This window comes from Dasypus novemcinctus (assembly GCF_030445035.2).
Source record: "Dasypus novemcinctus isolate mDasNov1 chromosome Y unlocalized genomic scaffold, mDasNov1.1.hap2 SUPER_Y_unloc_3, whole genome shotgun sequence".
NCBI lineage: Eukaryota > Metazoa > Chordata > Mammalia > Cingulata > Dasypodidae > Dasypus > Dasypus novemcinctus.
In genome coordinates, this window is record NW_027261979.1 from 312350 (window position 1) to 456528 (window position 144179).

The 144179-nt window shown below is 39.5% G+C and overlaps 2 protein-coding genes and 1 pseudogene across 2 annotated transcripts; all 3 read right to left on the reverse strand.

The window, feature by feature from the left end:
- Positions 1–13281: 13281 nt before the first annotated feature.
- LOC139438620 (lysine-specific demethylase 6A-like) lies at positions 13282–79089 on the reverse strand (annotated as a pseudogene).
- A 13399-nt stretch (positions 79090–92488) lies between these two features.
- Positions 92489–95675, reverse strand: LOC139438617 (testis-specific Y-encoded protein 2-like). Its single transcript, XM_071213685.1, has 6 exons — positions 95011–95675; positions 93995–94072; positions 93758–93866; positions 93514–93659; positions 93323–93405; positions 92489–92661 (listed from the first exon to the last, which is right to left on the reverse strand). Exons 1-6 carry the CDS (start codon positions 95563–95565, stop codon positions 92517–92519), a joined length of 1116 nt encoding a protein of 371 aa, XP_071069786.1. The 5' UTR covers positions 95566–95675; the 3' UTR covers positions 92489–92516.
- A 40686-nt stretch (positions 95676–136361) lies between these two features.
- LOC139438618 (testis-specific Y-encoded protein 4-like) lies at positions 136362–140050 on the reverse strand. Its single transcript, XM_071213686.1, has 6 exons — positions 139397–140050; positions 137795–137872; positions 137572–137683; positions 137353–137498; positions 137175–137260; positions 136362–136585 (listed from the first exon to the last, which is right to left on the reverse strand). The coding sequence occupies exons 1-5, from the start codon at positions 139964–139966 to the stop codon at positions 137207–137209; spliced, it is 960 nt and encodes a 319-aa protein (XP_071069787.1). The 5' UTR covers positions 139967–140050; the 3' UTR covers positions 136362–136585; positions 137175–137206.
- Between the last annotated feature and the right edge of the window lie 4129 nt (positions 140051–144179).

Consider the following 144179-nt stretch of genomic DNA (forward strand, 5'->3'; position numbering starts at 1 on the left):
ATTTTCCTTTTAAACATAACTCTCCATTCTCTTTTCCCAGCCTTCTAATCTACTTTCCATCTCTTAATTATTTTAGATGCTTCCTAAAGGGTAATCAACAGTATTCATCTTTTTGAGTGTTGTTTCATTCAGTACAATGTTCAGAAGATTCATTTGTGTCATGGCTTAAGAACTCTATTCCTTTTTATGACTGAATAATGTTTTATTATTTGCCTATACCAAAGTTGTTTTTTTTTTAATCCATTCATCTGCACTTGAGTTTTCCACCATGACATAATGTCTGGGATGAACTCTGCACTTTTTGAAGTCTTTTGGCCATAAAACATATTTAATGCGCCCTCATTTTGGTCATAGTCTATTTCCACATGCATATTTGGTTGTTGGTGCTTGGTAATAAACTCTCAGTGCCACGAAGCTCATCCCTGGGAGTCATTACATTTTCCTTTCAGTAGCATTCAGGTATCTATATGTACTTCGGTGGTAATAGCATTTACAGCGTTGTGCTACCATCGTCACCATCCATTACCACAACGTTCCATCCTTCCAAACAGGATAGAGGATATCTTAAATTTTAGTCCATTATTGAAGAAAACATTCACCAAAGATTTTTGAATGCAAGAACCCTTTGCAGTGACTACCAGTCACCCTGTCAGGACCACTCTTCAAAATTAGAGTTTAGGGACTTGATGTGAAATATATTCACAGGCACTTTGGGAAAAGGAAACTTGCATGTGGAAGGTTCAGATTTTCCAGGGCTTCTGAGTCTGGTGAGTACAGGAAAATCAGAACTGCAAGAAGAAAACATTTCTCATAATGAAAAGTGCAGTGCTACCTTTCCTTTCTTTGCATTTCATTTTTGGTGCAAAATGGATCTAGTCAGAGGTAATGAGATCTAAGTGTGCATGCTGGTGTAAACAAGTGTCAGGCTACCCATGTACACTCCTTCCATGATGACCCTAAATGTAATCACTTTGTTTTTAGCCCTCTTCTGACAGCCTTGAATCTTTTGCCCAAAATCAGCATTGGGTGACTCCACATATTGCTTTGCATTTCCCCACAAACCTTCAAGTTCTTTTCCCTTCTAGTCACAGCAGCCTTTCACTTCTTAAAAGTTCCACAGCAAGCCTTGAGAAATAATTTTGTGAGCTCATGACTGACAGTTTTAATCTATATGCTTAGACTACTCTCCCACAAACTAAGAATACACTGATCTTTGAACTGCTTGACTACTTTTGTATCAGTTGCCCCTATGTGTAATGACTAAAGATGTAACTTCAGCCCTACTGACAAACCTTGAAAATGCTCATTTTGGGTAATTGTGAAAGTGTAACTTCTGCCCTGTTGAGAAATATTGTCAGTGTCCAGTCCTCAATTATCTGTCCAGAGCGCTACATTTTAAAATCATGCTTTCCATGCATATGCCTGTGGGAAACAAAGGCATTTGTTTCCGTAACAGCAAGTTACTTCCGTAATAACTGGGCCATGCTGTCCCTACAGGTGCACGTGCCTGGCGGAACCAGGACTTGATAGCACGAACGACCTGGGCAACAAGATTTATGAGTGTATTTGTTTCAGTAACATAATAGAATATTGTGAGCTTTGGTCACTATCTAATCCACCGTATTCTTAAGGATAACATAATGGTAATGGTTATCTAGAATAGTTCCTGCTAGTGGTAATAGTTATCTAGGATAGTTCCTCTTCTCACGACCTGTTGGGGTATATAAACAAGCCCCTGAGACTAATAAATTTGTCTGACGAGCTTGAGGCTTCAGTGTGATCGGGGAGGACGTGGTGCTGGAGAATATCATGGAGGTAGTGGAGGGAGTGGCCGAAGAGCAGGTGCAAGAGCAGGAGCGAGAGGCGGAGCAGAAAAGCCTGGAGGAGGGGCAGGAGGAGTGCGGGCGGGCCCAGCCAGGGTGCGATGCCGCGGAGGCCAGGACATCCCTGCAGGCGCTGGAGGTCCTGCAGTTAGAGCTGAGCAGCCTGCAAGCCCGAGCCAACCGGGCCCTGTGCCTGCTGAAGCGCAAGCTGAAGCGCAGAAGCAGCATCATCGAGGGTATTCCTGGCTTCTGGGTCAAAACCGTATCCTTGTGCAACTGCGTTTAGCTAAAGTCCAAGCGCAGGCAAAGCTCCTTTCTGGTGATAGAAAGTGCAGCTTTCTTAAGTGCAGGGAGGGAATTTGGCCGAAGAGACGCAAAGAAACTTTTGGGGGTGGTGAAAATCTGCTAAATCCTGTTTGGTGATTATGTGGGTGTGTAGAGTTGTGGCTACTGAACAGATTAAGGGCTGGACATTTTATTATATGTTGATTATATTTTAATACAAAAAGATGATAAAAGCCCTCCCCCAAAAAACACCAAAAAAAAAAATACCAACAAAAAACGTATCCTTACTGCAATTCCAAGGGGAGTGGACTAGGGGTGAGGGTCATGGGAGGAAGTCACAGCTGGGGAAGGAGGCAGTCCTAGTTGTGAGAGGCAGTGGTGCAAGAGGAAGGAGGTCCTGTTGAGGAAAAGGGATGGACACAGCCACACACAGGGGTCTTGGGAGGATATTGATTCTGTGGGTAGTAATTTTGTCTTCCTTCTTCATGTGTAGGATTTAGCTCTATGTACTGCTTACTTAGGCGGATACATTCAGCACATGAAGTCCTATGTACACTTTTGCACCCTCACCAGGAACTCAGAGACTGCCTTTCGTGCATAATTAGTAGCATACAGACCCCCACAGATTTGTAAGAGAGCGCTCAGGATCTCAGGAAACAGACTTTCCAAGTGTGAGAGCAGACGGCTATATGGGAACAGAAAGCCAAGAAAACAGTAGACGAAAGGTAGTCTATGATGAAGGGTGTGATTGAAGGAGACCATCCAGCAATGCCTAGAAATCTGGGAGGTGCACTACCCATGTCTCATTGCTCTGTGGATGTACACTGCTTGCATCTATCCCTTCCATCCGTAGCATGTTAAGGCTTCTTGACCCGGTGCAGATTCTGAACCACCTCAGATGTCAGCCATCATCACTGACCAAGATGTGGACATGCTCAGCTACATGATCAATTTGGAGGTGAGTCTGGGAGCATCAGCCCTCAGGGATGAGCTAGCTATTGAGGGCAAGTGGTACTGATTCAGAACCGAATCAGGGAAAGGCTTGTTCCATAGGGAGGGGTCACCTTTCTCTACCTTTCCCTGTCAGGTGGAAGAATTCAGCTATCCCAGGAAGAGCTGCAAGATCACATTTTCCTTTCGGAGCAACCCCTACTTTGAAAATGAAGCCATCATTAAGATTTATGACATTACCATCACTGGTAAGATGTGGTTTTCTGGATGGGCCAGGCACGGAGGTGTTCAGAATCTTTTCCCACATCTTCCTCTTCTTCCAGGATACTGGGAATTTTACTCCACTCCGATCCAATGGTTCCACACTTTTGAACACCAGGCCTACAACCGCAGCCACCACTGCACCAATTTTAAGCTTTTTAACTTGTTTTCTGACCACAACTTTGCAGAATCTAATAGGATTGCTGAGGTGAGGCCATCATGGGGAGCATAAGAAATGGCCTTGGAGGGCCTCCCAGCTACTTGGGTAGTGGGAATAGGGTCCATACCCTGGTCCCACCATGCTTTTTCCACTACCAGATCATCTGTAAGGATCTCTGGCTGAATCCCCTGCAATACTACCCAAGGATGGAGGAGGCAAGAAGAGGGAACAGAGAGGCAGACAGGTGAGAATGGGATGCAGTGGGGGTTAAATCTGTGTGCCAGCTGCCTGGAACTTTCGGTTCTCTAGTGAAGGAACTAAGGGTAAGAGAGAAGCAGTGAGTAACCCCAGGTCTTCAGGGAGTTATTCCAAGATAGGAACCCTGGAGTAGTGTAATGAAAACAAAGTTGTCACTGGAGAAGCTTAATCCAGCTAGAAAGCAAGTCCAGCTGAATACACTTAGATGCAGAGATAATCTTCTCCACTCCTAAGCATAGTAACATGGGCATCAGCCCCAGCCCCAGCTCCAACATTTTGGTTTGCTCACCCTAAGATTGAGCTTGAATTGAAAACTGTCAACTTAACTTTATTTTCTCTGACCTACCTGAAATCCAGTATTCCTTCACTTTTGAATTAAGCAGTAGATTACAGTAGTGTTCATCTCATGTCACATGACAGTTGCATAAGTTGAAAAATCACTAATAATCGTGGTTTTTTTAAATTACCATAGTTGTTAGACATGACACTTGTTGAGTATCTTAAAACTCTCTGATGCTACATTTTGAGGAAGCGCCCATGATTTTCACCTGACTGACCAAGGGATCCATGGAACACAATAAGTTAAGAATTCCTGTTTTAGACTTTTCTAAATTGCTGCATAAAAATAACTTACCTATGGAAAGTAGGGTCTCTAATGGTGAAGTGAGGGGGTATAGCAGCCATGGAATTATAATTTGGGGCATAGTGGTTCCTACCATTTCATGGACTAGGGATGATGAGAGAAGAGAGAGGCCAATTAATTTTGGGTTATCGTTTTTACAAGGGGAAGAGAAGACAAAAGGTATAGTGAACAAGCAGCTCACGGGTTGGTAAAACCTTTATGTGCTTAATTTTTGATGTTTCACCTAATATCCTTTCATCCTGAATATTCTTATGAAAATGAACAAAACACAAGATGGAGGAAATCTTAAAACTTTTCACTTCTAAACAAAATGTTTTCCAAATCTGTATTAATAACACAGTTCTTCATAGGGCAACTTGTCAAGATAGTGTTTCTAAACAATAGTTTGGGCAATTCAATGTATTTAAAGATTACTGAGTCAGTGTCTGAAATTTGGATTAACTCTGTGGACACAGGCAGATTTTGTTAATTAGTTGCACAACTAATTATGAAATATTGTGCATAACAAACAACTTCAAGAATCTCAGCAGCTTACAACAAAAATATATTACGTGCTAATGATGCATTTTTATTTACGTGCCTGCATCAATAGGTGATAATAGTGTGTCAGCATGTATGTGTTAAGTATAGCAAGTTCATTCTCAAAACTGAGTCTGATCTCAAATACCTGGATAAAATGCATATTGCTGAGTGCCACCCAGAGAGATACTGACACAGTTCAGCTGGCGTGAGGCCCAGCACTTTATTGTTATAATGAGGTGAGTATAATACAGGTGATTTATGCAGAACACACTTTCAGAAACAATGGAATAATTGTTTGAATAAGCTCTAGGGACAGGCTACTGGTGCTTCAGTTCTAGGCTTAGGCAAGAAACTTGCCTCTTTTTTTTTTCCCTCTTTATTTTTTTTTTAAGTTACATTTAAAAAATGTAAGAGGTCCCCAAATATCCCCCATAGCCTCCCCCGCACTCCTTACACATCGACAACCTCTTTCATCATTTTGGCACATTCATTGCATTTGGTGACTACATTTTGGAGCACTGCTGCACCACATGGATAATGGTTTATATTGTACTTTACACTCTCCCCCAGTCCACCCAGTGGGCCATGGCAGAACATATAATGTCCAGCATCTGTCCCTGCAGTACCACCCAGGACAACTCCAAGTCCTGAAAATGCCCCCACACCATATCTCTTCTTCCCTCTCCCTACCCTCAGCAGCTACCATGGCCTCTCTCTCCACATTAATGCCACAATTTCTTCCTTTACTAATCTCAGTATTTCCATAGTAGAATATCAGTAAGTCCACTCTAATTCACACTCTGTTCCTCCATCCTGTGGATCCTGGGATGGTTATATCCACGCCACCTCTGTATCAAGATGAGGGTTAGATTCCACATGGATGCAGACTTGCAACTCCTACACTCTGGATTATTGGACTAAACTTGCCTCTCTTAAACTGAGTCCTCTCATCTCTGAAAAATGAACCATAATAATACCTACCTTGTGAGGTGGCTGTGAGGATTAAATGAGATCATGCATTTAAAATATGTGTCTACAATGTAAACTTTAATCCGTGCTTAGTGGCAATGCTCCAAAATGTGTTCATCAATTGCAAGGAATGTACCACACTAAAGAAGGATATTGTTTATGTGGGAAAACGTGGTAGGTGTGGGGACTGAATCATGTGTGTCCCCTATTTTTCTTTAATGTCCCATTTATGTAACCTAAGTATCTTAAAAATAAAACAGGTGTAATATGATGGCCTTTTGTGACATTGGAATTGTCTTTAATGATGTTATAGTTACAGATACAGGCCATTGTATATTTTGCCATAACTTATAAAAATGTGTGGCAGAGATTTTAAACTATGATGTAAACTATAAACCACACTTAATAGTGTCCTCCAGTATGTGTTCATCAATTGTAAGAAAAGTACCAAGCGAATGAAGGATGTTGTTAATGTGGGAAAGTGTGGGAGGGGTAGCGACTGGGAAATATGGGAATTGTCTGCATTCATTCATTTATGTAACATATATATAATCTAAGTATCTTTTAAAAGGTATGTCTCAAAAAATGCAGGAAATGTAGATTCCTGAGAGGAGGTGGTAAAGGTGCCATTGATCTTGGTAACTAATGGAAAGGGGATCTATAGGAAAGAAAGAGATTGGCTCATAATTGCCTGGGCTCAGCTGAATTCCTTGTTTTACTCAGGCCTCTCCATTGGGGATAGAAGGTGGAATGGCAAGTATGCAGATGCAAGGTTGTCCCCAGGGTATTCCTAGTGATGACACCAGGTATTTTACCTCTGTTAATAGCTCTCTTGTCTACAGGCAGGCTTAAGTGTTGTGCCAAGCCCAGCAGTAGGTGGTTCATAGGAAAATGTGGGGTCTCTATGCCCTCTGTGAATACACTTCTTGGCCATGAAACCCTCTATTAGAAGTCTCCTACTTATTGTACGGTGCACCACACAGTTGCTATCACAACCAGTGCTTGTGCATCTGGTGGTCCTGTCCTTTCCTATGTCGTCATTTAATAATGCATTAAATTCAAAGAATGGGACGGTCTCCTGCAGAAAGACCCACACCTGGGAAAACTCCCTCAGCAAGGGCAGACACTTCAGCTCTTCCTCCCTGAGAGTGTAATATCCTCCCAGAAGCAACTCTAGTCCATGGGAACAACAAAGGGGAGACCCTGCCCATAACTGTAAATGGATATTCATTGTTTCACCCAGGAACTCCTCCCCATGATCAGGTAAGAGTCCACATGAGCATCTCTGTCATCGCCATAACTATATTGACATTGCTGGCTCTATATCGACTCTGTCCCCCCTGCTAATTTTATGGCAGACTTAATGTTGTGTATCACAGCAGCACTGTCAAGGCACAGGATTTGATATCAGAATTCATGGATCTTCCCTGCCCCTCAAGCATTAGATATCACCTCCTCTATGGATTTGACATTCTAGAAGATGCCGTGGCCCCCTTTTTAAGGGGGGAAGCTTAAACTCTAGAAAAGAAGCCTAGATCAGCTTTGGCTGCTGTTCCTATCACTCACCCCACAGATGGGACTGACAGAGGCCTTTCCAGTTCCAGAACTTTAGATTTCAAGGGGCCCTTACAGTTCTTATCATGCTACTGATATGGGCTATGTTTGGGGGCTGTGTGTTTCTTCATGAATATCTGCGCTGTTTGTGTAAAATTGCTAAAACTTAAAATTCCAGCAGAAGCCATGTGTGCATGCAAACAGTAAAAACTGCAGCCCCACCTATGGCCAATGGTTCTGGTGCTGTACAAAGGAGAAAGAGACTAGAGTTTATATGCTTGGTATCTGCCCATCCATTTCAAGTATTACAAAAAAAAAAAGGAAAAGAAATAAAAAGAAAAACTAAAACACCCATGACTTATACTGCCAAGAAATTCCAATTCACATCCCTTGAAGCATAGAGGGGGTTGAGGGATTATTCAAGCAGAACCCACTTGTCTGTTCAGGGACAAGATGTCTGGGGTTTATACAGGCAACGAGTGCACATCCAAGATAGGGAAGGATGCCTGGAAAAGGATATGAGCTAAACAGGGTCCATATAACTGGAAAGTTGTGGCCATATACATGCAGAAGGATTCCAGCGTTTTTATACTTGGAAAGCCCACGTAGATCTATACTTTAGGGAAAAAGAAAAGGATCACTCACACATGTCAAATATGCAGCTTCTCTAAAAACAGTCTTCTGTTAAATGTGTTAATATGTAAATATCATACAACCCAGCAATTGCAGCCTGGAGCTTACGCTGGAGATGTGAAAACCTGTGTTTCCATAAATCTGCACAGGCATACCATAGCAACTTCTTCTTTAAAAGCCAAACACTGGAAAGAACTCCAAGATTCTTGAATGGTGACTGTTTAAAAGTGCCACGGCACCTAATGTCATGGAAGAGTAATCAGCAAGGAAAGGGATTAACATATTGACCCCTTAGTCCCACAGCCGGCAACCTCACTTTGGAAATTCAGTTAAGCAGGTGAGCAGAGCTTAAAGTGGCCATTTGTGCTGCGTCTCCAGGGGCTGAGGATGACTCTGCATAGAACAGTGCCAAGGGACCAGATGAAATGCCCCATGTTACAGATGATGCGTGACTCCATGTTTATTAAATCCTGTGTCGGGCAAAATTATGGAATTTAGATGTTTTCATGTCCCACTGTTAAGGGTAGGACGGGAAGCAGGTGATACGGCTCTTTGCTGCGGTATGTGCCACGTACCACAGCACTACTGTAACCTACTAATAGTAGGCGAATCTGTGTGTGGGTGTGTAAGGAGGATGGGGCAGGAATTCCCGGAATTTCCAGTGGAAATTTTCTGAAAACGTTTCTAAAAACAGCTTTTATGTCTAAGTCGGGGGTGGGGGTGGGGGGGCTTGAGGTGGTGAAAATGTCCTGTGGTTGTGGTATTGTGCTAGAGTTTTTCTTTTAACCAGATATTACCTGTGGGAGACAGTAACGGGTCCAACGGCTTTGGATTCGCTCACTGGCGCACGTGAATCCACAAGGAGGTGACTATAGAGTTAATTAAACGAAAACAATACATCTGAACTGCTGGCGTTCGCTGAGGCTGCAGTGTACTTCCCATCGCTGCTTGGAAATCCTGGCAGCAGACGGGAACCCAGTCAGCGTTCCCCTTAACAAAGACAGTCCTCCCTCAAGCTCCAGGACAGCAACTCGTGGCTCTGCAGGAGAACCAGGCAACAAGAGAGCAACTCCCCAGAAGAGGAGGCAAGCGCTCCAGGAGCAGCCTGCAACAAGGAAGGCACTGAGACCTAGGAGTGGGCCTCGCCCTTCCCGCGTCGTCTAACCTCGCCCTTACTTCCTGGCCTCAGCGGTCAGACCTCCTACTGCGAGGCAGGCTGGGCGCAAGGCCATCCGCCCTCAGCCTCCGTGGCCTCCCTACGAGCCTGCGACGTCCCGCAGCTGCTGTATAACAAGTTTGGGGTGTAACGGGCGACTCGGTCCAGAGTCAGTGTACAAGCACCCGGTAACGGTGCTCCTGCTGCAGAAGGACTGCCTGCTCTCTCAGGCAGCTGGAGGCCAAGGGCGAGCGGAGCTTTGAGCCGGACAGGCGGCTGGAAGGCTGCAGGCGGGGCCGCTTGCACCACGGGACCCACTACCGCGAGGTCCGCCAGGTCCGCTCTGGCCGCCACCGGGTACGCTTCTTCTTCCTCACCGCGTGTGCGCCCGGTGCGCGGAGAGCGTCCTGGACCACCTGCGACGGGGCGAGCACGCCCCCGACGTGGCCGTCATGAGCGCCTGCCTCTGGGACCTGTCCAGGTACGGCCGGGGGTCCTGGCGGAGCTACAGGGAGACCCTGCGGAGGGTGTTGGGTGGTCTGAGCCGCGTGCTGCCCGCGCCCTGCCTGCTGGTGTGGACACCGCCGAGCCGCTGGCTCAGACTTGTCCGCGGGCTTTCTGCCGCGGGAGCGCTAGCCCGGGGCCGCCCGCCTGCGTCGTGGGAAGGCGTTGTGGAGGCCAACTTCTCCAGCGCCCTTGAGGCCCGCAGACGAGGATTCGAAGTGCTGACTTCCGCTTCCACTTCCCGCAGACCGCGCAGCACCGGCAGCAAGCCGGCGTGCGCTGGGACCAGCGAGCTCACGCCATCTCTCTCAGCTGCTGCTGGGCACCTGGCTGACGCCTGGGGCGTGGACCTCCCGTGCCGCGCGCGTGCGGGCAGGTGGATCCTGGACGGCGCGGCGAGGGGCCGTCGAGAAGGCGCAGCCGGCAGGGAGCCCCTAGACAGCCGACATGGACGCAGTGAACGCGCTGCACCTCCCTTGCCGTCCAATCCCAGGTCTCTGGGCTCCCTGCGGCGCCCGGGCCGCCCAGGCCCCAGGCTAGACCAGGAACCCTCCACCCAGGCAAGGCACCTCTCTAACCTCCCACCTAATCCGCAGGGTCGGCCTGCATCTGGGGTCCTCATCACGCCGCACAGATGAAGCACGCGAATCCAGCTGCATGGCTGGAAGACACACCCCAGCAGGCCAGGTTCCCACAACTTCTGGTCCTCACAGCCACCGCCGAGTTCACGGGGGATCCCCAGGTGATCGCCCGCGTCCCTCGCCCTCCTCATGGAGAGGACGCGGCAGGCTTTCAGAGAGAAGTCCTGGGCGGGGCCAGAGGCAAAGCCTCGGAAGCCACACTTAGTCCAGTACCCTCCCGAAGTTGACAGGGCGTGCCTGCTGCCTGCCCTTCCCCTCCCCAGACGTTTTCTGAGTATCTGATGTTGTGGCCATTACCAGCCCTGCCACGACGGGGACCTTTTGCCCCTTGTTCTCACAAGTGGGCAGCCTGGCCAATCCTGTTTGCCGGTTGCCGTCCTCTTCCTTGAGAGAGGGTGGGACCTGCCTGGATCCCCACTGCCTTTCTCTTAGGATGCAAAAAATGAAAACAAAAAGCTCTTGCTGAAACACTGTGGCTGGCTTTGGGACGCCTTTCTGGGGCTGCACCCTGGGGCTTTGTCTCTATTTCATGGAAACTGCTTTGCTTTTCCATGGGCTTGAATATCCATTAGGCTTAGGACTAGGTGGGGCTCAGAGCAGTGCTGGGGTACCCACTAAATACGATGTCCAGAATGATTGCTGGGCTGGGGGTGTGGGCAGGAGCTACATAGAACGTGTCGTTCTCTGTGCAAACTAGCAGGAGCTGAACCTCTTGGCCTCGTGGTTTCCTGGGGCTCTCAGAGCATCGCTGACACATCTAGGTATGCAGAAGACATAAGTTTCAGTCTTCAGGTTACAGAGAAGAGAGGAGAGGCTGAGAGGTGAGTAAGTCTTGTTGACGGTCAAATAGCTGACCAGCAGCTCCATCAGGGTGTGTACCGTGGACTAGAAGTCCCTGCCTCCAGGTTACACTCGCCAATTCTAACAACACAGGGGTGTGCCCTGAGGAACACAATACCATGAGCTGAGGGTGGAGTCTGGCAAAAACCTAGGCAAGCCAGGTTTTTGATGGGTGACGCCTCTTGCAGATTACTCTAGCTTTTCAGTAATATCTGAACTGTGGAGATGGGAGTACTCCAATTCTGATGCTTTGGGATGGGTGTTCTAGAAAGACAAATGCATTTTATTGGTATACCCATTAATATTCTGCATGTACCTACACAGTTGCATGCCCACTGTGCTAAACAGCCATGCAGATAAGCTGTCAGTATCCTTTTGTTTGCCTCTATGATTTGGCCTTTTATAAGTGTGCAGGCCAGGATGCTAGGAGCATCCATGATACAGGAGCCTGCGATAGAGCATAGCCTCTAAAACTCACATCTAGATACAAGGCAAAAGCAGCCTGTGTCTGTACCACAGGGAGTGCCCAGGTCCACCCAAAGAGGAAATTGCTTAGAATAACAACATAGACTACCTCACTCGGAATCAAGAAATAAAGGTCCAGGGATTATAAAGTTTAGGAAGATTGCATTCATATGCAGGAGAATAGGTTCATAAGGGAGGATCTTACAATGGAACGACGTTACAAAGGAACGACGCAAAAATTTGTTTTTAATATTTAAAAATTATATCATTTCTTTATTCGACCTTGTTTTGGGGGAGGTTTTGGATTGCAGAAGGGTTGCATCTGTGGCAGGGGAGGGTCACTGCTGGGGGCAGTGGTGGGGGCATGCCCCTATGGAACATGAATGTGTTCAGGTGCTCATGGGTTGTTGTCTTGGTGGATGAGATCCTTTCAATAACTGAAGGAATTCTGGATGCCCACTCTGGGTTGTCTTGCTTCTTTCTCTAATAGAGTGGCAAGAGTCTAAAGATATTTTACAACTGATGGTGAAAAAACCTTAATGGAAGCATTTATAAAACTTTTACAAAATATAAAGCCTATTTTTATACATATTATTCATTAGCCAAAAAATTCTTATGTCATTCTTATGGACTTAGCCATTACTTCCATGATTTTTTATCAGAAATGTGAAGCTTAATAACCTGACTTGCCCTATCAAAAACAGCAACAGTGACATTTTATTGCAATTTTCTGAGCTGTGGACTGAGAATCTAGTTTTTCTGAATAAGAAGACCAAAAATTCACCATGTCACTATCCACTAATTGACCTTTTTTTGTGACATGCTTCATAATGTTTCTTAATCAATTCAACCACAAATTACTAGGCAAGTTAGAACTAACCTAAAAAAGTACCCAACACAAAATCATAACATGACATTTTTTAGTATAAGTAACATGAACCTGCCTGGTATGCTTCCTATGCTGTTTAAAGTTAAACAAGAACTTTTACCAGAAAAACTACACGCAACTATTGTATTTTGATACTCACCAATACAAATTCAGGAAATGAGATTTTTCTCTTGTTTTACATGCTAGGACTTACATAATGCCCTCAGTTTAACCTCTTGCCTTATAAGCCTTAAGGAATTTACTATATGATTTTACGGAACAAGTTTGCTAACTTACACATTAGGGAATTGTGAATTACATTTTTAGAAAAATGAAACATAATAGAGAACAAAATATAAGTATATCACAGATTTTAAGTGCTGGTCATGACATTGTGATTATACACAATAAATTATTTCAAATGTGATGGAAAACCTCTGGAAAAACAATTATCTTGCAATAAACAGGAAGAAGATTTGTTCTATAAAGTCATAAGTGGCTTCATTCAGTCAGTACCCTAATGACACACCCATTTCTAGTTTACAATTTTCTGTTTCAGGTCATTATATGTAAAAAGGATAAAAGCACACTCTAACCTAAATTACAAAACTAACTCAACATTTTTACATATGTTAAGTAATATAGCTATTACAAGAACTTCATTCACTATAAATGGAAAGAATCTGTTTTCTCCCTGCATATTTCACATTTGATAAACTAATTTTTCAATTGTACAAGATATGTTAGCTCAAAAATCACCTGGTGTTTGACTCCCTGGAACTTCATGAAGAGTTGAACTGTATTCACACACAGTATGGTATGACCCACATGGCTTAAAACATTTCCTGCTGCACCACATGAACAACAGCAAGAAATTTGGTCAACTCATGTAGCTGTATTCTCTAGCTGAAATTAAATAGTAGATTAAAAGTAAAATCATGGCATAAACATCTGTGAGATACAGTGTAGCCATTTCCTCATAAATCTCATGTTCCAATCAGAAAAGCAATTAAATCTATAAATATTTTACTACTGCAGTTTCACAAAGTACTGGACTATTCAATATATTCCCAAGAAAAATTTCTAACAAATACTGTGTAAAAATAATTACTTAAAAAGGAATGTAGTAAATGGATGAAATCGTTTATATTTTATTTTATACTTAACATATAATGAGGGATTTTATATTCATAAGAAAGAAGAAAAAGCCTAATTGCAGAATGTTTTAAAATAATTTAAGACTACAACAACTTTTAGATAAAGCTTTATAAAGTGAAAGAATAATGACTGGGAATGAAAGAGTATGAAACTAGACAATTTCCAGTCCTTAATTCTCTTTGCTCTAGTTCAAGGAAATATTACTGATGAAATTACTTACTTTTTATCATTTGAAAGGTCAATGTTGGTCCCAGACTTTATGGTTTTAAAGGGTTCTATATTCCTCTTCCCAGATATTAAAAAAAAGAGAGAAAATATTAAATTCATGCCTTTTAATGGAAATCATGATGGACCCCAAAAGTTACATAATTATGTGAAGATGTGGATTCATTATCCAAATAGTCTTTTTGATGAGTTCTTTTCTCATTTTCTTCCTATAGTTCAAGCAAAAATATTCCTGCTTAGAATATTATATCATTTCCTAATTCACATGAATAAATGCTGATTTCTACATGAGTAGTGTTTGTTCAGAAACTAATTTTCTATAGGCTGATTTCATATGAAAATATCTTTAATGGTCACATTAAAGAAAAACTCAAGAAAACTCAAAGCTCAATAACATACTACTTAAACTTTCCCATCAGTCATAAAGTTAATATAAACCTCAGGTAATAGGATAATTTATAAGGGAAGTATGTGCCTATTCTAAATTTACTTTGAAAAAGTTTTCTAAATGACATCAATTTTCTTTACAGTGATAGCAAGTGAAATTTAAGAAGATATGAAAAATGAAAACAGTATGTGAAAAGAAAGAGAAATGTAAAAATAATTAAGGGGAAAAAAGATTATGCTATATGTAATAGCATATTACTTGGGGAGTGGACCTGGCCCAATGGATAGGGCATCTACCTACCACATGGGAGGTCTGCAGTTCAAACCCTGGGCCTCCTTGACCCATGTGGAGCTGGCCCATGTTCCGTGCTCATGTGCACAAGAGTGCTGTGCCACGCAGGGGTGTCCCCCACATAGGGGGGACCCCACGCAAAAGGAGGGTGCCCCACATTGAGCCACCCCATGCAAATAAAGCCCAGCCTACCCAGAAGTGGTGCCACACACACAAAGATCTGATGCACCAACATGACGCACCAAAAGAGACACAGATTACGGTGTTGCTGAGAATGCAAGAGGATGATGGATGTAGGATGACCAAATACCTGAAAGTAACTTGTTTCTCTCCCTGTTACTATGATACAAAGAAAAGAATTGTATGTAAATCAGAAGGTAATGAAATGCAACCCTCTCTTTGGGCCAAATTCCACTTTTGGTGGTCAAGAATATCCTGTTGAAGCATTGAAGTATGAAAATCAGCTTCAACCAGTTGGCCGGACCTGCACAGAAACAGCCCCTTGCTGTCCTCACTTCAACTTGCTTAATTAACATAGTAAAATTCCCACCCAGGGGAGGAGTTATCCACCCCTTTCTTGATCATGAATGTATGTGCAAGCATGATTTCCTGAGCATACTAATCACACAATTATATACCAACTATGTGTGTTCATTCATATGTATAAAAACTAATTAATAAAGCAAATGCTAAGTAATAACTTGGATATTTAAGCAAGGGTGAAACTGCAGCACGGGGAGTCAGGTCTGAGTCACTTTGGACTGGCCTTGGCTCCTTACCTCTGCGGATGTAATAAATGTGAGTTTGCCTAGCTCTCATGTTGAAGTTTACTTCATGCCATCTCTGGTTATCCATAAAGGCCTTGCTTTGAGGCCTAACAAGGACACAGAAGAACACACAGCAAATGGACAGGGGAGCAGACAATGGGGAGGTAGGGTGTGGAAGAAATAAATTAAAAAAAATAAAAAATGTATACTTCCTTAATATCTGTGAAGTTTTTCACATTAAATGTTGATTGCTGCAAAAGATAATAAAATATTTTTTCTCTTTTTTCAGTTCCAAATATTGTAAAACAATTTACCTTAATCTCTGTTAGCTGCTTATTCTTTTCTGACAATACATAATCCTGTAGTTGAAGCACCTCAAAAGTAGAACAATTAACATTTTTTAAAAAAATGGGAACTCTACCACTCACAAAAAATTACATTAACAGCTTTTATTAAGTATCACTCAGAAAAGAACACAATATTTGCTTTAATTATTTCAACCAGATTAAAAAATGTGAACTGAGGGTTGACTTTCAAACATTTTCTAAACATAAACTAGTAGCAGATTAAAAATTTAAAGGTTTTAATCATTTCAGTTATAAAATTTTGATGAAGTTTAAAACAATAAAGATGAGCATTTAAGAAATAACATTTCTGCAACTTTAAATCTGTGATACTATTCAGAAGTTGTGTTTCATAGTTTAATAGAGATCTGAAAAAACAAACTAAAATATATTTAATAGGAAAATCACAATAGATACTTTACTTGCAAAAGATTTCACAAGGTTCGTAATTCTAAACCTATTTACTGTCTATTGAGTCTTTAATAACAATCCTATGGTTATGCTTTTTTGATAATTTTTATTCCCCACAAATTATGAGACATTTCTGTAAAATTTCTACTTTTCCCACTGAGATTCATCTTACGATACTAATGCTTTTGGTGAAGTGTCTTTCAGATTAAAAACAATGGAAACATGCCTGTATGTGTGAGATGCACACATAATTCCTTTCATAATTACAATGTTATTCAGCAAATATTAAATAGAAATGGTTATCCATCTAAATAGAAATATTACACAAATGAGGGAGATGCCTTGTTAAGACTAATTTTTATTTCTATATAATCATGTGTATTTAATCAAGTTAAAGTTTGTGAAAGTCTTGTTTAATAAGTTTGCAAATTATAAAATTTATGTATAATTTATATGCATAAAACAAATATATTGCAGCGGTCATGTGCCCTTTTACAACTCCAATAAAAATCTCCATATTGAATACTTACTCTCAAAGACTCCTGAAATGAGGCAGCCTGGTACTGTACATATTCAGCAATTGTAGTATGAGATCTATTACTTTCACAACACCATATTTTCTTTGTTCCAGTAGGGTCCCAGTTTTCATCTACTGGTTGCAGCAACTGTGTCCTTCTACCATATGTTCATTGTTAGCTCCTACCAAAGTTTTGGTGAAGTCCAAGATCTTCATAGATAAATAAGTGTTGTTAGTAACTACAATTAAATTTGTAAATGTATTTCAAAAGTATTAAAAAAATAAAAAAGAAATAACACTTCATGGAGCTCCAGACATTTCCTAAAAGATTTCACTGAATCATGTGATGCTCAAATTTGCAAAACAATCCCTTGAAACCCTGGATCTAACCATAATGCTTCAGTACTCTGAAGAAGTATAGTATTTATAAGTAGGGTCTAATTTCATCTTTTTCCTATGTTCAAAACTTCTATTATCTGATAAAAAGCACTAACTTTGCATAGTTTATATGAAATTAAACATTTTAAATGCCTCTAAAATTTCAGCAATAATTTCACCTTTTTCTATTTATATCATATGCTTAAAATGTTATATATATAAGGGAAGAGGGGTGTGGGGAGACACCATCAAAATAAAAACTGAAAATCCTGGGGGAAAAAAAGTCCTGTATGATGATATGCGTGACTCTCTTGTAAGTTCACAATTTTTACTATACAATTATGTTCATGTATGAATGGCATATGTAAATTTAAAAATATTTAATAGAAAAAAGATAATAGAGAAAACATACAAACTTTTTATCACTTTTAAAAGCTTACCTAACTTAAGAGCTCCAGCAAGGTCAGGGATTACTGTAACAGGGTTGTTAGGATTTGTACAAAATTGATGTAATGGAGGAAAGAAAGCATCACATTTATTTTCCAACTGCAAAATTAAATATTTTGTTAGATCTCAGAAAAATGACTCTTTAATTATTAATAGCAACTCCATATTCATTTTCTCATCCATCTGGCATTGTAAAATCTACAATGAATGCTAACAATTGATATTTTATTGGTATAAATTTTAATATTTTATCATTATCTCTTGATTTAAGAGACACTATTTAAGAGACCTTACTTTCATTATTATGATATAATAGGCCTAAAAATGTCTCTGGTAAATAAATTCATTTTAAAATTTGATTTATTTTTAAATGGTATTATCCATCTCTCATTATAATATTATGGTTCACAAAGTTATACTTAAAATTTTTAACTGTTTTAAGTATTTTCAGAGAGTTCTTTAAGTAGACTTCCATTATATTTTGAATGAAAACAACCATACACACTCCATGTAAATTAAAATAAAATACATGCCTGTGTTCTAATAAATCTTTTAAAAAAAATACAATTAGGAATTTTGCCTGAGGATTGATGACAGGTATTCTCATCCCTTGAATACTACATATTTACCCCAAAACTTTCAAGATATGTCCATGCATACTCTCTGATTTAAATACATACATATATAATTAGTGTGTTCTATTTTCTAAAGATATTAAATTCCAACACTGATTTCATTTATTTCTAAGAAACTGGGGCTCACATAAATACCAGGTGTGAGTAGATTCAATGTGTCCTTTGGCAAGGATGAGTATGGTGTAGACTGTAACCTTGGAGGTGGACATTTATCCAACAAAATGCTGCTGTTAGACAAACTGTTTTTACCAAGATTCCTTTTTTAAAAATTAGAAGAAACAAGGGCTGTATATTTATTTTGAAAACTAAGAGAAAAATAAGAAAGCCTAAATTAAATCCCAGTTTAATTATAGGGCATTTACAAATACACTGTAATTACAGGATATTTGGACTCGTAATTAAGAACATTTGATAATTTTTAAAATAATTTGAGTTCTTACATCATTTAAGAAAAATTAAACAAAATACATTATCTACATTTCATATAAATGAATGACAAAATTACACTCTTTACCCATAATTTTCCAATTTATTCTCTAACCTAAAGAACAAATATGGACCCCAATTTTTCCTTTAATATCTTTTACCCTTTGGTTTTCACCAATAAATATTTAAACAATAACTTGCACCAAAAGTCTAGATATCAATATTACCATTAGTAAAATTTGTCTCTTTGTCAATTTTGCTACCCCTTTTTCATTGTGCTAATGAAAACAAAGGCTTGAAAGTTTTGACTCAAGAATGTTATTACCTTTTTTGTTTTTTCCATTAATTTCATTAGATATTAACTCTCAATGAAATATTTAATTTTCCCCATGAAGTTAGATATAGCTCTGCTACATATATATTTTATTAAATGGTTATTACTATAAAAATTCCTTCCTTCCTTCCTTCCTTCCTTCCTTCCTTCCTTCCTTCCTTCCTTCCTTCCTTCCTTCCTTCCTTCCTTCCTTCTTTCTTCCTTTCTTTCCTTTCTTTCCTTTCTTTCTTTCGCATTGAGGTGGAGAAAGTGGCCACAGTAGCTGCTGAGGATAGGGAGAGAAAGAAGAGATATGATGTGGGAGGATTTTCAGGACTTGGAGTTGTCCTGGGTGGTTATTACCTTTTTAAAGCCAGCACTCAGCTTCCTTGAGTTGGTTTGATTTATTTTGCTTGTTTTTTGTTTTTCTCAGGAGGCAAGGCAAGGGGAACCCAACGTAGAGCCTCCCATGTGGGAGTTAGGCATTCAACCACTTGAATTATTGAATTTTGTTTTATAAATACAAGAGTGTGAAATTGCTTATTAAACTAAATAAGTTATAACTAACAATTAAGAATATAAGCTATAGCACTACCCAAATTTCAACATCTCTTCACAATGCATGATGATCATGTAATTTTTAGAGTTAGGTATGATACACATTAAATTTTGAAATTTAAATACATAATGGACCTAAATTATAAACTGCACAGGTGTTTTGTTTTTAACAAACAGAAAAATGCTGCACTGTATCTGATAAAGGAATAATTCAAGTAACTTCATTAAACTAATGGGATTAAAATGCCAATTATAATTTATACAATAAAGAAACTGATTTCACTGCCTATGACACGTGTCACTTTTATATTTTAAACAAAATATGGTTCATTTGTTTGATTACATGAAGCTTGTTTATAGTCAGCAGTTAAGATGCAATATATCATAAAAACTATTTGAAGTGATTTTGAGAATGATCCAGTGTTAAAATTGTACTTGAAAACATGTTTATGCTAACTTACGTGCTACCAAAATTGAAGCTTATTCAACATCCATGATATGAGAAATGAGACTAGAAAGCATAAACAGTATAGTCACTGCAGTTTGTACATTTGTGTGATAGAAAAAAGTGGTTACATAGAAAATTAAATCAATGGAAAGTGCAAATGTCTGTATTATAAAGATGTAGCAAATAGAAGGGAGCCAAATTCAAGTTTTCTATCACTTGAATATTGTGAGAATCTTAGGTGCTGTAATTCATATACTTTCAATTTACAGCACTGACTGCACAAGCAAGATGAAACAAATGAGAGCTAGTTTAAAAAAGACAAACTAGGAATATAGGAACAGAATACTCAGAATAAATAGTGCTATATCTTATCTAGCAGTTTTTTAATATGTCAAATATTTACTACCTATGGCCAAGTCAGAAATTAGGAATTTTTGTGAAAGCCACTAATCTATGGGAAATATCAATCTTTCTCCCTTAAAATATACTATTACCCTAATTCAAAAGGACAGCCCTGTTGACAAGAGAAATAGACTATTTTTTGAACATGTATATGCCTAAAATTGTTGGAGACAAAATAGTGAACCTCACCAGAATTATTCAGTGAGAAAAAAATGAAGGTGAAGAAAAACTCAGGTTTGGAAAAGATTAACAGTTTAACCCATTCTGAAAACTTCTTAATCATTAGTTTATTTGTTATTGGAGAAATTAGTCAATATTTTAAAACTTCTTTTAAAAAGTGCTTTTTAAATATAGCTTTCTTTAAAATTCCAAGTTTATCATTTGGTAGAGAAATGAAAAGTTACTTTACAGATAAAACTCATGTACAATTAATTATATTTCCTCATGAAGTTTCTTAATCAGGGACATTAAATCATAAAGTCTATGTTTCTTTATCACTTCTTTTTACTTTCAGACTTCTGTTTAGTACAGATATTATTGAAAGAATCAATATGGACCTGACATGACAAATACCATTTCTTACTGGTTCTTTCTCAGCCTCAAAATAATTTTTACCCCAATTTTTCATAAACTGTTCCTTCCTTTCTACAATCTTTCCTCTTTCCTTCCCCTTCCTTTTTGGGGTGGGAGGTGGGTATCTTTAGTAAACCGAGAGATACACTTTCTGGAATAATCCATGTAGCCACAGAAATGGCTGAACATGGCTGTTCTCTTCAGAATGACTAACAGACCTCTCATGTTTTCTTTCTGTTTTCCCCTCCTCTGTGCCCATTTTATTACCTCATCAAATGAGACAAAATGTTTTTTCAAATATAAACAAAGTGGAATATTAATAATCAATGAGATTCATATCTACTCGAAACTCCAACAACTTCCAGAAAAGAAAATGAGTAGTAGGGTTTTCCAGGCCTTGCAATTATCTATGAAATATGATTTAAGCTTTGTGACAATCTTCAAAATAAAGTCAATCACACTGAAACTTATAATCCTAGAAATCAGAAGAGGGAAATGGCATTACACAAAGACATATCTCAGATTACCCAAATGCTTGTCACATCACATACATTGATAAGGTATAACCAGAAGACTGAAGCATAACCAAGAACCTTATTAAGCTGTTATTTTAAATAAGTAAATATATCAACCTTTGGTGAACTTTGCATTTCTTAGGTGATTCAAATTATAAATGAGATTTTTTAATGGGACCATTAGTCAACAATTTCACTTTGTGAGGAACATACCCACGTTAACCTGCATGCTTTCAGTACTTCTGCTGAACTGGAATATATGGACACAGACACTGATGGTATGATCTGAGAACTAGGTTTGTAGCTAATTTGAGGGAAATCTGTTTCTTTGTGGCTCTGTGAGTCCTCTACCCCTTCTCCATTGGTTCTATGTAGCTCACAGTGAGGACTATTAAGGCTGGGAACACTTTGTGTGGTCATCTGCTCAGTTGACTTAGGAGACGGAGTTGCTGTGGAAATGGCTGAAGATGGTGAAGAGGTAACAGAATCGCCAGTTTTTGTACAAATAGCTGGGAAGATGTTATTTGTCACAGGGTCTGGTATCTACATTGTCACTGGCCTTTCCAATCATCAAGGTGGAAAGCCGAGAATCATCTGAAATTAGTAAATTTGGTGACATGGAATCTCCATGGTTAGGACTGAAAGAACCATCTGGTATCAGCTGATGAACATGATTAGGATGTTCCTTGACACTGGCACAGCCATCGGATGACCCTTCACTGTGCCTGCTCTTATCAGGCACTAAGGATGTATTTCTTGACGGCTTGCTGCTCTCTTTGGTAAGAGTAATGACTTGTTGTACACCTGAGGTAGCCGTGTGAGAGGTGAAAGGACTGAGAGCAGATCCCTCTGTTAATGAATTACTAGGCAGGGTGGAATGTCCCTTCTGATTTTGAATACTAGTGCTAGCTGATTGGAGATTCTGGGGAGGTCCAGTGAAACAGAGATTGTTCACCATTAGGGTCTGCCAAATGTGAACTCTGATCTCTCTGAAGCTCCTAGAAAGAAACAGAAAGCAAAAATAGGTTTAAAATTTAAATTTTCAACTTTGATTTAAATATTTGAATATTAAAAATCATAACTGAAAAATGAAAAGAAGAAACACATTCCTATGGTCATTATCATTTAAAGCCAAGGACACAAATCAAAATGAACCAAATCACTGGTCCAAGATATATACATTTAATAAAGGTAAACTATATATTCATTAATCTTTAAAAATCATCAAGGGGAACAGGTGAAGCTCAATGTTTGAAATGCCTGCTTTTCTCTAATAAGGTTCTGGGTTCAATCCCCAGCACCAACTTAAAAAGGAAAATCACCATTAAAACTGTTAAGACAATAGTAATCCTTAATCAAAGGCAAAATTACTAACTCTATGAATATATTTCAAGAAACAGATTCCACAGATTCCACTCATATGTCTAAAGACACTTGAAATATAGCATCTCTCCACTAAGGATTTATAAAGAGATATAGAGGTAAGTTTCCCCAAATTCAGCTAATTAGAGAATATGATCATACTGGAAAAGTATTTTGAGGGAGAAGTTACCATAGTACTGAATTTAGAGGAAAGTTATTTCATGGGATGAATTACACAATGAAATAAGATGAATAATTCTGCTTAGATTATAGCCTTAGAGTCACAAACTGCTCTGAGAAGACTTTTATTTTACTGAAAAAGAAAACATATTTCTCAGCAATAATAATTAAGAAATACGGGGATAGGCAAACAATAATTTAATAGTTTCCACATGATTCTAATAACAACATATCAAAAATAAATACTGTTGAAAGATTATTTAAACATTAATATATTTTTAAGCTTTCTAGAATATTGGCATACTATATTTAACTTAGATGTTAGAGTTCAGCTATTTTTAAAAATTTGAAACAATTCAGTTAGTATCCTAGAATAATTTGCTCCAACAACAGTTATTCAGTTAATATTGAGGGATATAGTTATTTTGTACTTTATATCTACAGAAGTTGTAGGTTTATGGAAAAATCATGCATAACATAAAGTTTCCATATACACCCCATTATTAACACTTTGCCTTGGAAATGTTAAAATATTATGTTCAGAATATGAAAGAGAAATTTTAAACCCTAGAGACATTTTAGAATTGTTCTTTTTAAGCTGGTGATTGCTTCAAAGGCAAGGATAAAGTCATTTTACTTACACATGAAAATAAATTTGTCAAAGTATAAAATAATAAAAATTTATTTTATAAGCTATTTTAACTTTTGAAGTCAGCCAGGATGCCTGTGAAATACAATTCTATAATTTAAAAAAACATCTCTGAATACAATGTTTCTAAGTAAAAATATTACTTATGATTAATTTGTTTACTTAAAAATCAGGTATTTTAAAAGAATGAGTAAGAACGCAAAAGGATGCAATTTGGTTTTTAATTAGTGAATAAGAAAGTAAAGAAATAATTACAGAAATAATTTAACAGTAATTCTTCAGTTGAATAAACTGTTTCCATAAAATAAAAATACCAAATGCTGTACTCAAATCACATTCAAAATACCACAAAAAAGGGACGTGGGCAGAAAAATTAAAAACCCACTCTTTATCATCATTGTCAAACACTGACATCATCAAAATTACAATTCAGAGGTTATCATTTAGCAAGTAAGGAGACAAGTGAAAAAGTAACACTGCTGTTATTTCTTTAGCAAAAAAATATTTTAAGGTAGAAAGAGTCCAAAGAAAATTTAAAGCAAAGGAAGACTTGAAAACTGCCTGCAACTTCAAATACATTCCCCAATCTATACAAAGCTCCATAAGCAGATGACAGTACACTAATGGCACAACCACTTGCTCTCATAATTAGCTGACCACCTATGCACAAACTATGCACAAATGTAAGAAACTCAGGGACCTATTTCTAAAAAATAAAATAAAAGGCTAAAACCAAAGAATAGAGATAAAAATTGGTGCATTGTGTAAGGGAGATTTCACAAACACATTTTTGCAAGTTATACAAGTTACTAAAAAAAAAGGAATGGAAGGAATAAATTTCAGAAAAATAAAACCAAAAACACACACAAAGAAAAACACACAAATTGAAAAAACAATTTTAAAGACCCAGGATTACAATACAATATTACATACAATAAGCAAAAAAAAGACTACCATTTAATACATCAAATTCAAACTGCTAAAAGCTGACAGAGGAATATCCAAAAGCAGCCCAGGAAAATAACTCACCACTTTAAGAGAGTATTTAAAGTATTACTATAACACTTGAGGGTGAAAAGACAGAATGTCTGCTTCCATCACTGTTAATAAACTTTATACCAAAAGTACTAGAAAAAATTTCAAGGCAAGAAAATGCCATAAAGAATATCCAAAATGGTAAAGAAGCAGATAATGTGATGATTTATGCAATTACCACAGAAAACTTCAAACCTACTAAAGCTAATAAATTCAGCAAAATTCTGGGGAACAAGACTTAACAAGTACCCCCTCCCCCCCTCCCCTTCCTCCCCTCCGTCCCCATATACATATCTAGGAACAATTTAACCAAGGAAATAAAAAGATTTGTACAATCTGAAAGAAAAAAAATGCAAACGAAGAATTCATTATTTAGTAATTTTGTCCTTCAAATAGAAAAATGAGTTTAAAATATGCACCAACATAAACTAAAAGAGTCTGGCTTTGTAGCAAGCAATAAAGGGAGATTAATAACAGGAAAGAAAGAGAAGCTTGGAGGAGAGTATAGAAGGGAGGACTTCAATGGAGAATGGAAAACCAAAAGATTAAAAAGACAGAAGAAAATAAGATAAAAGCCAACAATAAAATGGTGGAAGTAAATAATGTTTTATCAATAATATAATTGAATATATGGATTAAACACACAATCAAAAGAAATCGGCTGACAGAATGGATAAAAAAACATGAGCCATCCATATGCTGTCTATAAGAAACTTAGCTTAGACCCAAAGAAACAGACCATCTGAAGGAGAAAGGTTAGAAAAAGATATTCCATGCAAACATCAACCAAAAGAGAGCATGGGCAGTTTTAATGGTGTCAGACAAAAAAAGACTCTAAATTCAAAAGTGTTATATGACTTAGAAGAAGGTCATTATATACTAAGAAAAGGACAATCCACCAGGAAGGAGTAACTCATAAATGGCTATGCTGCTAACAAAGGTGTCCCAAAACACATGAGGTAAACTCTGGCAAAACTTGGCAAAACTGAAGGGAGAAATAGATATCTCTAAAATAATTAGTTGGAGATTTCATGTAACACTCACATCATTAGATAGAAGTACTAGACAGAAGATCAACAAGGAAAGAGAAAATTTGAACAATATTATAAACCAGCTGGACCTAACAGACATATACAGAACACTGCATGCCAAATCAGTGGATTAAACCAATGTTCACAGATCTTTTTCTCTGAGATAGACCACATAATGGGTCACAAAGGAGGTCTCAATGAAATAAAAGGAATGAAATTATTCAAAGCACCTTGAAGCTGGAATTAAGTTGGAAATCAGAACTATTTGGGAAGAGAAAATTAAAAAATGTGTGGAGACTAAACAACACACTCCTAAATAGTGGATGAAAGAAAAAATTGTAAGGGAAATTAGTAAATATCTTGAGATGAATGAAAATGAGACCAAAACTTCTTTAAAAATTAGTAAAAAAAATTAACTATAGAAAACAAACTTATGGGTTACAGCAAAGGCTGAGAGGGAAAATAATAACCCTAAACACTTATATTAAGAAAGAAGAAAAATGAAGAAATCAAGGAAAAAAAGTCATTTGCAATAGCAATGAAAAGTCTCCAATACCTAAGAACAAATTTAACTAAAGATGTAAATGGCTCTTAGGCAGAAAACTATAAAACCCTGTTAAAGGAAATCAAAAAGACCTAAATGGAAGAATATTGCCTGTTCATGCACAGGAAGACTAAACTTCACTAAAAAGTATATCCTACCCTAACTGAGTTACAGATTTAATGCAATCACAATAAAAATTACCAAACTATTTTTTACTGAATTGGAAAAGCTATCTGTGGAATTTATTTGGAAGAGCAAGTGGCACCAAGTACCAGAGACATACTGAAAAAGAAAAACAAAATAGGAGGACTCACACTACCTAATTTAAAAACATATTAGGTAAGTGCAAAAGGAATTGCAGTTTTAGACTGTGAATTTTAAATTCTTATAACTAGGCTCAGAGAAGGAGATTTGGCTCAACTGATAGGGCATCCACCTACCATATAAGGGGTCAAATGTTCAAACCTAGGGCCTCCTGACCCATGTGGTGAGCTGGTCTATGCACAGTGCTGATGTGCACAAGGAGTGCCATGCCACACAGGGGTGTCTCCTGCATAGGTGAGCCCCACATGCAAGGAGTGCACCCCTCAAGGAGAGCCACTCCTTGCAAAAAAGTATAGCCTGCCCAGGAGTGGCACTGCACACACAGAGAGCTGATGCTTCAAGATGACACAACAGAAAGAGACACAGATTCCTGGTCCCACTGACAAGAATACAAACACAGACATAAGAACACACAGAAAATGGACACAGAGAGCAGACAACAGGGGGGAGAGGGAGAAATAAAAATAAAATTTTTATTAATCAAAATAGGAACCATTAAAATCAAAACATTTTTTGTGAATGAGAAAACAGTTTGTTGATTCCATAAGCATAAAAATCCATGCTTTGGATTCAACAAACTCTGGGAAAGCAGTTTCTGCACTTTGTTGGTTGTGGAAGTGTGTTCCCTGCAAAAGTTGTTGAGATGCTTCCAGAAGTGGCTGGGGAGAGGTCAGGTGATTATGGTTGATGAGGAAATACTTCATAGCCTGATTCATTCAACTTTTGAAGCACTGGTGGTGAGACATGCAGTTGGGCACTGTTATGGAGAAGAATTGGACCCTTTCTGTTGACCAATGCCAGCTATAGGCATTGCAGTTTTCTGTGCATCTCATCAATCTGCCAAGTATACATCTCAGACGTAAAGGTTTAGTTGAGATTCAGAAGGCTGTAGTGCATCAGACTGGAAGTAGATCACCAACAATGACCATGACCATTTTTTGATGCAAGTTTGGACTTATGAAGTGCTTTGGAGCTTCTTCTTGGTCCAACTGCTGAGCTGGTTATCACTGGTTTTTGTATAAAAATCACATTTTGTCATACATCGCAATCCGACTGAGGAATGCTTCAGTGTTGTTCCATAGAATAAAATAAGATGAAAGTTCAAAATGACTTTTTAAAAATTTATTTTGGTCAGCTCATGAGGCACCCACTTATAGAGCTTTTCTGCCTTTCCAATTTCCTTCAAATGCTCAGTGACCACAGAATGGGCAATTTTGAGTCTTTGGCAACTTCCTATGTAGCTGTAAGAGCGTCAGCTTCAATGACTGCTCTGAATTGGTCATTGTCAAGTTATGTAGGCTGGCCACTTGCTCCTCATTTTCAAGGCTCTTGTCTCCTCTCCAAAACTTCTTGAGCCACCATTGCACTGTACGTTCACTAGCAGTTCCTGGACAAATGTGTTGTTGATGTTGTCTCTGCTGCTTTACAAACCATTCTGAACTCACATAAGAAAATTTATCAAATTTGCTAACATCATTTCCACAGTTTAAAATAAATATAAACAGCAAGTAATAAGTTCTTAGCAAAAAATAAAGTGAGAAATGCACATTAAAATGATGTATGTAACATAACCACATTTATTTAAGAATATATGCCAATATCAAATAAGAAACATAAACAATGGAAAACAGTAATTACTTTTGCACCGACCTAATACTGCAAAGTTACAGTGGTCAAAACTGCATGTTATTGGCACAAGGATAGCCTAACTGATCAGTGGAACTGATCTGAGAGTTCTGCTATAGATACATATACATTCAACTGATATTTGACAAGGCCACCAAGCCTACTCAACTGGGAGAGAATGGCTTCTTCAACAAACGGTGCTTGTAGAACTGGATATTCATATTCAAAAGATTGAGAGAGAGGCACTATCTGACACCTTATATAAAACGTGATGGAGGAGGCATGGGAAGAGTTTCACCTGGGGCGTAACTATAAGTCATATAAATGTGTTCAAGTGTTTATGGGGCACTGTCATGGTGGGTGGAGATCTACAGGATAACTGAAAGAATATCCAATTCCCATCCTGGGGAGTTCTGCCACAACTTCTAATGGCAGAGCAAGAATGCTCAGTACAGTGGCAGGGACTGGTGAAGGAGGAAGGACCATTCTTGGGTCCATGTTGATGATTGTACTATGAATCATTCCTTTTTTTTTTTTCAGAAATGCGTTGTTGTTTTTTCCCTAGTTTTTTTTAAAGATACATAGATCACAAAAAAAGTTACATTAAAAAATATGAGTTTCCTGTATACCCTACACCCATCCCCCCACTACTTCCTCATCAACAACCTCTTTTATCACTGTGACACATTCATTGCATTTGGTGAATATATTTTGGAGCACTGCTACATTGCATGGATTATAGTTTATTGTAGCTCACACTCTCCTCCAGGCAATTCAGTGGGATAAAGCAGGATATGTCATGTCCAGCATTTGTCTCTGCAATACCATTCGGGACAACTCCAAGTCCTGAAAATGCCCCCACATCACATCTCTTCTTTCCCTTCTCAGCCCTCAGCAACTCCTGTGGCCACTGTCTCCACATCAAGGATAAAATTTCTTGCATTGTTTGAGTCACAATAGTTCTATAGTAGGATATCAGTAAGCCCACTCTAATCCATATTTTATTCCTCTATCTTGTCATCCCTTGGATTGTGATGTCCATTCTACCTCTAAATCTAGAGGGGGCTTAGATTCCACCTGCCTGATGGATGGGATTTTCCTGCTTGCCATGGTAGGCACCCTCGGTTCTCTGGTGTGGTGGTTACCCATCTTCACTTCCCTGTTAGCTGACTGGGTAAACCCAATGAGCCAGAGCATAGGTGTTGCAACACTGCTTAGTCTCAGGTCCTAGACAGCACATGCCAGTCCAGAGAGTCAAGTCTCCTGAGTATTCACCAACCCTACCACCAATGACAGGTTCAATAAAAGTGACAGAAGTTATGACCCCAGTGGGTGATTTTGAGTCTTTCCTTTGAAATTTAATCTTAGCCAAGTATTGTATTTTACCTAAGAGATACCTCCTGAGAGCCTCATTTGTGGGAAACAAAGGAATGTTGTTTCCATGGAAGCAAGTTACTTTCTGACTACTGGGTCATGCTGTCCCTAGAGATATACCTGCAGGTGGCTAATCTCTCTGGGAAACATAACATTCCAGCAGAATCCAGACTTGATATCTCAAGTAACCTGGGCAACAAGATTAATGAGTATCTTTGTTTCAATAATATAATAGAACATTATGAGCTTTGGTAACTATCTAATTCACTGTGCTAGTAAGAATGAGGTAATGGGAATAGTTAGCTAGAATAGTTCCTGCTTCTCACGGCCTGTTGGGGTATATAAGCAAGCCCCTGAGATTAATAAACTTGTCTAATGAGCTTGAGACTTCAATGCTCGCAGATTCCGTGAACCCAATATTTCTTTGCCTTTCATTCCCAATTCTGTTGGGTCCTTTGACTCCAACAAGTGCTGCCCAATGTGGGGCCCAAGGCAATAACTTCAGCAGAGATTCTTCCACAACAGTATCAGGAATGCGGAAACAGAAAAGCCTTCTTTAAGGTAAGAGCATCAATCAGCAGTAACCTGGGTTTGGCATTGCAGTGTGTTAATATATTTTAATGTTGTTTCCACTAGCATCAGGGTATGGGTAATCAGCCAGGATGCTTGGAAGAATATTCACAAGTTTTAAAAACACTTTTACCTACAGTTGGCATCACAGTAAAAACAGCAGATTCATGACAAAATGTGGCATTGGTGTGGAAAAAGTGGCCATGGTGGCTGCTGGGTGCAGGGAATGGGAGGAAGAGATGAGATGTGGAGGCATTATTGGGACTTGGAGTTGTCCTGGGTGGTGATGCAGGGACAATTGCCAGACATTGTATGTCCTCCCATGGCCCACTGGATGGAACATGGGAGAGTGTAGGCTATGGTGTGGACAGCTGGCCATGGGGTGCAGCGATGCCCAGAGATGTATTCACCAGATGCAGCGGATGTTTCATGATGATAGGGGAGAGTGTTACTGTGGGGGGAGTGGTGGGGTGGGGGCAGTGGGGGTGAATGGGGACCTCATATTTTTTTAATGTTATATTTTCTAAAAAATGAATAAATAAAATTAAATTAAAAAAAAACAAACAGCAGATTTACTTGAGCTTTTTGCCTTAGTTCAGAAACATTGTTACTGGTTTCAGACTCAGGAGTGTAATGTTTGAAATTTGAAACAGTGGAAACATGTAATGAATGCTTTACGAAGAGCATATCAAAAAAGGGAATTCATTCCATTATCAGCATGGGCCTTATGCCACCAGATAGTGGCAGCCTTAGATCCTTTACAGTCTAAAGAAGGAGAGAAAGATGAAATTACTATATTTTCTAAGCCCATAAGTAAATGTGAAATGAAAGAAAGTAAATTGGAACAAGAACAGGAACTTGAGACAAATGGGGAATCATCAGGTTTTTTCCCCCATCCTGGTATTAACCCTTTCATCAATAAAAGCTCAGTGAAGTGTCCTAATGAAATATATTCTGTGTATCCAGTACAATCCTCTGCACCTACTGAATTGTCTTCTGTTACTAAGCCTAAATTAGAAATGTTTTCAGATGTTGCCAATGCTTTGCCTTATGTTAAACAATTATTATCTGCTTTCACTGTAACATTACATGCGATACCACCAGATACAAAGAATCTGCAAGGGGGTATTGAGTTTCATCCTGAGCCAATATCTTTTAAACTATTGAAAGATTTAAAATGGGTAAAGATACTAAATAAAGTCCTTGTTAGTGAAATCAGGCTTGTAAGAAAGCGCTCTGTTAAGTGTTAACTAAAATAAAGAAACTGTTCTGGCAGCAACTCTTTAAACCCCCTGCTGTCTACATGACAATGTAGCTGTGGGCTAGTTGGGGTTAATAGAGTTAAGCCACTGAAAAAAGAGAAAAACGTGGCAACATTGGTATTCTGTTTTGTTTTCATGCTAATTCTAATTGGGCGTATTTAACCAAGATAATAAAATTAGTACAAAATTTTTATCAGGGTTTAAAAAGGAATTTTCAGTTTTAAATCAATAGTTTACTCCTGAATTTCAAGTCTCAGTATAGTCTTATAGAGTAATAATCCAAAAATGTGTGTTAACGGTCTGTCTAAACTGCTAAATAAGAGTTTAGCTACATTTCTGCTGCTCAAATTATCTTAACTGATTGCTGATAACTAATAAAAATGTTTCCAAGCACAAGCTTGCATGTTACAGGCAACATGGATTCCAGAAGAAATCTTAAAAGGTAAAATCTAAGATGTGATATTACAGAGAACTTAAAAACAGCTATACCAAGAAAGTAAGAATTATGGGTTAATTGTAAACTGTATGTTTCTTTTACTGTGTTGTGATTATTCTGTTTGTCTATTCATTCAAAGTCAGTGTATATTTTGATACCTCCGGATGGTAATATAAATTAATAAAACTTTATAAAAGAGCTCTATTCAAATGGCCAAAAATTAAATAAGTGCTTATATTAATACTTAAGTTTAAATGTTAATAAGATCTCTGCAATGATAAAAATCATGTCTTGATTAACAAAATTACTATAAGTCCTTTTATAAAAAGTTGTTCTTGCCTAGATTAAAATGAATAGCTTATTTTTCTTCACAGGATAATATGAAGGATGTAAAACTTAAATGAATATTTAAAAAGTTAAAAGTTTGTGAGAATGCTAACTGAAATTTAATAAGTTTTTGCAAATAGTGTGTTTTGTCCTAAAGCAGGATGGCTAATTTTCATAAACTCTTGGAACTTAAATGCATGTGGCAAGTTGTAGAAAGTATTGTGGTAACTTTAAGTAAAGAAATGTGTTCTGTAAAGGTAAAATTTGTCTTAAAATTATATAATTATAGTCTATATGGTTATAAATAATTATAAAAAGTCTTATGAAGCATTGTTTAAATTAAAGTGTTTAAGTGGTAATTCCAAAAGGTCATTATTAAACAAACCTGAATTAATAATAATAATAATAAAAGGTAATTTTATAACAGAAAAGCTTTGCTACAGCCAGCCTCCCTTGACAACTTGCTTCTAAGAAACTGTTTCTAATATTGCATGCTACTAAGTATTTAAAGTAAAGAAAAGTTTATTATTTTAACAAGCTTGTTTAGTGCTGACAGTGTTATAAGAAGTTTGCTTGATAATTTTGCATGTGGCTATATGAAATATGTTTTTATTATTAAGGAAACAGGAAATAATTTTGTCCTAAGATAAAATGATTGGTTATTAAGAAAGAATAAAATATGGAACAAAGCCTGAGTGAATACTGAAAGTGCAGAAGGTTCATGGAAAAGAAATTTTTATGGTTAAAGTTGAATAAGATTTGATGGGTCTATCTATAAAATTTTAAAGGCTTTAGTATCAAGTAGTATACTAATGCAAAGTTAAAATTTTGTTCTTTCTTAAAGCCTCTCAAATCATTAATCTGTTTTTGGTAAAAGTTCTTATCCTCAATAATCAGTATACAAAGAAAGCCTATTTTATCAAAATAGATTCTTGTGCTTTAACCTTATCATTTCCTCAGTGTTCAAAAAAGGAAAAGTCTTATCTCTTTTAAAGAAACATAATGTTCAAAGCTGCTATCTCAAAATCAAATCATAAATATAGCCTTTTATTCCAAACTAATTATAAGAGATTTGTTCTTTTACCTTGAAAGAAAAATTAAATAGTTGAGTTCATTTAATATGTTAAAATTTAAATTAAAAAGTGTTTTAAAGTGTTATAAAAGTAACAAGTTTTTTCTTTCCTTTAACCCTCTGTTAATTAAAGTTGTGTGAGTAAAAGGTTTCTATTAATGCTTAAGAGTGTATAAAGTTGCCAATATTTCAGCATAATATAAAAGTGAAGTACAATGTGGTTAATTATGGTTTTAATTATTATAAAAGAGTATGTGTCACAGAAAGAATCTCTTATCATAGATTAAAGTAACAACACTGTAGTATGCAGCAATCCCAAACACTGCTAGTTTGTTGCAAAAAGTTAATGTCCAGCTGTATTGCTATCACTTTGTTTTAAAACTTGCTAAGACTTTCTTTCTTTCTTTAGTGTCTTCTTAGACAAATCAAGCCAGCTACATTCCTCTATCTGTAAAAAAAAAAACAACAACAATAAACTTTTACAGTGCTTTTCAGGACTAGGTGCACAGCCCAACCATCTTGTACAGTATTTACTGATAGTAATAATAATAATAAGCAGCATGTGTTAATTCTCAAAAAGAACAGGTTTGGCAAAATCCTTATTCATCTGCTCAACGCACAGAGCTTTCAGCCATCATTAAAGTTTTACAAATGTTTTGAGAGCCCTTAAACATTTTCTCTGACTCTGAATATGTATGTCTTACTGTCAAGCATATTGAAAGAGCTCATATCTTTGCTACTGATGAGTTATCTCAACTTTTCACTAACTTGCAATGTCTCATTAGGTTAAGACAGCATCCTATTTACATTACTCATATACACTCTAATACCTCTTTGCCTGGTCCTATGACAGCAAATAATGCTTGAGCTGATTTATTAGTAAAGTGTTTACAAAGTGCTTGTGATTACCATGCTTTAACTTGCATTAATGCTAAAGGCCTGTGAAATAAATATCAAAAGTTAACAAGACTACAGGTGCAAGAAATTATTCGCACTTGTCCTACTTGTGGACCACTAACAGTGGTGCCTTTTCAGGCTGGAACTAATCACAGAGGCCTGACTCCTAATCAATTAAGGCAGGTGGATATTACTCACATACCATCCTTTGGTAAACTACAATGTGTTCATGTTTATATTGACACTTATTCTCATTTTATGTGGGCTACTGCACAAAGTGGTGAACGTTTTCATCATGTTCATTCACACTTATGGTCTGCTTTTGCTGTAATGGGATGCTCTCTGAAAATTAAAACTGATAATAGACCTCCTTACATTAGTAAATCCTTTAAATATTTCTGTTTAAAATATAGTATTGAACATGTTACTGGCATTCCTTATAATCCTACAGGTCAAGCCATAGTTGAACACAGCCATCATACTCTAAAAACTATGTTTTTAAAACAAAAAGGGGGAGATGATGGTATTATAACACCAAAAGGTCAATTGGCAAAAGTTTTATTTACTTTAAATTTTCTTAATGTTTATAATTCATTGACACTGTGGAATGTCACTTTGGAAAATGTCAAACATCTACAGTGGATGCAGGAAATGAAGATCAACCAATATTCTGAAAAGATATTTTAAGCAATGAATGAAAAAAAGACAAGATTAAAGTATGGGGGTGAGGCTATGCTGTTATCATTTCAGAAAATGGAGAACAAATTTGGTTACCTGTGAAGAGGATTAAACCCCAGAATGAAGAGATGGGTCTCCTGCAACTTCTGATGATGGTGATCGTAAGTAATGAGGAAGCTGCTGGTAATTACACTTAGTGGGTGTATATACCTAACCCCCCATTACTTAGAGTGTTAACCCGAAAAGATCCATTCTTTCATAAATATCGGAAGAAGATCCATATATTCCCTGGACAAACTGATGATCAACTGCCAATTAAACCCTATGAAGAAGAAGAAAGAATTGATAAACTCATATTATCATTTGATTATCAACCCTTATGCATTGGTAACCATCCTTCCTGTATGTATGTTAAAAATTGGGCCATAATTATCTTCAAAAATAATAATACTCAGTTTATTGTGACTTTATTTCCCTCTTCCAATTTATTCATGACCAAAAATCCTACTTATGATTATCCACAAAAAGACAGTAGGGATAAAGAAGGATGGCAAAAGTGCCATATAAGAAGAGGAGCTGTCATTTTAATGATTCCTATGGAATAGTGTGGGAAAGTGCCCCTATGGGAAGTCCCATTGAATATAATAACAGATTTATTTGGTATGGTCTAAATAGTAAAGGACAACAAAAAATAATTTTCACTAAAAATAATAATATTTAGAAACAGAAAGGGAAACAGATCCCTTCTTCATAGTGTAACATTACATCTATACATAAAAGAATCCCTGGAAAGTTTTTCTAGGAATAGCTCTTACTATAGAATGGATTGAGAATAATAGTAAGAGGGGTCAATATCTGCATTTAGATCAAATTATCATCTTCAGGCATGTGTAAGAGATCCTTATGTGTTTGTGGTTGGAAAATTGACTATAACTGAGAATGCTCTATTTTATAAAAGTGGGGCTTTGCATACCTGTTTGTCTGAGAACATTTTACAGAATGGAGATTTCATTACAATGGCTCAGAGGCGGCGCGGAGTATGGATTCCAGTGCAACTGAACTGAATTTGGCAATCATCACCTGAGAGTCAACTGCTGTTCCATGTGGCTCAAGAAATCCTGAAGCACTCGAAATGATTTGTGGGGCTGATAATAGCTGGCATATTAGGACTGATTGGTGTCACTGCAGCTGCCGCTACAGCTACTGTAGCCTTGCATGAGACAGTGCAGACTCAACAATACGTGCATGAATGGCATAAGAATGCTAGTGACTTATGGCATAGTCAAGAATATATTGATGGAGAATTAAACAGTAGAGGTAATAATTTAGAATCAGCTGTTTTGCATATTGGAGATCAATTGTATAATTTAAACTTAAGGGGATTGAAATGTGATTGGAATGAAAGTAACTTTTGTATTACTCCACTTGCTTATAATAATTCCATATTTGTTTGGGAAAAGATTAAAAATCATTTGATAGGTCATAAAAGTAATATGTCATTAGAGATAGAAGAATTACAGAAAAAGATATTAGAAATGTCTCAAAATCAGATTTATGTAGCTGAAGATAAGGATATCTTTAATGATTTAATTTCTCATTTTAATAAGTTTAATCCAGTAGATTGGTGGAAGTCTCAACATTTTTATCAGCTTTAGGAATAGGATTTTGTGTATTAATCTTGTTGCTCATTGTTGTCATTTGCCTGGGATGAGAAATATGCCGAAACCTGCACCATGCTGATGCAATGGGACAAGCTAATAATTTGGTACTTGCAAAAAATCTGATATAGTTCCCCATGGTCAGAGAACTTGGCTGGTAGTCAATGACAGGTAAGACTCTCAGAGGAGGGCAGCCTAAGACAGGCACAGCCACCCTGACTAAAACAAAAGGGGGGAATTTGGGAAACAAAGGCATGCTGTTTCCATGGAAGCAAGTTACTTTCTGACCTCTGGGTCAGATATACGTGCAGGTGGCTAATCTCTCTGGGAAACATAACATTCCAGCAGAACCCAGACTTGATATCTCAAGTAACCTGGGCAACAAGATTAATGAGTATATTTGTTTCAATAATATAGTAGAACATTATGAACATTGGTAACTATCTAATTCACTGTGTTAGTAAGAATGAGGTAATGGGAATAGTTAGCTAGAATAGTTCCTGCTTCTCATGGCCTGTTGGGGTATATAAGCAAGCCCCTGAGATTAATAAATTTGTCTAATGAGCTTGAGACTTCAATGCTTGCAGATCCCCTGAACCCAATCTTTCTTTGCCCTTCATTCCTGATACCCTCGGGTCTGTCAACTCCGACACTCATTGTTACTCAAATGTGGCCTCTCTCAAAGCCAAACTCAGCATATTACCTCAGCTTGACTCCTAAGGATGAACCTCCCTGGCACCAAAGGATTACTACCAAGCACAAAGTAGCAATGCACCTAGAAAAAGACCTTGACCAAAAAGGGAAAAAAGGAAAGGCAAATGAGTTTATATGGCTAAGAGACTTCAAAGTGAGTGGGGAGACCATTACAAAAGTTACATTTATGTATGTATTCACAGGATCTCATTGACTACCACAGTAAATAATGCCTCAAATAGTGGGGTTCCTGAAGGTTCTTGAAACATCCATAACCTGGATGATAGGGTTCACAGCTCAGGAGTTTGGTTCCCTGCTAGTGAGCACTACTTTGGAATTCATGCACCTCAGTATGACAGAGATGGACTCAGTGGTGATTTCCCTCCATCTGTCTCACCTGCCCCTTATATTTGAACTATAGTTGGTACTAGTGCTGTAGAATTTGAGAGAGGTTCAATGATTTGCATATAGAAAGGCCAGGACTCAGGAATGATTTTGAGAAAGAAAAATGGTTTATTGATAGCCAGCTGGACTCAGGAGTTTCAATCCCGGGCCCCGAACAAGATTTTTTAGTCCCTTTTATACAGAGAGGAAAGGCCAAATTGTTCTTTTGTTTCAGTTCTCAATAGGCTTGAATTAGCATATATTTTCTACATCCTAGCTAAGCTTTTAGCATGGACTTCATATATTCTAGATAAGCTTTTAGCACATTTGGTTTGCATTTCCCCTGACTATTTAAAGTTCATAGAGTTTGCATTGATAAACTGTTTCCTGGGACTGGAGTCATTGCCATGGTCACCAAGGGCAGGACTGCAGCCTCTCATCCCACACCCACAAGTCAAGACAGACAGCTTAGGTTAAGGTTATCTCCAAAGAGAAAAAGAGCCTCCAACCCATAGCCCACATCACTAGAGTTGATAGTTTATGCTGTTCATGCCTAAGAGACTTAAATTTTTCCACTTTCCATGTGCCCATCAGGCCCTGAATCTCAGAAAAGTTACATCACATAATCTCTAGTTCATTAGACTCATCTACGACAACTAACAAGGACATGATGATGGACAATGACCATCCCAAGGAACAGAGAGAGTCTATAACTGCAAGCAAGATAGATCTGTCCATCTGCCCCCATGGGATCTAAGCCCCCTCTCAATTAGAGGCAGAGTTGGCATCACAATCCCAGAATCCTTAGGATTCAGGAATGAACGATGGACATGAGTAGAGTTACTGTTATTGTACCACAAACTTACTGTGAACTTACATCACTGATGTTGAGGCACTGGCCACCAGAGATTCTGAGGGGAGAGAGAGGGAAAAACAGTTGTATTATGGAGGCATTTGGGGACCATGGAATTGTCATGATTTTGCAATGACAGGTACAGGCCATTATGTATCTTGTTATAACTTACAAACTTGTGTGAAAGTTTAACACTGTAATGTAAAATATAAGCTACACTTAGTGGCAATGCTCCAATTCATCCATTGTAACAAATGTTCCACATTAATGAAGGATGTTGCTAATGTGGGAAAGTGTGGGAGGGGTAAGAGGTTAGGCATATGGGAATCCTCTACATTTTTAATATATTAGAACAGAAATAAATGAAATAGAGAACAATAACAACAATAAATCAACAGAGAAAACCCAACAAAATCAAAAGTAGATTCTTTGAGATCAACAATATTGACAAACCCTCAGGTAGAATAGAATTTTAAATAAAGAGAGAAGATACAAATCAATAAAGTCAGAAGTGAAGGGTGGGTGAGTTATGAGTGAGCCCACAGAAAGATAAAAAGGATCCTAAGTGGATTTTAAGAGAAACTGCATGTCAACAAATTAGACAACCTACAAGCAGTGGACAAATTCACAGAAATATATAAACAACCGACAATGACTACGAGGAACACAAGAACTCAAAAAACCAATCACACTTAAAAGAGACCTATTATCCATCAACAATTTCTCAAAATAGTTGTTGCTTTCATTACATCAATCATTAAGAGCATTTTCCTTATTTCAATATTAATAATAAAACAACAAAACAAGCAAAAATACACAACTATGTGATTCTACTGAATACAACTGATTATACACTTTGAATGAATTGTAGGCGTTGTTAATATTAAACAATAAAAGTATTTGTTTAAAAAAAAAACTCCCAAATAATAAAAGCCCAGGGCCAAATGGCTTCACAGATGAATTCCAACAAGCATTCTGAAAAGAATTCATACCAATCCTGTTTAAACTCTTCCAGAAAACTTAATAGGAAGATAAAAATCACTAAATATTTTAGGAGACCAACATCACCTGATACCAGAGTCAGATAAACTACAAAAAAAGAAAATTACAGACCAATCTCTCTAAAGATATATACAAAAATTCTCAAGAAGATACTTGCAAATAGTATCCAAAAGCATATCAAAAGAATTATATACCACAACCAAGTGGGATTTATTCCTGGTATGCAAATAGTATTTCTATATATGTAAATCAATAAATATAATTATCATCACACTAACAACTTGAAGGAAAAACTACATGATCATCTCAATCGATGTAGGAAGGAATTCAGCAAAATCCACCATCCTTTCTTGATAAGAAACTTTCAAAAGATAGGAATAAAAGGAAATACCCTCACTAGGATAAATGGCATGTATGAAAATCCCCCAGCCAACATCATACAAGTAGAAAGATTGGAAACTTTCTATAAATGAGAATAAGAAAAGGATATCCCCTGTCACCATTGTTATTCCACAGTGTGCTACAATTTCTAGATAGAGCAATTAGACAAGAAAAAATAATAAAAAACATCCAAAATAAGAAACTAAAACCCTCTCTATTTACAGATGTCATGTTTCTATATTTAGAAAATTCTGAAATGACTATGATAAAGCCAGTTGACTTCATAAATGAGTTCAGGTAAGTGGTAGAATACACGATCAACACGCAAAAATCAATGTTTTGTAGACTAGCACTTAATCTAAGGAGTAAAAAAGGAAAAAAAAATCATTTACAATAATAACAAAGAAACTCAAATACTTAGGAACCAATTTATCCAAAGATGTCAGGACCTATGTTCAGAGAGCTACAAAACAATGCTAAAAGAAATCAATGAATACCTAAATAAATGGAAAGATATTCAATATTCATAGACGTTGTGACGATGATAATTCTACCCAAACTGATGTAAAGATTCAATGTGTAGCAGTTTGTTATTCTTTATGAATTCCAAATATAGCTACTGAATTGGGATTCTGAGATGATATTTTCCTCTGGGCATATCAGATTGGATTGGATTCAGAGGTTTCACTTTCACTTGATAAACTAATGAGTAAGTGAATATACCATACTAATAAGGAATGTTGTTAAAGTGGGGAAGATGTGGGAAGCAGGGCTTATGGGAATCTCCTATATTTTTAAAGTAGCATTTATGTAACCTAAGTATCTTTTAAAAAGTAAAAAATAAAAATAAGAAGGCATGGGTGCAGAAAAAAAAAAAAAAAGAAAGAAGCCTTGACTGGGTCATGTCACTATGAGGTAGAGTTCCTGCTCCCAGGAAGAGAACACAGGAAGCCTGAAACCTTGCAGATATCAGAAGTTACTGTGCTTCAACAAGTAGCAAGAGACTTTGGTGAGGGAAGTAACTTATGCTTTATTATGGCCTAGTAACTACAAGCTTCTACCCCAAATAAATATCCATTCTAAAAACCAATATATTTCTGGTATTTTGCATCAGTACCCCTTTGGCTGACTAATGTAATACCAATCAAAATTTCAACAGTTTAGTTTATGGAACTAGAAATACAAAAGGCAATTATCAAATTTATTTAGAAGGGTAAAGACATCCCAAATAGCCAAAAACACTCTAAAAATGAAGAGCAGTGTGAGAGATCTTTCACTTGAAACATATTACGAAGAGACTGGTCAAAACAGCATGGTATTGGTGTAAAGATGTATATAGTGATCAGAAGAAAAGAACTGAGAGTCCAGAAATAAAATCTCACCTCTCTGGCCAACTGGTTCTGTCAAACCTACCAAGTTCATGTTCCCAGAATAAGACAGTTTTTTCAACAAATGGTGCTGGGAAATAGCCAAAACAATGGCTTTTCTCATTCCCTATACAAGAATCAACTCAAAATAGAAGAAAGACCTAAGTATAAAAGCAAGGACAATAACACAACTAGAATAAAAGTGATGTTGTGGTAGGTGGTAGTTTCTTAGACCTTACATCCAAATCATGAGCAATAAAAGAAAGAATAAAAAAATGGCACTTGCTCAAAATTAGCACTTTTGAACTACAAAGGACTTTGTTAAAAGGGTGAAAAGGCAGCAAACTCAGTGGGAGAAAATACCTGGAAATTACTTATCCAATAAGGATTTAATATCCATGATAAAGAGAAGCTATAATGAAAAAATAAAAAGACAAGTAACTGAATTTTTAAAATTGGGAAAAGACTTGAAAACACATTTGTTCAAAGAAGAAACACAAATGCTGGAAAAACACACAAAGAGTGTTCTATAACACTGGTAATTAAGAAAATGAAATCAATGTTATAAAAAGATATAATTTCAATACCTATTAGAATGTCCACTATTAAAGGGAGGGAAAACTACAAGTGTTGGAAAGGATGGGGTGAGATGGGAATGCTCATTCACTGCTCATGGGAGTGTGGAATGGTACAGCCACTATAGAGAACCGTTTGGCAGTTCTTAAGGAATTTTAAGGTAGATTTGCTATGTGAGCCGGAAATAGCACTACAAAGTATTAATATATACCCAGAAGAACTGACAGCAGTGAGATGAGCAGACACCTACACTTCAATGGTCATAATGGTGTTATTCACAATTGCCAAAAGAAGGAAACAATCTAGGTGTCCATCAACTGACAAATAGAGAAACTGTGGTGTACAGATACAATGGAATATTATTCAGTTGTAAGAAGAATAAAGCATTTGATAATGTGGATGAAACTGGAGGTCATTACATTCAGTTACATAAGCCAGACACAAAAGATCAAATACTGTATGATTGCACTATTATGGACTAAGTATATAATGAAAACTCATGGAGTATATTAGAATATAGAAATTAGAAAGAGAACAGAATGGAAATTGAGGTTTATTCTGTACAGAAATGGGTAAAGAGGCTGTAGATCTTTATAATGAATAGAAATGGTGAGAGCACATCATAAAGTTCATTAATTAGCTGTGCTAATATAGAGGTTTAATGTGGTCAAAAGGGAGAGATTATGGTTGCATATATTAATGGAAGGAAAGTTAAAAATGTGGAACATGGGTCTGTATAGTATGGCAAAACCACACGTGAAGAATGAATATGGATAATACTGCATATATGACTGTGTTTTCTTGAAATTGAACAAATAAGCTGTTAGAAGATGTACATATCAAGCAAAAATATAGCCAGAGGAATTATGGACAGTAGTGTATAGTAATATATTAATAATCTTAGATTAAGGGTAATCAAAAAAGGAAATAAATTAAGTGAAGGGAAGTAGACAAAAATACTACATATTGTTTGACTCCACCTATACAAAATGTAACTACAAATAGATTAGAGAGATGGAAAGAGAACAGCAGCTATATGGCAAGGGAAGGTTAGAGAGACTAAGGGATGATAATTAAGGGGTAGAGTTTGGTTTTTGTTTATTGTTATTACTGAAACAATGAAATTGCTCTATTCCAATAGTAGTAACAATAAATGAAGTGATGAATGCACACCTATGTGATCATACCAAATATCAGAGACTGTATAGTGTGGATGCACAGCTATGCATTATTAACATATATCAATAAAACAGATTTTTCAAAAAATAAGAAGAAAATCTTCAGGGGTTGGAATGGTACTTCCCCTATCCTCCTCCTCACACTGGCGGGCAACAGTCCACATTCACCTACAGCTTCCTGGTTCCATATTCTGCAGGGAGGAGAGCTGTCAGTGGCAGCCGGAAGGACAGATCTATCACACTCACCCCTGTATTGCTGATCTGAGAATTCATTCTGACATGTTCTTGTGTCTGGAAGGGCAGTGAGACATCAAAAAGACAACCAAACCACAAATGTGTGAAGCAAGATATTAGTTAATATATGGTACAGGACCCCAGAACTGAAGGAATGAATACTTCGTAGGGGCAATCTGGAATATTCAAAGTGTCTGTGTAAATGCAGTTATTGGTAACACTATGAGCTTCTGGCTAGGACAAGATAAATTGCACAGAAAATAAATTAGAACACCCATATGTTTTCACCTTGGATAGTTCTTTAGGTACTATAAAAGGCTATGTAAATGCTGAAGGACAAAAGCAAGAAGAGCAAATCTGCAAGTTTCCTCTTTTGTTTTGTTTTTTTGTTGCTTTCTGGCATGCAGAGAAGGCTCTTTATCAACAATAGCTGAATACAAGATTAAGGAACAAACTATAATGAACAAATAAGAGAGACTTAATAAGAAAAATACAAAAAAAAAAACAGAAAACAATGGCCCACTTAAAGTAAAAAACTGAAATGACATTCTTAAGAGAAGATTTTGGAAAAAACATACTTTTTAAATTTTTTTAATTTAAATTAAAGATGTGTGTTTACCAAAAAAATGCATGCAATTTAGGATTCCCATCCTATTAAAACTGCTCTCATGTAAATTTGTAAAAATTTATGAAAGCACATTTCTATAATTGCACTTTTAATGACATTCCATGTGTATAACAGGCTTCACTATTTGTGCTCTGCAATTCCATAAATTTAAAAATTTTTTATCCAGTAATATATAGAATACAAAAAATTTCCCCTTTTAACTATATTTAAATATGTAATTCAGTGCCATTAATTACATTGCACTTCTCTCATCACAATTTATTACCAAAACATTTCCATATTTCCAAACAGAAAATAGGATAATTTAAGGCTTAATTAATGTCTCCACATCTACATCCAGTCCACTGGTATTGATTCTGCCTTTATGAGTTTGTTATATTTAATTCATTCGGTGAAATAATACAGTACTGTACTCTTTGTGTTCAGCATTTTCAATGTTGCCTGTATCACAATTTCATTCCTTTTTATGGGTACACATTACTCCATTATGTTTACATACCACATTTTCTTTATTCCTTCAAGGTTGATGGACAAAAAAAAAAAAGTTACTTCAGCCTTTGGCAATTGTGAACAATACCACCATTTCAACATCGGTGTGCAATTATGTGTTTGAGTCCTTTTCTTTTAGGTCTCTACCTAGAAATTGGATCACAGAATGTGGTAGTTTGAAGCTGGACGTACCTAGAAAAACATGTTCTTAAATTTAATCCATTCCTGGGTCCATGTAAAGGAGGACATTTATGATGAGACAATTTCATTTAAAGTGAGATACATTTCATTCAGAATACATCTTAATCCTATTGTCAGAGCCTCTTTAACGGGAATGAATACTGAGGGAGGAAAAAAAAGTCAAAGAAGCACTCTCCAACAATTTTAATTTTCAGTTTTTAAAATATTAATCTTAGCCATTCTAATGGGTTTTGTATTGACCTGTACATTGCTTCAGGGAGAAATGACATCTTAACAATATTTAGTCTTCCAATACATGAACATGGAATGTTCTTACATTTATTTAGGTACATCCTGATTTCTCCTAGAAGTGCTTTGAAGTTTTCTGAGTGTAAATCCTGTATAACTCTAGTTAGATTTGTTTCTTGGTTTCTTTGTCAGATTGCTTATTGTTTTGTGCTAAAAACACTACTAATTTTTGCATATTGATTTTGTACTTCACCCTTTCATTGAATTCATACTAGTTCTGGGAAATTTCTTGTGGATTTTTTAGAAGGTTCTGCTGCAGAATCATGTCATCTGCAAATAGGAAAAGCATTTATTTCTTTCAAATGTGGCACCTTCAGTTTAATTTTCAATGTCTCGAACAATATTGAATTACAGGGGTCACGGGGCTTCCTTGCTTTATTCCAGATTTTAGAGGGAAAGCTTTCAGTCTTTTACCACTTATTTTGTTGTTAGCTGTAGGTTTTTACATAAATGCCCTATTTCAAGGTGAGGAAGTGTCTTTCTATTCTTTGTTTTCTAAGTTTGTAATCAAGAAAGGAGCTATATTTTGTCAAATATCTTTTATCATGAATTGTAAAGATCATGTTTTCCCCTTTCATTCTGTTAATGTGGTGCATTAAATATGTTATTATGTTGAACCACCTTTACACACCTGGGATAATTCCTACAAAATCATGGTGTCTAATTATTTTTTTTTCCTTTTTTATAACTCTTTTAAAGTACTGTTTGCTTGTATTTTGTTGAGGATTTCTGCATTTATGTATTCATTAGAAATAATGGTCTGTAATTTTCTTCTCATGGGATATCTTTACTGGATTTGGTTTTAGGATGATGATGGAATGTATTAATTTACTTTCTTATGTTGACCCTCTTTAATTTTTTGGAAGAGTTTCAGCAGGTTTGGAATTAAGTATTCTTGGATGTTTAGGAAAATTCTACTGTGAAGTCATATGGTTTTAGTCTTTTCTTTGTTGGGAGGTTTTCAATTGCTGATTCAATCTCTTCACTAGTTAAAGTTTATTGAACTATTTATTCCATTTCCTCCTGTGGTAGTTTCTGTGTTTCCAGGAATTTCTCGATGTCACCTAGAGAATACAATTTTGTAATGTTTCCATATAGGAAAATTAATTCTAAATATATCAAAGACCTAAATAAATGCTAAAAACACAAAACTCTGAGAAGACAACATAAGGTAAAACCTTCAGGGCCTTTTATTAGGCAAAAGACAAGACTACAGAAAGGTAGAAAATACTGCAAGTAATATATCTAATAAGCACTTCATATCCAAAATTTATTAAGAATCCCTAGAATGTAACAAGCAGACAACAGCCTAATTAAACAACATGAAAAGGATTTGAATACACATTTTTGCAAAGATTTTCAAATGACCAATACTCATATAAAAAGATGGTCAAAATCATAAGCCTCTAAGAAAATGAAAATCAAAACCTCAATGAGATACCACTTCACACCTACTAGGATGGCTATTTTTTATTGGAAAAAAAAAAGAATATGAAAAGCAAGGATATGAAGAAATAGGAACCCGTGTACATCAGTGGTGGGAATGTAAAATAGTGCAGACCTTGTGGAAACCAATGTGGTATTTCCTTATGAAATTAAATAAGATAGCAGTATGTTATGCAATTTCATTTCTACATATATAACCCAAAGACCTCAAAAGAGGGATTAAGTGGATATGTGGGGAAATGATGTGGTTCAACCAATTGGTTCCTATCTACCATATAGGAGGTCCAGGTTTTGATGCCCAGGATCTCCTGGTGAGGGCAAGCTGGCCCACACAGTGAGATGGTCCACACAGGGTTCCAGCCCACAGGGGAATGCCAGCCAACATGGAGAACTGGTGCAGCAAGATGATGCAACAAGAGAAACAGAGGAGAGAAAATGAGAAGACATTGCAGAACAGGGAGCTGAGGTGGTATAAGAGAGTAACAGCCTCTCTCCTACTCTGGAAGGTCCCAGGATTGGTTCCCAGAACCACCTAATGAGAATACAAGCGGACACAGAAGAACACACAGCAAATGGACACAGAGAGCAGACAATGAGGGGAAAGAGGTCGGGGAGGGGGGAGAAATAAGAAAAATAAATCTTAAAAAAAAAAAGAATATTTACACACCATTGTTCATAGCAATAGGAAGTTACTGAAAATGTCTACAGTGACTTTATCCTTTATATGTGACCATTTCCAACTATAAACCTACCATTGTAATGGTTACTCTAGAGAAGTCTTACCTTTGTATATGAACATTTCTATTGATAGGGTGACCACTCCACCTTCCTCTGGTTGATAGCCATATGAAAAATCATGTAACTGATTTTTAGTATTCCCCTCTCCTGGATGTCTTGATCTCTGATAATGGTTTTACCTTTGTGATTCACAGACCACCACCCCCACACCTACCCCCATCCTTTGCAGCCCTTAATGTTTATTAATGAAAGAACCGGTTCAAACTCCACCCCAATTACTCATTGGCATCCTGGTGTTTTAAATAGAGAATTTCTGCAAATCTGGAGACAGTTTTGGCCACGAAGCTACTGTGTTCCATTGTTTGTGCAATTAAATGAACACTTCCTCTCTGAGTGACTGGTGTCTTTTAAATCCAGGAACTGAATTTAAAGATATACCAGGAGAAAAGAATCTGCTTTGACAGGAATCACTTTATACTGCTTATAGGAAGTAAAATTGTTCAGCCACTTTGGACTGGAGTTCGGGAGAATCTTTGAAAGTTTAACATATATGTACCACCCAAAACAGCAATTCCATGCACAGGTTTCTACCCCTAGACAGAGAAATAAAACCCATCAAAAGACTTCAGGATGCTTACAGTAACATGACATATAACACCAAAAAAAAAAAAAAAAATTTCTAATCTAGTAAATGGTTAAATAAAAAGTTGCTATATATACATGAGAATATTACTCAGCTATAAAAAGCATTTATTATTATATATAACAATGAAATTTAACATCAAAAACATGTTAAGTAGAAGAATATAGGTATAAAAGACTAAATGTTTTATCATACCATTTGTATGAAATTCCTTGAAAAGTAAAACTGTAGAGATGGATGGCAGATTAGTGTTGCCTCAGCTAGGGATATTGGTAAGAACTGACTGAAGAGAACAAGGGAACATTTAGGGGTTAGGGAAATATTCTAAAACTAGTTTGTTGATGGATATTCAACTGTATCCAATGTCAAAATATAACTTTATTCATTGAAAGTGGGTAAATTTAATAGTTTGGAAATTATCCTTAATAAACTAAGCAAAAAAAAAAAAAAAGGATCATGCCATTCATCAATTCAAAGCACTCCTACAGTTTTCCTTTTTTAAGAGTAAAATCCAATGTCTGTATAGTGACTCACATGGCTAAACAAATTCTACAGTCGTGTCCTCATTAGTACAGTGGTGAGTATCCCCATCTGTCAAATCCTACATATCACATTACTACCCAAACCTTCAGTTTTCTCAGATTACTCCTGGTTTATACTATTTAGTTAAGTGGCTTTCTTGTTTCTCCTCAAATCAGCTGAGGACCCACTGCTCCTTAGTTATCCCAATGATCTTCATTGGTTTGTCAGCAACTCTTTGAAGTATTTAATCAAATGTCAGCACCTCAGTGAAGCCTTTCCTGATCTTGCTCTTTGTTATGATAACTCTTGAATGTTCAGTGTCCAGAACTCTGTACCTCTCGTCTCTGACAAGTTTTGACTGTATTTCAAGAAAAAACGTAAAGTTATCAGATATGTATGGCAGGGGATGGATAAAAGGATTGAAAAGTAACTGCTAAGCATTAGGGGGTTTTCTTTTGGGAGTAATGAAAATGCAAAACATTTACGGTAGTGATGAATACACAATTCTGTGATTACACCATCTTATTCCTCCATAAAAATTAATAAAATTAATCTTAGTTTTAGGGAAAACAAAATCTATGTAGCAGCATAACACACTGAACCGTAAGCTAAATCATGAACTAATATATTATGAAAAAGTGTTTTCATCAATTGTAACAAATGTACCACACAAATACAAGTTGTGATAATTAATAATACGGTGCTATTTGGAAATCCTATATGTTACACATGATTTTTCACAATTACTTGAATTTAAAAAAATACTTAATCTACTTTTTACTAAATGACCTACAACAACACTGTTTAGAATGTGTTCCAGCAAGAAGCTACATATTTCCTCTATGGTTGAATAATAAAGTCTCTACATGTAATATGCTAGAATTTTAACCATCTGAGTCTTCAATTCCACTCTGGGCACTCACTATGGAAATAAACCCAAAAAATACAGAAGAACAACTGCATAAAAATGACACATCATAGTGTAATATACAGAAGTAAAAGGTTTAAAAACAAAGTAACAATGGAGCAAATATATCATATATCTGATAAAAAGGACATTCATGAAATTCTAGACTCTAAACTAAATGCTCACATTTCATACTCTTAACTTCACTAGCCTCATTTTATCTTTCCTTTCTCCTTCCAAATTCCCTCAATTTTCTGAGACTAATATCATGGCCCCCCTAATTACTCAGCATTCTCATACTTACACTATTCCTTGTAATTAACGGTAACTGAAACTTTATTAGTTTTTCACCTATTAGCATGAATCCATAACACTCAGCATCTGGTAAATAGGGAATTGTGAATATATAAGTATTTCAGATTATCTGACATATTATATAAGTATATTAATTTTATAGTGAGTAAACACATAGTAACACTTAAAACTCTCATATAATTATGAATTGTTTAAAATAGTTTTATAGATAAAATCAGTTCCTAATTTTTTTCTTATTCCTCCAAAATGTACACATATCACAGGAAGAAATATTCTATGAGAAACTAACAAAACAGCTAGTGTTGGTGTTACCTGAATGGAATTAGATAGCTGTTTTCTCCATGGCTCCTCTGTACTGCTGGTCAAGTTTGTGCAGTTATGGGTAGATTGAGTGTGTTTCGCTGTAGGTAAGGCACATTTCCATCACTTCCATTTCCTTTTATACAATTACTGCCTATCAAAATAATTTCTGAACTCCCTAGCATTTTGGATGTGCTGCAAGGAACACAGCCTGCAGGAAAAGGTCCATTGGACAAAGGCTGCCCAGGACAAGCAGGGCGAACTCCAGGGTGAGAGATGCTAGGCTCTCTGGTCACAGCAGCATGTGGCTGCTGGCCTGAGATAGAGTTTGGAGGCAGTGATGAGTCAGTTATTGGCCCATCAGGAATTCCAGTAGATTGTAAGTAAGCAACTCCTGTTTGTCTCATGTTCAAAAACAAGAAATAAAACCTGCTTGTGTGACTTCAAAAATATATAACCAATTTCTTTCCAATTTTATTCTACATTTAATTACTCTATGTTAAAAAATATATACACTGTGAAAACAAGAAATTATGTTCATTTTTAGCTATCACACTTGTAGAGTAGAGCAGAAATCTGTTTAATTTTATAATCAAAGGAAAGACCATTTATTAACAACATAATAAAAAAAGAAAATAACTGAAAATTAAAAATAATGAATCAGAAATTTATAAATCCTTTTCTCACTATCTAATGAGGGATTTCTAAATTCCATTCAATTGTACATACTTGCCAAAGCCTTTAATCCAACAAACCTTAAAATGTTTCCTCCTAAATTTGGGATATTTAATTATGAAGTAAATAAAAATTCTAACTGCTTACAATGCATATCAAATATTACATAAAACATAGTAGTGCCCCAGGTTTTTTGTACTAAATTAATTTATGACAATTTTCTCTAAAAAGCTCTGTCCACTATTATTTTAAAATGTTCTGATTAAAGAATTCTACAGAATGCTGTCAGAAGGTAAAATGAATCATTAACATACAGGGATAAATTTTAGAATATAAATGCTATACACACTTGGTGTTGCTGCATTAAGACAAACTAACTTTTTAACTGTCCCAGCATCAGTTTCTGTGCTGGATTTAAATTATCTCTATTCACACGCAGCTGTTTCAAATGCTAGAGAAAGAAAAGAAGAATATTATGAAACAAATCTAATGAATATCATGTTATAAAACAAACCCTTATTGATAAAACTCAGAACTTTTCTGGTCAAAGATAGTAATGTCTGACCAATAATTTTCCATGTCTTTTCTGAAGTCTGAGAAAAGTAGGAAAAAATGAAAAAATTCACCACCTGAACAAGGGTGCACTGTGAAGTTTGAATTTCTAATCTTCACATAGAAAGAGATTTAAGTGTTAAGTGCTTAAGGCAGAATTGTTTATAATACTGACAATGGAAATGATGTGGATGACCCATAACAGAATTCTCACCAAATAATGGATGCATTAATATACATACTGAGTCTGTATAATGTATAGACATAATAAAAGCAGAAATGCTCTACATAGACATGGGAAGGTCTCACAGCTACATTCTTGAGGAAAAAACAAAGTCCTATCCTATACACTCATAAGGCATTTTACCTTTCATTTATAGAAGAAAGTCAAAAAGGAATATATGAGGGAAAAAGGTCATATATGTTTATGCATGCACAAAATACCTCTGGAAAAAAATAAGGAACTAAGAAGACTAGGTGTATTTGGCAAAGGGAAATATGTGGCTAAGAGAAGGAACTTTAAAGAGGTTCTACCTTATATATCCTCTACTTTCTAATAGTTCTTAATAACACATGAATATATTACTTCTTTATGAAATACAAAACACAACAAGCATAATTTCTGACACTGGAAAATGGAGGCTCATTTTAATTATGTATACACTTACTTAATTTACTGCCATTCAAATTTTAATAATTAATACTGAAAGAATTAAAGTGCCTCTACTGCTTTAACATAGAAATAGAAAACTCAGAATAATATCCTTACCTGTAATTTCTGTGGTGTCAGACACCACAAATGAACTTGTTGCTGTTCTGGAGCATGTGAAACAATATGGCCACTACTCCAGGTATCAGAAATATTCTAAAGAAAAATTATTTAAAAAATTAAAGACTATTTGGCTAAATCCTCATAATAAAAGTAATGACTAGTGGGAAATCAAATGACTATGAATTGAGTATATATATTTAATATTCACTTGGGTAAAAAGGATTTATTATTTTAAATAAGTAATAGGATAATACACATAATCAATTTGGAAAATTGTACATTTAAAACATGTATTGATTCCTTAAACTACCCAAAAAGGTTCATACCTAAACCATTACCAATGTATCTAAGGAGGCTGTCCATTAACTCCAACATTCATTTTATTTCATTGTTATAAATTATAGTGAAAAGTATGTTAGGATTATAAAATCAGGAAGATAAATAATTATTTGATAAACTTATCCCCTACTTTATTTATTTAATAGAATGCTAAGATTCCGGGATAGAAAACCTTTTAAAAAAGAAGCAAGTTAGTTTAAAATCTTTTCACTCCCTAATGTCCACAAATTTAAAGCACAGGACAGGTTGTCTACTACACTATCTACTATCTAGTACATAACCTCAGGAGTGTTGGAGCTTCTTTATTGACTGGAATTTTTTAGTTTTTCTAAAGTGCACCTATACCTTTGTTGGACTAAATGTTCTTTTCCTCTTGACAGGACTGCACAGGACATCTACTTGGCTAGAAGTCATCATGTGTACTGGCAAGGAGTGCTGTGAAATTGGCGCATGATTGAGGCCTAATACAGGTTCAGTATTTGGATGATGAGGTTTAAAATCCTAAGAATCACAGGGGAAGACAAAAACCTGGTTCTGGATATTCTTAATTCATTCCTTTAAACTTGTGACACTTATAAGCTGCATACTTTTCAAAGGGATGTGGACATAAGTGATTGTAAATATTGAAAATCAAAATCAAAGGAATCACCAATGGAAGAATGTTATCTACTTAGAAAACCACATTTTGCTTTGTTTTTTAATTAACCCCTAAAATATTTTTATTGAAACCTTAATTTCAAATGCATGAGAATAAAAAAGGTTTTAAACTTGTATTCAAATTTCCTCCCATATTGGAGGGAATTTTATTTTGAATTCATTATCTCTTCACTTAAATAAAAGATTTTCTAGACTTAGTAAAGTAGGTTGACCACTAGAGAATGAAAAAAACCCTTAAAGCTGGGCACCTACAGAACTTATTATGTCACTTCTCACCTGCTGTACTGTGTTCAAGGCACCCTGCCTGGAGGAAAGCTTTGTGGGGATTGGTAGGCTCCATACCTCCTCTATACTAGGAAGTAATTTTGTTTATATTGTGGAAGGTTACACAACTGACCCTAGGAAAATTTATGTAAAAAGCAAATTAATACAAGCCCATTTGAGTAAGAGCAAGTGAACTAAATCTCCGTCAAGAATCTAGCTGCTTATTTTGTTCAAAAAGAAACAGATTCTAATTTTGGGACTTTGAGAAAGATGATAGTATAAAGACCAGGCAGAATATACTTTGTGAATATGAGAACAAAGCTGAACTCTTTTACAGAGTTCTCACAGGCATCTTCACACAATTTCAAGCACAAGTAACAAATTGTGTTTGTTTCTTTAAAATGTGTTCCTGAGTGTGATGGAACACTCAGATGTGATCTTTATTCACAAGCCTATCTGGTAACTTTTACCAGACTGTGGTTGGTGCTGGGGTTTAGTGTATACTCAGGGGACCTGAATCTCTCAACTGTCCATGTGATAGCCAGGCCCTGAACCTCAACAGACTTGCAACTCCTACCATCTGGTTTAATGAACTTACTCCAGCCGCCTAAAAGGAAGTGAAGAAAGTCAACCACCACATCAGGGAGCCAAGAGTGCCTACAACTGCAAGCAGGAGAACTGCACCCATCATCCATGTGGAATCTAACCCCCTCTTGATTATAGAGGTGGAGCGGACATAAACATCCCAGGGTCCACAGAATGGAAGAACAGAGTATGCATTAGAGTAGACTTACTGTTATTCTATTCTGGAACTATTGTGATTAGTAATGGAAGAAAATGTAGCATTGATGTGGAGAAAGCAACCATGGTAGCCACTATGGGTAGGGAGAGGGAAGAAGAGATATCATGTGGGGGCATTTTCAGGACTTGGAATTGTCCTGGGTGGTACTGCAGGGGCAGTTGCTGGACATTGTAGGTCCTGCCATGGCCCCTGGGTGGACCGGGTGAGAGTGTAAACTACAATGTAAACCATTGCATTCACCAAATGCAATGAATGTGCCATGATAATGAAAGAGGTTGTTGATGTGGGAGGGCTGGGGTAAGTGGGGTGGAGGTTATACGGGGACCTCATATTTTTTTAATGTAACATTAAAATAAGTAAATAAAAGAAAAAAGAACAAAATTATCACAACTTAAAAAGTAAACAATGTACAGACAAATTAAGTAAATTCTTACCCAGCAAAAATGTAAATGTGGAAAAATGTATTTTAAAAAAATACCATATCTTATTTAAAATATAAAAATAAAATAATACCACAAACTATTACAAAATAAGAAAACAAGTTATTGAAATAAAAGCACAGCTAAACAAATATTCCAGCCACCCTCCTCCTGACTGTGTATCATGGAGAAAAATGTGTCTTTTAAAATAAGCTATTTTAAAATAATACCTGTAAATATTTAAATCTTCCTGCAAGGGCAAAGCTATTATGACAATATTTGCTTCTACTTGCATTTAAATGGCATTTAATGGCATCCTGAGGTTGGCTGCAGAATGCATACAGAATGCTGAGATCCATCCAGGCTGCAGAATGCCCATAATCTAATTGTACAGCACAAATAGGTGCCTGTAGGGCATCCATAGGCTGGTTTTGCTGCTGATACAGTACAGTGGAAAGAGAAATGAAGAATAGCTGACTAAATATGACTACTTGATTTTATATTACAAATTATATAGTATTATCAGTGAATATTCCTTGTCTATCAACTAAACTTCTTAAATAGACTTACCCTATTGAACACCAGGTATCTACACTTGCTTCTGATTGATCAATAGATTGCCTGCAAGATATGAAGTCATCTTGAACCTTTCTAAAACTTGAATAGCAATTTGGTATGATGAAAACAGTCTAGAAACAGAGTGGTAAAAGTTACATAAAATTGTTGACGTACTTATTACCTAAGGGTTGACCAATGAAAAATGGTTAATATAAGTTTTACATATTTTACACAATGAAAAATAAGTAAAATTTATTTTAAGAAAAGAGGGAGAGATTTAAGATAGACACCTTGATAAGCAAAAACTAGAGGAGATCAGCCATATACAAAGTGCAGATGAATATGTACGTTGAAAGGCAAAGATATTACACAATAAAATTAAGCCACATGAAGAAATGGAGATTTCAGATTTCCTGTAGGGTAACAACATGGGTATATGTAAATACCAGGTTGATAGTATTTTTTGGTTTGTAACTTCACTTTTTTTTCCTAAATGAATTAAAAAGTAAATATATGACTGTAAGGTAAGTCATAATGTATAAAAACATGTGCCTTGTGATAATAACTTCATAAAGGTGGGGGAATTGAGAGGTACAGAAACACTGCATAAATTATTGAAATTAAGGCGGTATCTAAACAAGTGTTTGTTAAAAGGTTTAGGATGTTAAATTTAAGCCCATAGTAACTACATAAATTATATACATTTAGAGCAACAGAATTGAGAGAATGGGTGCTAGGGATGAGAGTCAGGGGTAATGGTGAGTTAACACACAGGGATTCAGGATGTCCATCAGGGAAGAAGGGGAAGTTTTAGGAATGAAAGGGTGAGGCTTTAGCAATACTGCAAATGTGATTAATCCCACTGAATGGTATGCTTGGGAGTGGCTGAGATAGGAACATTTATATTATATGTATGTTCTCACAATAAAAGAAAAGGAAACAGCAACTAAAGAGACAATGACAATTAAGTGCAAAACTTGATCCTAGATGGAAACTAAGAAAGGAGGAGGAAAGGTTCCAAAGAACATTATTGGGACAAATGAAATCAGTGGCATATAAAGATTGTAAAGTCCTAATGAAAGAAATTGTTGATGTTGGAAGAGTGGGGGATGTGGGGAGTAGGTATATGGGAATTTCTTACATTTTTTAATGTAACATTTTGTGTGATCTATATCTCTTTTAAAAAAATAAATTAAAAATTTAAAAAACCCTGTAAAGTTTATATCGATGTTAAATTACTTCAACTTGATTAAATGCACTTGGATGGTTACATAATTGAAGATATTTGTTCCATATGAGAGTATTATATCTTCAAGGAGCATAATGTACACAATCCATTCTCAAATGTTTAGAAAATGGACGGATGGATGGATGGATGGATAAATAGATATAGCACTTGTGGCAAAACGTCAAAAGAAATAGCAAAGTTGGAAATATGTTCAAATTGGATAGGTGTTTGGGAGCTGAGGCAACTTCCGGGGAATTTAAAATTCACCTTAATAACTTGTACAATGGAACTTGGGAGATTAAATCTAATTTTCTCATTTAATAGGTTAATGAAAATTAAGATATCAACTGGTTTATATGGAAAATCAATAATTACACAAATAGTCTGTGGTAAACTCATAACTTGAATCCAAATCTTAGCTCTCAGGCACTGATCTTTCCACCATACCAAAATACAATCTGATGGTAATAAAACACATAATCTATCAGCTTCATCTACATTATATATGCAGGTATACAAGCAGAAAAAAATAATAATAGTGATATCTGAGAAGACTGAAACTTTAGGATTCTTACTTCAATACTCCAAGTAAGGAAAGGCCAAGTTATTTTGGATTGCAAAAATCTATTATTACATGAACTTTCCAGGCAAACCCATTTTCTCAATTTAAGATTTCAAGTAGAACTGTGGCTGAGATATATGCTTAATGCACGTATTTCCACAGTAAGGTGCAAAACTGGTAATCACAATTAAAAAACAAGTTTCTTCAAGCTACTAACAGTCTTCTGGCTATAAAGAAATCAATTCTCTTTTCTTTTATGTAAATATATTAAGAAATGATAGAAATCAGAGTGAATGTAATTATTTAATAGAAAAATCATACAAGTGATTTCTGAAAGGACAAAGATTTTTTAGAAACCAGCAATTCTAGTAGGATGAAAACAAAATTTAATGAGGAAAGTAAGAAATGACTCACTAAAAGCAATTCATCCTATTAGAAAGTACAAACAAAGCTGGTATCAATTTTACCTCCCAGAAATCTTATTTATTTATTTATTTATTTATTTATTTATTTATTTAGATATCAGATTGAACCTGACCCTGAGACCTCATATGTGGGAAGCCAGCACTCTGCTAGTGAGCCGCATCAGCTCTCCTAGGTTGTTGGGTTTTTTTCCGGTTATTTTTTGCTTGTTGTTTTCTTTCTTTCTTTCTTTCTTTTTTTAGGCACTAGCAACTAAACTCAGTATCTTCCACATGGAAAGCTCAACCACTTGCCTAATATCCACTCCTGAAATCTTTTGTTTTAATGTACTTAAAATATTGAGTCACTGGCCAGATTATACTACATAACATTTTAGACTGAAAATCAACTCTCAAGCAGAAATAAACAAAGGCACACACAGTATCTAGTAAGTATCACCTTCCAAGGAAGTAACAAGATTGGCCAGAATTAAGCTCTGTCTCCAGAGACCTTTGCAGATATTGAATAGCATTGCTTTCCTTAGTGACTTTGTCTCCTAGTAGATCTATGATGCATCAAATCTAAAATAAAAACATTAAAAGCAATTATCCCTGATACAAATATTGTTCTAGTTTTAAGAATATGAAGCAGTAAAATTAAAATATTTCAGTGAATTTATTAATTTAGCTTGAATTACAAAGCCAAAATTGGAAACTATCAAAGTTATAGGAAAGTGCCCAAATTTTTGCTTAATAAATACTTACAATTCTGGCTATACTACATGGTCAATCAAAAGACTGGATGATGTAGTAGTATATATGAAACCATCAAATTAAATAAGAAGCAATATTTCAGTTGTGAATAAATTAAATTTCACCTCTAATTATATAGGATATATAAAATAAATATCCCTTATTTCTATTTTTAAAATGGTAGCTATGCTACAGAAAACATGGATTATGAAACTATATATTAGTAAGACAACAATACATTTGTATTCTTCCTTGCTCTTCCTTTAATTCTCTTGTTACTATTAATAAGAAAAAGACCTGATGAAACTGAGACCTAAAGGGAAATGTTTGTGTCATTGGCAAACAGCCAAGGAGGCTCAATATACAAATAAAATCAAGTAGGAAAGTATACTTATGTTCATCAAAGAATGTAGTTATAAAAGCACCAAAAGCTTCCTTTTATATGCTCTGAAATATAGTTTATAGTCTAATATAATGGATATTCAGACACAGATGATACCAAAATCATTCAATCTATTTCTTTAGTTTCAAAGGTATGTGCATTTTTCTTATGACACATTTTTTTCAGTAAAGCAGGAATTCATAAATACTTAAAAGAATAATTTGCATTAAAATTTTATTAGAATGAATGACCTGTCTATTCTACAGTCAACACTTCATTTCCTTAACTAACAATGAACATACAAATGTTTCTAGTGTCCTAATAAACATTTCTAGAGGTTTAATTGAAAAAAAACTTAAGATATTCCTCCATTTCATATCATAATACTTACATCAAAATCATTCATTTGATATACATTAATATGAAGAAAAAGGAATATTCTTAACTGTTTTTGAAAGTACAAACAACATATATACATTATGAAAACATTCATAATTCCATAATTGGTTAAAAATTATGAATGAACTACTAGCTCATGTAACATTTAAAAAAAAACAATAAAAAAGAAAAAAACTGAAAAAAGAAAATATAAAAAGCACTCAACAAAAACAACAAGGCACCCAAATATTAAATATCTCCAAGACAGCTAAGCAACAAAATAAACAGTTGGGAATATGAGTACTAACGTCTGACAGATAAAGAGAGAATTCTTACGGCTAGCATTCCTCCTTTATCTTACATTTGAGAACAAACTGCTTTGAAAAGCTACAGTGTTAGATATTTTGTAATTTATAGTCGTGTTTCCTATAATTTACATTTCAACAAACTATGAAAAAAATTTAACACCCACACAAAGGCTATGTGAATAATTTTAGTACCTCTAGCTTCCAAGCATGGTAAGCTCAAGGAAGTACTTTAATTCCTCCTGTGGTCAAGTGTTGGGGGATAAATTTGGGAATTTCAAAGGATTTGCTGTAGGAAGCATTGTAGATGGATATTTGATGGGTTCAGATTAATTACACCAACAATGGATAAAGAATGGAAAAACATAACACATAAATCACACATTTGACATGCATGTTATGTTAGAGACAAAGAAAATAGCAAAATATGTCAACTATAAACATTAAAAAAAGATTTCTAATGAAAATTGCCTTTGAAGGAGAAGGGTAAATAAATATTGTTCATCAGAAGAGAAACCTCCTCACATTAATGTATAATTAAAAGTAAATTTTATATACCTAACTGTTATAATACCATAGCTTTTACTTGTGAAGGAAGGTTTTCTGTCATCAAAAGTTGTTATAGGCTTCCACTGCAGAATGATATTTCCTTTAAAGATTAGAAAGAAAAGAAGGAATTGGAGAAAAACAAAATGCTTAAATCTTTACACAAAAACCAACAAATTCATGGCCATGATTTAGTGAAACAATGAAGTCAAATAAAACAAATGAATATTATTTCAAAGAACTAGCTAGTAAATTTGGATTATCATAATAATGATCATCAAAGTTTCAAGCACTAAAAAAACATAACTGATAGTAAAAGTGCTCATTTTAATTTATCACTGGATATTTCTTTAACTCTAATCAGGCATGGGTAATAGGCCATGTTTCAGATATCTATCAGCTAATAAAACACAATGAGCACAAGGTATCATCAGAATATGACATTTTAATAAGTTGCTATATCCTATTGTTACAAAAGAAATAATTTAATTTGCATCCTATTTTATAATATTCAGAAAACTATGTATTCTTTATACAAATACTTAATTGGTCCAGAACCCTTTCAAAAAAAATTATTATAACACATGCCATGACAGCTTACAAAATTTAATGAAGGTACAAAAATAGTTAAAATTAAAATTGGGAAAAAAGGCAGTTTTGTGGAATAAAATATTCTAGGAAATTATTTATAAACTTTTATGAGTTTAAAATGTTGTATTTCCCACAGATATGGTCTAAGAATGTTCTTTTAAGGTTACAAGGAAATCTCGAAATGATTCCATTTATCCACAATTCTTCCTCAACAAAAAATGCTACTAAGACTAAAAATCACTACTGCAACAGCAAAAGTTTAAGATGTATACTCCAAAACAAAGGAAAAGCTAATAAAAGCAAACCTGGTAAATGTTATCTTTAAATTATACTTGGCAAAGTGTGGGAAGATGAAGTCAAACTAACAAGCTGAGCTCAAAGCTCGCATGAAAACAATAAAGAAAGCCCAAAGCTGTCTGCAGGAAATGTTTTGGTGCTCAGCAGGCCAGGACAGCATTACACAACTCCCAAAAAGGTGAGAGACAGAGACAAAGAAGCCACAACATCAAAAATGAGCTACTAAGCCCCCATGGTGACTGGAAAGGGATCCCCTCCTCTATCTCCAAGTTATAAACTGGGGTAAAATCCATGGCTTACCACAGCTGACTGAGAGAAGAGACGTCTTTCTTTCTGTCAGGAGTTTCAAAGGAAAAAGAAAGGGGAATAGAGGTGCTTTTCTTCAGAGTTTGGAGAGTTTGCCTGCTTTGAATCTCCACACAGAAAATCCCAGACTGAAACACCTCCTTGGAGAGGTGCATTCACGTGCACCATCTCCTGGATGGTCTGGAAATTGCATGAACAAATCTGTTCTCAGTTCACTCTGTATTCTAACCCGAGGAGAAAATCTGAACACCACTAGTGAGTGTGTGGTCTGATTCTGATAACTTAAATTGTGCAATTATAAAGACAGAGTTGAGCCAAATATCAAAGAGCTGTGGGGAAAAATACATAGGCAAAATAGAGAAATTGACCATAAGAGTAAATTCACCAACATTTTCAGTTGCTTAGACATTGGCAAGACATTACAAGCCATACTAGGAAACAGGAAAAGATGGCCCAAGATAAAGAACTAGCCATTTGGAAACTTCAGCTGTGCTGTCAACTTTTGAAAAGCTATCCCAATTGTACATGGTGAGTTGGGATTATACATAAATTAACAAGCATATTGATGCAGAAATGTTAAATTTAATCTTTTTCCATTGTAATGTACTGTATTAAATATGTTTGGTCTTATCTACATGGGTTTTATTATAGAAACTAATAAAGTATTCTTTAAATTCTGTGGGGTGGCGGGGGGAGGGGGCGTGTTGTGGGGAACTAACCAAATACCCTGAGCCGATATAGGAGTTAAGACAATTAATCACTGATAATCACACAACCCTTAAATCAGTTCAAAGAATTTAAAGAAAATACCACTAATGAAATAAATAATATTAAAACACTGGTGAGCACAGACACTGGGTGAACATAAAGAACAATTTGAAAGCCAACACAGAAAGGTAACCAGCTTATGGGAATGAAAGGAAGACATAATGGATGACAATAAAAATACATTAGAGACATGTAAGAGCAGACTTGAACTCCTCAAAGACAGAATTAGTAATTCCAAGACAGGACATCTCAAATGGAAGAGACAGGAGAAGAGAAAGAGAATGGAAAAAATAGAACAGAGTCCCAGAAAACTGAATGACAAAGCTAAACTCTGAAATATTTACATTACTGGTGTTGCAGAAGAAGAGAATTTGGGAAAGGGGCAGAAAGAATATTTGAGGAAATAATGACCAAAACTTCCCAATCTTTACAAAAGACAAAAATATCAGTATCCAAGAAGGGCAATGCACCCCAAACAGAATAAATCCAAACAGACCTACCATGAGACACCAACTATTCAAAATGTCAAATATTAGAGATAAAAAGAGGGTTGTGAAAGCAGCAAGAATAAAAACAAAGCATCACATACAAGGAAAAGTCAGTAAGATTAATTGCTGACTTATCATCAGAAACCATGGAGCTTAGAGGAAAGTGGTAAGATGTATTTAAGGTACTGAAAAAGAAAAATTGCCAGCCAAGAACTCTGTATCTGGCAAAACTGTCCTTCAAAAGTTAGAGACACTTATCACTAGTGATTAGGGAAATGTCAATCAAAACTATAATGAAATATCATTTCATACCTATTTGACTGTCTGTTCTTAAGTAGTCAGAAAACTGTAAATGTTGGAGATGATGTGGAGAGCTAGGAACACTTCTACACTGTTGGTGGGAATGTAGAATGGTACAGCCACTGTGGAGGAATGTTTGGCTCCTCCTAAGGTAGCTGAATATAGACTTGCCATGGGATCCAGCCGTGTTATTACTAGGGATATACTGGGAAGAACTGAGAGCAAAGACACTAACAGGCATCACAGCAGCATTATTCACAATTGCCAAAATTTGGAAACAACCCAGGTGTCCTTCAACTGATGAGTGGATAAACAAATTGCGATGTATACACAGGGTGGAATATTATGAAATGGTAAGAAGAGATGAAGCTGTGAAGCTCATGACAACATGGATGAAACAGGAGGACATTATGTTAAGTGAAGAAAGCCAGATATAGAAGGAAAAATACTATATGATTGCACTATTATGAAATAAATGTACTGTGTAAACTCACAGAGTTAATTACAGTATAGGTCACCAGAAAATAGGAGGGTAGAGAATGGAAAGCTGAGGTTTACTGTGCAGAACTGGTAAAAAGGTTGTTTGAAAATTGTTGGAAATGAATAGAAATGGTGAAAGTACCATGATGTTTGTAACTAGCAGTGCTCTTGTATGGGTATGACAGTTGTTGAAAGGAAAAGTCTAAGGTCATGTATATTACTAGAAGGAAAGCTAAAAATTATCACATAGGACTGTACAGTAAAGTAAATTATCACGTAAAACACAAATATGGGGAATATTGCATATATAAAACTCTTTTTTACAAAATATAAATAAAAACATACTAGAGATAAGGAAAATGAATAGCAGCTACGGAGGGCAGGCAAGACATAGAGAGATTGAGAGGTGAGTTTTTTTTTAATTGGAATAAATGAAAGTGCTCTGGGAATGATTGGGGTGATGAATGCACAAATATATGATTAAACCAGATACCACTGATTGCACTCTTTGGATGGATTTATACTTTATTAATATGTAACAATAAAATTGTTTTGATTAAAAAACTTACTTGACAAAACAAAGACTTAAAGTGGCTTGTACACTATCACTAGTACCTAAGCTATTATAGCTGCATGAACCACAGGCAGATCAGTTAAACCATGATTCCACTTCACTGACAAAGCAAATGCTTTACTGTTTTTCCCTCAATATTTCTGTAATAACTAAGAGATGAGTTAATTATTGTATAATGTATGAGATAGAGGTCCTCTTTTGTTTTCCTTTGGATATGGATATTCAGATCGCCCAACACAATTTTTAAAACAGACTGTTATGATTGACCTGGGTTGGCTTAGCCTTATCAAAATTCTTTTGACCATAGATGAATGGGTCTGTTTCTGATCCATCAATTCTGTTCTATTGGTTTGTCTATTTTTATGCAAATACAACATTTTTACCACTGTAGCTTTTAGGATGTTTCTGGCTACTCAAGGCCCCTTACCATTCCAAATAAATTTGATATTTGGGTTTTCCTTTTCCATTTCTTTAAATAAGGATGTTGGAATTTTTATCATGATTGCGTTGAATTTGTATACCATTTGGGTAGAATTTAAATCTCAGTGATAATTAATCTTCCAATCAATGAACACAGAGTATTCATCAATGTATTTAGATCTACTTTGATTGCTTTTAGTAATGCATTATGATTTTCTAAGTAAATGCTTTATGTCCTTCTTTAAGTTATTCCTAAATATTTGATTCTTTTGGTCACTATTGTAAACACAGTTTTTTACCCTGACTTCCTCCCCAAAATGCTCTTTACTAGTGTACAATATTACAGATTTTTTAATGTTAATATTCCTTATTTTTAAAGGAGCTTTAGATTATGTAAATGTTACATCATCAGAAATACAAGGGATTCCCATATATTCCACTTCCAGCCCTTTCACATTTTCCCCCATTACCAACATTTTTCCATTGGTGTTAATTTGTTACACCCTACAGATTTTTATATGTTATCTTCCATCCTCCTGAGCCCGTTTCTAGAAGTTTTATTGTAGATTTCTCATGACTGTATCATTAGTGAAGAGTAAAAGTTTTATTTCTTCTTCAATTTTCATGCCTTTTATTTCTTTTTCTTGCTCTACTTGTTCAGCTGTGGGTTTTTCATGCATGCTCTTTATCATGTTGAGAAAATATCCTTCAATTCTTATCTTTAAAGGTATATTTATCAAGCAAGAATGCTGTCTTTTGTCAAACACTTCTTTGGCTTTAACCAAGACTATCATGGGAATTTTCTCCTTTGATTTATTAAAGTGGTATGTTATGGTGATTAATTTTCTTGTGATGAACCACCCTTTCATGTCTGGTACAAAACCCATTTGATCAGGATGACTAATTCTTTTAATGTGCTGTTGGGCTTGTTTAGAGAGCATTTTATTGATTTCTGCCTCATTATTTATTAGGGATAGAGGTCAGTAATTTGGTTTTTGCACAGTGTCTTTATCTAACTTTGGTATTAGATTATGTTGGCTTTAAGAATGATTTTGGTAGCATTCCTTCCTTATCAATTTTTGGAAGTGTTTGAGTAAGACTGATATTAAATGTTCTTAGAGTGCTTGGTAGAATTCATCTGTGAAGCCCTCTGGTAATGGACTTTTCATTTTGGGTAGTTGGGTGATGACTATTTCAATATCTTTACTTGGGCCTGGTTTGCTGAGGTCTTCTATTTCTTCTAGGGCCAGTACAGGCTGTTTGTATTTTCCTAGAAAAATTTCCATTTCATTTACATTGTCTATTTTGTTGGTGTATAGCAGTTTATAGTATTCTTTTATGATCTCTTTTATTTCTGTGGGGTCAATAGTAATGTCCCCATTTTCATTTCAAATTTGACTTTTCACCATCTCTCTTTTCTTGTCAGTCTAGCTAAGGGCTTATCAATTTTCTTGAAAAACCAACTTTTAGGCTTGTTAATTCTATTGATTTTATTCTCAGTTTTATTTCTTCTCTGCTCTTTGTTATTTCATTCCTTCTGCTTTGTGAATAGTTTGCTATTCTTCACCTAGTTGCTCTCAATGTGTAGTTAGGTCCCTGATTTCAACTCTTTTATTTTTAATGTAAGCACTGAGGGCTATAAATTTCCCTCTCAGAACTGCATTTGCTGCATTCCATAGGTTCTGCTATGTTGTATTCTCATTTTCATTCATCTCAAAATATTTTATTTCTTTCACAATTTCTTCTTTGACCAACTGATTAAGAGTGCATTGTTTAACTTCCATATATTTGTGAATTTTCCTTTTTGCTGCCTATAGTTGATTTCCAACTTTATTCCATTACAATCAGACAAAGAACTTTGTATAAATACTGTTAAGTTTATTTAGATCTGCTTTATGAGTCAATATATGGTCTATCCTGGAGAGAGAACAATGAGCACTTGAGAAGAAGGCATATCCTGCTCTTTGGGGATGCAATGTTGTGTACATATCTATTGGTTTTAGTCCATTTATCATACCATTCAAGCTCTCTATTTCTTTACTGATCCTTTGTCCAAATGTTCTATCCAATGCTGAGAGTGATGTATTGAGACCTCAGTTAGAGGTTTTTCATGGTTACTAGGTCATAATGCTGTGGCTCCATTCTGATCGACTGAGCAAACTGCCTACCTGTGGAAGGTACCATATCTCTCCCCAGGAATGAGCCATATCACAGTGGGAATGGAGTAGATAAAGGCCCTCATTACTTTTGGGCCATCAAACCTTCCTGCATTCCAAGAAAATCCTACCTCCTAGTCCAACACACCACCAAGCCATACACAAGAATTCACTTTTACAGCCCTTTATTGACCCAAGACTGTACTCTGGACACTAATCCCCTCCCTATGAACTAATGTTTCCTTACCTTTTGATGTACTGTAAAAATTCACATCAGTATCTTCCATGAGGGGAACTGAAGTCTCTCTTCAGATACCCACCACGCTCTAAGTCTCTAGCCTATTGGCAAACTCCCCTTAGGAGTCTCGTAGGAATCAGAAACTGTGCTTACTGCTGGTCCACATGACCACAGTATAGCTAAGAGCAGCCTCTGCATAGAATCCTGAATTCTATTTAAATCACTGTAAAAAAAGAAAACAGATAAATCTGAGGCCCAGGAACCTCATGTCATGTCTCCTTAAAGAAATGAGGACATAAACCTTAAACTTCTCAGTTTAAAACCTAGATTGATATTAATGGCAAAAAGTTACTTCATAGCAATGAAACCTGCCTAAAATTCTCCTCGATGTACATATTCAAGGGGTAATAATAACAAGTTACCTTAATTCCATTGGGTAGCTTCAGTTTTCATTTTAAAAATGGAAAAAATAATTTGCTTCTACTGCTAAAGTAAAATAAAATCTTCCTAGTAAAAGTGTAGGAGTAAAAAGCAAAGTAATAAAAAGTTAAGTTCATTTGATATGTAACACATTGCACTGGAAATGTTTAAGGTATACAAAAATCAAGAGATAGACTTCAGCATTGTCAAACTCTCTTGTACATTCAAACCAGGCCTTGAATACATTGCAGGTTCCCTCTCTATATGAGTTATTCACTAGATTGGTCACTGACCCCTCAAACAAGAAAGATATTTACTATATCTCTGGTTGTGCTTCTGAAGTTGATGAAAACTATGTTGCAGTTTCAAACTCCTGAAGCAGCCAATGGGGGCTCAATATAGCAAAACGTGCCATGGATACCACCTCCAAACTTGCACTGTTTCATAGTGTCAAAGAATGCTATGTATCAGGCCAGTAAAATACTGAAATTACCTTCTTAGTTTCTCTCTAGGATCAACAATATTGTGGCTTGCTCACTGTGTGAAAGACATATCAAGTGAAGCCATAGTTAACCAGAGTTCTGCAAGTAGAGCTTAATTGCAAATTGGCATTATGGCCGGCTCCTGTGGAGAGATAACATGTAAGGTATTGCCAATCTGAAACTTGAATTTATTAATTGGAGTTCAAAGAGAAACTTATGCATTTAGTAGTACATTAATTAGCATTAAGTATTGTACCTGTATCCTGTTCTAAATATATGCCTGATGATTACAGTGTTATCTTTTCTATTAGATCCTGTGCAGAGGGACATTAAACATGTTAAAAGTCCTGGTAAACATCATTTTCTAAGTAACTAATGAATGTGCTTAGCCCAGGTCTCCCTCATAGCCCTTATTCAAGTTAATGGAATATTCAGCTTGGTGCACTAATCCTGAATGAAATCATCGGTCCAGGAAAGTGCCAGCTCACCAAAAGCACCTTGTGGAATGTACAAGTGCCAGTCATTGGATGGCCTGACATGCCTCTTTGAGAACAAAAGCTAAATAGTGTCTGTATCAAAATCAGCTGTTTCCACTAACTCTAGCTCAAAGTCTACTGCTAGGGGAGAACAAACCAAACATCCCTTAAAAATCCTTGCCTGTTTTCTTTTGAAAAAGGCAGTGTCCCTTCTCATCCCTCTCTTAACTGCTTTAGGCATAACTGCCACTGTTGAAAATTGGGGTTGGCAATCTATACAAAATCTAATGATCTATTTCAATTACTCCCTAGAAATAACTAACAGCATAAATGAAACCAGTCATGCCTTAAAAGCTCTAAAACAGCAAGCAAACTCTCTTGCAGCTATGGTGATGCAAAATCATAGGACACTTAAAATGCTAACTGCAGCACAGGGAAGGGTTTGTCCTTTCCTTAAGGAAAAATGCAATCTCTATGTAAATTACTCTAAAATAGTCCCAAACAGTATTCAAAACCTGGAAAATAAACCCAAGGATGTCAGGGAAATGCAGCCTTTATAAACACCTGGCCTTTTCTACTCCTGTGGTCCGGTGTCCTCTCAGTAGGACCACATATGCTCAAAATTCTAATTAAGTTTATTTTTCCCAGGATCAACATCTTGTTAGCCATATGGGGACTTCATCCATCTTCATACAGGATACCAGATTCGTCTTCCTCCAGTCAAGATAGAGAAGCAGGAGAGTTCTACACCTTGTCAGGTAGGGTCTGTGAGCCCCTAATCAGCAGGAAGTAGCTACAGAAGAAAGAACATCTTCCTTCAGCAAAACTCTCTGAGGGGGGGAATGAAGCAGGCTGGTAAGATAGGGAATTAATAGATAGAACTGGAACCTGGCAAAGAGTCCACGTGGACATCAGTAACCCCCAAGATGGCTGCTGGAAGACCCCCACCCCCAAGACTCTGTTATCCAGAACAAAGACTTCCTTGGTGCAACCTTATTCAGCACTTCTGCAAGTGCAGTATGTTGATTTGTGAGTTAACCTTTCCCTGCACAGGTGGTTCAACATGATTTCCCTCTGTTACCTGAGAGTGCTAGAAAAGAGTCATCCTGCTAATGTAATAGTAATTGAATCCTGCCAATTATGCCATAATTTTCTGCTAGATAAAAGCTTTCTATATAGATATATGAGTAGAGAGAGAGAGATTGATATAATTATTCAATTAACTCAAGCATAAGAAAGACATGCATGACATTTATTTATTTATTTATAAACTTTGGTTAATATTTGGGAGCATATAAAATAGGGAAAGGATTGTCTACAAACAGGGGTCCAACTGCTACATCATAATCCTTTATGATGTAGATATGAGCTCACCAAATTGGGGACCCACTGACATACCTGGCTCTCCAGGGGACACACCAACATACCTGGCCCACCTCTGGCCAGAGTCCCAAATGGATGAAAAATAAATTTGTATATACATATCTAGTTTAATAAGTTTATCTTGACAATTAGATTGAGAGACAAGAATTCCACAATCAGTGAAAAGATGAAATCATCATTGAAGAGACTCACAAAATAAGAGAGAAATAGAAGAGTCTTAATAAAAACTCCCCAACATCTATCTCAGGCTGGGAAGCCCCAAGTCAGCAGCCAAAACCAGAGTCTTGAGTGAAAGCAACACCTGTGCAGAGCACCCTCTGCCAGGGTGGACTTCACTGTCCTGACCAGGGCCTGTCCCTTTCATTTGGCTCATAATCAATGAAATTGATACGATAGATGCCAACTTGAGGGGGCTGCGTCAGTTCCCAAGGAAGTGTCCAGCTTTCCCAGGAAGGAACACAAAACTCCCTGGGCAGTACTTCCCAAGGTTCACGTGTTAATTCCTGAGAAAGTGTCCAGCCTTCCCAGGGAGGACCATAATCCTCCCTGGGCACTACTTTGCAAGGTCTGTGCACCAGTCCCCAAGAAAGTGTCCAGCCTTCCCAGGTAAGACCACAATACTCCCTGGGCACTACTTTGCAAGGTCTGTGTGCCAGTCCCCAAGAAAGTGTCCAGCCTTCCCAGGGAAGACCACAATACTCCCTGGGCACTACTTTGCAAGGTCTATGTGCCAGTCCTCAAGAAAGTGCCCAGCCTTCCAAGGGAGGACCACAATTCTCCCTGGATACTACTTTGCAAGGTCTATGTGCCAGTTCTCAAGAAAGTGTCCAGCCTTCCAAGGGAGGACCATAATTCTCCCTGGGCACTACTTTGCAAGGTCTATGTGCCAGTCCTCAAGAAAGTGTCCAGCTTTCCCAGGGAAGACCACAATTCTCCCTGGGCACTACTTTGCAAGGTCTATGTGCCAGTCCTCAAGAAAGTGTCCAGCCTTCCCAGGGAAGACCACAATATTCCCTGGAGTGCACCCTATCTGTTATTTGTCAGAAAACACATTTGGCAATGTGCTCACTGTTCTAGTTCTCATTAATCCCTCTGAAATATGAAAAGTACCGACCAGTGAGGCACTGGGGTCCTGATTAACAAAGCCTTCTGCGTGATTTTTCACTTCTAGGTTTACTCATTAAAATTTTTCCACGTACTGGGGGGTGAGTTCAAAGAATTCACAGACAAACAAAAACTGACAGAATATCTTACTAAAGGACAAGAAATACAAAAGATACTAAAGAGAGTTCTGCAGTCAGAAAGGGAAAAAAAAAAAAAAAAAACCAAACAAACATGGACCAGAGACTTGGAGAAGAGTTTAAAAATGAAGATTAGGAAGTATAAATTAAAGTGTATCTGCTAACGGACTCCAAAAGCACATTAAAAAGAATCACACATCACAAGTGGGTTTTATCCAAGGTATGTAAGGGCAGTTCAACACATGACAATCATTTAGTGTATTTAACCACACTGAAAATTTGATGAAAAAGAAACATATGATCCTCTCAATTGATGTAGAAAAGGCATTTGACAAAATATAACACACTTCCTTGATGAAAACACTCCAAAAGATAGGGATAAAAAGAAGCTTTCTCAATAAAGGAAAGGGCTTGTAGGAAAAACCTACAACTAGTATTGTACTCTACGTAGAAAGACTGAAAGCTTTCCTACCATGATCAGGAACAAGGCAAGGATGCCCACTCTCACCATTATTATTGAATTGTGTGCTAGAAAATTGAATGGGAGCAATTAGGCTAGATAAGAAATAAAAAGGCACAAATATAGGAAAGAGAGAAGTAAAACTTTCACTATTCCCTTGCGATATGATCATATACTTAGAGAATCCTTAAAAATCCACAACAAAGCTTCTAGAATTAATAGATGAGTTCAATAAAGTGGTGGGATATAAGATTAATATGCAAAAATCAATAGCTGTTCTATATGCTTCTGAAATGCAATCTGAGGCAGAAATCAGAAAAAAAATCCATTTTTAATAATGGCTAAAAGAATCAAATCTTGAGGATTAAAGTTATCCAAGTACATAAAGAACCTGTATTCAGAAAATTACAAAACTTTGCTACAAGAAACTGAAGACTAAAATAAATGGAAGGACATTCCATATTCATGGACTAGAATCTAAATATTGTTAAGATGATAATTCTATCCAAACTGATTTAGAGAGCCATGCAATTCCAATCAAAATCTTAATAATCCTTTTTGCATAAATCAAAATTCCAATAATCTAATTTATTTGGAAGAGTAAAGGGCCCCAAATAGCCAAAATAACTTTTAAAAGAAGGTATGAGCCATCTGCCATAAATTCCAGTATTAAAAAATGAAGAATATTATAAAGCTTTGTCTTTGACATTTTGTCTTTCATCTCTGGAGTTCAGTGCCATGTCAGTGGATCCTACTTTGGAATTCATGTGCCTGAGTTTGATGGCATTGGATTCCAACATGTCCTTTCTACACATGCCTCTTCTGATACTTTTACTGAACCTGTGGTTGTTGCTAGGGTTGTTGAATACTCAGGAGACTTGAATCTCTGAATTGCCCATATGCCAGCTGGGCCCTGAGCCTCTGGGCAACTCCTCTGGTTTGTTGGACATTCCCAGGTCAGCTAACAGGCAGGTGAAGATGGTCAACCACCATACCAGGGAACCGAGCGTGCCTACAACTGCAAGCAGAATTGCAATCAACATCGATGTGGAATCTAAGCCCCCTCTCAATATAGAGGTGGAGTGGACATTACCAACCCAGTTTCCACAGGACAGTGGAATAAAATATGGATTAGAGTTGACTTATTGATATTGTGCTATGGGACTATTGTGACCGGCAATGGATGAAATTGTAGTATTGATGTGGAGAAAGTGGCCACAATAGTTGCTGAGAGCAGGGAGAAGGAAGAGGAGTTGTAATATGGGGGCATTTTTGGGACTTGGAGTCATCTTAAATGATATTGTGGAACAGATGCTGGACATTACACATCCTGCTATAATCCACTGAATGTCCTGGGTGAGAGTACAATCTATAATGTAAACCACTTTACATGTGGAGCAGCAGTGCTCCAAAATGTATTCAACAAATGCAGTGAATGTGCCATGATGATCAAAGAGGTTGTTGACGTGGGAGGAGTGGGATGAGGGGGTGGGGAGTATATGGGAACCTGTTATACTTTTGAATGTAACATTTTCTCTGATTAGGTATCTTCAAAAAATACAATTTAAAAATTTGATGGGGTTGGACGGGTGGGGAGTGGGGTGTATGGGAAGCTCCTATGTTTTTTAATGTAACATTTTCTATGATCTAGGTATCTTCAAAAATATACAGTTAAAAAATTGAAAGGGATGGAGGGTTGGGAGTGGGATATATGGGAACCTCTTATGCTTTTTAATGTTACATTTTGCATGATCCTTTTTAATTTTAAGAAAGATAATTTAAAAAATAATAAACTAAAATAAATAAAGTAAAAAAGGAAAGACAGAGGGTATGTTATGCGCCCCTGAAGAAGGGCAGGATGGTCAGGCTAGTGATTGAAAGCTCCCTAAAATCAAGACTCTTTGCTAGCCCTCTGCCCAGTGACAATGCCTGTAATATCAGGACAATCAGAGTAGAATTGGGATTCAGGTGTGGGTTGGGGCTGGCCTGCTGAATGTCAGGCTCAGGCACTGGGACCATGCTCCTGCACATTTGCACAGTGTAGAAGAAAAGGCCAGTCCTCTGATACTTTTTCCCACCTGACTACCCCTAGGTCTATCTCCTCCATCTTGAGCATCTGGCTTTATGAATTCTCAGCATTTCTTTTTTTTTTTTTAATTATTTATTTTTAAAAATTACATTAAAAAAATATGAGGTCCCATTCAACCCCACCGCCCCCACCCCCCACTCCCCCCACAGCAACACTCTCTTCCCTCATTGTGCACCTGGTAAGTACATCTCTGAGTATCGCTGCACCCCTAGTCAATGGTACACATCATAGCCCACACTCTCCCATGTTCCATCCAGTGGGCCCTGGGGGGCTCTACAATGTCCCGTAATTTTCCGTGAAGCACCACCCAGGACATCTCCTCGTCCCGAAAACGCCTCCACATCTCATCTCTTCCTCCCATTCCCCAAACCCAGCAGCCACTATTGCTACCCTTCCCACACCCATTCCACATTCTCTCTGTGGACATTGGATTGGTTGTGTCCATTGCACATCTATGTCAAGTGGGGGCTTAGAATCCACATGGATACTGGATGCACTCCTCCTGCTTTCAGTTGTAGACACTCTAGGCTCCATGGTGTGGTGGTTGACCTTCTTCAACTCGATGTTAGCTGAGTGGGGTAAGTCCAATAAATCAAAGTGTAGGAGCTGAAGTCTGTTGAGGTTCTGGGCCTGGGTGTCATATTATCAGTCCAGAGATTCAAATCCCCTAAATATATCTAAAACCCCAGCACCAACTACAATTCCATTAAAGTAGCATGCAAGTCTTGTGAAAAGAGATCCCCTCTGAGTCCAATTCCATCACGCAGAAACACCAGTTCCAGAGAAGGGCCATCTGCCATGGCAGTGAACCCCATCTGCCATGATCATAGAACCCGTGGGTCTCTTTATTCCTCAAAAGAACCAATACTTGGGGTTGTATCTACTTTATCTGTCTCTCAGACTCTGCTCATTTGTGCATAAGGGCATTCCTTCTGACAGCCTCCAGACTCTTTTTTAGAGACTCATAGCCTTATATTCTCATTTCTCTTTTCCATTTCCCCCTTACATTAGGTCAAACAGCATTTTGAAGTCATGTTATTATATGTAGACAGGGATTTTCTGCTGATCCGTGTTGAACCTTTAATTCAAGGTCCTTTTCTAGTTGCATCTTCAGCTGATATGTGGTAGTGATCCCTCGGTGCCAGGGAGGCTCATCCCCGGGTGTCATGTCCCACGCTGGGGGGACTGCACTGCATTTACATGCTGAGTTTGGCTGTGAGAGTGGCCACATTTGAGTATCATGAAGGCCGTCAGGAGGAAACTCCCAGGCACAGTGCTACTCTAGACCTTATTCTTATTGGAGGTGTATAGGCTCAAAAGCATAGCCATAAGTATCAGGAGCCCACTGTTTGGGCCCTCCTTCCTTCCTGGTTCTTGCTGTTGCACCTGGGGAACTGCCGCTGCTCCCCAGGGTCCACAACAGTGACCCCTCGGCCAGGGGCCCAGTACCGCCCCCCCCAGCTATTGTTTTTAATTGTTTCCACTATGAGTATATCTAGACATTACTATATACCCTGGGCATATGCCCTGGCAATTAGTCTGGCAGGGGCTCAGAGCTAGAGAGTGAGGGAGTCTTGCCTTCTCCCCATCCTGCTCTCCCCTGAGAGAGGAGAGAGACCATCAGCTAGTGAGCGAGGAAGGCTCCAGCTGGTCCTATTGATGTCTAATCCCAGACCCTACAAGTGCCAAGGGCTTCCTGGGCTTAGTGGGGAGGAAATATTTGGGGACCCGGGAGAGTGAATGAAGTTCTGTATAAAAGGGAAAAAATACTAACCACTTGGGTTGGGACAATATTTTCAGTATATTTTTCTTGAATTTATTGTTTTATATGTTGCATTGACTTCCATGTCCCTTTAAGAGCTGTATTTTTAAGTTTTCAGGTGTACCTTATGTGTCTGTTTCTATTATTTTTATAGGAATGCCCAATTATTACTGTATCATTTCTTTAAATATACACTATTCTTTCCACTGATGTTACTTTCAAGTTTGTCAAAATCAGTTGGCTAATTCGTGTATTTCTGGGACTTCTTTTTCATTTCATTGGTTTATGCATAGTAAAATTTCTTCTTATATTCTAGTTGAAGTTTTCAATAAAATATACATCATAATTCAAAAAGAAAAGAAAAGAAAAGAATGTAGGTATGAGAGCAGTGGCGTAATATGTATATGCACTTTGATGCTCATAACAGCATTATTCTCTATAGTCAAATTTGGAAACAAGCCAGGAGTCATAAACAGTGGAATACATACACAGTGGAATGTTATGCAGTGGTAGGCAGAAATGAAGTTGTGAAGCAAACGACAACATGCATGAACCTGGAGGATATTTTGTTGAGTGAAGGAACCCAGACATAAAAGCACAAATACTGTAGGATTGCACTATGTGAATTAAATACATTATGTAAATTCATGGATATAATAATTAGAACATAGGTCACCAGAAATTAGAATGAGGTAAGGAATGGAAAGCTGACGGTAAATCTGTGCAGAATAGGTTAAAATATTCTTTGTAAATCTTTGGAAATGAATGGAAATGGTGATTGCACAACATAGTGTTAGTGACTAGCAGAGCTATTACATGGGTATGACAGTGGTTGAAAGGGAAAGTCTAAGGTCATGTATATTGCTAGAAGGAAAGCTAAAAACATAACATGGGACTGTATAACATGGTGAAACCTCATGTCAAATAAACATATGGATGATATTCCATTTATACATATCAACTAGAAAGAAGAAAACAGAATAGCAACTATGTATGGTGTGAAAGCAAAGAAAGATCAAATGGTGATGAGTTTTTTACTTCTGTTTTTGTTTGTTAGTGTTATTATTATTACTGGAATACTGAAAATGCTCTGAAAACGATTTAAGTGATTGTATAGAATGTATGACTGTCATTATATGGAATACCAATGATTGTACACGTTATATGGATTTATGGAGTATTAACATGTATCTACAATAAAATTTATTTGTTAAACACTAATGGGAACAGTGAAGCTCAAGGTGCCTGATTATTTTTACATTTTCAAGGAGTTAAGATTCCTCAGCTTTGAAACATTTGACCCCTTTATCTTTTGGAAGTCAAATTTAAAATTAAAAGGTAGGTATCATCCACATTTGTGGATTTGGGGAGGAGGGGTAAGGAATTTTTCTTTCTGGAGTAATGAAAATGTTCTAAAATGGACTGAGGTGATGACAACACAACTTTGTAATGAAAATGAGAGCCACTGAGTATACACCTGTGATGGATTGCACAAATCATGGGACTATATACCACAGTAAATCCTGTGGTGGAAGATATATTGTGGTTTACCATATAATTATGTGAACTTTCTCACATGAATTGTAACAAATATCCAATACAAATACATGCTGTTAATAATAGGATGCTTTATGGGGAAATCATACCTAAGTTAAGCTAACACCATAGTTAAAAATTGTGCTTTTATCAATTGTAGCAAATGTTCTACAACATTGCAAGGAATTGTTGGTGTGGTAATGTATGGAAATCCTATCTGTTTTTGTATGATTGCTTTCTAAACTCATAATTTCTTTTAAAAATACCAAAGAAGCAAATAAAGTATAAAGAAATGAGTGCACTAAAACCTGAATATCTGATAAATGTTTTTATCTTGAAAAGATGATATTATTAGTTTGTATGGAATGGTATTAGTATGTAGTTGACTTTTTTTTTATTGCTGAATCTGTGTATCCAAATTTCCAACTATAATTTAAATTTGATTAATTCACACCCTTTGCATCTCTTCTATGTTTGTGACAGAAGAAGTATATATTTCAGGTATTTTATTTTGTATTTTAGCATTTTATGCTCTTCCTCTTTTTCTCACTCAATACTTTGGGCTTATGAAATGTGACTTATACATTATTAATACTGTCAGTATATTGTGTTTGACTTTTTTTTTCCAAATTGTGCCTAACCCATTTATCTCTGTTTCTTCTTTTTTCAATGTATGTTTGCTTCAAATAATATAAATGGATTTTTAGGATTCCAAACACCAAAGAGGTTTAGACCATTCACACTCCCAAGAGCGAGCAGGGAAGCCTTAGGCTGGCTCTCTGTACACCTGGGGGATGGCTGAAGGAAACCCACTCCCAGGTGAACTCTGTCAGCGGACGACTGTGGCTTAGAAAACATTGTGGGGGAATTCTTTTGGCAACAGTGGCAGGTGAGAGTCCCTAGCACAGGGTGCCCATCGCGGGGGGATGTGTGGGGATGGGTGCACCTGGGACATGCTGCTAGGGAATAGGAATGTGTTCCTGTGGTCACTGGGTGTTGTCTCAGTGGGCGGAGATGCAAGCAATACCAAAGGAAAAAAGGCAAAGAAAAGAGGTCTCGGTGTAAAATATGGGTTTCAAATTTCTGGAGCAAATGTCCATAGCCACTTCTTTGGATATTTGTATAAGTTTCTCAGTTGTGTAGCCCTGGCCTCCTTCTCATTTCAGTAAGTTTGAAAGGTCTCATGTGTATAAACCCCGGCCTACTTCCTTCTTGCACATAGGTATGATCTTCCTAGGTAAACAAATCATGTTTCTTTCTGTGCATTTGGTGTACCTTCCTAGCTGAATATTTCTGGGGTTCCATTATTCTTGAATATAACTGCATTCCAATTCTTTGCCTGTGAATGTGAGCACATAAATTCAGGCTTTTTTCTTAACTGGATATAATGCTAGTTTTCCTGCTATATAAACCTAACTTGAATGAACCTTATACTCAAGTGCGAGCTTCTTAGGCTGATGAGGTCTTGAATATTGATCACTGTTATTTGACATAGACTTCCAGAATATATAAACCCTGAATTACCTTTTTGTATATGGCTGTGAGCTTCCAGCTACTCAAATGCAGGCTTCTGTATTTCCTAAACTAGTATTCTTTTTTTTTTTCCTTTTTCTTTACTTTGAAGAAGCTTTAGATTACATAAATGTTACATCAAAAATCTGGAGGATTCCATATACTCTACTCCTTCCCCTCCCATGCTTTCCCCCATTAACACCAGCTTTCCTTAGTGTGGAACATTTGATAAAATTGATGAACACATATAGAAGCATTGCTACTAACCATGGACTACAGTTTGCATCATAGTTTACACTTTGCCCTGCATAGTTTTATAGATTATGATGAAATATATGAAGGACTCTATTCATCATTACAATGTCATGCAGGACAATTTCAATGTTGCCCAAATGCCCAGTGTTACATCTATTCCCCCCTCTCCCTTCCCTCTGAACCTCTGGTGACAACTGTCTTTATGACACTGTTACAAGTTCTTCCATTTCTGGAATAGTAATGACTAGTCCATAGATGCATTCCCATCTTATGTTCTGTTTGTTCCTCAATCTTCAGGATTTGGGGATGGTGATGCCCACTCTCCTTCCGATTGTGGGGGCTTAGATCCCGTGGGGTAGATGAAGGGGACCATCTTGCTCACAATTGTAGGTGGGCATTGTCCATCATTCACCTTGTGTTAGCTGTCCTTGGTGAGTGCAATGAACTGTAACTCTGCTGAGATTCAGGGCTCAACCTATGAACAGCTAGGAGGTTTAAGTCTCTGGGACATAGATTAAATGGGTATAGCGCTAACTGTGGGTTCAAGTGTAAGGGGTAGAAGAACCATATAGGAAAACTATAAGTGAGTCTAATTCTGAAACCCTGGACAAATGGGCCATCATATATTCCAAGGAAAGGCCCAACAACAGCATGCCAATTCTCTGGGATTGTCTGCCCTGCCTATAGTGTCGAGATGTCTCCAGAACCTTCAGGAGCTCCTGTGCTTTGGGCACAGTTTGCTGTGACATTCAGTGAGAGCCTCCTAAGACATGCATAACCATAAGCTCTGGAATGAACTCTCGATTCCATTTGAAATAATACCTTAGCCATATAAAAAACTCATATGCATTTAATATTTCCCCCTTCCACAGTCTTTTTCCCAAGCATTCCTAGTAGTCACTTGCTTATAATCTCTCAGTGCCAGGGAGACTCACCACCAGGAACCATTCACTGTTGGAGATTTGAACCGGAAGGGTATCGGGAATGAAAGAAAGAGAAAAAAGAGAGTGAAATAAAAAGAAAGAAAGGAAGAAAAAGAACGAACGAGAGAGCTAGGAGCAGGGTGTCTGCTAGTAGAGACTCATCAGACAATTTGTTGTTTACAAGGGGCTGTCTATATACCCCAGTCTATGTGACAAGCAGCAACACTTAGCCTACATGACAATAAGCAGCAACAGGCACTTAACTATCAGCATTACTCATAGTCTAAGGAATTCAAAAAAATCTTATCTCAAGGTACAAAGTCTAAGTGTTCTATTTACTTCAAAAGGTATGTGCTCATCTTTTCTTTCAGCCTTTAACAGCTTCATCCTATTTGCCAGGAACTCTTAATTACTGCATTCCTTAGGTTGCAAGCGTAGCCATGGAAACAGCAGTGTCTCCCTGTGAGACCACTATGCCTCAGTTTGCAACAATGCACCAGCCTGGGGGAAGATACTGAGTTTATATGCTGAGTTTGGCCAAACAGGAGGCCATATTTGAGCAACAAGGAGGCTTTCAGAGGGTAACTCTTAGGCAATATGTATCACTGGCTAAGTTTCCATTTCACAAGAAAAGGTTCATCCCTGCAAGCGTCAATATCAAGAGGTTGGTGTATTGGTCTGTCCTCCTTTGCTAGGCACTGCCCATGTACTCTAGGGACTCTTGCCACACTATCAGAGAGAGAAGCAGAAGTACCCAGAGTGGGCATCCAATATCCCTTCAGTTATTGTAAGGATCTCATCCACCAAGACAACAACCCATGAGCACTTGAACACATTCATGTTCCATAGAGGCATGCCCCCACCACCGCCCCCCACCAGTAATCCTCCCCTGCACATTTGCAACCCATCTGCAGTCCAAAATCTCCCCCAAAACAAGGCCAAATAAGAAATAAAATAAAATAATTTTTAAAAAATTAAAAACAAATATTGCTTCGTTTCTTTCATCATTGTAAGATGTTCCCTTAGAACCTATTCTCCTGCATATGAATGCAATCTTCCTAAACTTTATAATCCCTGGACCTTTATTTCTTGACTCTGAGAGAGTTTTTCTAGGTTGTTATTCTAAGCTATTTCCTCTTTGGGTGGACCTGGGCACTCCCTGTGGTACAGACACTGGCTGCTTTTGCCTTGTATCTAGATGTGAGTTTTAGAGGTTATGCTCTATCCTAGGCTCCTGTATCATGGATGCTCCTAGCATCCTGGCCTGCACACTTATAAAAGGCCAAATCATAGAGGCAAACAAAAGGGTACTGACAGCTTATCTGCATGGCTGTTTAGCACAGTGGGCATGCAACTGTGTAGGTACATGCAGAATATTAATGGGTATACCAATAAAATGCATTTGTCTTTCTAGAACACCCATCCCAAAGCATCAGAATTGGAGTACTCCCATCTCCACAGTTCAGATATTACTGAAAAGCTAGAGTAATCTGCAAGAGGCGTCACCCATCAAAAACCTGGCTTGCCTAGGTTTTTGCCAGACTCCACCCTCAGCTCATGGTATTGTGTTCCTCAGGGCACACCCCTGTGTTGTTAGAATTGGCGAGTGTAACCTGGAGGCAGGGACTTCTAGTCCACGGTACACACCCTGATGGAGCTGCTGGTCAGCTATTTGACCGTCAACAAGACTTACTCACCTCTCAGCCTCTCCTCTCTTCTCTGTAACCTGAAGACTGAAACTTATGTCTTCTGCATACCTAGATGTGTCAGCGATGCTCTGAGAGCCCCAGGAAACCACGAGGCCAAGAGGTTCAGCTCCTGCTAGTTTGCACAGAGAACGACACGTTCTATGTAGCTCCTGCCCACACCCCCAGCCCAGCAATCATTCTGGACATCGTATTTAGTGGGTACCCCAGCACTGCTCTGAGCCCCACCTAGTCCTAAGCCTAATGGATATTCAAGCCCATGGAAAAGCAAAGCAGTTTCCATGAAATAGAGACAAAGCCCCAGGGTGCAGCCCCAGAAAGGCGTCCCAAAGCCAGCCACAGTGTTTCAGCAAGAGCTTTTTGTTTTCATTTTTTGCATCCTAAGAGAAAGGCAGTGGGGATCCAGGCAGGTCCCACCCTCTCTCAAGGAAGAGGACGGCAACCGGCAAACAGGATTGGCCAGGCTGCCCACTTGTGAGAACAAGGGGCAAAAGGTCCCCGTCGTGGCAGGGCTGGTAATGGCCACAACATCAGATACTCAGAAAACGTCTGGGGAGGGGAAGGGCAGGCAGCAGGCACGCCCTGTCAACTTCGGGAGGGTACTGGACTAAGTGTGGCTTCCGAGGCTTTGCCTCTGGCCCCGCCCAGGACTTCTCTCTGAAAGCCTGCCGCGTCCTCTCCATGAGGAGGGCGAGGGACGCGGGCGATCACCTGGGGATCCCCCGTGAACTCGGCGGTCGCTGTGAGGACCAGAAGTTGTGGGAACCTGGCCTGCTGGGGTGTGTCTTCCAGCCATGCAGCTGGATTCGCGTGCTTCATCTGTGCGGCGTGATGAGGACCCCAGATGCAGGCCGACCCTGCGGATTAGGTGGGAGGTTAGAGAGGTGCCTTGCCTGGGTGGAGGGTTCCTGGTCTAGCCTGGGGCCTGGGCGGCCCGGGCGCCGCAGGGAGCCCAGAGACCTGGGATTGGACGGCAAGGGAGGTGCAGCGCGTTCACTGCGTCCATGTCGGCTGTCTAGGGGCTCCCTGCCGGCTGCGCCTTCTCGACGGCCCCTCGCCGCGCCGTCCAGGATCCACCTGCCCGCACGCGCGCGGCACGGGAGGTCCACGCCCCAGGCGTCAGCCAGGTGCCCAGCAGCAGCTGAGAGAGATGGCGTGAGCTCGCTGGTCCCAGCGCACGCCGGCTTGCTGCCGGTGCTGCGCGGTCTGCGGGAAGTGGAAGCGGAAGTCAGCACTTCGAATCCTCGTCTGCGGGCCTCAAGGGCGCTGGAGAAGTTGGCCTCCACAACGCCTTCCCACGACGCAGGCGGGCGGCCCCGGGCTAGCGCTCCCGCGGCAGAAAGCCCGCGGACAAGTCTGAGCCAGCGGCTCGGCGGTGTCCACACCAGCAGGCAGGGCGCGGGCAGCACGCGGCTCAGACCACCCAACACCCTCCGCAGGGTCTCCCTGTAGCTCCGCCAGGACCCCCGGCCGTACCTGGACAGGTCCCAGAGGCAGGCGCTCATGACGGCCACGTCGGGGGCGTGCTCGCCCCGTCGCAGGTGGTCCAGGACGCTCTCCGCGCACCGGGCGCACACGCGGTGAGGAAGAAGAAGCGTACCCGGTGGCGGCCAGAGCGGACCTGGCGGACCTCGCGGTAGTGGGTCCCGTGGTGCAAGCGGCCCCGCCTGCAGCCTTCCAGCCGCCTGTCCGGCTCAAAGCTCCGCTCGCCCTTGGCCTCCAGCTGCCTGAGAGAGCAGGCAGTCCTTCTGCAGCAGGAGCACCGTTACCGGGTGCTTGTACACTGACTCTGGACCGAGTCGCCCGTTACACCCCAAACTTGTTATACAGCAGCTGCGGGACGTCGCAGGCTCGTAGGGAGGCCACGGAGGCTGAGGGCGGATGGCCTTGCGCCCAGCCTGCCTCGCAGTAGGAGGTCTGACCGCTGAGGCCAGGAAGTAAGGGCGAGGTTAGACGACGCGGGAAGGGCGAGGCCCACTCCTAGGTCTCAGTGCCTTCCTTGTTGCAGGCTGCTCCTGGAGCGCTTGCCTCCTCTTCTGGGGAGTTGCTCTCTTGTTGCCTGGTTCTCCTGCAGAGCCACGAGTTGCTGTCCTGGAGCTTGAGGGAGGACTGTCTTTGTTAAGGGGAACGCTGACTGGGTTCCCGTCTGCTGCCAGGATTTCCAAGCAGCGATGGGAAGTACACTGCAGCCTCAGCGAACGCCAGCAGTTCAGATGTATTGTTTTCGTTTAATTAACTCTATAGTCACCTCCTTGTGGATTCACGTGCGCCAGTGAGCGAATCCAAAGCCGTTGGACCCGTTACTGTCTCCCACAGGTAATATCTGGTTAAAAGAAAAACTCTAGCACCATACCACAACCACAGGACATTTTCACCACCTCAAGCCCCCCCCACCCCCACCCCCGACTTAGACATAAAAGCTGTTTTTAGAAACGTTTTCAGAAAATTTCCACTGGAAATTCCGGGAATTCCTGCCCCATCCTCCTTACACACCCACACACAGATTCGCCTACTATTAGTAGGTTACAGTAGTGCTGTGGTACGTGGCACATACCGCAGCAAAGAGCCGTATCACCTGCTTCCCGTCCTACCCTTAACAGTGGGACATGAAAACATCTAAATTCCATAATTTTGCCCGACACAGGATTTAATAAACATGGAGTCACGCATCATCTGTAACATGGGGCATTTCATCTGGTCCCTTGGCACTGTTCTATGCAGAGTCATCCTCAGCCCCTGGAGACGCAGCACAAATGGCCACTTTAAGCTCTGCTCACCTGCTTAACTGAATTTCCAAAGTGAGGTTGCCGGCTGTGGGACTAAGGGGTCAATATGTTAATCCCTTTCCTTGCTGATTACTCTTCCATGACATTAGGTGCCGTGGCACTTTTAAACAGTCACCATTCAAGAATCTTGGAGTTCTTTCCAGTGTTTGGCTTTTAAAGAAGAAGTTGCTATGGTATGCCTGTGCAGATTTATGGAAACACAGGTTTTCACATCTCCAGCGTAAGCTCCAGGCTGCAATTGCTGGGTTGTATGATATTTACATATTAACACATTTAACAGAAGACTGTTTTTAGAGAAGCTGCATATTTGACATGTGTGAGTGATCCTTTTCTTTTTCCCTAAAGTATAGATCTACGTGGGCTTTCCAAGTATAAAAACGCTGGAATCCTTCTGCATGTATATGGCCACAACTTTCCGGTTATATGGACCCTGTTTAGCTCATATCCTTTTCCAGGCATCCTTCCCTATCTAGGATGTGCACTCGTTGCCTGTATAAACCCCAGACATCTTGTCCCTGAACAGACAAGTGGGTTCTGCTTGAATAATCCCTCAACCCCCTCTATGCTTCAAGGGATGTGAATTGGAATTTCTTGGCAGTATAAGTCATGGGTGTTTTGGTTTTTCTTTTTATTTCTTTTCCTTTTTTTTTTTGTAATACTTGAAATGGATGGGCAGATACCAAGCATATAAACTCTAGTCTCTTTCTCCTTTGTACAGCACCAGAACCATTGGCCATAGGTGGGGCTGCAGTTTTTACTGTTTGCATGCACACATGGCTTCTGCTGGAATTTTAAGTTTTAGCAAGTTTACACAAACAGCGCAGATATTCATGAAGAAACACACAGCCCCCAAACATAGCCCATATCAGTAGCATGATAAGAACTGTAAGGGCCCCTTGAAATCTAAAGTTCTGGAACTGGAAAGGCCTCTGTCAGTCCCATCTGTGGGGTGAGTGATAGGAACAGCAGCCAAAGCTGATCTAGGCTTCTTTTCTAGAGTTTAAGCTTCCCCCCTTAAAAAGGGGGCCACGGCATCTTCTAGAATGTCAAATCCATAGAGGAGGTGATATCTAATGCTTGAGGGGCAGGGAAGATCCATGAATTCTGATATCAAATCCTGTGCCTTGACAGTGCTGCTGTGATACACAACATTAAGTCTGCCATAAAATTAGCAGGGGGGACAGAGTCGATATAGAGCCAGCAATGTCAATATAGTTATGGCGATGACAGAGATGCTCATGTGGACTCTTACCTGATCATGGGGAGGAGTTCCTGGGTGAAACAATGAATATCCATTTACAGTTATGGGCAGGGTCTCCCCTTTGTTGTTCCCATGGACTAGAGTTGCTTCTGGGAGGATATTACACTCTCAGGGAGGAAGAGCTGAAGTGTCTGCCCTTGCTGAGGGAGTTTTCCCAGGTGTGGGTCTTTCTGCAGGAGACCGTCCCATTCTTTGAATTTAATGCATTATTAAATGACGACATAGGAAAGGACAGGACCACCAGATGCACAAGCACTGGTTGTGATAGCAACTGTGTGGTGCACCGTACAATAAGTAGGAGACTTCTAATAGAGGGTTTCATGGCCAAGAAGTGTATTCACAGAGGGCATAGAGACCCCACATTTTCCTATGAACCACCTACTGCTGGGCTTGGCACAACACTTAAGCCTGCCTGTAGACAAGAGAGCTATTAACAGAGGTAAAATACCTGGTGTCATCACTAGGAATACCCTGGGGACAACCTTGCATCTGCATACTTGCCATTCCACCTTCTATCCCCAATGGAGAGGCCTGAGTAAAACAAGGAATTCAGCTGAGCCCAGGCAATTATGAGCCAATCTCTTTCTTTCCTATAGATCCCCTTTCCATTAGTTACCAAGATCAATGGCACCTTTACCACCTCCTCTCAGGAATCTACATTTCCTGCATTTTTTGAGACATACCTTTTAAAAGATACTTAGATTATATATATGTTACATAAATGAATGAATGCAGACAATTCCCATATTTCCCAGTCGCTACCCCTCCCACACTTTCCCACATTAACAACATCCTTCATTCGCTTGGTACTTTTCTTACAATTGATGAACACATACTGGAGGACACTATTAAGTGTGGTTTATAGTTTACATCATAGTTTAAAATCTCTGCCACACATTTTTATAAGTTATGGCAAAATATACAATGGCCTGTATCTGTAACTATAACATCATTAAAGACAATTCCAATGTCACAAAAGGCCATCATATTACACCTGTTTTATTTTTAAGATACTTAGGTTACATAAATGGGACATTAAAGAAAAATAGGGGACACACATGATTCAGTCCCCACACCTACCACGTTTTCCCACATAAACAATATCCTTCTTTAGTGTGGTACATTCCTTGCAATTGATGAACACATTTTGGAGCATTGCCACTAAGCACGGATTAAAGTTTACATTGTAGACACATATTTTAAATGCATGATCTCATTTAATCCTCACAGCCACCTCACAAGGTAGGTATTATTATGGTTCATTTTTCAGAGATGAGAGGACTCAGTTTAAGAGAGGCAAGTTTAGTCCAATAATCCAGAGTGTAGGAGTTGCAAGTCTGCATCCATGTGGAATCTAACCCTCATCTTGATACAGAGGTGGCGTGGATATAACCATCCCAGGATCCACAGGATGGAGGAACAGAGTGTGAATTAGAGTGGACTTACTGATATTCTACTATGGAAATACTGAGATTAGTAAAGGAAGAAATTGTGGCATTAATGTGGAGAGAGAGGCCATGGTAGCTGCTGAGGGTAGGGAGAGGGAAGAAGAGATATGGTGTGGGGGCATTTTCAGGACTTGGAGTTGTCCTGGGTGGTACTGCAGGGACAGATGCTGGACATTATATGTTCTGCCATGGCCCACTGGGTGGACTGGGGGAGAGTGTAAAGTACAATATAAACCATTATCCATGTGGTGCAGCAGTGCTCCAAAATGTAGTCACCAAATGCAATGAATGTGCCAAAATGATGAAAGAGGTTGTCGATGTGTAAGGAGTGCGGGGGAGGCTATGGGGGATATTTGGGGACCTCTTACATTTTTTAAATGTAACTGAAAAAAAAAATAAAGAGGGAAAAAAAAAAGAGGCAAGTTTCTTGCCTAAGCCTAGAACTGAAGCACCAGTAGCCTGTCCCTAGAGCTTATTCAAACAATTATTCCATTGTTTCTGAAAGTGTGTTCTGCATAAATCACCTGTATTATACTCACCTCATTATAACAATAAAGTGCTGGGCCTCACGCCAGCTGAACTGTGTCAGTATCTCTCTGGGTGGCACTCAGCAATATGCATTTTATCCAGGTATTTGAGATCAGACTCAGTTTTGAGAATGAACTTGCTATACTTAACACATACATGCTGACACACTATTATCACCTATTGATGCAGGCACGTAAATAAAAATGCATCATTAGCACGTAATATATTTTTGTTGTAAGCTGCTGAGATTCTTGAAGTTGTTTGTTATGCACAATATTTCATAATTAGTTGTGCAACTAATTAACAAAATCTGCCTGTGTCCACAGAGTTAATCCAAATTTCAGACACTGACTCAGTAATCTTTAAATACATTGAATTGCCCAAACTATTGTTTAGAAACACTATCTTGACAAGTTGCCCTATGAAGAACTGTGTTATTAATACAGATTTGGAAAACATTTTGTTTAGAAGTGAAAAGTTTTAAGATTTCCTCCATCTTGTGTTTTGTTCATTTTCATAAGAATATTCAGGATGAAAGGATATTAGGTGAAACATCAAAAATTAAGCACATAAAGGTTTTACCAACCCGTGAGCTGCTTGTTCACTATACCTTTTGTCTTCTCTTCCCCTTGTAAAAACGATAACCCAAAATTAATTGGCCTCTCTCTTCTCTCATCATCCCTAGTCCATGAAATGGTAGGAACCACTATGCCCCAAATTATAATTCCATGGCTGCTATACCCCCTCACTTCACCATTAGAGACCCTACTTTCCATAGGTAAGTTATTTTTATGCAGCAATTTAGAAAAGTCTAAAACAGGAATTCTTAACTTATTGTGTTCCATGGATCCCTTGGTCAGTCAGGTGAAAATCATGGGCGCTTCCTCAAAATGTAGCATCAGAGAGTTTTAAGATACTCAACAAGTGTCATGTCTAACAACTATGGTAATTTAAAAAAACCACGATTATTAGTGATTTTTCAACTTATGCAACTGTCATGTGACATGAGATGAACACTACTGTAATCTACTGCTTAATTCAAAAGTGAAGGAATACTGGATTTCAGGTAGGTCAGAGAAAATAAAGGTAAGTTGACAGTTTTCAATTCAAGCTCAATCTTAGGGTGAGCAAACCAAAATGTTGGAGCTGGGGCTGGGGCTGATGCCCATGTTACTATGCTTAGGAGTGGAGAAGATTATCTCTGCATCTAAGTGTATTCGGCTGGACTTGCTTTCTAGCTGGATTAAGCTTCTCCAGTGACAACTTTGTTTTCATTACACTACTCCAGGGTTCCTATCTTGGAATAACTCCCTGAAGACCTGGGGTTACTCACTGCTTCTCTCTTACCCTTAGTTCCTTCACTAGAGAACCGAAAGTTCCAGGCAGCTGGCACACAGATTTAACCCCCACTGCATCCCATTCTCACCTGTCTGCCTCTCTGTTCCCTCTTCTTGCCTCCTCCATCCTTGGGTAGTATTGCAGGGGATTCAGCCAGAGATCCTTACAGATGATCTGGTAGTGGAAAAAGCATGGTGGGACCAGGGTATGGACCCTATTCCCACTACCCAAGTAGCTGGGAGGCCCTCCAAGGCCATTTCTTATGCTCCCCATGATGGCCTCACCTCAGCAATCCTATTAGATTCTGCAAAGTTGTGGTCAGAAAACAAGTTAAAAAGCTTAAAATTGGTGCAGTGGTGGCTGCGGTTGTAGGCCTGGTGTTCAAAAGTGTGGAACCATTGGATCGGAGTGGAGTAAAATTCCCAGTATCCTGGAAGAAGAGGAAGATGTGGGAAAAGATTCTGAACACCTCCGTGCCTGGCCCATCCAGAAAACCACATCTTACCAGTGATGGTAATGTCATAAATCTTAATGATGGCTTCATTTTCAAAGTAGGGGTTGCTCCGAAAGGAAAATGTGATCTTGCAGCTCTTCCTGGGATAGCTGAATTCTTCCACCTGACAGGGAAAGGTAGAGAAAGGTGACCCCTCCCTATGGAACAAGCCTTTCCCTGATTCGGTTCTGAATCAGTACCACTTGCCCTCAATAGCTAGCTCATCCCTGAGGGCTGATGCTCCCAGACTCACCTCCAAATTGATCATGTAGCTGAGCATGTCCACATCTTGGTCAGTGATGATGGCTGACATCTGAGGTGGTTCAGAATCTGCACCGGGTCAAGAAGCCTTAACATGCTACGGATGGAAGGGATAGATGCAAGCAGTGTACATCCACAGAGCAATGAGACATGGGTAGTGCACCTCCCAGATTTCTAGGCATTGCTGGATGGTCTCCTTCAATCACACCCTTCATCATAGACTACCTTTCGTCTACTGTTTTCTTGGCTTTCTGTTCCCATATAGCCGTCTGCTCTCACACTTGGAAAGTCTGTTTCCTGAGATCCTGAGCGCTCTCTTACAAATCTGTGGGGGTCTGTATGCTACTAATTATGCACGAAAGGCAGTCTCTGAGTTCCTGGTGAGGGTGCAAAAGTGTACATAGGACTTCATGTGCTGAATGTATCCGCCTAAGTAAGCAGTACATAGAGCTAAATCCTACACATGAAGAAGGAAGACAAAATTACTACCCACAGAATCAATATCCTCCCAAGACCCCTGTGTGTGGCTGTGTCCATCCCTTTTCCTCAACAGGACCTCCTTCCTCTTGCACCACTGCCTCTCACAACTAGGACTGCCTCCTTCCCCAGCTGTGACTTCCTCCCATGACCCTCACCCCTAGTCCACTCCCCTTGGAATTGCAGTAAGGATACGTTTTTTGTTGGTATTTTTTTTTTTGGTGTTTTTTGGGGGAGGGCTTTTATCATCTTTTTGTATTAAAATATAATCAACATATAATAAAATGTCCAGCCCTTAATCTGTTCAGTAGCCACAACTCTACACACCCACATAATCACCAAACAGGATTTAGCAGATTTTCACCACCCCCAAAAGTTTCTTTGCGTCTCTTCGGCCAAATTCCCTCCCTGCACTTAAGAAAGCTGCACTTTCTATCACCAGAAAGGAGCTTTGCCTGCGCTTGGACTTTAGCTAAACGCAGTTGCACAAGGATACGGTTTTGACCCAGAAGCCAGGAATACCCTCGATGATGCTGCTTCTGCGCTTCAGCTTGCGCTTCAGCAGGCACAGGGCCCGGTTGGCTCGGGCTTGCAGGCTGCTCAGCTCTAACTGCAGGACCTCCAGCGCCTGCAGGGATGTCCTGGCCTCCGCGGCATCGCACCCTGGCTGGGCCCGCCCGCACTCCTCCTGCCCCTCCTCCAGGCTTTTCTGCTCCGCCTCTCGCTCCTGCTCTTGCACCTGCTCTTCGGCCACTCCCTCCACTACCTCCATGATATTCTCCAGCACCACGTCCTCCCCGATCACACTGAAGCCTCAAGCTCGTCAGACAAATTTATTAGTCTCAGGGGCTTGTTTATATACCCCAACAGGTCGTGAGAAGAGGAACTATCCTAGATAACTATTACCACTAGCAGGAACTATTCTAGATAACCATTACCATTATGTTATCCTTAAGAATACGGTGGATTAGATAGTGACCAAAGCTCACAATATTCTATTATGTTACTGAAACAAATACACTCATAAATCTTGTTGCCCAGGTCGTTCGTGCTATCAAGTCCTGGTTCCGCCAGGCACGTGCACCTGTAGGGACAGCATGGCCCAGTTATTACGGAAGTAACTTGCTGTTACGGAAACAAATGCCTTTGTTTCCCACAGGCATATGCATGGAAAGCATGATTTTAAAATGTAGCGCTCTGGACAGATAATTGAGGACTGGACACTGACAATATTTCTCAACAGGGCAGAAGTTACACTTTCACAATTACCCAAAATGAGCATTTTCAAGGTTTGTCAGTAGGGCTGAAGTTACATCTTTAGTCATTACACATAGGGGCAACTGATACAAAAGTAGTCAAGCAGTTCAAAGATCAGTGTATTCTTAGTTTGTGGGAGAGTAGTCTAAGCATATAGATTAAAACTGTCAGTCATGAGCTCACAAAATTATTTCTCAAGGCTTGCTGTGGAACTTTTAAGAAGTGAAAGGCTGCTGTGACTAGAAGGGAAAAGAACTTGAAGGTTTGTGGGGAAATGCAAAGCAATATGTGGAGTCACCCAATGCTGATTTTGGGCAAAAGATTCAAGGCTGTCAGAAGAGGGCTAAAAACAAAGTGATTACATTTAGGGTCATCATGGAAGGAGTGTACATGGGTAGCCTGACACTTGTTTACACCAGCATGCACACTTAGATCTCATTACCTCTGACTAGATCCATTTTGCACCAAAAATGAAATGCAAAGAAAGGAAAGGTAGCACTGCACTTTTCATTATGAGAAATGTTTTCTTCTTGCAGTTCTGATTTTCCTGTACTCACCAGACTCAGAAGCCCTGGAAAATCTGAACCTTCCACATGCAAGTTTCCTTTTCCCAAAGTGCCTGTGAATATATTTCACATCAAGTCCCTAAACTCTAATTTTGAAGAGTGGTCCTGACAGGGTGACTGGTAGTCACTGCAAAGGGTTCTTGCATTCAAAAATCTTTGGTGAATGTTTTCTTCAATAATGGACTAAAATTTAAGATATCCTCTATCCTGTTTGGAAGGATGGAACGTTGTGGTAATGGATGGTGACGATGGTAGCACAACGCTGTAAATGCTATTACCACCGAAGTACATATAGATACCTGAATGCTACTGAAAGGAAAATGTAATGACTCCCAGGGATGAGCTTCGTGGCACTGAGAGTTTATTACCAAGCACCAACAACCAAATATGCATGTGGAAATAGACTATGACCAAAATGAGGGCGCATTAAATATGTTTTATGGCCAAAAGACTTCAAAAAGTGCAGAGTTCATCCCAGACATTATGTCATGGTGGAAAACTCAAGTGCAGATGAATGGATTAAAAAAAAAACAACTTTGGTATAGGCAAATAATAAAACATTATTCAGTCATAAAAAGGAATAGAGTTCTTAAGCCATGACACAAATGAATCTTCTGAACATTGTACTGAATGAAACAACACTCAAAAAGATGAATACTGTTGATTACCCTTTAGGAAGCATCTAAAATAATTAAGAGATGGAAAGTAGATTAGAAGGCTGGGAAAAGAGAATGGAGAGTTATGTTTAAAAGGAAAATGTTTAATTTATGAAAAATTTTAGATAATGAATGCAGATCCTCTGGGGGACTTCACTAATTACCACACTAAACAAAACTTCAAACAAAAGCCCTACGGACATCTCTACACTATATGCAAGGCACCGAGGTCCATGAAATCCATACCTGTTCAGCTGGCTACACAGGAATTCCCTACATGTGATTCTTCTCCCCTTTTACTTCCATCTGTAGTTTTCACAACCATCAAACATATGTCTTAGAGATGTGAATCTTCAAACTGTTCGTATGCCAATTGAGCCCTCAATCCCAGCAGAGTCGTGACCAACAGTTACTCTCCAGCTCTTCAGACTTGTCCAGGACAACTAACGAAATGATGATGGTGGGCAAGTCCATCCCCCAAGTGGGGAGAATTTACAGTTACAAGCAAAACAGTTAATCATGGACTTAGGTAGACTTATTGTTTTTGGTATCATGTGGTAACAAAGAACTTTTAACATTGATAAAAAGACAGTGACTACCAGAGTTTCAGAGGGAGAAGGAATGATAAGCAGGCAGAACACTACTTTTAGGGCATTGCAATTGTCCTGTATGTTACTGCAGTGACAGACACAGGGCATTATACGTTTGCCAAAGCCTATAAAACTAAACAGTGTGAAGTGCAAAAGACACACTATAGACCTTGGTTAGTAACAGTGCTTCTATTTGGTTCATCAAGTCGAACAAATATCCATCATTAATGAATGGCATTAGTAATGGGAAAATGTGTATGAGGGTGGGTATAGGTAATACAGGGATCCCCTATACTTTTGATGTAACTTTTCTGTAGTTAAAACTTCTCGGAAGTTTATAATGATTTTTAAAATGAAAATATTAGACCATATGTTTGGTAACAGAATAAACTTTTAAATCCATAGAACTACACTATACAGACAGGAAACACCAAGTTAAATCATGGAATATAGTTAATATTATGATTATTAAAATGTTCTCTCACCAATTGTAATAAGTGTTCCACGTTGATGTGAGGTGTTATTAGGGTGGTACGTGGGAATTCTGCATTTTATGCATGATTTCACTGTAAACCCAGAACTTTCCTAAGAAATAAAGAACACCTATCTCTAGCAACTAGTCTCTTCTTCTTGTCCTCCCCAGTGCCTCTACTAGTAGAAATAATTGTGCCCTCATTTAGACACCCAAAGCATAATACATACGATCCACATTTGTAGGCCAAGCCCTTTTCCCTGGCTCCTTCTCTCCAGACTAGGAATTTCCTAGAGAATATTAAGAAGCCCTAAACAAGGAGTTCTATTTATTGCATCTACTCCAAAAAAAAAAAAAAAAAAAAATCATATAAATACACACACAAAGACAGACATACGTGTTTGTGTTTATTTCTAACTACTATCACTTCAGTGTCTTCCTCTCTTATTACCCAGTTCTTCATTTCTCTCCTGCCCAGGAGAAGCATCTTGCCACCATTTCTTGTTTCTGAAGTAGCTCTTTATGCCTTCTGATATTTGCTCTATCATTTTCATATTAAAAGCTCTACGAGCCCTGAAACATGAACACATAGAAAAGTATACAGATACACATACATACACACACACACACTAAAAGCTGTATTTTTTTCCTGGGCAATATTAGAATATTAAGTTAATTCCTACAGGTCCTGTTCTGGAGACTATTCCTTCATCACTTGTGATTTCTTAAACTTTCTCCCCCATGAGTTCATATAATCCCTGCATGCCTATATTATCCATATTGCTGTGGGAGGGGTCAGGAGATAGACATGACAATTAAAAGACTGATTATATGAATAGAAAAGTGATGGAACACTCTAGTGAGTAATTCCATAGAGATTGGTAGTCATTTTCGGAGAAGGTGGTTATAAAGCCTTAGGGTGAGCCAAACCTAAATGTAGGAGTTTGACTGTGGAAATGAAACCCATGGAATGATGTTTCAGGGAAATGGAGCTAAAGATTCAGCCTTCCATCCATATGAGTGGCCTGGGCTGGTCATGCTCCTTTATTAGGCTTAAACTTCCCCATCCAGAACCTGTTTTGAAACAGTTCTCCAATGTTCCTGTCTCACAATGACTCCCTGCCTGACCTGGGGTGCATAAAGTCTTACTCTTAACCTCAGTTCCTCCACCACAGAAATGAATTTCCCAGCAAATGACCACTGCATTTCAGTCCCCACTGCCCATTATCCTCACCCATCCTCTCCGTTCTCTGTGCTGGTCCCTTCTTCCCTTGGGTAGTACTGCAGGGCATTGGGCCACAGGTCCTCATTGATGATCTGATAGAGGAAACAGGTAGGGTTAGGCCAGGGTAAGAACCTCATTCCCCAAGCAGCTAGGGGCAGGCCAACAAAGGCCACTTCTGATGATTCCCAGAGTTGCCCCACCTCAGCAATTCTGTTATACACTGCAAAGTTGTGGTCGGAGAACCAGTTGAAGAAGTTAAAGTTATCATTGTGATGCCTGTGACGGGAGGCCTGGCGTCCATAATCCCGGAACCACTGGACTGGAGTGGAATGAGAGGGCCTATATCCTGTAGAAAGAGGAAAATGTGATCCAGGGACTGGATCCTTTCGGTTTAAGGCCCACCCCTACCATTTGCCATGATCCACCTGGAAAGCCATCTCTTACCAGTGACATTAAAGTCATACTCCTTAATGATTACTTCATTCTGGAAATACGGGTTTCTCCTAAAGAAAAACGTGATCTTGCAGTGGTTCTTGGCTTGGCTGTTCTCCACCTGCCATGACGACATGGAGTAGACATGTACAATCTCTTCCTAGAAGACCCCTGCCTGTTTCCATGGATGAATTATTTCCCCTTGCTGGCCCCCACCCAGCTCCAGCACCTCAGTCTTCCCTGCCTCACCTCCAGATTGGTCATGTAGTTAAGCATGTCTTCATCTTGGTCAGTGATCATGGCTGATATCTGGGGATGGTTCAGAATCTGCATTGAGTCAAGGAGCCTTCTAAGCTAGGAATGAAAGGGTTAAAAGCAGGCAAAGCATATCTGGCAAGCAACCAACATAAGGCAGGACATCTACCAGATAATCTGCCATTGTAGAGCTCTCTCTCAATTGCCATCCTTCATGAGAGGTTGCTTAGGCTCTACGGTCCTCTCGGTTTTCTGTGGCTGTCTGTACTCACATATGGACTGTTTGTTTCTAAGGAGCTCTTGATCCCTCTCTCTCCTATGTGCCCTCCTGTCTCTTCTGCCCTGATACTTCTTGGGTCTGGATGTGTGCTCTCTGGGCTCTCAGTGAGGACGTGGGGATGTTCACATAAGGCTATGACCTGAAAAATGTCCTCTGGTTTAACATGAGCTACATGGCTATGTTTGGAGCTCTGCTGGCATCACACAGTACAAGGAGATGGCATATATATTTGGAGGAAGAGCGCATGCAGTGAAGATGGTGCCAAGCAAGGGACAGCAGCTGTAGCACAAAGGAAATCACTGTTTGGAAAATGTGGTGTTTGGCAAGGAAATAGTGGCAGTGACAACACAGCACGTACATGACAGGATGGGAGTTTGCACAACATCCGGTCGGTTATTTTCCACGAAAAAGTGTGCTACACGTACCTGCTGTGTGTGAAAGTTTCTTTATGCTGTTTTTAATGCTGCATACAGATCTCCACACATACGTAAACACCCACGAAGTTTCCCCACATTACGCATAAGCCCAAAGGTTTCAGGCACCTTTTGCCTAGGATTTGCGTGAGTGTGGTTCAAGAAAGGCCGTTGTCTCATCCCTGGGCCCGTTGGTTCCCAACTGTACCCACCCCAGCTGTGAGTAACCCCTCGCCAACTGGCAGTGCCCTCTCTAACCACCATTTCCCTAGGTGAACCCCATGGAGGCCACCACGTGTGAGCAATAGGAAGGATACGGCTTTGACCCAGAAACCAGGAATACCCTGGATGACGGCTTTTCTGTTGTCCATGTGTTTTTTGCGCCTCTGCCACAGGGTACGCTTCAGCCGAAAGAAGGCCCTGCTGGCTTCGGCATTCACTGGCTCCAGATCTAACTGAAGGGCTAACAGCTGCTCCAAGGAGGGTCGGGTACTGGTGGGTCCACGTTCTGGCCGTGCCTGCCTGTTTTGCTTCCGCCTCTCCGCTAGTTTCTCCTCTCGCTCCTCCTCTACTACTATAACCGCCACCTCCAGTATATTCTCCACTACCACATCCTTCCCCACCTCTGCCTCGTCTTTCTTTCCCCGGATCTCGGTTGCCTGGAAGGCTACCTCCCCACATACCGGGGCCTCCCCCGACTCCTTCCCTCCAGCTGGGGCCTGTGCCTCCGGCCCTGCCCTGCAGCTCTGTGGGGACCGCTCGCCGGCAGGCCCCAGCGACTCTCCTACCAGAGGGCCGCTTGCCAGGCCAACGAGGTGTTCTGAGCGTGCCTGGGGAGCCGGGCCTTCGCCAGGACCCGCTTCACTCGCCATGTGGCCCGGGCCGGTGCAGGGAAAGACCCCGCACACGCTCTCCCCAGGCCACGCCCGCGGGTACAGCAGCGCCCCCTAGCTACGCGGGTGGGCCCCGGCAGCCTGTGGCGTTGGAGACGTCCTGGGCGCATGCGCAGCGTTTGGTGACGGCACGACGGCCAGTGACGGGGAAAGCCGCGCTTTCCACGCCCCACGCCGCTCCCCCCCCCCACCCCCACCCCTCCGGCGGCGCAGAGCCCTGGCCCCTCCCGCTCCTGCCCTTCCCCGCTCCTGCCCCGCCCTCACACTGGGCTGGAGCAAAGCCTGCGCCTGCAACCCGCAGCCCAGCCTTCGAGGGAGCGAGTCTGCAGGGCGCTGCTCACCTCCAGCAGGCTGGTGGGGAACGTGCGTGGCGCTCAGTGAAGGTCAGGTCAGGGCCCGCGCGGGGACCCCGGCTGGTTCTGGGGCGGAATTTCCTAAGCCATGGAGGCAGACCCCGCCATACAGGATCTGGCTGCCCGCAGCGATTATCCCGCCCACAAAACCTAAGCGGAGCCGGGAAAACTGCGCCCTGGCAGCCGAGCACCGGTGCCCGGAAAGGCGCCCTGTTCTGCCCCTAAGTTTCATTTTGGGGGCGCTAGGCCGCCTACCTGAAACCCCCCTCGCCCATACACCTGCCTCATTGAAGAGAAAAGACGGCAGGGAGGACGACAAGGAAACCAAAAAAAAAAAGTCTTTCCTAAGCTAGGGGAAGGTGGGTCTTCATTCTTGAGCCTATCCAATTATGAAAACGACTGATAGAGGGGCTCCTTCATCACCGTGTGTGGACTTACTCACAGGACCGTGACTTCCTGGAAGTCGTTCTTCTGGAGCGTCTGTTCTGCTTTTCCATACTCACCCTCTTCCCATTATTATTTTTCCTTTCGTGGTACATATCTTGTAAGGCTTACTGATAAAATACTTTCTCCCGAGAGAGAATATTTCCCTCCCTTCCCGTGGTCGGGAAGTAAACTGTTAATTACTTCCATGTGATGAAGCAGAAGCCGCGGTAAAATTCAAATTTGATATTACTGACATTCAAGGATTCTTAATCTTACAAATATTTAAAGATATTAATAGATTTGTATGAAGGGAAGTGGTTGTAAATATAAAATTTTAAGGTCTTCTGAATACTATGACAGTCAATTTAAGACTTATGCACCAACATTTTTCAAGATCAAAATGATTATTCAAAAACTAAGAAAATTTCAAACGAATCCATTTATTAGTTAACAGAAATCTGATGTCACCTTTGTGTTAAGAAATTCAAACATTTGAATGCTCTGAAATATGAAGGCACAGTAGAAAGGGCCTGCATTAATTAATTCAGGGAAGAAGGAGAAAGCAGTCATGATGAGGGAGTGTTTATTGAAGGAATAGCTAGTGAGATCCTATAGGGTATCAACATCACTTGCATTTGTGATGTTTTGTGTTGTGTATATCATAACATCAGCAGTTTAGCTCCACAAGCTATATCCATTGTGCTGCAGTAATGATTAGTGGCAATGTGGCCTGCTGTTTAAAGAGCTTTTTCCTTGGCCTCTTCCAGCCAAGGCATGAGGGCCAGATTTAGTGGACCGTTTCCCTTTGCTGCTGGGATAAAATCCAGACGTGTGGGCTCACAATGGACAGCCTTGAGACCTGTGAGGCTTATCTGTCTCCACTTGCCTTCAGATTTTCATCCAGGCAACTGCGTAAAGGCCACCAAAAGGAAACTTGGGGAAATGCTTTACGGCTCAGGCTCAATACACTCTAGAAGCAATATGTATAATATACTTTATCCACACTATAGATAATCCTTCAATTTTTCTTTTTATCGTTGTAATGTACACATCTTTAATGTTTATTAAGGTAAAACACTTTTGAGCTAGTTAACTAGTGGGCAATGAAGGTAAAACTGTAAATACGTTAATAAAATCTGCAAGGAATAATCGATCCTATTTTGCATCTGAGGAGGAAAAACATAATTTTAATTTCCTTCACTTCCCTTTACTCTCTGTATAAAAAATGACAGAAATAAATAAAAATGATAAACTCAAAAAACAATTTATTCAAATCCCAAAGTTGGCACTCGAAGTGTTTGTCAGATCTGACTTTGGAACAGTTTTGAGTACTGGGTCTCCACATCTGAAAATCCTGAGAGAAAAATCTACTCAGGAACAACTTTGATAGCTGTTAAAGACAATCCTCAGGATTTCAGGAAACCTCTCTAGAATTTCAGATTCACGCTTTTTCTCAAATTATGTTCATTACTTTGTTTGACTTTTTGTTTTCCCTTTCTCACTTACTTCTTAAAAAATCTTCTTTGTTTTTTCCGATCAATTCTTTACTGTTTATTAGATGACCCCTTTTCTTGGGTTACAAAAAGTAAATCGTCAAGGAAATACAGCTGATGTATGTCTCTATGCGTGTGGGTTTTGATCACAGAGAAGATACAGTTTGCTGCCTCAACTCTCCCTACTAATTGTCTTTGAGTCTCTGTGTCAGTGAATGGAGAAATGTAAAAGGACAAGGCTAAGCAACCATTTATAGCATCTAACCAAATGCAGGTTTGCAGACACTTTCTGGCTCTTTTTTGATAGTAAACCCTTGGGCTGCCCACTGGCATGACCTTTCTGTAAATAGAAACTTGCTGGGGAGTAAAGCACAAATAAGGCAAGGTGGTAAAGGCAAGTGCCTCTTTGTGTACTATGGAAAAGAAATCGTACCTGGGTGATGGCACTTGTTTGGAAAGGGATGAAAGAACTTTAGGAGTTTTTCCGAACACTGTATGCGTGATCTGGATTTTGTTTATGAGATGGGTATATGATCTGGTAAAAACCACTCACAACATATTTTAGAAGATTTCATTTCTCCACAGTATTTTTAGAAATGCTATAAAGGAAGTTCCACCACCAAAGTAAATACTAGGATAGTAGATTATTTTTGACTCATGGGTATAAAACACTAAATATTAAAGGAAACAAAATGGTACAGTTGAAACTATCCAGGGATAATGGCTATCGCAATGTTCAGCACAGATGTATTGCGGCGTTCTCAGGTTGCTAGGAGAATGCTTATCTCTTGCTAGAGGGAACTTCCTTTTTAGGAGGAGAAAACGCTAAAGAAAGATCCTCTGTGCTACTGCTAGGTGGGAAAAGCTGAACAGAAATAAGATACCTTCTCTGATATGCTTATGTTGCCAGGAAACCTAGGACCTGTCTTCCTCAGTGGTGTCTAGAGGGACACAAAGGAGACACCTAAGGATCTTCTTCTATTTGCCCATGCCTTTGTGTATTCCACACCCTTAAATGTGGGAGGGATATGTGACTTGCTTCTAACCTATACAATATGGCAAGGATGATGGATGTCCCTGGAGTTATTACATGTCAACTCTTAGAGCCTTCTTTTTCTTCCAGAGAAAGAGGGACTCTCTTTGTTGACTTGAAGAACTTAGCGACTACCGTTGAGGCCTTCACACAGTAGCCAGCAAGCACCCAGGCCTTCAGTTTATTGGGTGGAGGAAAATTAATTCCGCCACCAACTGGGATGATATTGGAAGTCATTTCTTTTCCAGAAGATTCCAAATGAGAACAGAGCTGGCCCGCATGTTGGGTACAGTCCCATGCGAGCTCGTATTGAGGACCAAGCTAAGTTCTGCCCAGAATACTAACTACTCAACTGCTATGAGGTAGTAAACAGGTGTAGTTTTAAGCCACTCTATGTGTGTCGGTTTTTTACGTGGCAATAGAAAATGAATACATCTTCTCCTTTCTTCACTTGTGGAAAAAGCCTGTTAATTCCCTACTTGCCTCTACTGGATAACTTCCCATGTACAGTTGACAAGACAGTAAATTCTGTTATCTTCTGAGATTTCTTGTTTTGTACATATCAATGAGTTTCATTCTGTTAATCTGATCAATCACTTCTGTATCCCCACTTACGTTCTTTAGTGTCTGTTCTATCAGCAAAGGACATAAACTATTACTGTGATCCGCCTATTTCTTCTTTACATCTGATGGCTCTTCCGTTATAGGACGGGAAGCTATGTTATTGATATATACTGACTTGGATTGTTGTGTCTTCCTGGTGGATTGACTTTAGGATAAATGAAAGAATCCTATATGATTCTCAGTGTTTCTTTACATAAAGTCTGTTTTGCTTGATGATAGTGGAGCTACACTCTCTTCATAAAACTTGGTACACTTTATTTCCCACTTTATTGAGCTCAATTATCTGAATTCTTACATTTAAATTCTCTTTTTTGTGTTGACACCATGTAATGTTGTCACCACGTAATGTAAGTATGAAGGCCTTAAGTCTCATGTTGAATTCCATATGCCGCATAAATTATATGTGAGGAATTAGAAAATTAGTTTTCTCTATCTCATTGTTTCATATTTTCCTGTATCAGCCCACCATCACTTAATGACCGTTTTGTCTCTGTTACCACCTTTTTACAACAACATTTTATTCAATTTCCCCTTCCATAGGTTTTGGTCAATAAGAGAAGGTAAATTTCCTTGCAAAGAGGTATGGTGACATGAATTATTTTAAAAACAATGGTATCTTAAGGCTAGACATGATCTGAGGCTAAGTACTCCTCTCCTCTCCCTATTGTCCTTCGATAATCAGCACTTGAAAGTATATAAACAATGGTTTCCTTTCTGTCCTTCTACATGCTTCCCTTACAGTAATCCAAAACTGGAATATCCTGATTTATTTAGTCTGAGGCTTTAAATACACCACTCTCTTCCCTGAAGATTTCATACACATTTCACTCTTTTTGATCATCTAGATGAGGTTGAGCTATCCTTAATAGTTCTTTCTCTGCATGCCCTACTTGGATTACTTTTCACTTTCATGCTGCTATAGAAAAGAATTTAGGTGTTTCAAGATATCAGAATAGGTAACAGCAGGGCACATTCCTCCTTGAGAAATGTCAAAAAATATAGGCAGAAAATCCCTGAGGTGGTGGTGTTCAAACTCTGGAGGCTAGAGAACCTGGTACAGCATCTAGGAAGAAGCAAGCCAGGTATCAGGACAAGTATGAGTCAACTGCTTTCCAGCTTGGTGCCCATCCCCAACCCTTGAGACGAGCAGCCTCAGGTACAGACTGGGGATGGCTAGCTGTCATGAACTGAGGTGGGCAGAGGAACCTTCCTCCCTGGAAACAGGTTGGGGCAGGGACAACGGCCAAGCCAGGCTTCTGATCAGATGTTTTGATCCCATGGTGTCAGCTGACTTGCAATTCCAGATGGCCAGGTCAAACCTCCCCCTTGGCATTGTTTGCAACACCAACCCTGATAAGAGCGGATGCTGTACAGGGAAAAACCCAACAGCAAAACACTCCCCTTGCTAGGGCAGTGGTGAACCACTGGACAAAAAGCACAAACTACTGGGCAAAGTCAAAAAAGAAAGGAAAAGTCCCTTTAGAACCTCATGTGTCCCTGGCATAGTTTTGATCAGTTAAACCCAGGCAATTCTAAAGATTTGGAATAAGTTGAATTAAGTGTCAAAGAAGAGCCTTAACACACATACAAAACAAAATCCTAAGAAAGATGCATTGACCATCAGAGTAAATTCATCAAGACAATCGAATCGATGGCTAGATATCAGCAAAAAATTATAAGCCATACTAAGAAATGGGAATATATTTCCTAGTTGAAGAAACAGATGAAAAAGACAGAGGGAACCATTAAAGATGACCAAACAAATTGCCTAAACCTATTCAAGGAGGTGAAAAATGATGAAGGATATTAACATAAAGAAAAAATTTGAAAACAGGCAAAGAAAAATAACAAGTTAGGATAATGAAAAAGGAAGGTACAATTCATGAGTTTAAAAATACAATCCAGTCATCCCTCAGCAGATTTGAATTAAAAACACACTCCTGTGCTACATCAACAGATCTGAATAGGCAGAAGAAAGGATTGGTGAGCTAGGAGATAAGATTCTGAAAACACACAGAAGAGATAGAGGAAGACCTGGAAAAAATTTGAAAAGAGTTCCACAGAATTGAATGACAACATGAAATTCATGATATGCGTCTCAAAGGGAAGATAAGAAGGGAAATAGGTGGAAGGAGCATTTGAGTAAATAATGGCTGAAAACTTCCCAGCTCTTATGAGGGATATGGACGTATATATCCAGGAAGTGCATCATGCACCAAACAGAATAAATACTAACAGAACTATGCCAAGACACATGGTAATCAGGTTGTCAGATGCCATATATAAAGACATAATCCCTAAAGCAGCAAGAGAAAAATGATCAATCACATACAAGGGATTCTTGATATAATTAAGTGCTGATTTCTCATCAGAAGCCATGGTGGTGAGGAGACAGTAGTATGACATTTTAAAGGAACAGAAAGAGAAAAAACTGTCAGCCAAGACATACAGCAAAATTGTTCTTCAAAAATGAGAAAGATTAAAATACTCATAGTAAAACAGAATTTGAGAGGATTGATCAGCAAGAGACTTTCCCTAAAGGCAATATGAAAGGGAATTCAGCAGAATGAACAGAAAAACAAGAGGGAAAGTTTCAAGGAGAGTGGAGAAATCATGATTATCAGTAAGGATGAGTAAAAGGGTAAAAAGAGAGACAAGAATGAGTTATGATATATAAAAGCCTAAGAATAAAATGGCTGAAGAAAGTACTGCCATTACAGTATAATACTGAATGTTAATGCATTAAACCCTGCAAGGAAGAGACATAGGTTGGCAAATAGAAGAAAAAAGAGAGCTATCTACATCCTGTCTGAAAGATACCAAACGTTTGCAAATGAAAAGTTGGAAAATGAAAATCCATGCAAACAGTAACCAATAATAATAATAATAAAATTAATAAAAAGAAAAAGAACTGGGGTAGCTATCCTTAATATCAGACAAAACAGACTTTAAATGGCAAACCTGATATTTTTTATTTAAGTGAAGGACACCACATATTAATAAAAGAGACACTCTATCCAGAAGAAAGAACAGTTACAAATATTACATACCTAACTCAGCTGCTGCAAAATACATAAGTCAAACACTGGCAAAACTGAGGGAAGAAATAGAAATATCCACAGTACTAGTGGGAGACATCAATACACAACTCTGAGCAATAGCCAGAACATCTAGACAGAAGGTCAATAAGGAAACAGAGAAACTGAATAATATTGTAAAAGAACGAGGCCTAGCAGACATATACAGAAACACTGCACCCCAAAACATCAGGAGATATATATTCTTTAGAAGGGATCGTGGATATTCTCCAGGATAGACCACACAGTAGGACACAGAACAAGTCACAATGAATTTAAGATACTGAAATTATGCAAAGCACTTTCTCTGACTGCTGCAGGACGAAGCTGGAGATTGATACTTGGAGGAGAAGTGGAAAATTCACAAATACGTGGAGGTTAACACACTCTTAAACAATCATTGGGTTGAAGAAGACATTGTACCAGAAATTAGTAAATATCCAGAGACAAATGAAAATGAGAACACAAGATATAAAACTTATGGGATAGGGCAAAGAATGCTAAGAGGGAAATGTATAGCCCTAAATATCTACATTAAAAATGAAGAGCTAAATCAATGACCTAACTGCCCACTGGAGAGACTAGAAAGAGAAACCAAAGGATGCCAAAAACAAGGGAAAACAAAGGCTAGAGCAGAGATAAATTGTGTTTATCAACTGCAATGGATGTAGCACACTAATGAAGGATGTTGTTAATGTGGGAAAATGTGGGAGGTGTGGGAAGCAGGGCATATGGAAATCTCCTTTTTTTTTTTTTAATGTAACATTTGTATAACCTAAGTAGCTTTAAACAAAAAAAGAAAGGTGTAATATGGTGGCATTTTCAGGATATTGGAATTGTCCTGAATGGTGTTGCAGTGGTGGATACAGGCTATCATGTATCTTGTGATAACCTACAAAAATGTGCAGGAGAGAGTTTAAACTATAATGTAAACTACCATCCGTACTTAGTGGCAATTCACCGACAGGTGTTCATCAATTATAACAAATGTAGCACAGTAGTGAAGGATGTTGTTAATGTGGGAAAGTGTGGGACGTGTAGGAATGGGGTAAATGGGAATCCCTTACATTTTAACATGATGTTTATGTAATCTAAGCACCTATAAAAAATAAAAATAAAATGCTTAAAACAAAACACAGTAGAATCCCCCCCCCAAAAAAAAAAAAAAAAACCACAGTAGAGGTATACAAAGAGCAGACTCAAAATGACAGAAGAAAGAATAAGTGCTACTAAAGAAAAAGCAGCAAAAATTAAAGAGGGAAAAGAACAGAGACAGAGAAGAATGGAAAAATTTGAGCAAGTGCTCAGGGAGCTGAATGACAACATGAAACTGAACAGCATGTGTGTCTTGGGATTTCCAGAAGGAGAAGAGAAGGGAAAGGAGGCAGAAAGTGTACTTGAGGCAATAACAGCAGAGAATTTCCCACTCTCATAAAAAATAATGAACTTACATATCCGAGGAGTACACTGTACCCCATAAGAATACAACCTAAAAGACTTCATCCATGACACATACTACTCAGAATGTCTGATGTCAGAGATAAAGGGAAAATTCTGAGAGTAGTAAGGAAGAAGCAAATCATCACATACAAGGGATGCCCAGTAAGATTTAGTGTGGCTTTCTCATCAGAGACTATGGAGGCAAGAAGACAGTGATATGAAACAGAAAAACTGCCAGCTGGGAATTCCTTATCCAGAAAAATTGTCCTTCATGTATGGAGATAAGTGTAAAATATTCACCAACAGAAACTAAGAGAGTTTGTAAGCAAAGAATCCACCTTGGAGGAAATATTAAAGGAAGCTTTAGGACGTGGAAAAAAGACAGGAGAAATAGGACTGAAGGAGAGTGTAGAAGAAAGAATAGTAAAAAGCATAACCAAAAGTGTAAAAACACAGACAAAAATTTGATATGACCTGAGAAAACCAAAGAATAAAATGGTGGAAATAAATAAGGCATTTACAGTCATATCATTGAATGTGAATGGATTGAACTTCCCAATCAAAAGATATAGACTGACAGAATGGATAAAACAAAACAAAAAAACATAAGCTATCCCTTATGTTATGCTGCTTAAAGAGACTCATCTTAGACCCAGGGATACAAACTGGATGAAAGTAAAAGGTTGAAAAAAGATAACCCACTGCAAACAGTAACCAAAAAAGAGCAGGTGTAGCTATACTAATATCAGACAAAACAGATTTTAAATGCAAAAAGTACTGAGATAGAGAAGATCATTATGTATTCATAAAATGGGCAATTGACCAGGAAGATAGAATTGTCATAAATATCTATGCACCTAAGCAGGGTGCCTCAAAATAAGTGAGACCAAGTCTGGCAAAACTGAAGGTAGGGGTACAAATCTCTTTAATAATTGTTGAAGACTTAAACACACCATTCACATCATGAAATAGAACAATTAGACAAAAGACCAACAAGGAAACAAAACTTGAACAATGTGATAAACTAGTTAGATCTAAGAGACGTAGAGAGAACACCACATCCAAATTCACTGGGTTGTACATTCTCCTCTGGTGCCCAGGGATCTTCCTCAAGGATAGACCACATGTTAGAGCACAATGCAGGTCTTAATAAATACTAAAAGACTGAAATTATACAAAGCACCTTCTTAGGTCAAAATGGAATGAAACTGGAAATCAATAATAGACAGGAAAAAGGTAAAGTTGCATATGTGTGGAGGCTAAACAACACACTCCTAAATATCAGTGAGTCAAAGAAAAAATTGCAAGGGAAATCAGTGTATACACTGAGAGAAATGAAAATGAAAACTCAGCTAATCAAAACTTACGTGAATACAGCAAAGGCAGTCTTATGAAGGAAATTTATAGGCCCAAATGCCTATATTAAAAATGCAGAAAGAGCTAAACTCAAAGATTTAACTGAGTGTAGAGAAACTAGAATAAGAACAACAAACCAATCCCAAAGCAAATGGAATAATAAAGATTAACACAGAAATAAATGAAATTCAGGGGGAAAAAATCCACACGCACATGCACACGCACACAAACAAAAAACAACAATAGAGAAAATCAACGAAACCAAAGCTGGTTCTTTGAGAAGATCAATAAAATTGGCAAACCCTTAGCTGGCCTGAAAAAAAAGAGAGAAAATGCAAATCAATACAATGAGAAATGAAAGAGAAGTTACCACTGACTCCACATAAACTAAAAGGATAATAAGAGGATATTTTGAGAAACTGTATGCCAACAAACTAGGCAACCTTGATGAAATGGAAAAATTCCTAGAAATGCACAAACAACACACAATGATGCCACAAGAGACAAAAGAACTTAACAAACCAATCACATTTAAAGAGATGGACTCCATAATCAAAAATCGCCCAACAAAGAAAAATTTAGGGCCAGATGGCTTCACAGGTGAGTTCTTCCACGCATAAAGAATTAACACCAATCCTGTCTAAACTTTTCCAAAAAATGGAAGAGGAGGCAAAATTACCCAACACATTTTATGGGGCCGACATCAATCTAATATTAAAGCCAGATAAAGATACTAGAAAAAAAGAAAATTACATTCCAGTCTCTCAAATGAACATAGATGCAAAATTTCTCCACAAAATATCTGCAAATCAAATCCAAGGGCATATCAAAAGACTTATATATCACGACTGCGACGGCTTGCTCGGTCGGCAGAGGTGGGGTCTGGCTGCGGACCAGGGGTCGGTCCCGCTTTGGACGAGGGGTCGGTCCTGCTTGGGATGAGGGGTCGGTCCCACTTGGGACGAGGGGTCGGTCCGGCAGCAGACGAGGGAACGGTCTCACAGGGGTTGCGCGGTTCGGCTGACGGGGTCGCCCGGCGAAGCCGGCGACGAAGGGGTCGCCCGGAGAAGCCGGCGACGAAGGGGTCGCCCGGAGAAGCAGGCGACAAAGGGGTACCGCGGAGACAAGGTAAACACGCAAGTTCACTTTGTTGAGGGAGAGGCAACAGTTTTATAGGGGCTGGGAAGGCTGTTTGGTCAAAGCCACGCCCTGTTCTGATTGGTTGCCGGCAAAAGGTCAGTGGGCAGTACTGGACGGGGGAGGGGTGGTGGTTAGGGATTGGCTGTCGCTGTTGCTGGGGGAAGGGGCAGGGTTTAGGGATTGGTGGCTGCTGTTGCTGGGGTGGAGGGCAGACTTGAGTTTCCCACCCACGCCTGGCTGTTGCTGCTTTCGGGGGAGGGAAAAGGGCAGACTGGATTTTTCCGCCCACGCCTGGCTGTCGCTGCTGTCAGGGGAGGGGAAAAGGGCAGACTGGAATTTTCCGCCCTGCGCCTGCGCAGGGAGAAGGAAGAAGAAGGGTGCCGCCCCACAAGGCATCGGGTGGCGCCATCCGGGAGGAGGGGCGGCCGCGGAAGCATGGCTGCCGAGAAGGGGAGACCCGAGGGCACTCTGCGCCCATGCCGAGCTTCCTTCAGGGGTGGCGGTGAGTCCGACCAGCCACCCTATTATGGGGGCAGCGGCTTGGCCTGCCGCGGCCGCTCCCCCGCCAGGCCAGCAAACCACACTTCAGCCTGAGGGGTGACCGCATTTCCCCCTTCTTTTCAAATAAGGGCCAGGATGGCAGCAGTAACAAGTAGCCGAGGCCCAAGAGGCGGGGCTGTAGAGGGAGGTGAGTAAGACTGGGATATAAATGTACAATTTAGGGGGCGGTATCTTGCCATTGCAAGCAAGGGTGGCCAATGTCTAATTCTTGTTGATCTCGGGGGCTGTAAGATCCATCCGTTGTTAAAAGTCCAGGGTGACAGCGCATTACAGGTAGTTGATCTCTTCTTGGCGGTGAAGAGCGGCAGAGGCAGACTGTGTGATGGTCTGGAGGATCGCAGCTGTGAGGACAAGTCACGTCAGGGCACCAGCGATGGTGGTGGCGGCAGCGTCGGGAGTGGTGGAGACATAGGCGAGGACAATAAGAAGGCCAAAGTCTTCACAGGTGCGAGAGAGGCCGATGTTAATGGGGCGGGCCAACATGGGGCAGCCCAATCTGCAACGCAGTGGGGGTTCAGGCAAAAAAAAAAGGAGGGGGGCGGGGGACGAGAAAGGATGCTTTGGATGGCTGAGAAGAGGAGTGAGGTCGAGACAGGAGGAAGCTCCGCAAGCCGCGGACCAGGGAAAGCAGGTTGCGGGCCATTTAGCGGGGCTGGTGAGAGGGGTTAGCTTGGCCAGAGGTGGCGAGGGAGAGCATAAGGAGAAGGAGAGAGACTATGTTAATTGGCTTGGCAGCATGGCGAGGGTTGCGGCGTCTGCACTGATGGTAGAGTGCGAGCAGCGAACGGACTTCAGGGTTGGATGGTTGCCTCTCGGGGTGGAGGGTGAGCTGGCTCAGTTGGTGCTGGATCACTCGCATCTGGCGCCGTTCCCTGCGGGACATCCGCTGCTGAGGTGGCGGGTTTGACGTATCTCCCGGGGACCCAGATTGGCTGAGCGGCATCCTTGAGAGCGCGGCAATGGGAGCCGAGGTGCGCTGTGAGACGAGGGCTTGGAGCCGATGGGACTCCGACGGTGGTCACGGGCCAAGAGAAGGCCCCGACGAGGGGAGGGCGGAACGACGAGCAGTGGAGCAAGGCAAAGGGGAGCAAGCACGGAGGGGAGGAGGCAGAGGTGAAGGCAGGGGTGGAGGTGCTCAGGCACGTGCTCCTGAGAGCTTTAGTGGCGCCTCTTAATCATAGCGGGTCGGTATAAGCCCCCGACAGGGAAGGAGAAAGCCATCCAGCGATTCTTCCAGACCGCCGTGGATCGTATGAGGTCACCAAGGTTCAGGAGCAGCAATGCAGAGCGAAAAGATAGGGGTGAGAAGAGAGGAGAGCGTAGGGCTATGGAAGGGTTACTTCAGACGTGCAAGCGCGTGCTCCCGAGAAATCCAAGGCTCCTCTTAATCATAGCGGGTCAGTATAAGCCCCCGACATGGAAGGAGAAAGCCATCCAGCGATTCTCCCAGACCGCCATGGATCGTATGAGGTAGCCAAGGCTCAGGTAGCAGCAATGTTGCACGAGAGAAGTCCCAAGGTGAGAAGAGAGGAGGGCGTAGGGCTGTGGTAGGATTACTTCAGACGTGCAAGCGCGCGCTCCCGAGAAATCCAAGGCTCCTCTTAATCATAGCGGGTCGGTATAAGCCCCCAACATGGAAGGAGAAAGCCATCCAGCGATTCTCCCAGACTGCCGTGGATCGTATGAGGTAGCCAAGGCTCAGGTAGCAGCAATGTTGCATGAGAGAAGTCCCACGGTGAGAAGAGAGGAGGGGGGGGGGCCGCCAGGTTATGGAGTGAGGCTGTGGTGGAGTTGCCTTGCCCCACGTTGGGCGCCAACTGCGGCGGCTTGCTCGGTCGGTAGAGGTGGGGTTGCACTGCCCCACGTTGGGCGCCAACTGCTATGGCTTGCTCAGTCGGCAGAGGTGGGGTCTGGCTACGGACGAGGGGTCGGTCCCGCTTTGGATGAGGGGTCGGTCCCACTTGGGACCAGGGGTCGGTCCAGCAGCAGACGAGGGATCAGTCTCACAGGGGTTGCGCGGTTCGGCTGACGGGGTCGCCTGGCGAAGCCGGCGATGAAGGGGTCGCCCGGAGAAGCAGGCGACGAACTGGGGACAAGGGAGGCCAGGCCCTTGTCGGGGGCTCTCAGGACTGGAGGGCGCACAGCAGAAGAACTACCGCGGAGACAAGGTAAACACGCAAGTTCACTTTGTTGAGGGAGAGGGAACAGTTTTATAGGGGCTGGGGAAGGCTGATTGGTCGAAGCCACGCCCTGTTCTGATTGGTTGCCGGCGAAAGGTCAGTGGGTGGTACTGGACAGGGGAGGGGTGGTGGTTAGGGATTGGCTGTCGCTGTTGCTGGGGGAAGGAGCAGGGTTTAGGGATTGGTGGCTGCTGTTGCTGGGGTGGAGGGCAGACTTGAGTTTCCCGCCCACGCCTGGCTGTTGCTGCTGTCGGGGGAGGGAAAAGGGCAGACTGGATTTTTCCGCCCACGCCTGGCTGTTGCTGCTGTTGGGGGAGGGGAAAAGGGCAGACTGGAATTTTCCGCCCTGCGCCTGCTCAGGGAGAAGGAAGAAGAAGAGTGCCGCCCCACAAGGCATCGGGTGGCGCCATCCGGGAGGAGGGGCGGCCACGGAAGCATGGCTGCCGAGAAGGGGAGACCCGAGGGCACTCTGCACCCATGCCGAGCTTCCTTCAGGGGTGGCGGTGAGTCCGACCAGCCACCCTATTATGGGGGCAGCGGCTTGGCCTGCCGTGGCCGCTCCCCCGCCAGGCCTGCAAACCACACTTCAGCCCGAGGGGTGACCGCACATGACCAAATAGGGTTTATTCCTGGTGTACAAGACTGGTTCAACATAAGAAAATCAATCGATGTAATACATCACATTAAGAAATTGAAGGGAAAAAAACCAATAACACGTGATCATCTCGAAGAAAAGACATTTGACCAAATCAAGCACAATTTTTTTGATAATAAACCTTTCACAAGATAGGAATACAAGGACAATTCCTCAAAATGATAAAAGGTATGTGTGAGAAACCCAAAGCCAACATCATACTCAATGGAGAAATGTTGAACGCTTTTCCTCTAACACTGGGAATAAGACAAGGATGCCCACTGTCACCGTTGTTATTCAATTTTGAAGTTCCAGCGAGGACAATTAGAAAAGAGAAAAGTTCTAGCTAGGACATTAGAAAAGGGGAAAAAATTAAAGGATCCAAGTAGGAAAAGAGGAAGTAAAACTCTCATTATTTGCAGATGACATGATCCCGTATTTCAGAAATTCTGAAATGTCTGTGACAAAGCTATCTGAGCTAATAAATGAGTTCAGCAAAGAGGCAGGATACAAGATCAACATGCAAAACCAGTAAAGTTATTGTACACTAGTACTGAACAATCTGGGGAGGAAATTGGTCGGAAAATTCATTTGCAATAGCAACAAAAAGACTCAAATACCTATGAATTAATTTAAGCAAAGAAGTACAGGACCTACCTGCAGAAAGCAACACAATGCTAAAATAAATCAATAAAGGCCTAAACAAATGGAAAGACATTGCATGTTCATGGATTGGAAGACTAAATATTGTGGGATACAGTCCCACCCAAACAGATTTGTAGATTCAATGCAATACCAATCAACATTCCAATGACCTACTTTACAGAATTAGCAAAGGCAGTTTCCAAATTCATTTGGATGGGAAAGTGCCCTCAAATAGCCAAAGGATTCTAAAAACGAAGAGGGACATGGGAGGAATTTCATTGCCGGACCTTGAAATGTATTACGAAGCTACAGTTGTCAAAACAGCATGATTCTGGCATAAAGATAGACACATCAATCAGTGAAATAGAATTGAGTCCAGAAATAAACCCTCACCTGTACGGTCAACTAGTTTTTGACAAATGTACCAAATACATGTTAAGGAGACTAACAGTCTCTTCAAACAAATGTTGCAGGGAGAACTCAATATCTATAACCAAATGAATGAAAGAGGAGCCCTATCTCTCTCCCTATAAAAGAGTCAGCTCAAAATGCATCAAAGACTTAGATATGAAAATAGGACCATAAAACTGCTAGAAAAAAAATGGAGGGAAACATCCTAAAGATCTGTGAAAAATGGTGGCTTCTTGGACCATACACCCACAGCACACTCAACAAAATGAAAAATAGATAAATGGGATCTCCTCAAATTAAACAATTTTGTACCTCATGGGAATTTGTCAAAAGACTAAAAAGATGGCCAGCTCATGGGAGAAAACATTTGGAAATCACATGTCCAATAAGGATTTAGTATCCATGATATATAAAGAGATCTTACAACTCAGCAACAAAAAGGACAAATGACCAATTGAAAACTGGGCAAAAGACTTGAATAGACATTAGTTCAAAGAAGAAATACAAATGACAAAACAACACATGAAAAAAATGTTCAACATCCCTAATGATTAGGGAAATGCAAATCAAAACTACAAAGAGATATCATTTCACACCTATCAGAATGGCTTCTATTAAATAGAGAACTATAAGTGTTGGAGAGGATGTGGAGAGATAGGAACACTTATCACAGTTAATGGGAATGCAGAATGGTACAGTCACTGGGGAAGACTGTTTGGCAGTTCCTAAAGAAGATGAATATAGACTTGCCATGTGACCCTGCAATACCACTACTGGGTATATGCCCAGAAGACCTGAGAGCAGGGACACAAAGAAACATCTGCACACCATTGTTCACAATTGCCAAAAGTTGGAAACAACCCAGGTGTTCATCAACTGATGAATGGAAAAACAACCTGTGTATATTCAACGTGATAGAATATTACATAGCTGTAGGAAGAAATGAACTTATAAAGCATATGACAACATAGGTGAACCTGGAGGACATTATGTTGAGTGAAGCAAGCCAGACACAAACGGACAAATACTGTATGATTGTGTTACTATGAGCCAAAGACACTGCGTAACATATTGTATGGTTCCACTTATATAAAATGTAAATATATATCAATTTACAGAGATTAACTTTGATTAGTGGTCATGTAAGGCTAGGCAAGGCATGCTAAGGGGTGTGGAGTTTTTCTGTTTGAAATAATGAAATAATTCTAAAACTTTTGTGATGATGAATGCTCAACATTGTGATTATACTAAAAGCCATTGATTATAGACTTCAGATAGAGTGTATGGTATGTGAATATATCTGAATTAAAACTGCTTAATAAGTAAGCAAATAATTGTGCAATAATAGTCAGAAATTGCGGCTATGTACAGGAGGGAATCAGAGAAATTGAGAGGTGATAAAGATTCTAGTTTGTCTGGTTTTTGGTTTACTAATAGCAGCATTATTCAAATAATGAAAATCCATTACAAATGATTGAAGTGAGGAATACACAACTGTGTGATTCTACCAAATACCACTGATTGTCTAGTTTGGGTGAACTGTATGATTTATTAATATGTATCAATAAAATCAATTTGCAAAAGAAAAATGTGGGGGACATCATCCCACACCCTACAGGAGTAAAAAGGATCACAAGAGGTTACTCTAAGCTGTAGGACAACAAATTTAAACATTTAGGTGAAATGGATAGAAACACATGGATAATCTACACCAATCAAGTAGAAAGAGAATACCTCAATAGACCCATCACAGTCAAGAAATTGAATCTGTCATCAAAACCTGGTTCTAGAGGGAAACAGAATGAACAGGAGATACCTGTAAATAGTATGAGATTTTATAAGAGTCTCTTACATGACCTTCAGGATGCACAACCACAGGTTCGGCAGGAAGGCTGTAAACCAGGGGCTCTGATGGAAGCCCAATGAGCTTCTGGGAGATGTTGCCTGTCCAAAGGCAAGCTGGGAAATTCTCTCTGGATGCTGAAATTGCTTCCCCTTTTAAGGCACTCAACTGGTCGAATAAAGCATCACTCATTGCGGATGGCAGTCTCCCTGGTTGATTTAGATGTGATCGGTCATCAATGCAGTAAGCGCACTGATTACTAAAATCCTTCTATTATGATTAGGCCAGTGCTTGATTGACAAAACAATTGAACACAATTACTTGCTTGAGTTTACAAATTAGCCTAACCATCACACCTCCCAGAAAAGAAGAGTCCAGGTCCAGATGGATTCACAGATAATTTCTATTAATCATTCCAAAAAGAATACCAATTCTGATCAAACTCTTCAAAAATAATGACAAGAGAAGACTTAACCTAACTCATTCTCTGAAGGCAACATCACTCTAAAACCAAAGTCAGATAAAGATGCAATAAGAAAAGAAAACTACAATTTCTCTAACGAATTTATATGCAAAAATACTTGCAGATCAAATCCGATAGTATATTAAATGAATTAAACATAATCATCAAATGGGTCTTACATCTACAAGTAAAACAATTAATGTAATATACTACATTAACAAATTGAAGGGGTAAAATTACATGATCAACTCTGTCAATGCAGAAAAGTGTTTTAAAAACCCAGCATTCTCTCTTAGTAAAATCACTTTGAAACACAGACATAGATATGATGTGATAAAGTACTTATATGAAACGCTCACAACCCACATCACATTCAGTAATGAAATAATATTTGGAACAAGACAAATATGTCCTTTGTCCCCACTCTTACTTAATATTGTGTTAGAAGTTCTTAGTAGAGAAGTTAGGGAAGGAAAAGTCATCCAAATTGGAAAGGAATAAATAAAACTTTCTCTACTTGCAAATGACATAATCCCGTATATATAGAAATTCTCAAAAATCAACAACAAAGCTATTAGAAACAACAGCTATGATGACAACACAAAGCTAAATATAGAGATGGAATGAACATCACCTTCCCAGGGTCCACAGGATGAAGGAGTAAAATATGGATTAGAGTGGACTTACTGGTATTCTACTGCAGAACTACTGCAGCTGGTAATGGCAGAAACTGTAGCATTGATCTGGAGAAAGTGGCCATGGTAGTTGCTGAGGGCAGGTAAAGGCAAGAAGAGAGGAGATGTGGGGGCATTTTCGGGACTTGGAGTTGTCCTAAAGGATACTGCGTGGACAGATCCTGGACATTATATACCCTACCGTAACCCACTGCATGTACTCAGGGAGACTGTAAACTACAATGTAAACTATAATCCACACGGTGCAGTAGTACTCCAAAATGTATTCACCAAATGCAATGAATGTGCCACAATGGTGACAGAGGTTGTTAATGTGGGAGGAGAGGTGGGGGGGGTGCGGTATATGGGAACCTCTTACATTATTTAATGTAACACTTTTTTGTTCTATGTATCTGCAACAAAATACAATTTAAAAAATAAATTTTTAAAAGCAAAAAAAAAAAGCTAAATGGACACCAAGCTTCAACGACAACACAAAGTCAAATACCAACACTACAATGACAGCACAAAGCCACAATCACAATGACAAAACTAAAATCAACAACAAGGCTACAAGATCAGCGAAGCAGCAGGCTAGAAGATTTACATGCAAAAATTAGTGGTGTTTCTATACACTAGTCATGAGCAATCTGTGGAGAAAATCAAGAAAAAATTCCAGTTATATTAGAAAAAGAAGCAAATATATAGGAATAAATGTAAACCAATGATGTAAAAGACTTGTACACAGAAAACTGCACAACATTGTTAAAAGAAGGCCTAAATAAATGGAAGGACATTGCATGTTCACAGATTTGAAGACCAAAAATTATTGAGATGTTAATTCTACCCAAATTGATTTAAAGAGTCAATGAAATCACAATAAAAATTCCAATGACCTTTTTTTTTTTTTTCAGAACTCAAAACCCAATTATCAAGTTTGAAATCACAATAAAAATCACAATAAAATTGCAGTGGCCTTTTTTTGCAGAAATCAAAACCCAATTATCAAATTTGACTGGAAGTGTAAGGAGCCCCTGAGAGCCAAAAACATCTTGATGTACAATGAAGTTGGAAGATTCCTACTATTTACTTTAAAGCGTATTACAAATCTACAGTGGTCAGAACAGCATCGTATTGGCATAAAAGTAGATACACTGATGAATGGAGTTGAACTGAGAATTCAGAAAGAGACCCTCCCATCTATGGCTAACTGATATTTTGTAAGACTTCCAAGGTCACTAAACTAGGACAGAATAGTCTCTTCAATGAGTGATGTGGGGAGAACTGCACATCCATATGCAAAAGAATGAAAGAGGAAACCTATTTCATACCCTATAAAAATTAATCCAATATGCATCAAAATGGACATAAATTTAAGAGCCAGAACCATAAAACACCTAGAAAAAAGTTGTAAGAAAGCATCGTTGAGATTTTTCCGTCATTAATGGTTTCCTAGAATTTACACTCAACACGTAAGTGATGATAGCAAAAGGAGATAAATGGGACCTCCTCAAAATTAAACACTTGTGCTTCGAAGGAGTTTAAGAAAGTGAAAAGACAATCCACTAAATGGGAGAAAATATTTGGAAACCACATACCCGATAAAAATTTAATATTCAGAATATACCTAGAAATCCTACAGCTCTACAATGTAAAGTCAGTAGCCCCAAAGAGGAAATACAAATGGCTGAAAACACTCAGAAATGATGTTCAACATCAGTAGCTATCAGGAAAGTGCAAATTAAAACCACAAAGAGAGATCATATTTTACCTACTCGACTGGCCACCTTAAAAAAAAAAAAGAGAAACCTAAAAATGTATGAGACGATATGGAAAAATAGGAACACTCATTCACTCAGCAGTGAATGCAAAAAGATTTGGATTGCAAAAAGATTCAGCTGCTGTGAAAGACAGTTTGGCATTTCCTCAGGAAGCTATTAGCACACGGACGTTCATAGAAGCATTATTCACAATTGCCAAAAGAGGGAAGAAACCCAAGTGTCTATCAAGAGATGAATGGGTAAACAAAATGTAGTATATATTTATACAATGGAATATTATTCAGATATAAGGAGGAATGAAGTACTGACACATATAACATGGATGAACCTCAAAGACCTTATGATGAGTGAACTAATTGTCATGTATTATTAGATATAGAACCTAGACGATAGGTTTCCAGGAGATAGAATGGAGGTAGAGAATGGGAGCTGATGCTTAGCTGCTTCAGAGTTTATAAGTAGGTTGATAGAAACTGTTTGGAAAAGGACAGAGGAGATGGTAGCATGTTATTGTGAGTGTAATTACCAGTGATGAAGTATTTGTGTGAACGTGGTTGACAGGAGAAGTTTTGGGTTGTGGCTGTAATTAGAAGGAAAGCTGGAGGACAAACCATGGATTGTATAACACAGTGAACCCTGTTGTGGATGACTGTGCTTAATAATAAAAATGTAAGAATGTTCTTAAATATGCCACCGATACGGTGTGTTAATAATAGGGTGGTATATATGGAAAAATACACCTAAAGCAAAATATGGGCTATAGTAGCAGTAATATTTTTAACATTCTCACATCAATTGTAACAAAGGTACCACCAATGTTAACTGTTGACAATAGGGTGGGTGAACAGAAATATTGTATTTTTAATTCTTATAGAATAATTTTCCATGACACAGAAACAAGCACATTTCCTTGTCAGTTACAATATTTTACTCTGAGGCTTATTTGAAAGTGCATGTGGCCAGCTGCAGGTCAAAGCTTCATCTTCAGGGGAAAAAAAGATGAGCTAGGAGAAGTGTACATGAGAAGCAAGGCAATTATATCAATTAGGTTCTACATGTCAATTAACATAACCCTTGGAAAAAGGTAAACATGGAGCAAGGTCAAGTGTCTCAATGGACAGGGCCTTTGAACATCTTGAACTTTATATAGGTACATACTTCTGTGGGATATAAATGTTTCCATTTTTGTCATGGGTATGCTTTCTGAAGAGAGGCCTTTCCTTGCCACAAGGTTACTGCCCTCACAGTACCTTAAAAAATATTAACTTCCCACCTGGGAAATACCTGCTATTTTCTCAAATAACATGGCTAAAAGCTCTGGAATATATACAACTGCCTAGTAAAAGAAAACAGGTTAATAAGCCAACCCCTCAATCTTAATGCTTGTACCTATGAATCTTATTCCTATACTAAGCAATGCCTAAATATAATTAATGAGTAGGGGTTGCCTCCTGAACACCTACTTGCTCAAGTATGGCCTTTCTCTAAGCTGCATTCCATTAATACAGTCCCTACCTGCCCCCCCAGGATGGGTCATGAGTCCCAGACATGAGCCTCCCTGGCATGGAGAGATTACCAAGCATTAATCAGCAATGCATTTGGAAAAAGACCTAGGCCAAAATGGGGAAACACTGAATAAAACAGAGTTTTTATGGCTAAGAGATATCAAAGTGAGCCAGGAGATCATTCTAGGAGTTACGCTTATGCAGGTGTCAGGTAGATTTCACAGAGTGCCATGTAAAGAAAAACTCAAACTAAAGTTTTCCCAAGGGCTAGACACCAAAAGCAAGCCATATGTTTACAATCAACACCTCCTCCAGGGGCTCTATCTGGAAAAGTAAGACAAGCTACTTCATCTGTATCACATAGTTCTACCATTTATAAATCACCTAATCATGATTCTTCTTTTATTTGAAGCTATAATCTTCAATTTACTTGTAAGTATTTTTCTGAGAGTCTTAAAGCCTTCAGTCTGTTTCTATGCCAGTTGAGCCCTTCAACCTAGCAGGTATATGGTCAAACTCCCACTCTCCCATTCTTCAGCATTGCCCTTGTCAACTAATAAAATGGTGAAAATGGACCAGCTTCTTCCTGAAGGCAAGGACTATCTTCAACTGCAAGCAAAACAATTCCTTTCCACTTCCCCGTAATATCTATATCCCTCCTCAGCTTGAGCCAGTCAGAACTAGCATTGCCCCATCAAGATTAAAAAATGAACAAAAGTGAAGGGGGAATGTAACTACTGACTAGAGCATATTTGTGGTTATTGTAGTGGTAGTCTTGTGTTAACTGAGTAACCTGTAACATTGATATAAAAAATAGGTAAACAAAAACGTTTAGAAAAAGACCAAAGGTGGGGAAGGGAATTAATCAGTCAATTACTGTTCTCCACTTTACATAAATAAAACTTTAAGATGGTAATGAAAAATAAATAACTTAGGAAATGGGTCCTCTAAACATTTAGTTCTTGGCGCCAAGACAAGGCTAAATATAAAGTGTTAAGGTAAATATTTGAAAAATGAAGAGTGGATATTCAATATTGATTAAAGGAATAGCAAAATACAGGAAAAGCTTAGGTACATTCTTTTCCCTTCTGCCATGAGGAGCATGACAGCTGGCTTGTGGAGATGCTAAGAAGAGATGAGAGGTGAATCTGCTGAGGTGGCCCAAATTACCTAAATGCCCTGGGATAGGGAAAATTGGCCTGGGAGAAGGTGGAATCAGGCAATGAACTAGAACTATGCAACACACCTAAGGGAGGGATCCAGTAGGACATGCTTGGTAGGCTTCTAAAAGCATATTTAGAGCTCCCAGCAAGGGGTGGGCTCTCTCAAAGAGATGAAGTGTCATGATCTGTGGTGAGATGTTTCACCAGGATCCCATCTGAATTTCAGAGGCGAGCTCTCACATGGGCTTCCTGCTGCCCTGGGAGGGAGTGAAGTGAGGAAGGGGGAAAGAGAAAGGACAGATTCTTTTTCTTCTTCTTCTTCTTTATTTTCTTTTAAATGTTACATTAAAAAAAATATGAGGTCCCCATATACTCCCCAACCCCCCAAAACCCCACTCCTTCCACATCAGCAACCTCTTCCATCATCGTGGCACATTCACTGTACCTGGCGAATACATTTCGGAGCACTGCTGCACCACATGAACAGTGGTCTACATTGTAGTCTACACTCTTTCCCCCTGAGCAGTTTATTCAATTGCAAAGAGGACTCCTTGCTTGAGGCCTTGTCTGGTCTATTTTGTTTGTTTGTTTTCTTGTTTCTCCTTCCTTTTATCCACCCCCCCACACACACTGTTTTTCACTCTTTCCCCTTTTCTTCCTTTTTTTCTTTTTCTTTTTTCCTATTAAGTGCTGCAGGCAGTGTTTGTTGTTTGTTGTGTTTCCTCATCCTTTAGATCCTCTTTTCTATGCATGCTGATTTTAGCTACCAATGCTAACTATCCCCTTTCCTTTATATCTATCTTATCTTCCATCTTCTGTTTTTTCTCACACATTCCACCTCTCCTTGTTTAGCCCAAATGTTTCTGACTTTTATTTCTAACACCTCTATTCTGGTTTCAATCTTTTATTCACTCTTTATGCTATTTTCCTTTCTTTTCTCTTTCCCTCTCTCCTGACAGCACTGGCTTTCTAATTGATACAATATTCTCCATGTTCAGTTTCCCATCTTATTGTGCGTTCTCCACATTTTTATTGTTATAAATCTACCCAGGTTACATGAGTTTAATATTCATTCTCATAGTTGTCACATAATTCTTCTGCCTACATTTACTACCAATACGACTATTATATATATATTTTTCTTACTTCTATTGCATTCCCTGGCCCCAATAAAGAGAACTTAGACAACAACAAAGAAATAGAATAAGAACGAAGACTTAACACACACACACACAAAAGCACCTAAATAAACCCCACGACTAGACAGAGAAGCTAACTAACTGAGCAACCCCATCAACATAAAAGGATGACCTGACAGTAACATCAGAGGGGTCACACTTATGCACACCGCAGCAGGGCTGCAGACACAGCCAAAGTAGATACAAGCCCAGGTACTGGTTCTCCTGAGGGCTACAGAGACCCACAGCTTCTACGGTCATGGCAGATGGCTCTGGAGTTCAGTGCCAGGTCAGAGGGTCCCACTTTGGAGTTTTTGTTCCTGTGTGTGATGGAGTTGGACTCAGATGTGACCTTTCTACACATGTCTCTTTTGTCACTTTTAATGGACCTGTGGTTGACCCTGGGGTTGGTGTTTATTCAGGAGACCTGAATCTCTGGACTGTCCATGTGGCAGCCAGGCCCCGGTCAGCAGCACACTTCCAACTCCTACCCTCTGGTTTATTGAACTTTCCCTGGCCAGCTAACAGGCAGGTGAAGAAGGTCAACTACCACACCAGGGAGTCAAAAGTGCCTACAATTGCAAACAGGAGAACTGCATCCATCACCATGTGGAATCTAAGCCCCCTCTTGATAAAGAGGTAGAGTGGATATAACCATCCCAGGGTCCACAGCCTGGAGGAGTACTGTATGGAATAGAGTGGACTTACTGATATTCTACTTTGGAACTATTGTGATTAGTAATGGAAGAAATTGTACCATTGATGTGGAGAAAGTGGCCACAGTAGCTGCTGAGGGTAGGGAGAGGGAAGAAGAGATACGATGTGGGGGCATTTTCAGGACTTGGAGTTGTCCTGCATCGTACTGAAGGGACAGATGCTGGTCATTGTATGTCCTGCCATGGCCCACTGGGTAGACTGGGGGAGAATGTAAACTACAATGCAAACTACAATGTAAACCACTATCCATGTGGTGCAGCAGTGCTCCAAAAAGTATTCACCAAAAGCAATGAATGTCCCACAATGATGAAAGAGATTGTTGATGTGAAAGGAGTGGTGTGAATGGGGAGGGGAGTATATGCGGACCTCTTATATTTTTTGAATGAAACATTTAAGAGAGAGAGAGAGAAATTACAAACCACACCAATAATCAGGAAAACATGGCCTAATCCAATGAACAAACTAAAAACCAGGAAAAGGAGCAGAACATCAAACAACTAATCAAAAATCTCAAAATAAATATCATGGGCCGATTTAATGAAGTGAAGCAAGAGACTAAGGGTATTAAGAAAACACCTGGAGAGCAAGCAGAGGAAATTGTAAACCTATGCAAAATGATAATGGATATAACGGTGATGAATGGCACAATCCAAGAAATCAAAAACACACTCTTGGCAAGTAACAGCAGATTTGAAGAGGCAGAGGAAAGAGTTAGTGATGTGGAAGACAGGACACCTGAAATCAAACAGATTGTAGAAGTGATAGATAAAAAGACAGAAACAATACAGCAGGGACGTAGGGACCTGAATGACAACACAAAATGCACAAACTCATGCCTGACAGGCATCCCAGAAGAAGAAGAGAAGGAAAAGGACACAGGGGGGTATTGAGGAAATAATGACTGAAAACTTCCCGAATCTACTGAGGGAGATGGAAGGACATGTCCAGGAAGCACAACACACCCCAAAAAGCATAAGTTCCAACAAGCCTACTCAAAGACATATAGTTGTCAAATCATCCAATGCTCAAGACAAAGAGAAAATATTAAAGGCAGCAAGAGAAAAGAGAAACATCACATTCAAGGGAAGCTCAATAAGACTAAGTGTTGATTTCTCATCTGCAACCACAGGGGCAAGAAGGCAGTGGTATGACATTGTGAAAAAAAATTTTTTTCCACCCAAGAATACTCTATCCAGCACAGATGGCATTCAGAAATGACCGATAGTTCAAAATATTCACAGAGAGACAGAAACTAAGAGAGTACGCCAATAAGAAACTTGTCCTTCAAGAAACACTGAAGGGAGTTCTGCAGGATGAAAGAAAAAATAGGAGAGAAAGAGTTGTAGGAGACTGTTAGAACAACTGAAAATACAGAAAGAGAAGAAGAAAATACAACAACATATGACATACACAAATCCAAAGAATATATAGAAAATATAAGTAATTCCCTTGAGAGTAATAACACTGAATGTCAATGGATTAAACTCACCTGTCAAGGCACCAGGACTGGCAGAATGGATAAGGCAATATGACCCACCTATATGCTCTCTAGAAGAAACCCATCGTAGACCCAGGGATTCAAGGAGGTTGAAGGGGAATGACTGGAATACAATCTTACAAGCAAATAGTAAACCAAAAAAAGGCAGGTGTAGCTATGTTAAAATCAGACAAAATAGACTTTAAAAGAAAAACCGTTCAGTGAGACAAAGCATGGACACTACATATTAGTGAAAGGGATAAACTTACAAGAAGAAAGAACAATCATAAACATTTATGCTCCTAAGCAGGGTGCCTCCAAATATATGAGGCAAACACTGGAAAAACTAAGTGGAGGAGTAGATGACTCCACGATTATAGTGGGGGAATTTAATACACCACTATCACCATTGGACAGAACATCTCAACAGAGACTCAATAAAGAAACAAAGACTTTGAGCAATGTATTAGAGGAGCTGAACCTAACAGACATTTACAGAACATACCACCCAAATACAGCAGGATATACATTCTTCTCAAACACCCATGGATCATTCTCCAAGACAGACCATATGCTAAGCCATAGAGAAAATCTCAATGAATTCAGAAAGATTGAATCATACAAAATAATTTCTCTGACCACAGCAGAAGGAAACTGGAACTCTGAAAGGGCCATAGACCCAGATTAGTCACCAAGAAATGGAAGTTAAGCAACACACTCTTAGACAAACAGTGGGTGAGGGAAGAAATCTCAAAAGAAATCAGTAACTACATCGAAACTAATGAAAATCACAACACGGCTTATCAAAACTTATGGGATGCAGAAACAGCTGTTCTGAGAGGGAAATTCATAGATAAACTTTCATACATCAAAACAAAAGAAAGAGCTAAAACTGAAGACCTAACTGCACATATAGATAAATTAGAAAAAATAAACAAATAAATGAAATACCACCCCAAAAGGAAGAAGAAAGAAAGAACAAAGATCAGAGCAGAAATAAATGAAATAGAAAATGAGAAAGCACTAGAAAAAATGAACAAAACAAAGAGCTGGATCTTTGAGAAGATCAATAAAATTGACAAACCCTTAGCTAGACTAAGAAGGAAAAAAAGAGAGAAGATGCAAATACACAAAATAAGAAACAAAAATGGGGATATCACCATTGACCTCACAGAAATACAGACTATCATAAGAGGATCCTTTGAAAAACTGTATGCCAACAAGAAGGACAATTTAGAGGAAATGGAGAAATTCCTAGAAACACATAAGCAGCCTACATTGACAAAAGAAGGAATTGCTGATTTCAACAATCCAATCACAAGTAAAAGAGATAGAAACAGTCACTTAAAACCTCCTGTCTAGGAAGAGACCTGGGCCTGATGGCTTCACAGTTGAATTCTACTAAACATGCCGGAATGAACTAATACCTTTCTTGCTCAAACCCTTTCAAAAAATCAAAATAGAAAGAATGTTGCCTAACTCATCTATGATGCCAAAATTAACATAATACCAAAGCCCATCAAAGACACCACAAGAAAGGAAATTACACACCAATCTCTCTAATGATCTAGATGCGAAAACCTCAACAAAATACTTGCTAATCATGTTCAACAACACATTAAATGAATTATACAACATGACCAAGTGGATCTCATCCCTGTGTTCAAGGATGGTTCAGCATAAGAAAATCAATCTATGTAACACACCACATAAACAGATCAAAGGATCAAAGGATAAGAACCCCATGATCATATCTATAGACACGGAAAAAACATTTGACAAAATACAGCACCTTTTCTTGATGAAAGCACTGCAAAAGATAGGAATAGATGGAAACTTTCTGAACATGATAAAGGGTGGTAATGAAAAACTCACAGCTGACATCATTTACAATGATGAAATCCTAAAATCTTTCCTTCTAAAATCAGCCACAAGAAAAAGAGGCCCACTATTAGCCCTCCTATTTAACATTGTGCTAGAAGTACTTGCTCAAGCACTGAGGCAAGACCAGATATAAAATTCACCCAAATAGGAAAGGACAAAGTCAAAATTTCACTTTTTGCAGACAACACGATCCTATACCTAGAAAGCACTGAGAAATCTGCAACAAAACTTTCAGAACTTATAAATGAGTTTAGTCAAGTCACAGATTATAAGATCGATATGCAAAAATCAGGAGCATTTCTGAACTCCAGTAATGAGCCATCTGAGAGGAAACTGAAGAAACAACTACCATTTACAATAGTAAATTAAAAAATCAAGTACCTAGGAATAAATTTAACTAAAGAGGTAAAAGACTTATACACAGAAACCTACACAATACTTTTAAAGGAAATCAAAGAAGTCTTAAGTAATTGGAAGAATACTCCCTGTTCATGGATAGGAAGACTAAATATCATTAAGACAGCTATCCTACCCAAACTAATCTACAGATTTAATACAATAGCAATAAAAATCATCACAGCATTATTTAATGAACTAGAAAAACTAACTATTGAATTTATTTGGAAAACAAAGAGGCCCCAAGTAACCAAAGGCATATTGAAAAAGAGAAATGAAATTGGAGCAATCACACTATCTAACTTTAAAATATACTATAAAGCAACAGTGGTCAAAACTGCATGGTATTGGCACAAGGGTAGACATATTGGCCAATGGAACTGAATTGAGAGTTCTGATATAGATCTTCACATACACATTCATCTAATATTTAACAAGGCCACCAAGCCCATTCATCTGGGAGAGAGGGCCTCTTCAACAAATGGTGCTTGGAGAACTGGATATCCACATGCAAAAAAAATGAAAGAGGATTACGATCTCACACCTTACACAAAAATCCACTAGATGGATTAAGAACCTAAATATAAGAGCCAAGACCATAAAGACCTCGGAAAACAATGTAGGGAGGCATCTACAAAACCCTGTAATTGGGAATGGCTTCATGAACTTCACAGCCAGAGCATAAGCAGCAAAGAACAAATAGATAAATGGGGCCACCTCAAAATTAAAGCCTTTTGCACCTCCAAAGAGTTTGAAAAGAAAATGAAAAGACAGGCTATCCAATGGGAGAAAATATTTGGTAACCATATACTTGGTAGGAGACTAATACCCTGCATATATAAAGAAATCCTGTATTTCAAAAATATAAAGACAAACAATCCATTTAAAAAATGAGCAAGAGATTTGAACAGATACTTCTCCAAAGAACAAATACAAATGGCTAGAAAGCACATGAAAAGATGCTCAAAATCACTAGCTATTACAGAAATGCAAATCAAAAGTACAATGAGATACGATCTATCACAACTTGTACTGCCGGCTATTACAAAAAAACAGAAAACTACAAGTGTTGGAGAGGATAGGAAAGAATAGGAACCCTCATCCACTGCTGGTGGGAACACAGAGGGATCCAGCCATTCTGGAGAACAGTTTGGCAGTTCCTCAAAAAAACTAGCTGTAGATTTACCACATGACCCAGCAATTCCACTCCTGGGTATATATCCAGAAGAACTGAAAAGAAGGACACAACTGAAAACAAGGGTGATATAGGCACCCCAATGTTCATAGCAGCATTATTCACTATTGCCAAAAGTTGAAATCAACCCAAACGCCCATCACCAGATGAAAGGGTGAACAAAGTAAGGTATATACATACCTTGGAATACTACTGAGCTGTAAGAAGGAATACAATACAAACACATGGGATAAGGTGGATGAATCCTGAAGACATTATGTTGAGTGAAGCAAGCCAGGCATTGAAAGACAAATACTGCATGAATTCTCTAATATTAAATTAGCAAACCAAGCTGTCTCAGACAGCAAGAGGCTGGATGATAGGCTTACAGGAAATTGTGGGGAGAAGAAGTTTGTGAGCTGATGCCTACATGGGTGAAATCTATGATTACATGGAGGTAAGAAGTTGTACAGGGAATGGATAAGGTGGGGGCATAAGGTTACTATTGGGTAGGCCTTTGCAGACTTGATGGGGCTAGGGTTGGCAAGATGGGTCAGATGGCCAAAGTACCTGGGGGAGGGTTGGGGAAATAGATGGAAATGGGAGATTACAGGATATATGGTTGAAACTATAATGTTGAGATAGGTCTTTGGCAAATCTAATAAGGAATGGTTACTTGTTTATGGTACTTTAAGGGGGCATCTGGCACAAGGGCAGACTTCTAGGGAGGGTGTGAGCGCTCATCTTGTCATTGTGTGTTACAGCACTGGGTGGAGACCCATACCATGTGTGAGAAGGTGTTCCCCCATCCTGGGGAGGCCTGATCTTCTAAACAGAGGGAAGGGTGTCTCAAGAGAGAATTGGTGGTGGTGGACTTGGCTCAGTGGTTAGGGTGTCCGTCTACCACATGGGAGGTCTGCGGTTCAAACCCCGGGCCTCCTTGACCCATGTGGAGCTGGCCTATGTGCAGTGCTGATGCGCGCAAGGAGTGCCAAGCCACGCAGAATTGTCCCCCGCGTAGGGGAACCGCACGTGCAAGGAGTGTGCCTCATAAGGAGAGTCACCCAGTGCAAAAGAAAGTGCAGCCTGCTCAAGAATGGCACCGTACACATGGCAAGCTGACACAACAAGATGACGCAACAAAAAAGAAAGATTCCTGTGCTACTGACAACAGATGCAGACAAAGAAGAAGATGCAGCAAATAGACACAGAGAACAGACAACCGGCGGAGGGAGGGCAGTGGGGAGGGGAGAGAAATAAATAAATAAATCTTAAAAAAAGAGAGAGAGAGAATTGGTCCCTCCCAATATGGGAGGACAGTCTAGTACATCAAGCCCTCAGCATTTGCTACACATATCTGTGAACCTAGTACCCAAGTAGTGAAGCTTGGTTGTCAATGTGGGCCCTGAGGGGAGGTGCAGAGAGAAACAGAATAGATGGAAGCAGGGGTAACTGGGTGGCACTGGAAGTGTTCCACAAGACTGTGCAATGATGGATATAGGACATGTTAAATTTTACCAAAAATGTATAAAAGTGTGTAGTCTAAAATGTAAACCATAATGTAAAACATAATGTAGCTAAAAATTTAGAAAAGTACACAGTCTAAAATATAAACCATAATATAAACCAAAATGCAACATGTTTGGTAGCTATGTTTCAATATCAGTACATCAGCTGCGGCCAATAAAACATGAACATGTAAAAATATCATTGCTGGGGAGGAGGTAAAAGGGTTTGATTTTGGATAAATGCGAGTCTCCTATATTGTATATTGATTTAAATTGATCTAATACATTTTTGAAGAAAAAATTAAAAAGTTAAAATAAAAGGATGTAGACACTGAGGAAGGAATGAAAGAAATTACCAGCCACTGTACATATAAGGCAACACCTACTACAGTGATAAAAGGCAAAATGTCAAAAACAAAGTTTTATGACATTTTTCATTTTTTAATACCCCAATTTATTTTTTAGCTTTACTTTAGTTTTTCTAAATTAATATGTATTCTATTTCTAACCTTTAAACCTAACATTACTATTTCATTTTCCTAGTAATTGAATTTGGCAATATATTAGCCTTCATTTTTGAGAGGTAGAACTATGGTGGGAGAGGAACACGGGTGCGGCGTATTTTTGATGGTGGACACATGGTTGAGAGGGTGTTCTCCAGGGCATGTAGATAGGGTATATAAAAATGTTCCGATACTCATTGGGCAAGTTCATAGTAGAGTTAAAAACGACAACTGAGGGATTGCTGAGTTTGTAGCCAGGGGAGCTCTGCCATATTCCCCAGTGGAACAGCAACAATCCCCCAGGTGCAAGGGCAAAGACCAGTGAGGAAGGATGGTCCAGTGATGAGCCCTTGATGCTAATGACTATGCTTATGAGCCTGTGTGTCTGAAATTCCAACTAGGCCTAGAGCTGCAGTGTGCCTAAGAGTTACCTCCCACTCTCTAAGCCAAACTCAGCATGTGAATGCGTTACCTTCCCCCCCAGCATGGGACGTGACTCCCGCAGATCAGCCTGCCTGGTATCCAGGGATTACTCCCAATCACCAGCTGGAGATGCAACTAGGAAAAAACCTTGAAAAATAGGGGAACATGGTAAAGACAAATGAGTTTACATGGTTAAGATACTTCAAGAAGAGTCGGAAGGTCAGCAAAGGAGTCGCACTTACTGCTCATCTCAGCATGATCCCAGAGACAGCCAAAGTAGATGCAACTCAGGTACTGGTGCTCCTGAGGGCTATGGAGACACACAGGTTCTAAAGTCATGGCAGATGGCTCTGGAGTTCAGTGCCTTATCAGTGAGCTGTACTTTGGAATTGGTGCTCCTGAGTGTGATGGACTTGGACTCAGATGTGACCTTTTTCAACACATGCCTCTTCGCGCACTTTTACTGAATCTGTGGTTGGTGCTGGGTTGGTGTATAAGTAAGAGACTTGAATCTCGGGACTGGCCAGGTGCACCCTGGGCCCTGCGCCTCAGTGGAGTTGCAACACCTACTCTCGGTTTTCTTGGACTTCCCCAGATCAGCTAACAGGGGGTGGAGAGGGTCAACCACCACAGCAGTGAAGTGAGAGTGCCTACAACTGCAAACAGGAGAATCACATACATGAGCCATGAGGGATCTAAACTCCCTCTCGATATTGAGATGGAGTGGACATCAACATCCCAGGGTCCACAGGATGGCGGAATAAAATATGGACTAGAGTGGCCTTACCGGTATATTCTACTATAAAACTATTGCTAATGGCAGAAATTGTATCATTGATGTGGAAACAGTGGCTGTATGGATTTAGAGTTTACTTATAGAATACACTCTCCCCCAGTCCAGTCAGAGGATTATGGCAGGACATATAATATCCAGCATCTGACCCTGCAATTTCATTATAATAAGTCCAAGTAAAGAAAATACTCCCACATCACACCTCTTCTTCCCTGTCCCTGCCCTCAGCAACTACCGCAGCATTAAAAAAATACAAGAGGTCCCCGCATACCCCCCACCTCCCCTCACTTCATTCCTCCCACATCAACAATCTCTTTCATCATCACCGGACATTCATTGCATTTAGTGAATACATCTTGGAGCACTGCTGCACCACATGGATAATGGTTTACATTGTAGTTTACATTCTCCCCCAGTCCACCCAGTAGGCCATGGCAGGACATACAATGTCCAGCATCTGTCCCTTCAGTATGACGCAGGACAACTCCAAGTCCTGAAAATGCCCCCACATCGTATCTCTTCTTCCCTCTTCCTACCCTCAGCAGCTACCGTGGCCACTTTCTCCACATCAATGGTACAATTTCTTCCATTATTAATCACAATAGTTCCATAGTAGAATATCAGTAAGTTCACTCTAACCCATACTCTATTCCTCCAGCCTGTGGACCCTGGGAAGGTTATGTCCACTCCACCTCTGTATCAAGAGGGAGCTTAGATTCCACATGGATGGTGGATGCAATTCTCCTACTTGCACTTATAGGCAGTCTTGGAATTTTTTAAAAGGCCTCCCATCACAGAAGGAGATGTGGCTCAAATGACTGAGCTCCTGCCAACCACATGGGAGGTCCTGGGTTTAGTTCCTGCTGGTGCCTAAAGAGAAACAGTGACAGAGAGTGCACACAGAAAATGGGCACAGACAGCAGAGAGTGAAGGTAAGCATAGAAGGGGCAGAATAAATGAATAAAATAAATCTTAAGAGAACAACAAAAGCTTTCCATCACAAGTGACAGAATTTTCTCTCATAATACAGCCTTTCAAGTCATCATCCTACAGACCACAGTTTTTGTCACATTCCAGCCCCTGCCTCTACTCTGAAGACATACACACATGCAGAAATTTGTCACAAAAAAAATCTGAGATACAGAGAGAAAGTTCTGGAGATACTTAATGTGCAAATAAACACAGTCATTAATGAAAGACTTCATAAAGTGTAGATGAAGAGAGAGAATGACACAGAAAATCACACACAGAAAGAGAGAACAACACAGGCACTAGAGACTGAGAAAATGCATTTTAAAGAGAACAGCTCATCGAGACCTATGTCATTGAAGACTTCTCGTACCTTGCTATCTACTGATATTAGTAAAAAATAATTTAAAAACAATCATCTGCTGGAATCAGGCTTAAGGGCAAACAGAAAATACAGAAATATCTACTCAAAAATCTACTAACTTTCTGTAAGAAGACTAGAGATGTGCTTTTTTTAAAAAATTTTGATTTTAAAGAAACTTTAGATTACATAAATTGTTACATAAGAAATACAGGGCGGGAAACGGACTTTGGCCCAGTGGTTAGGGCGTCCATCTACCACATGGGAGGCCCGCGGTTCAAGCCCCGGGCCTCCTTGACCCGTGTGGAGCTGGCCCATGCGCAGTGCTGATGCGCGCAAGGAGTGCCGCGACACGCAGGGTGTCCCCTGCGTAGGGGAGCCCCACGCGCAAGGAGTGCACCCATAAGGAGAGCCGCCCAGCGCGAAGGAGGGAGCAGCCTGCCCAGGAATGGCGCCGCCCACACTTCCCGTGCCGCTGCCGACAACAGAAGTGGACAAAGAAACAAGAAACAAGACGCAGCAAAAAGACACAGAAAACAGACAACCGGGGGAGGGGAGGGGAAATAAATAAATAAAAATAAATCTTTAAAAAAAAAAAAAAAAAAAAGAAATACAGGGCATTCCCATATGCCTCCCTTCCTCCCCCTCCCACACTTTCCCACATTAACAACATCCTTCATTAAGGTGGTGCACTTGTTACCATTGATGAACACATTTTGAAGCACTGGCACTAACCATGGATTATAGTTTATGTTATAGTTGACACTCTGTCCCATGCAGTTTTGTAAGTCATGAGAAAATACATAAGGGCCTATATGCATCCTTGCAACACCAAGCAGGACAATTCCAATGTCCTGAAAATGCCCCCATATTACACCTACTTTTCCCTCGTCCTCTCCTCAGGACTTCCAGGGACCACTGCCTCCACATCAATGATAAAAGTTCTTATATTGCTAAAATAGCGATAAGTCTAAAATAGAATAATTGTACATCTACTTTAGACCACTGTTCATTCCCTAATCCTGAGGATTTGGGGATGGTGATGCCAACTAAGCCTCTAATTGAGAGAGGGCTTAGATCACATGGGGCAGATGGAGGGAACTTTGTTTACGGTTGCAGACACACAAAACTGAAAGAATATCAAATTCCCATCCTGGGGAGTTCTGCTACATTCCCTAAAGAGTCAGCAAGAATGCCCCAAGTACAGGGGTGGTGTGTAGTGAAGGAGGATTGTCCACTGATGGACCCCTGATATTGATGACAGTGCTTATGAATCTTGTCTTTTGAAATTAAAATTTATCCTAGTATTATGTGTTGCCTAATAGTTACCTCCTGAGGGCCTCCTTATTGCTCAAATGTGGCCTCTTTTTAAGCCAAACTCAGCAGATAAACACACTACCTTCCCCCTAGCATGGGACATGGCTCCCAGGGATAAGCCTCCCTGGCCAAAATGAATTATTATCAAGTGCCAACTAGAGATGTGCTTTTAAGCCAATGCCACTTGTTATCCTTGATTCCCACCTTCCCGACCCAGATCAAAGAGGCAGTCTCCATTCCAGGTTTCTGCTCCCTCTCTGCCCATCTCAGTCAGAGGGCTTTCTTCCAAGAAGGAAAAAAGACCTCAGAATTTCTGATCTTGATCTACTGCCACTGAGGCTAAATACACTCAAGTGTTGGGGGCTCCTTTTCCACCAATCCCCTATTTGTGGATAGGAGGTTTTCCATTTTAAATGATGTGCTGAGATACCCAGACCAGATAATTCCCCAGTCACCTAATGAGAGGTTCTATACCAAAAGAACTAGTGTGAGAGAACCTCAGACTTCTGCTTGAAGTACAGTTAGTGCTCACCTTAGATACCGCATCACTCAGGGGGAAAAAAAAAAGGCATGCCATTGTCCCCATACCAAGCTAAAGGGACTTGGTTCAGATTTAGCCATGATTGGAGGGAGAGGGGAAGAAGGGCAGAGCCATAGAAGCAGGAGAGAGGAAGAACTAAGACAAATATGAGAAGTTCTCCTATGTTAGAGTAAATATCTAAACTGGGTATCAAAAGCTATTCCTTCAAAAGAGACAAATTTGATTGGATTTATTGATAGGGCAATTTAGGCCTAGAACTTTGTTTAAAAATATTGAGAAAATATAGACAGCAGGTTGTAGAGTTTTAGAGTTGTTTGTCAGGGAAAGAGAGAAACAGTATACAAATAATGCAACTATCAACCGTCTATGGTGGGCATGTATAAAGCTGAAGAGTAACATGAGTGGGATACTCCTGGGTGGGTGTGGTGGGGGATAGAGTTCATTAATTAATACACCCAGTCAGTATAAATAGGAAAATAATGACATTTAGCCCCAAAATGCAGTGGGGAGACCAGTTCCCAGAGTTGTTATATTTTTTAAAATGGCCAGTATCCAACAAAAATATTACCTGGCATGCAAAAGACAGAAAGCTTTACATATACAATGGAAAAAAATCTGATCCACAAACTCCTCTCATAGTGGCGAGATGTCAGATTTAATGGGAAAAAAATCTAGAACACAGCCATTTTAAATATTTTCATGTTAATAAGGGGAAGCATGATTAAATAAATAAAAGACATGATGACAATGTTGCATCAAATAGTGTCTATTAACATAGAGAAAGATACAATTTTCTAAAAGAGGACTGAATTTAAAAGTACAAAATACTAAAAAATTCACTAGAGGAAATAAATAGTAGGTTTGAAGAGAAAGAAGAATTAATGAACTTATAAACAGATTGACATAGACTTTGCAGTCCAAATGATAAAGGGATGAAGAAAAACGAGAGCCTCAGAGATATAGAAGAATACAAGCATATGCATACATGCATAATGAGGGGAGAGAGGTGTGAATAAGGGAAAAAAAAGAGAAGAAACATATTAGAAGAAGAAATAATGGACATTTGCAAATGTTTTGGAAAACAAAAATAGACATCCAAGAAGCTCATCAAATTTGAAGTAGAATAAGTGCAAAGAGATAAAAACAGAAATATTTTTTTAAAAACTGCTGAAAGTTAAAGGCAAAAATACAGTCATGATTGCTCCAAGACGAAAATGTCTCATCATTTACAAAGGAAACCCAATAAGATTAAGAGTTGACTTCTCAGCTTTCTTCTTAGCCATATTCAGAGTGCTTTAAGATACAGAAATTCCGTATCCAAATAAACTCTATCCAAAATGAAGTAAAATAAAGAAATTCCCAAGTAAAAAATGAGGAAATTGTTTCTCACAGAAATACATTACAAGAACTTTCCTATGAAGTTTTTCAGGTTCAAAGCAAAGGACCCAGACACTAATTAGGATTAGAACACAAAAACAAAGAACACCTGTAAGATCCATTAGAGTTAGTGCTACAACACTTTCATCTGAAAGGATTCTGACCTAAGAAGCAAAGTAGTAAAGGAACAAAGACACTGTCTACAATGAACTACTCCATACACCTTGGCAAACATATTTACAATTCTAAGGATGTGCCACTCTTTTCCATAAAAAGAAAGGCCAGGACTTTCATTTTATGTAACAAACTGTTCTTATAGATTGTTTCATTCCAGATAAGGTTTATTTTTTTGTATGGTAAAAATATAAATGAGTGTTCTGTAGTATATTGATTTTACTAAGTGTAAATGATAAATCCTGTTGGAATTGCCTGGGGTCTGCAAAAAGCATGGAATTAAGAGGTGGAGGTACTGGGGGAAATTTAAGAACAGAATTACCCCTAGAGTTCACCTATGAAGTTCACTATCAAAGAACAAAGTGGAGATATGCAAGGCTTTCTGAAAGGGAGGAAGCTAAGGCAAGAAGCAGAGGGAAGATAGATTTGTCAAAACTTCAAGTATTTTCCCCAGTACCATCCTTGAAAATAATAGCACTTGGGAACCAATGTCCCAATAGGAATTCCATTGCCAGAGTAGAGGCTACTAGAGAGAGTTGTAACCAAAGAATTTTGTAAGCTGAAACCACCCTAAAAATACCATTCTTAAGTGAGATGGCAACATCAGATTATATAGTCTGATTCTCTTAGAAATTAATTCACTGCCTTTCTCTTCACAACTGGAGTGGACCCTCTATGAGATATCCCAGTGTTGCAGTTAAGCACTCAGACTCTGTTTCATACCATCTGATCCAGCTCCTGGCTCTACCTCTCATTAGGTTTGTGATATTACAAGTTACATAGCCTCTGAGATTCTCCACCTTTTAAGATTTAACTGCTCACCCTACCTAATGTGCTTATTTGAGGATTATGTGATGTAATCCCCGTGAAAAGCTTCTTACTCTGCATATCAAAAATTTATTTTTAGAGTAGGCTGACCATTATGAAGAAAAGGCAGAGTGAGATTAATAGCAAGTTCTTGACAGATGCGGGGAGCAGGGAGGGGGCGGTTTGGAGTCACTCAGTGTGAATTCTTATTAAATGGTAGGCTACCTTTCCTGAAGGGAGAGGACTCTTGGACTAGGATGCATAGATATTCAGTGAAAGACAAGATATAGAAATTGTGTAGTACAGCACTCAGACAAATATCTAAACGTTGAGGCTGATGTGAAAGCACTACAAAAACTGGACTGCAAATGAGTTAAATTTTTGTACTCTGGGAAGGAAACAGCTGTGTTTTCTAGGTTGTACATCATGAACAAATCAATGGCTAATGGCATTACTGGGTAAAGTCAACAAGAGTACTTTAGAACTTTGTTACCTGCATCCATGGTAGTATTTCCTGCATTTCATGCCAGGGCAGACCAGACCAGAAATGAGCCATGGCAGCAAAGTGCTGGCAGAGAATGTTAAGTGATCAGAGGAGTTTGTCCCAACTTTTCCTCTATGCTTCAAATACTGATAAGGGCAAGACCTTATCAAGAGAATTGACTAGCTGGAAAGGACAATGTAATCTTCAGAAACAGGCCCAGTTCATACTCCTATGTCCAAGCCGAGACTGCTGCCCTATCCTCCACATGCACAGTTAATGGAATTATTGTTTTATTTTCCAGTTCCTAGTGAGTGAGTTGGCAGGAGCTACAAGAGTTCCTTGAAGTCTAAAAATCATGACTCTGGAAAAGTTTCCTTCAGTCCTGTGTGTGGTTGGGTGATGGGAATAGCCTTTAGAGCCTATCAGGAATCTCTGCGAGAGCTTCAGCTGCCTGCCTCAAGAAAAGTTTCAAACCCACACAGAAGGTGGCTACGTTTGAAGGAGTGTGGGAGATTTCGTGAACTCTGATATCAAACTCTCAACCTTGATAGTGCTGCTGTAGCACAGACCATAGTTTGCCCATAAAAACGGGAAGGTGGGTTCTATTCAGAGCCAGCAATGTCAGTGTAGGAAAGTCAGTGACAGAGATGCTCACGAGGACTCTTTCATCTGGGAATGACAAGGAAGTCCTGTGGTAAACAACCTCCCACTTCCATCTACAGCAGCACCAATTCTTCAGTGTAATCCATGGATTAGAGCTGTTTCTGGGAAGTAACCACATATTATTATATTATGAAGCAAGTAAATGCTTGCCCTTCTTAGTGAGGCTTTCAAGGTGTGGGTTGGTCTGCTACAGTAAAATTGCACTAATGGGGCTTGAGTCAGAAGACACAGATGATCTAGGAAAGGGAAGAGTCACCAAATGGACAGGCCCTGTCTTTGAAAGATTTTGAGTCAAAAACCACTCAGGAAATAGAAGTCAACTAGTTTCAGTATTTCATGGGGAAGAAATGTTCTTATGTTGAGTCTCAGTTATCCTAAACTTTTGAGTGCATCACCTAATGGGAAGCTTGGACCAAAGTTTAATCCTATCTGTAAAAGAGGGCTAATATAAAAGGGTCGACATCTGGGAATGTTGTGTAAAGAGTACACCAGGATAAATGTATTTGTGAATTTACCAAGTTCATTCTGCCTGAGTCTATTTTTGTCCCAAAATAAAGTCTGAGAGAAGCACAGGAACTCATCTGAGATACTATCACAAGGAAACGTACTTCTTTAATGCAGTTCCCCATTTCATTTCGTTACTTAAGCCAGAAATCCAGTAGCACATTTACCACTTTCTCACGGAAATGTTCTTTCTCCACGTTCCCTGCCTCAAGGTATACACCTATATGCTGGCAGTGCTGGTACTGGCAGTGCAACTATTAGCATGCCAAGAGGTCTGCATTAATATAGATTTGGAAAACATTTTGTTCAAAGATGAAGTATTAACATTTCCTCCATCCTGCCATTAATTTGAATGAGAAATAGCTGTATCAGGTAAGCTCTATGCAAGCAACATAGCACAGATTCTAGGTCTTATCGGACTGTGATCCCCTTTCTCATGAAGCCCTTATTTTCACCTTCTCTCACTTTCCTTGTGAAAATAATAAGCCTACAATTAATGGGCCACTCTTTTCTATTCCCCTATTACCTAACAACTGACTTGGTAGGAAAAATTGTGTTTCCAACTGGAATTCCAAGGTATGTTACTTCCTCTCTCTCCACCTTTATACGTGTGAAAGTTCATAGACTTCTACTTCCTAGGTATGAAATAAAAATGCCCAAAGTAAGTAGAGTTTTTTTTTTCCCATTGAATCCACTCCAAAGAAGCACAAATATGCACAATGATACATACTTTGGACCTCTTGGTGTTTATTGTTACTTAGTATTATCATTCCATGTTTAAGCAAACTCATTCTTTGTATTTTCCACCACTAGCTTCATTCTTCATTTCTCAATTTTGTAAGAGAATAGGGGTTGATTACTTATTTCCTGCATCTGAAGTGGTCTTCTGCTATTTTAGTAAAGTTTGATGGTTTTCTCTCTCCGGATCCAAGAGAGGGGGGCAATCCCTGGAAAACACACACACGCATAAAAGATATTTAAATTGCTATTTCTCAAAATTAAAATTAAGTAGTTAGGTCAAAGTATCTTGGTCCTCCTGGACTGTCCACATTTTACTGACTTTGATATCTTTAAATTGTACCTCAGAGTTTAAAATTGTCCTCCACAATCTATGCAATATTGCCTAAATTCTCTGTATGGCTGTGCGATATGAGTACATGTGAGTCTTTAAAAAAACACTGTGGCAATCAAAAAGATAGGATCAATTCCATAAAGACTCGTAAATTTTATAGAGGTAAGAGAGCCCCAAACCTAAATATAGGAGCAAAGCATGAGCCCATACCTGTGGAATAATGCTTCAAAGAAGTGGAGATGATGAATCACGTGCATCAAGTGTCCATTCCAGTCATCCTCCTTTACCTTGTTTAGCTTTCTCTCCCATAAGCAGTTTTGTACTATAGTATCCCTTATAGGGTAACTACTTACTGACCTGGAGTTACGCTATGACTTACTTTTACTGTCTATTCCTCTACCAGAAGAAAGCAGCTTCAAAACACATTTATTCCCCACCATCACCACCCTACTTGAGATCCTTACCTGTCTGCCTCTCTGTTCCCTCTTCTTGTCTCTTATATCCTTAGGTAGTACTGCAGGGGATTCAGCCAGAGATCCTCACAGATGATCTGGTAATGGACAAAGACAAATGAGCCAGCATCCCCCACGGATCTTGGAAACCCACCAAGGCCATTTCTGATACTGCCCTTAGGGGACTTACCTCAGCAATTCTATTAGATCCTGCAAAGTTATGGTCAGACAACCAGTTGAAGAAGTTAAGGCTGGTATTGGAGTTACTGTAGCTGTTGGTCTGGCACTCATAATCACCGAGCCATTGGATTGGAGTGGAATGAGATGCCTTATATCCTGTAGAAAGAAGAAGATAGGGAGAGGGTCTTGTTCACCAGTTCCCCAAACTACCCACAGAACGACCTCTTACCAGTGATAGTAATGTCATACTCCTTAGTGATCACTTCATTTTGGAAGTAAGGGTTTCTCCCAAAGAAAAATATGATTTTGCAACTATTTGTAGGATGGATGAACTCTTCTACCTGAACAGGGAAAAGCAGAGACAGGAAAAATCACTCCAGGCCTTGCCTGATTCTATGCTTAATAAGTTCTCCCCTCACTTATTCCTATACTTTAAGCATCCCATCTCTTACCTTCAAACTGATCATATAGTTGAGCATATCCTGATCCTGGTCGCTGATCATTGCTGACATCAGAGGATGGTTCAGAATCTGCACTGGGTTAAGGAGTCAAATACACGAGGATGGCAAGGGTAAAAATGGTCAACACACCTGGAAAGCAATCAGAAGTAGGAAGACACATTTCCCAGAAAACTGCTATTGCTAGTTTATCTCAGTCAACCTCCATCCTTCTTTAAAAGCCTCCTTATATCCTATTTTCTGAGAGCTCCTGAACTTAATTTTTGTATGCATACAGGTGTCATGCCTGAAAATAGATGTTCTGAGGACAATCATTGATTAACCAGTGAAAATTTGGGGATGTTTACTTGAGGCAATGAATCTTAGATAAGCTTCTCTGGATTCTAAAGTGAAGCAAGAGTATATGATTAGAGTTCTAAAAGGACCATCTGATGAATGGGAAGCCATTTATAAGCTGAGTATATTGCATGGTGTCAAAATGCGCCCACAAAGACACAATGCTTAGTATGAAAAGGAATCTATGTGTTGAGGACCTGTTGTTTGCAGGCAGGTACCGGCAGTAATAGGCCAGGACAAATGATAAAGATTGCCATACAGAACCAATCTCTACTCAGTTACGCTAATAAATACCGGTTCTTTAAATGTGAAATGTGTTACGGAACTTCTATGTTATTCTTAATTCTATTAAAATATATATGGGGAAACGGACTTGGCCCAGTGGTTAGGGTGTCCGTCTACCACATGGGAGGTGTCCGTCTACCACATGGGAGGTCTGTGGTTCAAACCCTGGGCCTCCTTGACCCATGTGGAGCTGGTCCACGCGCAGTGCTGATGTGCGCAAGGAGTGCCGTGCCACGCAGGGGTGTCCCCCGTGTAGGGGAGCCCCACATGCAAGGAGTGCGTCCCGTAAGGAGAGCCGCCCAGCGCAAAAGAAAATGCAGCCTGCCCAGGAACAGCGCCGCCCACACTTCCCGTGCTGCTGACAACAGAAGCAGACAAAGAAAAAGACGCAGCAAATAGACACAGAGAACAGAGGGGGGGAGGGGGGGAATTAAATACCTAAATAGACTTTAAAAAAAAAAAATATATATATATATATATATATATATATTTACCACCAGGAAAAATTCCTGTGCTTTGCTGAAAAGTTACGGATTCATCAAAACTTCTGCAAGTGCTGAAGGTGGCCATTTGCTTCACTCGATACACTTAATTCAATAAGTATTCCATCCCCCCACAGGATTGCCTCCTTCCTCAGCCCTGACTTCCTCCCCCATCCTCTTGCCTAGTCCACTCCCATTGGAACTGTACTAAGGATACGATTTGTTTGTTTGTTTAGGCTCTTATGATCTTTTTTATTAAGGTATAACTAACATACAATAAAATGCACAACCCGTAGTTTGTTCAGTTTCCGCAACTGTACAAACCCACATAATCACAAGTCAAAACAGGATTTAGTACATTTTCACCACCCCAAAAGTTTCCTTGTGTCTCCTCAGTCAAACCCCCTCCCTGCCTTCAAGAAACCACTTCTATCACCAGAAAGGAGCTTTTTCTGCTCTTGGAGTTTAGCTAAACGCAGTTGTACAAGGATACGGTTTTGAACCAGAAGCCACGAATACGCTCAATGATGTTGCTTCTGCGCTCCAGGTGCGGCTTAAAGGCCTGCCTCAGCTTGTGCTTCAGCCGGCAAAAGGCCCGGTTGGTTCGGACTTTCACGCTGCTCAGCTCTAACTGCAGGGCCTCTAGCGCCTCCACTGATGTCTGGGCCGCCTCCGCATCATACCCTGGCTGGGCCCGCCCGCACTCCTCCTGCCCCTCCTCCAGGCTTTTCTGCTCCGCCTCTCGCTCCTGCTCTTGCACCTCCTCTTCCGCCACTACGTCCACTACCGCCATTACATTCTCCAGCACCATGTCCTCCTCCATCACCTCCATTTCCGGCAGCTCCTCCACCCAGAGCACCGCGGCCTCCTCGCAGGGCGCCTCTCCCGTCTCCATCCCTCCAGCTGGGTCCTGTGCCTCCGCCCCTGCCCTGCAGCTCTGTGGGGACCGCTGGCCAGGGCGCCCGAGCGACTCTCCTACCAGAGGGCCGCTTGCCAGGCCACGGAGGTGTTCTGAGCGTGCCTGGGGAGCCGGGCCTTCGCCAGGACCCGCTTCACTCGCCATGTGGCCCGGGCCGGTGCAGGCAAGGACGCCGCACACGCTCTCCCCAGGCCACGCCTGCGGGTACACCAGCGGCTCTGGGCTGAGCGGGTGGACCCCCGGCAGCCTGTGGCATGTGGAGCTGGGCGCATGCGCAGCGCTTGGTGACGGCAAGACGGCCAGTGGCGGGAAAGCCGCGCTTTCCACGCCCCACGCCGCTCCCCCCCCCCCCCACCCCTCCGGCGGCGCAGAGCCCTGGCCCCTCCCGCTCCTGCCCTTCCCCGCTCCTGCCCCGCCCTCACACTGGGCTGGAGCAAAGCCTGCGCCTGCAACCCGCAGCCCAGCCTTCGAGGGAGCGAGTCTGCAGGGCGCTGCTCACCTCCAGCAGGCTGGTGGGGAACGTGCGTGGCGCTCAGTGAAGGTCAGGTCAGGGCCCGCGCGGGGACCCCGGCTGGTTCTGGGGCGGAATTTCCTAAGCCATGGAGGCAGACCCCGCCATACAGGATCTGGCTGCCCGCAGCGATTATCCCGCCCACAAAACCTAAGCGGAGCCGGGAAAACTGCGCCCTGGCAGCCGAGCACCGCTGCCCGGAAAGGCGCCCTGTTCTTCCTCTTTCACGTTTCCTATTGTGGGCACCGTTAGCTCGACCTACACAAATGTCTCTCCTTGCTCGTTTTTCAGTGGAGAGAGATCGTGACGGTAAGTAGTGCACAGAAAGCATACGCATATGGAACCCAAGATCATGGGGTCACAGGTCCTGCACTCTTTCCTATAACGTGAGGGAGAAGGACGGAGTAGATTCTTCCAAGCTGGTGACCTAAATCCCTCAAAGGAAAAACTGTCGCCGCTCAGGAAAGAAGACGCTTTGGGGACAAGGTCCAAGACTGGCTGGAAGGAGTTTTGAAAAGTATATTGTATTTTTCCATATCATACATTTTCTTTTACTTTTTCTTTCTGTCTTCCTGATGTACACAGCTGTAATGGATGTTCATCTAAAAATACTTTCAGAACCTGTTTTATTCCATACCAAGAAAACCATAATATTTATTTCCTCTCCTTTTACCTTTATACAAAAATAATTGTAATAAGTAACAACGCATTAAGATAATTAATTCAAAACCCAGCAATTCGTGGTCAAAGTGTAATTGACGTTGAGGCAAGTTTGATTGTGTCTCCACACCATGCCAGATCATACTGTGGAAAAATCACTGGGGAACTATTATGCTAGCCTGGAGAAACAAATCTCATTAGGACTTGAGGAAACCAGGCAAAGATCTTAACTCCTATTCCAATTTACCGTTTCTTTGCCTCCCTTCTTTTAAAATGGGGTGTAAATGTTCTTCTGATATGTTCTATTCCTGGGTCTGTCAAGCTGAGAAGGAAGATCCACAGTCCTCTTCTTCTGACCTGACAATTCTTTTGATTTTCTCTATCAGTGTATGGGCAAACATAAAAGGAGGCTACATAACCATGTATGGCATTTTATCTCATGAAGTTCTTTAGGACAATTTCTTGCCAGTTGGCCCCCCAAGCATGGTCTTTCTGGGAATATAGTTTATAAGGAGTTAAGCAGAAATAAGGCAAGTGGTTAATGACAAGTGCCTGTTTGTATACTATGGAATAATATTCTGGGTCGTGGCTAGTAATACTGATAAGGGGCACTAAACACTTCTGGAGTGATGTCATCATCATGTCAATGTACAAGTCTCTTAGAAAAGCCTCCCCAGAGATGAAGTGAGTAAAAGGCCAAATTCTGCTTGCTGGAGGACAGCAGAGATCAGAAAATAATCCACAAATGCTGATTTGAAGAAACTGAAAAATCATAGGCAGGAGAAATCTTTCCCATAAAGAAGGCCAATTTTCATGACCCTTCGCCCTTATTGGGTCCCTTGCAACTCAGGATCCACACAGAGGCAGCGCAGTGCCACATCCGTCTCACCACATATAAAGACTGTTGACAGAATCATATTTAGAAACTCCATGCATCCCCAGGCACTGGAACCTACGTCTGCAGAGACCCAGAGGAGAATACAAGCCTACAAAGAGTACAAAGCAGCTCACTCAGGCAAGATCTCAATCTTTTTGTGTGTGTGAGAGAGGTGGTGAGTGTAAATCGATGCCATCTTGCCCCAGCTCCTCAGGATACTGCCTTTTACAAACATGATTAATTTATGCAGAGAGAGCATTCAGTTTAAAAATACAATGCCAAAGAATGCAGCCTTCACAAAGGTATTACGTGTTCTTTGCCAAGATTTTATTTCTCAAATCATACAATGCATTTTATTAAGTGCTAGTTGGTATCCTAACAATAATCTGTTTGAAGCTCATTTTATTTATTTATTCATTTATTTGTTATTAATTCATGTACTGATTTTATCTTTAAAGAAGCTTTAGATTACATAAATGTTACATAAAAATATGGGGGAATCCCATATACCCCACCCATTCCTCCTCCCACACGGTTCCCCATTAACAACATCTTTCATTAGTGTGGTTCATGTGTTACAATTGATGAACGTATATTGAAGCATTGCTGCTTACCATGGACTATAGTTTACATTATCATTTATACTTTGCCCCACACAATTTTATGGGTTTTGGCAAAATGTATAATGGCCTGTATCCATCATTGCAATGCCATGCAGGTCAATTCCAATGTACCAAAAAGCCCCCATATTATACCTATTCTTCTCTCTCCCTCCCCCTCAGAACCTCTGGTGGCCACTGCCTTTATATCAATGATATAAGTTCTTCCATTGCTAGAATAATAATGTCTATAATAGAATAATATGTCTACTTTAGTCCATCGTTCTTTCCCAAGCTTGAGGGTTTTGGGATGGTGATGTCTACTCTGTTTCTGATTGAGATGGGACTTAGATCCCATGTGGTAGATGGATAGAGCTGTCTTAATTGTAATTTATTTGGGATGGGTAGTGTCCATCTTCATTCTTTTGTTAGCTCTCCTATTGAGTCCATTGAACTCATTTTAGAGTTGAAATAACAGAAATCAAGGAGGTAAAGTTATTTGACCAAATGCAGGTGGCAGGACTAGAATCTGTATCTCTTACTCCCCAGCCCAGTGATTACTTTAACAGCTCTTGGAAATTATGTTTTTAATAGGTGTACATAGAACAGAGTACAAATTTTCACTTGAAAAGCTTAAGAAAACCTAGAAAAATACAATAGTAAAATTTTTGAAGCACTTAAAATATGGTTCTTTCTACTTCTCCTATTAACAGGATTTTAAAGGGTGGATGGTGTTTCCATTCTAACTTAATTTTTTCCTTACCCAAATATCCAAGTTCATAAATGTAAACACATCTGATGACATGCTTCCTTATCATCCTTCTATTATGATACAAGGATTACTGAGAATTAGTAACGCCAGCTGATATCATTTCCAGGTTTTTCAAGCTCCCTAAGAAATAAATAATGATACACCTATTTTACAATGTAAGAAATGTACGGGTAGACATTAATTGTTCCACAGCATTCACCAAGAAAGTGATAGAAACAAGATGTTAACCTATATTTAAAATCTTTTCAAAACGCTTCTCCATTTTAATAGATTATGCCTGTTTCCATGCTTTGTCTGCATGGGCACATGAGGTGTCATAGGGAATATAAGATTTCTAGAGCCAGTGGAGGCATTTATCTTTAATTATTGTACGTTAAGTTTATGAATAACTGGGCTGTCCCAAATCCTTGGCTTATTTTGTGAATAAATTTTGCACATTCCACTTTAGTTCATGACAATTCCATCCTTCCAGTTGCTCAGGCAAAATATTTATAGCTGCCTTTGATCCTTTCACAGTTTTACAACCCATGTCCATTCTATCAGGAAATCCTCTTGACAATATCGTCAAAGTACATTCATTATGCAATTGCCTCTCATATTCTTCGTTGCTATGACAGTGTTTTAGAGAACAGCATCTCTCAAAAGAATAATTGCAACAATCTCCAGTCTTTTTTCCGGTCTTTCTGCTTCAGACTTTACCCACATTAGGTCTATTAAAAATGCTTATTTTAAATAATAATTTCTATAATATCTCCTCTTACTTCAATCACTCCAATAACTTCTCATCTCACTCCAAATAAAAGTGTAAAACCTGAGCATGGCATACAAAGCTACACATAATCTGCATCCCTTCTCTCCTCAATCACAGACAGATACACAATCATTCACACATTTCTGACCTCATCTCCCTCATTCTTCTGCACCAATCCTTAAACCAT

Excerpts from the sequence above, each read along its gene's own strand:
- LOC139438617 (XM_071213685.1), bottom strand. The coding sequence starts at position 95,565 with ATGGCGAGTGAAGCGGGTCCTGGCGAAGGCCCGGCTCCCCAGGCACGC. Across the intron at positions 94,073-95,010 it reads CTGGTTTCTGGGTCAAAGCC|ATTCTGAACCATCCCCAGAT; the intron begins GTATCCTTCCTA and ends GACTCAATGCAG. Across the intron at positions 93,406-93,513 it reads TGTATAACAGAATTGCTGAG|ATCATCAATGAGGACCTGTG; the intron begins GTGGGGCAACTC and ends TTCCTCTATCAG.
- LOC139438618 (XM_071213686.1), bottom strand. The coding sequence starts at position 139,966 with ATGGCGAGTGAAGCGGGTCCTGGCGAAGGCCCGGCTCCCCAGGCACGC. Across the intron at positions 137,684-137,794 it reads ACTATATGATCAGTTTGAAG|GTAGAAGAGTTCATCCATCC; the intron begins GTAAGAGATGGG and ends TTCCCTGTTCAG. Across the intron at positions 137,499-137,571 it reads GTATGACATTACTATCACTG|GATATAAGGCATCTCATTCC; the intron begins GTAAGAGGTCGT and ends TTCTTTCTACAG.